Source organism: Staurois parvus, unplaced genomic scaffold (genome assembly GCF_062004578.1).
Source record: "Staurois parvus isolate SC_StPar_1 unplaced genomic scaffold, SC_StPar_1.0 ptg000227l, whole genome shotgun sequence".
In the NCBI taxonomy this organism is placed as follows: Eukaryota; Metazoa; Chordata; class Amphibia; order Anura; family Ranidae; genus Staurois; species Staurois parvus.
This window is the reverse complement of record NW_028318023.1, coordinates 225,143-347,038: the sequence shown is the minus strand read 5'-3', so window position 1 is coordinate 347,038 and position 121,896 is coordinate 225,143. Positions and strand designations below refer to the sequence as shown.

Below are 121,896 nucleotides of genomic sequence, written 5' to 3'. Positions count from 1 at the left end.
GTTAGTCAGTTCCCCCCCCCCCCCCGAGTGTCAGAATGCCCGCTGCAGTCCTGCTATAAGTCACTGATCGCCGCCATTACTAGTATAAAAAAAAATTCCAGTGTCTATACCGCCATTTGTAGACGCTATAACTTTCACATAAACCAATTAATTTACACATATTGGGATTTTTTTTAGCAAAGACATGTAGCAGGATACATTTTGGCCTAAATTTTTGACGAAATTTGATTTTTTACTGGACATGTTTAATAGCAAAAAGTAAAAAAATATTGTTTGTTTTTCTCAAAATTGGCAGGTTGTTTTTTGTTTTTTTTATAGTGCAAAAAATAAAAAGTGCAGAGGCGATCAAATGCCACCAAATGAAAGCCCTATTTGTGGGGGAAAAAAGCCAAAGATTTCTTTTTTGTGCAGCATTGCATGACATGCAATTATCAGTTATTATTATTATACCGTTAAAGCAACGCAGCACTGTATCGCGAAAAATGACCTGGTCAGGAAAGGGGGTAAATCCTCTGGAGGGCAAGTGGTTAAAAAAAAAAAAGAGCAGCCTTTAGAATCACTTTAATGTAAGGCAGTTATTGCAATAGACTACATGTCACACATGTTTCTGCAGATGTTCATAACAATTAACTCAAGTATCCTCTTCAGCTGGAACAGCAGACGTTCCATGACAGTTATGAGCAATAGGCATGCCATTATAGGAGTAATGTAAAGAGTGTTGAAGGAAACCACAGCTAAGAGGCAGAGGCACCATGTGAGAACCTTCTGCAAACCTATCCCAACACAAACACTATATTACCAGCTAGTATACCTGTGACCAGGGTGGTACAGATGTCTGCTGAGAAAATAGCTCCTTGTCAGCACAGGTGCCTGCTGGAGAGTGTAGGCAGACTGCCCTTCTTCCTGTCTCCCCTTATCATGTGATTTATCACATGACCAAAGGGGGGCAGAAGAAGGTACCTTCATTACTGGGCAAGTGCCAGTTTGAGGAGTTCTGAACTGTATGTACACAGAGGGTGGGGAGAGCAAGTCAGCAGGAGAGCTCCCCTCTCCCTCTTCTTCTCATCATCACCTGCCACTTGGTGGTTGTCAAAAGAGATAAAGCCTTGAGGGGCAGGGGTGTTAAGACATATCCCCTGGTAGGTAGGTAGCATTTTAACTCCTAGTATGAATGTCAATAATAGGATAGAGTGAGCTCTATGTGTAAAGTGTGTATCCATGGAAGGTATAGTATGCTACAATGTCATCAGCTCTGGTTTGCACACTTGGAGTGCATGTTAAGTCATCCAGTGTACCATAAAGGCAATTCCCAGCATGGCACACTGTGTTTGTAACTAATATTTCTCCTGTAGAACCACAAGTTCCAGAAATCACAGCCTATACGACTAATCATACCACATTGCTTAGACCAGCCTTTCTCAACTAGGGTGCCCTTAGGTTTCTTCAGGGGTGCCTTGGCAAAATGTCTAAAAATTTCCCAAAACGTGTATACAAGCCAGGGGGTGCCTCAAAACTGTCCATAATTTTAAAGGGTTCTCCGGTATTGTCCATAATTTTAAAGGGTGCTTTGACTGAAAAAAGGTTGAGAAACACTGGCTTAGACTACTAGCCGGAAAAGAAATCCCACAAAACACACATCAATAATCACAAAATATATATTTTATTTCTAAAAATATAGCCAGTTAAGGAACACAGAAACACACACACCCACACACATACATATATATATATATATATATATATATCAGGGGCGGACTGACCATTGGGAAAATCGGGCACTGTCCGAGGATCCGGGGTCAGTAGGGGGCCCCATGAGATGCCCCTGGTACCTTTTTCATAGGCTTTTTTGAGTTTGGGCAAGGACACAGTGGCCCCATGATCCCCTATTGCCCAGGGGGCCCCATGAGTTGTCAGTCCACCGCTGATAGATATATATATATATACATATACACACACACACATACAGTTTTGCTTTTGTACACCCATGTTCATATGGAATGGACAAAATACTCACTGTCTACATTCTAAAACAGTTAGTCAATGTTGTGTTTTAACTGCCAGTTTCTTGGTATATATGAAATCCAATAAACTTATTAATAAAAGTTGTGTGATTTGTTGAATTAAGTGTTTTTTTTCCCCAGTCTGTATTTAAACTGCTCAACAAACAAGCACTTTTTTTTGTTATTTGTTATAATCAATAAATACATTAGCTTACAGTCTTTAAAAATACTTTATACAGCGAAGGGTTAACTCTTTTTCTGCCAATGTCATTTACGGTGGGCATAATTAATATTGTTGGATTTATTGCAGCACATGGAAAACTGGTGTCGTCAAAAGGGTTAAGACGATGACAAGGTTGTCCATTTGGAGTGTATAATATTTAAAATTTCTATAACAAATGACATATGTATAAAAAATGGTAGTTTTTAAGCTGCCCTCTGATATACAGTAATAGCAAATGGTTTACTGAATTCTAAAGAACAACATTAAAATCCAAAATGAATCAAATAATAATGTAGGCCATCTTTTCTAAAACTTTTTATACTTGGGGCATATTTTGGAAGCATGCATAATCAGGAGGCACCCCCAGTCTAAGATGTAAGAATCATAAATGTCACTTATCGGTGAGAAACCTGAGCCTGGGACAATGCACACAACTGCCTTGATGAAATTAACTTCACATCAGAGGTTTCCTTATCACATCGGAGCCTCCCTTAACATCAGAGTCCTCGTCTTGTCAGCCCTACATCTTGGATCCTGCAGTGATCGGGACGTTGAGAAGGATGCCAGGGTGGCCTTGCTTGCCGCCTGCCCTAAATCAGCATCATGTGTTGCAATAGTGCGGGCCAGCTGGTCGCTAACGCCATAGAAATGAATGATGCTGTACGGCCTACCCTAGGGCATCACTGGTTGTTATGGTGCTGGCGGCTGACCTTATCCAAGGCAAACTGGGCCCTGTACGCATCTCTTTTCTTTAAATAAGGCATATCTTATCCTATTACATAGACTTTAAAAATGAATACATTACTAAATAAATCACACTGCTTGAATGTTCAGCAGCCTGAGGTACACATGTTGTTTTTAAAATAATATTCAAGGTCTCTTCAACTCTATCTTCTGTGACTCTTCATCTTGTAGTGATTCTTTTTGTAGAATCTTAGCAGTTCTATGCTATTGAGATGTTTACTTTGCCTTCTCTTTATCAAATGTAGACAGCTAAACAGTAGTCTCAGTTTTTTTAACTGTTCTCATATTCAGGTATTGAAGCACTATAGACTTTTCATTGACGTACCTAAAAATTAAGAGAAAGATGGTAAAATTTGTTTTATTTAAATGAATGGTACAGTCAATATGGCCTACACTACTGCAACACGAGATATTATTTTTAAATAAAATGTACATTATACGCTGCTCAGACCTAACAAACTCCATATGCCCCAAGTCTGTAGTAGAACCGTGGCCCGGCTTTAGACATTCAAATATGTACACATTCGTAACAAACAGTAAAGAAATTTTAAGGACTAATGCCTTAAAGACTTAATATATGTTGGGTTTAAAATTCTGGATGTCATGTTAACACCAATGCTTCTGTACCCCAACATTTACACATGCATGCATGTACAAGGTATTTTCCAAACTTCTGCATTCAGGAAATACGATGTACAGTATGTGTATGAACCAGTAAACGCCAAAAACAGAAGCGTACAGGCATTTCCTTGCATTGCAAGGAATTTATGCAGCATCTGTGGCTCCACGGCATGGGAACTGGAATTTTATGCCCAGGTTATTTTCAGCCTCTCGCTGTCTGAGTATATACGGTATAAAATACTTTAAGAACTATAATCCAGGCACAGATGCACTTTAAATATAAAACATGAACTTGTGTCACATAAACTACTGATACTTACTTATCTACAGTTCTCTGAATTTCCCTTTCTTCCTCCTCGTTTAACCTCTGCAATATTTTTTCTAAAAGTGGAAGGCTAAATTTAATGTATTGTGCTACCTGCCAAAAGAGTAAAATAAAAAATGTATTTGAAATCTTTAAATAGCTCAGAAGTAAGTAAGAACGAATGTACCAGTAAGTACTTACATCACTGCTAATCTCTTCTGCCTCTCTGTCCATAAGGAACATCCTTGCTATGCTTCCTGAAGGACCTTGTAAGAGTCGCTCCCACAAAGGGCAGTCTGTGTCCTTTAGCTTTTTCTTCTCTGAAAGATAAATATATTTTAGAATGTTTATTATGTTATAGATCCTACAATTTATCATCACAATAAAAATCCTACACCTTATATTAGATCATGTATGATGACTTAATTAACTACACAGGCTTCAGTGTTGTATATTCCACCATGACAATCTACAATTAATGCTAGGTAGAAGAAAAACAAAGCAATGTGCATTATCAAAATGTCCAATATCCAGCAAAAAATATTATTTTCTAAAAATTTGATGGGTTTACATGATATCATGGTATTCAATTAATTTTTGTAATTAAAATAGAACTTTTTTTTTCTATTTCAGAATTCTTTATATATTTCTCCATATTTACATCCAAACCAAACTGTCCAATAAAGTAACATGTACATGGGTTGTTACAAACTAGAATTCTAAAATTTTAGAATTCTTAAAATGGAATCTGTGACTAAAACAGAATCTGTCACCTTGCCCATGAAGGACCAAGTGATGAGAAGTCCTTTTATTAGCTCACTTCCCACCCACTTATACTCATGTTCCCTGTATTATTCTACTGCTCAGTAGCAGCCATGGCAAATGCCCAGAATTTCTGGATATGGAGTAGTATGTGACCATATCCCAGGATGTAGTCCTAAGATCTCAGAGGCCTATTACCAGGACTGTGAGGTGGCACCCTAGCATTTGGAAAGTTGAACCAGTTCCTCAGCCTACAGGAGGCCCCTTTTTAGCAGCTGTGCAAGGATGATGTGCTGAGATAATGATGTTTGTAGGGCACTCTGGAATGGTATGACCTCCAAGAGAAAAGGATCTTGGGCATCCAGTGGAGGGAAGGGAGACCAGATGACATGGGAGCATGCTGTGCACTAGAGCAGCTCTTCAAGAGTGGAAGCAGACTCTAGTAAAGTAAATCACAAGGAAGGCGCCTCTAAGTGCAGTATGCAGCAGTTTATTGAGTAGTAAAGGTAAAAAGCACTTACAAGATAGTAGTCAGATAAAAGCTCATAAGGTATAATGCCAGGAAGACACACTGAGCCAGCCAGAGGTAGTGAGTGTGGTGGAACACACGGGCAAGATGGCCGCTGTACTTCCAGGAGTGGCGTGGAACACACACATCGGAAGTGACATCAAGGGGGCGGTAACGCGTTTTGGAGCTTGTGCAAACACTGCTTCCTCAGACACTGACTACCGCTGGTCGGCTCAGTGTGTCTCCCTGGCATTATACCTGATGAGCTTTTATCTGACTGCTATCTTGTAAGTGCTTTTAACCTTTCCTACTCAATAAACTGCTGCATACTGCACTTAGAGGCGCCTTCCTTGCTATTTACTTTAAGGATGATGTGCTGAAGCATCACCTTGTCCTGCAGGGTTATATTTAAGTCTACATTCTGCATGACCTTTGCAGCTGATCATCACTTCTCCTATCCAAAAACTGGTTTTTAACAGTTTCCCCCTGGTAAAGTGTCTGCGTGTCAGTGGAGTTCTGTTTTAATTACATAGACAGTAGTTTTCTTTAACTTGTTTACTGTGCGCAGTTTTCTCAGTAAAACAAGATATAAATATATTTCAGTGCAGCCTTCCTTCTGAATAATACAGTTGTGTGACATACAGTTGTGACCAAAATTATTCAACCCCCAATGCTGTAAAGGGGTTTAGGGACTATAGTGTACATTTGGAATTGTATTCAGAATCAAATCCTACAAGGACGTTGTAACTACCCAAATGCAACTAAAATGACATCAATTGTTTATGTAATACAGTAGTAAATGGTTCTTATGTGGTTTCTTCATTGCCACAATTATTCAACCCCTTAAAGACTACCACTCTGAAGAACAGAGGTTCATACAGGTGCTTTCCATCAGGTATTGAAAACACCTGTGGATGTCACCGAGCAGCAATCAAGCATAATAAGCACCAATTAGGCAGCTTTAAAATGACTGTGATACTCAGCTCCTTCTAGACATTTACTGGTGTGGTTACAAACATGGTGAAGGCAAGAGAATGGTCCAGGAAGACAAGAGAAGAGGTGATTTCTCTTCACAGGAAGGGCAATGGCTATAAGAAGATTGCAAAGATGTTAAACATACCAAGAGACACCTTAGGAAGCATCATTCGCAAATTCAAGGCAAAGGGCACTGTTGAAACGCTACCTGGTCGTGGCAGAAAGAAGATGCTGACTTCGACTGCTGTGCGCTACCTGAAGCGTAGAGTGGAGAGAAGTCCCCGTGTGACTGCTGAGGAACTGAGAAAAGATTTGTCAGATGTGGGTACAGAAGTTTCAGCCCAGACAATAAGACGCACACTGCGTAATGAAGGCCTCCGTGCCAGAACTCCCAGGCGTACCCCCTTGCTGTCTCCAAAGAATAAGAAGAGTCGACTGCAGTATGCCAAAAGCCATGTGGACAAACCACAAAAGTTGTGGGATAGTGTTCTGTGGACTGATGAAACAAAATTAGAACTGTTTGGGCCCATGGATCAACGCTATGTTTGGAGGAGGAAGAACAAGGCCTATGATGAAAAGAACACCTTGCCTACTGTGAAGCATGGTGGAGGGTCAATCATGCTTTGGGGCTGTTTTGCTTCTGCAGGTACAGGGAAGCTTCAGCGTGTGCAAGGTACCATGAATTCTCTTCAGTACCAGGAGATATTGGATGGAAACGTGATGCAGTCCGTCACACACCTGAGGCTTGGGAGACGTTGGACCTTTCAACAGGACAATGATCCCAAGCATACCTCCAAGTCCACTAGAGCATGGTTGCAGAGGAAAGGCTGGAACATTTTGGAGTGGCCATCGCAGTCACCAGACTTAAATCCGATTGAGAACCTCTGGTGGGACTTAAAGAAAGCAGTTGCAGTGCGCAAGCCTAAGAATGTGACTGAACTGGAGGCCTTTGCCCATGAAGAATGGGCGAAGATACCCGTAGATCGCTGCAAGACACTTGTGTCAAGCTATGCTTCACGTTTAAAAGCTGTTATAACTGTAAAAGGATGCTGTACTAAGTACTAAGATTGAATGTCACTTGGGGGTTGAATAAAACTGATAATGCTGTGAGCACAGAAAAGACATTTGTGGTTATTTCATTATAACTGTTATGTTATATTTGTCTGACCTACAAGTGCCTCTTTAATGTAAATGTAAGCAAGATGACTGAATGATCAAAAGCAATGTCAAACTGGCCAAAACACTCAATTTCAGTGGGGGTTGAATAATTTTGGTCACAACTGTATCTCTGGTCTAACCTCAAAGTTGTAGAGTCCACAGCTATGGAAGAAAAAAAACACATGGTTCCGAACTGGTCCCATCCAAGGGTAGCAACATGGAGGGGGGCTGCTATGTGCCAATATGTCCCAAAATCATGGTCTTGGTTCCTCTCAGGCCATAGACCGCTCCACGTGCACCCCTCAGTATAGGCCCACACTACGCCTTCTTTTTCATCTCACACACACTACTCTGCTCTGTTCTGCCTCTGGGGGAAACAAAACTCCTTCCTCTTTCCTCTGGAAAGAAGGATGACGTCATCAACCGAGTGTAAGCTTCAAAGCCATCAAACATGACGCTTATGCATGCTTAGGACTGAAAAGCAATTGAGCAGCTGCACAAACCACCACAGCACACTACAAGTCCCAGCTTCAGTCCAAAGTCAAATGACACCAAGACAGATCCAGCCAGGCAATAAGGGAATCAAGATTAATGGAGTATTAGGATCCTCCAGCTTCACAAGAGGACCTGGGGTAATCCAGTGCAGCTCAAACAACAGAAAGGATCCACATTAGAATAAAAGCAACTGATTTATTACCAAACAATTTAGTACACTTACAGTTATCATCTGATAGATTAGCATGGGAAGCAGAGGGCACTAGGGCAGGCATTTAACCAGGCTTAGGTGAAGTAGCGTCAGTTCCTGATCTCATAGCCAGCATAAAGGGATCTTGCTCTGACAGCTGTCAGAATTGAGCACCAATAGACAGTGTCCTCAGCTGCTAGCTGTTTTCTCATGGCAGCCTCTGCAAGGAATGCATAGGGGTTGGTAACGGAGTTGTCCTTCGAAATGTTACCACCCCCTATACATTCTTCCATGCTCCTGTATTTGTGTTGCTTGAGCAATTGAGCAGCTGGAGAGCATGGGGGTGTGAGTATCTGGATGTACATTGCATGCCCAGGACTTCATTCTCTGTCACCCCTGCTTTAATGATGAAATGATGAATAAAGGCTGCAAACAGTGTTTCTGGGGTTCTTTCACAATTGAACACAAGCAAAATAACTAGGTATACGTATGTAGGAATTCAAAGACCTGTACACTGCAAAGACTCAGCAACACAGGCTCCAACATAGAAGGGTGAACTGTGCAGGTCAGGACCTAACAGTCTTCCTACACTTTAAATAGAAGGGACAGTGAGGTGCACATTTTAAGGTGCACATTTTGAACAGGCATGAAAGTGGCCATCAACATCAAACTAGGACAAGTATCCCTAAACAAGCTCGGGACCTTAAACACCATCTGTTACCCATATAACAGTGTTTTAACATAATTAGTGCAGCACTTTGGCAAAAATCATCTTAAATATTTAGCAACAGCTCCAGATGTCATGGCACTATGGTGATTGTATTATGTATATTAGAACATGGCAGTTTTTAGAAACTTTCACATCCCTGTCACATTTTTGGACAATCAACATTTGCCTTGACACATTTCTTGACATCATGGAGATTGGATTATGACTGCTGAGTTACCTGTGGGGCTATACCTGCTGGGGTATTTTACCAGCAATCATTAGAACCGAGGAAGCCATTTGGACGAGTGGTAGAACTGTCTTCAACATTACTGAACAATTCCCAGTGAATGGGACTGACTACTAATAACAAAAATTGGAGTTACATTTCAAGAGTGTTTGCTATAACTATAACAAGTAACACCATTTTTGAGACTAATGCATGCTTACCTCCTGACGCATGAATAATATATAGTGCAAATTCATTTGAGCTATTTTCAATCTGTGAGAAAAAAAAGGGATATTTAATTTTATAGGCAATTTAATAGATTTTTAAAGGTTTCTTCACAGGTACCTACAGGTCCGCCTTGCTTTACAGACCCAGTTTTCCTCCTCATACCCACAGCCTGTTCCCAACCTTCTGATGGGGGTTATTAAGGGGAAGGAACCTCAAAAATTGATATACATAATTTATAGCATGTTATTTCTCTCATCTGACACCAGTCTGGCTTATGGGCTTAAACCATGCTGGGAAGCAGAGGTGGGAGAGATGGATGATGAGGACTGGAGTGAGGTCCTTGACACATGTAAGGCTGTATCACCTAAATTATCTGACCACCTCACATATTCTTCATTGTACCTATCTCACCCCGATCAGATTGACCCTTTATAGACGTGTAGCACTATCGCCTTAGGAGTCGCTGAGTTTTGGGTCCCCCTATAGTCCTGTACAGTCAGGCAACACGCATTTCCACATTAATTTGCATTCAGGAGACAATACCCAGTCCTTAACCATGTTTTTGGATTTTATTAGGGGAATTAGAACTTGGATAGGGTAAGGGGTGAACTGTGAAACAGAAGACAACTTCCTGGAACTATATACAAGTTTCTTGAAACAGCAAAATCCTCTTCTTGGACAGCTATCCAGCATCTCCAGACCCTAGATTTTCTCAATCCAGTTGTTCTGGGGGAAATCCATGTGCAGGGGATCCAGTGTCTGCTACTTTAAAGTAAGACAATCCTGGGTAGTTGCTAATCTGTCTTCCCACTGCTGATGAGAAGGCTCAGTTTCTCTTAAAGGCTGTCTTGGCCCCTTGTCAAGCCTCCTGTTGGGGATTGGCCAGGATCCTCTAAGACAGTGGTTCTCAACCTTTCTAGCGCCGCGACCCCTTAATACAGTTCCTCATGTTGTGGTGACCCCCAACCATAAAATTATTTTCGTTGCTACTTCATAACTGTAATTTTGCAGTAGGAGGAATAGTGCCACGTCATTGGTGTCATTGGGAGGAATAGTGCCCCATCATTGGTATCAGTGGGAGGAATAGTGCCCCGTCATTGGTGTCAGTGGGAGGAATAGTGCCCCCTTCATTGGTGTCAGTGGGAGGAATAGTGCCCCATCATTGGTATCAGTGGGAGGAATAGTGCCTCATCATTGGTATCAGTGGGAGGAATAGTGCCCCATCATTGGTGTCAGTGGGGGGGAATAGTGCCCCATCATTGGTATCAGTGGGAGGAATAGTGTCCCATCATTGGTATCAGTGGGAGGAATAGTGCCCGATCATTGGTGTCAGTGGGAGGAATAGTGCCCCGTCATTGGTATCAGTGGGAGGAATAGTGCCCCGTCATTGGTATCAGTGGGAGGAATAGTGCCCCGTCATTGGTATCAGTGGGAGGAATAGTGCCCCGTCATTGGTGTCAGTGGGAGGAATAGTGCCTCGTCATCGGTGTCAGTGGGAGGAATAGTGCCTCGTCATCGGTATCAGTGTGAGGAATAGTGCCCCGTCATCGGTATCAGTGGGAGGAATAGTGCCCCATCATCGGTGTCAGTGGGAGGAATAGTGCCCCATCATCGGTGTCAGTGGGAGGAATAGTGCCCCATCATCGGTATCAGTGGGAGGAATAGTGCCCCATCATCGGTGTCAGTGGGAGGAATAGTGCCCCATCATCGGTGTCAGTGGGAGGAATAGTGCCTCATCATTGGTATCAGTGGGAGGAATAGTGCCCCATCATTGGTATCAGTGGGAGGAATAGTGCCCCATCATTGGTGTCAGTGGGAGGAATAGTGCCCCATCATTGCTGTCAGTGGGAGGAATAGTGCCCCATCATTGGTGTCAGTGGGAGGAGGAATAGTGCCCCATCATTGGTGTCAGTGGAAGGAGGAATAGTGCCCCATCATAGGTGTCAGTGGGGGGAATAGTGCCCCATCATTGGTATCAGTGGGAGGAATAGTGCCCCATCATTGGTATCAGTGGGAGGAATAGTGCCCCATCATTGGTATCAGTGGGAGGAATAGTGCCCCAACATTGCTGTCAGTGGGAGGAATAGTGCCCCATCATTGGTGTCAGTGGGAGGAGGAATAGTGCCCCATCATTGGTGTCAGTGGGGGGAGGAATAGTGCCCCATCATAGGTGTCAGTGGGGGGAATAGTGCCCCATCATAGGTGTCAGTGGGGGGAATAGTGCCCCATCATAGGTGTCAGTGGGGGGAGGAATAGTGCCCCATCCTTGGTGTCAGTGGGGGGAGGAATAGTGCCCCATCCTTGGTGTCAGTGGGGGGAGGAATAGTGCCCCATCCTTGGTGTCAGTGGGGGGAGGAATAGTGCCCCATCCTTGGTGTCAGTGGGGGGAGGAATTGTGCCCCATTGTTGGTGTCAGTGGGGGGAGGAATCGTGCCCCATCCTTGGTGTCAGTGGGGGAGGAATAGTGCCCCATCGTTGGTGTCATTTGGGGGAGGAATAGTGCCCCATCGTTGGTGTCAGTGGGAGGAATAGTGCCTCATCATTGGTGTCAGTGGGAGAAATAGTGTCCCATCGTTGGTGTCAGTGGGAGGAATAGTGCCCCATCATTGGTATTAGTGACACCAATGATGGGGCACTATTCCCACTGACACCAATGATACTTACCTTGCAGACCCCTGCTCCAGCCTGGGCTCGCTCGCTCCCTCCCTCTCCCATGGTACCGACACTTACCTGTCAGATGTCTTCCTTCTCCGGCCGCTCTCCTCCTCTTCACTCGCTTGATCTTTGCGGTGCCGCTCGGCTCCTCCTCTCCAAGCTCCACCTCCTTGCCGGTGATTGGCCGCCTGTGTGCCTCTCCTGAGCTACAGTGCCGGCGGCCAATCACAGGCGAGGATTGATCTCGAGGTGTGTCCAGATGACAGGGGCGGCATGTCATCCCGCCCACACCTGGAGACGGCGGTGGCGGCGGCGGCAAGGAGCGGTGTCTCGGTTCCTAAGACCATCGGAAATATGTGTTTTCCGATGGTCTTAGGCGACCCCTGTGGAAGCGTCGTTCGACCCCCAAAGGGGTCGCGACCCCCAGGTTGAGAACCGCTGCTCTAAGAGTACAAACCAGCCACTCCTCACCTCCACTCACTGCTTCTAGATCTTTCTCCAAATTTGTAGAGCAGGTGGAAATCCCAGAGAGCTGGTCTGCAGAGCATCTTAGTTCTGACCTTAATGTGACCCACCTGGCATATTACACCCAGACTACTACTTAGTCCTCCTCACTAACAATTAGAGCTAATACTCCCCCTAGTTGGCTAAGAGGGTGCTACAGACGTTGCCACAGTTCCCTCTGTCCTACACATCTTAATCCAGGTACCTTTTATCACTTGTTGTGGGATTGTCTTACTATCCAAAGATTTTGTACTTAAGTGGTGAAATTTCAGCATGATACCATAGGTTCTCCGTTAATGCTACACCCTAAGCCATATTTATTGGGACTCTACTCCCAACCCAGACCTTGACAAATTCACCAAAATCTTCTTACATGAAACCCTTTTCATGCCTAGGAAACTGATTGTAAGACATTGGATGAGGACTTAACCCCCCTATACTTAACTCTTACATAACACTTTACCCTATAAGAAGTTTATATACATTGTCAGGGGTTGCACATCCAAATATAATAAAATCAGGATGCAATCGAGTGTCACATTTGTGACATGATTTTATTTTACATGGGTTTTCCCTAATCTGCATGTGTTGTAGCTAGTTGTGGATCACCTCATCTCACATGGCTCTGCTGTCCCTACCATTGTTAATCCCCTTTTATACAGTAACTGCTATTGTTTAGACTCATAGCTCTCTCTAACCTATCGATGGAAGTATCTCTATATGTGTTGCTTGTTATGCTCAAATACAAACCTCTGTATTGGTCATTACTGTTCTATGTACCTCTCATTGTCCTGTTACGGTTCTCATTGATAAGGGATTTCTGTATCTATGGATGTACTTTTTGTCTTGAACTTTGTGTTTGCTATGTAATCTCCCATTTGTCTATGCTTCAATAAAGATCAGTTTCAAGAAGAAAAAAAAGTTTCTTCATTCTACTTATGACTGATTTAATGAACACTGCAGATAACATATGGTATTGGATTTCATGCTTTCTTATGGTTCTCTTATAGGTGGCACGATATCAGCATGTATTGGGATTTGTATTCCCTACCATTATAAATGCCAATAATGTTAGTGCACCACTGGAAGTGTAAAAGCAGGAGAGATATATCACCATGATCTTACATTCTTTTCCACATCTAAAAAGGTGTCATCTATGCAACATGGTCATAGGTCAAATCTTTTCATAGCTTGCTCCTTTCTCACAGTGTCCTGCATTTCCTCTTCATTTTGGATAACATGTGGTTGTTAAAGTGCCTGGCCTGGATTCTCTTTTCTTAACCAGATGACTACCAGCCTGTATTATAACTGTATTACCAAGCCATTTTTTGGTTCCCAGTATTGTGACAGTTTGACAGACAATCACTCTGTCATGAAACACTGCATACAAATAAATTTTAGATATGTTCAGAACGAAAAAAATTTCATTTTGGATCGATTCATTAAAGCGGTAGTAAACCGTGGCCTTTAAAAAAAAAACCTGCAAGACAATGGCATAATGTGCTAGTATGCATTGCAAATTAGCACATTATGAAGCACTTAGCTTAGAACGAAGCCCTCCAGTGGCACGCTGTCACCAATGACAGGGCTTCCATCTTCACCCAGTTTTCCTTCCGGGTTCACGTGCTCCGGCCATCTGAATGGCCGAGCCGTGATGACGTCAATCACACGCATGCTCTGTGCACAGATATGCCGTCCCTTCAGATCGCATGTGCCGGTGACGTCACTGGCTGCATGCGGAGTTAATATCTCCTAAACTGTGCAAGTTTAGAACATATTCACTGTATCTACAGGTAAGCCTTACCTGGTAAGGCTTACCTGTAGGTACAAGTTACTACAAAAAAAAAAAAAAGACTTTACTTCCATTTTAGGTTACTAATTTTGCTTATTGCATTTCTTAAATTTTGTTTCGTTTAGTTTCCTTTTATTTCATTTGTTACTATTGTAATCCAGAAATTCAGATACATCCGAATCTCCAATTAATGAAATTTTGTCTGGATTTCAATTCAAAATAAAACGAACCGCAGAGGTCTAATAAATTTCATATATTTTTTTGGAGCCAGATAGGGCTTCCTTTGGTGGTGTTTAATAACTGATTTTTATCTTTCAGTGTATATGGGGGAAAAAAAACAAAACATTTTGGAATAAAAGCGTATTTCCTTTACTTTCTGTAAAACAAAACATGCCAGGACAGTGTAAACACCCCCAAAATGACCCATTTTTGAAAGCAGACATCACAAAGTGGTCACATTTTTTTTTGCTACAATTGTTTTGGAAATGAAAGAAACATGCTGGTATTGTGGTGGTTAAAAACATGGAGCTTGGTAATGATGCATTAGATACAGCACATACTGGTCATACAAGGGGGGGGGAGGGTGAATGGGTTAATGTACAGGTCACATACAGTGGGAGGGTGGAGATGAGGGGTTAATGTGCAGGTGCCCAGGGTAAGAGAGGTGAAGGGGTTAATGGAGGTCAGGGACAGGATGGAGATCAGATGTACTGGGAGTTAGGGGGGGTGACAGGGTAATACAAAAAAATTACTTTAAAGCGGAGCTCCACCCAAAAGGGGAAGTTCTGCTTTAAGTCTTTGTCCCCCGCTCCCCATTAAGGATTGGCACCTTTGAGGAGCTAGTGCCTGAATTTGACAGGTACCCGCTCCCACTTCAGCTGCAATCACCTAGGCAAACGGAAGTGGAAGTTGTCCTCCCCCCCTCCCTCCCCGTAGTCTTCTGGGACACATGACAGGTCCCAGAAGACGACGGGGCCATTCACAAAGCGCAGCGCTTCTCACGCATGCGCAGTGGGCACCCGGCTGTGAAGCCGCAAGCTGTCACAGCCGGGTGCCCACACTGAAGATGCCAGCGCCCGGGAGAGAAAACGGCCGGTGAAACCAGCGGTGGTGAGGACATCGCTGGACTGAGCGACAGGTAAGTGTCTGTATTTTAAGAGTCAGCAGCTACAGTTTTTGTAGCTGCTTTCTTTTATTTTTTTTACAGGTGGAACACCACTTTAAGTCGCAGAGGGGTTTTTTAATCAGTTTCAGCTGCTTTGGTGTTAATGAAATTAACAACAGGTGCACTAGATGGGCAACAATGAGAAGACCCCCAAAACAGGAATGGTTTTACAGGTGGAGGCCACTGACATTTTTTCCCTACTCATCTTTTCTGACTGTTTTTCACTAGTTCTGCATTTGGCTAGGGTCAGTGTCACTACTGGTAGCATGAGGTGATACCTGGACCCTACAGAGCTTGCAAAGGCAGTCCAACTTCTCCATGAGGTTTTTGTAGCTGCTGACTTAAATTTTTTTTTTTTCAAGTAGAACTCCGCGTTAATCTACTGCTGCTGTGGTCTGGACATTGATGTGGAACTAACAAATGACTCAATAATTCATTAGTTCCTCTTTCCTCTCCTTCTTCCATTGTGAGAGAAGGGGAGGGCTCACTACACTGTTTACATCAGTTATCACTGTGATTGGTCCCTCTATGATCAGGCACAGCGATCCCAAGGTATAGAGATGCTTGAATTGGCTTTGTACCATGTCTATGGCCACCCAATGCTTTTTTCTGCTGTGGCATTTATAAACATTGCTACAGAAATAAGTGTCCATCACTTTGCTATTTAAAGATGCACATCAGTAGACAAATAGTTAAAGTATATCTAAAACTAAACCTTTTTTTTTTGCCATCTGTGTCTAAATAGGGAGATTTCCCTCCACTTCCTATACTGCAGATTCAACAGGAAGTTAGTGGATAACTTTTTAATTATAAGGAAATCTTACTAACAGGGATACATTGTTTTTGTAAGTAGTGTCCCTTGTTATAATTTAAACTTACATTTACACCTTCTTGGTCTAATTGACTGGCTTTACTTCCATATGTTACTGCTATCTAGTGTTTATTTTAGTTACTGCCAATGTTATTCTAAAGCAGTCCATTCTTACTACCATTTTTGTCAAAATAAAGAAGGGATGCTGGATACATGGTACCTACCATGAACTTGTGTAGTAGTTGCTCAATTACTTCTTTTGTTTTCATAGTGCTGTTAATCATAACCTTTGTCTCAGAGCCAAAAGCTGGAGTGAATATAGATGTCTACGAATGAAAAAATACCAGTTAGTACACAGTTCATTTCTAATAGCATGGACTCATACATGGTTGTAAACCCTCACATATACCCAGTGATGTTACTGGCATCAGGCGATACACAAAATCCTCCTACATAAGTTGTACCTGTTTATCTGTAGCATATCTTCTCTAAATCTTTCAAAATGCAGACATTTTACAACTTGTCTGAGTTTTCTCAAAGGGGGGGGGGGGGTGGGCAGCTGTAGTTGCATGTAGTGAGCAGATCTGAGAGCTGATTGGAGGTAAGGGACACACCCCCTTCACACAGCACACAGGAACAGAGCTGAGGCTGTCAATCACAGGCTGGAGTGCTGGAGGTCCCTCCCTGTCACCTTTTATCTCTTGGTGTCAGGAAAACATGTCAGAAGTGTTTAATCAGATAGCAGAGTAATGGGGCAGCAGACAGAAATGACACTTAGTGCCCTGGATTGAGGCAAGTACAAACTATAGAAGGATATGCTTAGTTCATAATTCATGGTTGAGCTTTACAACCACTTTAAAATTACATTTTAAAATACCATACAACTTTTATAAACACACATAGGATGGCAGCTACTTCCTGAGCATGGGAGGCCATTTTAAAACAGCCTCTCCTTTGCTTTGCACAGAGCACACCCTGTGATTGGTGTGTCCATTAAACACAGGGGATCACGATAGTACAGAGACAATGAAATTAGCTTTGTATGACATGATCACTGTGACCAATCACAAATGTAAACAAAGGCAAACATGCAGCACCGCTCAGTTTCCTCTTATATATTGATTGGCTGTTTCATAGGTTCAGGGAAATTATTAATTCTCTGTCTGTATTCTGTAAGCGGAAATCTATATGTAATGGGAGAGGGTTTTTTTAATGGAATGTGCTGATCTTTATTTGTGTCTGATGGACTTTTGCTTGTGGCACAGCAATAAAAAGCCTATGTAGTCGGTTTAAAGACATGTGACATATGTGTGCTGTGTATACACTAGGTAGGCTCAAGTCTACCCAACAGTTTGTCCACACCCACCATTCAGCACCATTCTATTCCCCCTCCCTTGGTGCCCAAGTCTTTCACAATCCCGTCCATGCAACTGTATGTAAGTCTCTCTAAAATAAGATACCTGTATATCTTCAGGACTGTAGTATTTTGTTCTGCTACTTAAATATCCGACAGCTTTGGGTTACAAGGTGCTTATATTTTTATTTCATGGAGTAGCAAAGCAATCTTAGAACTTTGAGGAAGACAAAGTCAGCATGTGCACTTCCTAGATGTCACAGAAGTACGACTTTGTTGAACTTGACAACTCAAGCCACTGCTGTAATCATCACCATGCTAAAAACATTTGCCATCCGCCCTATAGCAGAAGTACTGCTACAGGGCGGAACGGCTGCGGAAAATCACATATATATACGTGATTTGCTTTTCCGGGTAGGAGGCCGCTATTGGCGGCTGGGGATGTCAATCACCGACTCCCGGCCGGCACTCGGTGATCATCAGCAAAACTGACAGGGGAGAGACCTGTGTGTAAACAACACAGGTCTCTCTGCTGTCAGCATGGACATGCTGCTTTGTATCTCTCTGCACAGCAGAGAACTACAAAACAGCATGCCTCCTTAGTAAAACAGCACACAATGTAAACCGCACACAGCACACAGTTAACCCTTTGATTGCCCCAGATGTTAACTCCTTCCTACCCAGTGTCATTAGTACAATGTCAGTGCTTTTTATTAGCACTGATCACTGTATTAATGTCACTGGGGATGTCAGTGGCAGTTAGTCAGTTCCCACCCAGTGTCAGAATGCTGACCGCTGCCATTACTAGTATAAAGTAAATAAACATTCCAGCAAATATACCACCATTTATAGACACAATGACTTTAAGTTAAAAAAAAAAGTCTTTTATCTGTTCAAAAATCTTTATGAAGTGCACTTAAAAGGCATAAATACTGTACAGGGACATGATTAAAAATGTATTTGTAAATACACTGAAAACCAATTAAAATTCAAAACTCTTTATAAAGTGCACTTTAAAGGCATAAATAATGTACAGAGACATGATTAAAAATTAATTTGTAAGTACATTGAAAACCAATTAATCCGTTCCGGAGGTCAGAAAAAAGTAAAAAAAAAAGTATTTTATCTGTTCAAAACTTTATAAAGTGCACTTTAAAAGCATAAATACTGTACAGGGACATGATTAAAAATTAATTCATAAATACATTGAAAACCAATTAATCCATTCCGGAGGTCAGAAAAAAGTCAAAAACGTTTTATCTGTTCAAAACTCTTTATAAAGTGCACTTTAAAGGCATAGTACTGTACAGGAACATGATTAAAAAAAAAATCGTAAATGCATTGAAAACCAATTAATCCATTTGTATTGCAAAAAAAATTTGTAAACCGAGCCATTATTTTCAATGGATTTTCATTCGTAAACCGAAAATTACGTTAACCGAGGCGTTCGTAAACCGAGGTACGCCTGTATTACAACTGCAGATTTCAGGTATTTATTACCAAATGCATAACTGGTTCTGTGATCTGTCATTTTGTACTGTAATTATAATATCCATAACATACCTGATAAAGAAACGTTCCTACTACAGCTAAACAATTAAACAGTTCTCACCACACACAGTTTTGGTGCGTTTTTGATGCATTGTACTGTGTTCTAGTAAAGCTCTGTGCAGAAAAAATGCAGCATGTACTTCATTTATTTCTGCACTGGAAACTGACTGCCAGGTGTGAACTAGGGCCATTGGAATACATGGGAAATACTGTGCATACATTTTTGGTGCAGAGAAAAAACACTGGACTGCATCTGGTGTGAACAGCATCAGGTCTCCAGCCTCTTACTTTATAGTTGTAGAAGTGTCCATTGATGGAAAACCGGTGCTTCTGTAGATAACTTCTGTCTGGAGTGTCTGGACGAATCCTTTTCTTAACTAGCGCAGCATCACTCATAGTGCGGTATAAAGACGGTGATTCAGGGTCATGGTCATTAAGGTGGGGCTTCAGGGTGCTACTGTTATAGTCACAGTCTGAAGGGGTTACAGGAAGAATTCACAAGAAGTTAAATTAAAATGTGAAAGTAGGAAGAACTAAGATATGTGTAAAGAGATGTGAAATTTTTAAAGAAGAACTCTAGCCAAAAATAAGATAAAAATGAATAGCCCATTAAAAGTTAAAATAACAAAACCAACTTTTTTCTGCTAGTAGATTTCCCAAGTTTTATGGCCAGCATCATTCAACCCACTTCCTCTAAGCCCAGTTTGTCCTGGACAGCCGGTGACTGAACAATGAAGGAAGAAGCAGTACCGTGCACAGCTTGGCACTGTTTACTGAGACATATCACAGACTCAGTTGTGTTCTGAGAAAAAGTTTCTCTGTAAGACTGTGAAGCATTCTACTTGGTTTTACCCTGAGGAAGTCACGTGAGCAAGTAACACAACACGTGGGGCATAGCCAGGTGACGTCACTAGCTACGCCTGGAGCTGAAAGCTGTGCTTTCCCATAGACTTCTATGTGGTCTTCAGAAAGTGCACCAAAATGCTTACATTCTGCATCTTTGGTGTGCTTTCTGAAACTGCACCAAGACCGCAGGACATCATTGAAGTCTATGGAAAAGCATAGCCCATAATAAATTGGAACCACACTTGGGTAGTTTGAAGCCACCCTAAATTCTGCTCACAATCTGGGATCACAGAGAAGAGGAAACTGAGTTGCTGTAGATTCTGGAACAGACAGTCTGTTGGAAGGAACTATGACTTGTGGGGATTGTAGTGCCCAGGTAGACTGAGCTTGTACTACACATTGGACCTGGAAATATAGATCCCAACTTGACCAGGGCTTTGGAGAGAGGAAAAGGAAGGACTGTTCCTGGGCTAGGGGCAGTTGTAAGGGGAACCCTGTGGGAGACCATGGTATCAGGGACTCGGAGAGGCTAAGTAATGGACATCCCCAGTTTGTGGGAATGCCACTCTTGAGCCTGGTGATGCTGCCTGATCGTCAGGGAGGATGCCACTACAGTTGACTCCACTGAACGCCAGACAGAGAATGGTAGAAGACAAGTCGTCATCTTAAAGGTTGGTGAGAAGACACTGGCCAAACCCTACTACACCCTGTTTAAAGGAACAGTATTGATTGTTCAGGACATCATGCCAGCACGAATGCGCAGGTTCAGAGGAACTTAATTTTGAGTGCCCTATGGCCAAATCTGGGACTCATCGCACTGGCCAGTAGGGAGATTTTGCCAAAAACTTCCCAGACCATTGTCCTAATGCTCTTAGACAGGACCTTCTCTAGTATAGGGATTAGAGGTCATTCACATATCTGTTTTGCAATTGTTGCTATTTGTTGTAGAATTTATTGCCATTTTCCATTTTTTTTTGGCTGTAGTATCATTGTGTATTATAGTGTATTGTTGCAATACATATCCACCCTAACCCCTGATGTGTCGGAGAGTGTAGTGCTCTTTGAAGAGTCGCAGGCACTGGGAACAGGGGACCCGAGAAAACAACAGCTCCTTCAGGGGTAAGCACTACTGAGGCTATATTTATTTGTGAATTGGTTTATTGAATGGTTACTACTCTTACCGTTTAGGAAGTGCTGGCTTTTTTTTTTTGTTTTTGATTCATAATATTTACCATTCTGCGAGTCTGATTCACTATCAGAAGTCTTTCCAGCTTCTTCTATTTCAGCAATGTGATAAAGGTCATCAAATTCACCCCAACGCATCATTCCACTGGAATAAAAAAATAAATTGCTCTAATTATATCATAACAAGAAGATGTGTATTTAATATTAGACCATTATGGTTAAAGCTTATTATTTTAATGAAAGACCAGTAGCTGAGCATGGGATACAAATTCAAATTTTTCATTGTAATGATAGCCTTTTATTAATACATTTAAAATTTACATTGCAGAATAGATGAATTACAACCATACCAGCAAGTTGACATTGCAATTTATTTGCATCTGTAGTCTTATGTCTTACAGTTGCAAGAAAAAGTATGTGAACCCCTTGGGATTACGTAGAGTTTTGAATGAATTGGGCATAAAATGTGCTCTGAACGTCATCTAAGTCACAACAATAGAAGAACACAGTCTGCTGAACATAATACTACACAAACATTAGATGTTGCCATGGTTTAATTGCATATAACATGTAAACATTCACAGTGCAGGGAGGAAAAAGTATGTGAGGCCCTAGCTTAATGACTTCTCCCAGAGCTAATTGGAGCCAGGAGTGAGCCAACCTTGACTCCAATCAGTGTGATGATATTGGATGTGTTGCCGACAGCTGTCCTGCCCTTAAAAAACACACACCTGTTTTGGGTTTACTGGTTTCAAGAAGCACTGTCTGATGTGAACCATGCCTCGCAGAAAAGAGCTCTCAGAAGACCTACGATCAAGAAGTGTTGACTTGCATGAAGCTGGAAAGGGTTACAAAAGTATCTCCAAAAGCTTTGATGTTCATGTGTCCACGGTAAGACAGACTGTCTACAAATGGAGAACGTTTAGCACTGTTGCTACTCTCCCTAGGCGTTGTCGTCCTGTAAAAATGACTGCAAGAGCACAGCGCAGAATGCTGCATGAGTTAAAGAAGAATCCCAGAGTGTCAGCTAAAGACCTACAGAAATCTCTGGCACATGCTAACATTTTTGTTGACACATCTGCAATAAGGAAAACATTAAACAAGAATGGAGTACATGGGAGGACACCACGGAGGAAGCCATTGCTGTCCAAAAAGAATATTGCAGCACGTTTGAAGTTTGCAAAAGAGTACCTGGATATTCCACAGCACTACTGGCAAAATATACTGTGGACAGATGAAACCAAGATTGAGTTGTTTGGGAAGAACACACAACACTATGTGTGGAGAAAAAAAGGCACAGCACACCAACATCAAAACCTCATCCCCACTGTAAAACATGGCGGAGGGAGCATCATAGTTTGGGGCTGCTTTGCTGCCTCAGGGCCTGGACGGATTGTTGTCATTGATGGGAAAATGAATTCCAGAGTTTATCAAGACATTTTGCCGGAAAACGTACGACCATCTGTCCGCCAACTGAAGCTCCCCAGAGGATGGCTGATGCAACAGGACAATGACCCAAAGCATGCAAGTAATTCAACAAAACAATGGCTGCAACAGCACAGAATACGCCTTCTGGAGTGGCCCAGTCAGAGTCCTGACCTCAACCCGATTGAAATGCTGTGGCATGACCTTAAGGAGCGATTCACACCAGACATCCCAAGAATATTGCTACACTGAAACAGTTTTGTGAAGAGGAGTGGTCCAAAATTACTCCAGATCGTTGTGCAGGTCTGATCTGCAACTACAGGAAACGTTTGGTTGAGGTTATTGCTGCCAAAGGAGGGTCAACCAGTTATTAAGTCCAAAGGTTCACATACTTTTTCCTCCCTGCACTGTGAATGTTTACATGTTATGTGCAATTAAACCATGGCAACATCTAATGTTTGTGTAGTATTATGTTCAGCAGACTGTGTTCTTCTATTGTGACTTAGATGACGTTCAGAGCACATTTTATGCCCAATTCATGCAAAACTCCACGTAATCCCAAGCGGTTCACATACTTTTTCTTGCAACTGTATAACTTAACATATCATACGATTTTCCTTTATCTATTTTATCCCTGTGCAAATTAACAAAAGTCAGAAACAAAAGGAAAGCACGCGCGCACTGGGTAGTGAATAATATAGCCCTTTTAATATATTGATAAAAGCTTATAATTTCACACAATGGCAGTGAACAAGCACTGGTGTAAGTATAGGGAAGCCAGTCTCCGGTGTACCACGCTACCTGGGCAGTACCAGTATCAAGGATTGTCCATACAACATTGGCTTTATTATATTGACAGAAGTGTTTGCTCACTTTGTTAGGTGCAGTTTTATTCTTTTATTATGAAAAGGCACTATCTAGTCCATATCCTTAATCCTGATACCTGCAAAATAATTTGTTATGAAAATATAAATTCTAAGGATGAAGCAGTACTCCTGACTTTTATTAGATTTGAATAGCACTGAGAAAAATTAAAATCTCTGTTGGGTTTATATTGCTGTCTGTGTTCATGTTAGGAAGATTTTCCTTCTCCTCCTGCTGTGTCACCCAGACAGAAAGTGAAAGGACTCTCTCTCTTGGGAAAATACAGCAATAAAAGGCTTTCTTTTGGAATGGAGAAGAGTTTGAACCCTCTATCAAGTGTTTATGGTTGTCTGTGTTTGTGTTGGGAACATTTCCCTTCTCCACCTTTTTTTGTCACTCAAACAAGAAGTGAAAAAGAATTTCTCCCTTGGGAACTCCAACATCAGCAAAAGGCCTTTTCATTAGAATGGAGAAATGCTAGAACCTCTGTTAAGTGTTTATTTCTGATTTCCCTACTTCCTGTTGTGTTACTGATATAGGACACAGATTGTTTTTCCCCTGCTGCAATCAATGGTTCCTCCGTGCAAACTCTTGTGTCACTACAGGGCATTAAAGGACGCAATACTGATCTGGAAACTGGGGTTTTGGACCTCAGAGCCCATTTACTTGAAGGAACACTTGCGCCTTGGAAAGGTGCTCCTGGTTTGAAGCATAGCTTTATGTTAGCGCCTTTAGGTTCTAAGGTGGGTGGGCTAGGTGGAGAGATATACAATTACCTGTGGATGGGAGCAAGTTCCTCTTTGGACTTCTAACTCCTGTATGACAAGATCCCACCCTCCCTCCCATATAGTAAAAAACACCTGCCAGTCTGCTGTAACTGGCATGATTGTTTTCTGGAACCTTTGGGGGAGATTTAATAAAATTGGTGCAAACAGAATTAGATTGGATTTGTAAGCAGATCACAAAATGCCAAGCACCAGTCAGTCAATAAAAAGATTTTTTGTGCCGGAACGTGCTGGTACCAGCACCTACATAGTATCACATACTATGCACAGCACTCAGCTATCTCTGACATTCTGCTGGAAAAGAACAGACATTGCTACTGCTGATACTGCCTTAAAACCTATTTCTATTGGTCGTGGTGTGCAGGCGGTGAAAAAAATCTACTTTTGATTGGTCTATGCATGCTCTTGTCTAGATAGCTGGAAAGCTTTGGAGCTGCATACCTCCACAGCTCACCTGTAGCCAGAGGCAATTAAGCTTAGTAGGGTCAATAGCAGAGAAGAACCAGGGAGTGAACTAAGCCAGGAGTAGGTATACCCAAGCTGAAAACGTCCACTTCTGCCCTCTGAATCCCCCCTCATCCCACTCACTGCTCTGTTGACTTAATTGACACGGGTGGGACCTTGAATTCCATCAATACAGCTATGTTGGAGTGGCAAATTGCTTTACAGAGGTTAGGACAGTCATCTCTATGAAAAACTCCTGTTGTATTGAAAGTGTTTATGAGCTCAAGTGGAATTCAAAGTTGGGATTTGAAGAAGTCAATGACATGTTGAATATAGGCCCAAGGAGGACAAATCTGTCATCATAAATGGGATGTTTTTTTCCATTGGGGGACTGAAGCCTGTGGCTCTAATCTTCTGTAGATAAAACTGATGTGAATGCAAAACAGTAGGCAAAACTCCATTGATTAATTACACTGTTTAGATGATAAATGTGTTCTTTGCTGGAGGGACTGGGTTCTGCTGTGTTACTGGTATCTGATGTTGCTATTGCTAACTGTGCTGTTGTGTGGGTGTGTATGTTTATATAGGCCATTTTTCAGCAGTATTGGCACTTCCTAGCACTGGTCCTGTACTGCACGATTCCCATGGGCAGTAACTCTTTGCAGTAGACTGGCCTGTGTGTTACATACTCCCAAACCCTGCTCCCTGTGAGATACACATTTCTGCACCCTATGCATTGCACACACACTCCCAAGTCTGCACCCCGTGCAATACACACTTCTAAGCTCTGCGCCCTGTGTGATACATACTCCCAGGCCCTGCACACTGTGCGATACACACTCCCAAACTCTGCACCCTGTGCGATACACCCCCCCGATCTCTGCACCCTGTGCGATACACACCCCCAACCTTTGCACCTTGTGTGATATACTCTCCCAAGCTCTGCACCCTCCAAAGCCCTGCACTCCGTGTGATACACATTCTTGAGCTTCGTGCCCTGTGCGATTCACACTCCTGAGCCCTGCACCCTACACAATCCTAAGCCCAGTGCCCTGTGTGATACACATTCCTGAGCATTGTGCTCTATGCGATACACACTGTTCTACCTTATGACATACACACCTGATCCCCGAACCCTGTAAAATACACACTCCTGAGTCCTTCATCCTGTGTGATACGCACACCCAAGCCTTGCACCCTGTGCAATACAAACGCCTGATTACAGCATATTGTGTGGATACAAGGACTGTGGCATATGTGTCATGTATAAAGAGAGTAGGCTCAGGTTCTTTTAAACCATGCCCCTTGGAGACCCTTTCAGCAGCTGATCTTTTCACCAAGACCAACCTACTATGCCTCTTTCTGCTGTGTGTGGGAGTAACGATCTTGGTAGAGGAGCAGGACATTCTTATGCCTTTTTATGTCAGCTCCCCCCACCCCCTAGCAATGACTGTTTTTCTAAGGGCCTAAGGCTTCATGTACATGAGCCTACTCTGACCGGGAAACGCATATCGCGGCAAAAACGTCTCCAAGGGGCATGGTTTAAAAGAACCTGAGCCTACTCTCTTTATACATGTAAAATCAGTTGCCATGATTTTACCACATTTTGCGTTTTCCCTCAGTTGGCGGTCAAAACGTTCCTATCAGCTGCTCATGAAGCCTAAGGCTTCATGTACACGAGCAGCTCCTAAATTTAAATTTAGGAGCCTTTGGAATTTTTTTGCAAAGCTCCTAAACTCAACTCCATAAAAGCCTATGTGTCCATGTACACATACTGTAGGCTTTTAGCAGAGTTTAGGAGCTGCCGCATTTAGGTGAGGTTAAACCTCCCTCTCCTGAACGCAGAAGAACCATGTTCAGGTTAGGAATGTTTTGACTGTGGGAAAATCAACCACGGCAAAACGCAGTAACTGTGGTACTGCGTTTTTGCCATGATTTTCGATTTCCTGCGGCCAGCAGACAGGGTAGGCTCGTGCACATGAAGCTTAAGGGGGAAATGATAAATAAGCAAGAGAGGTAGAATATCGACGGGTCTTCACACAGCAGTATCAAATTAGTGGAGAAGCATCAGCAGGCATCAGAAGAAATGAAGAATAGAGCCATAGAGTGAATGCACTGCAGGTCCTCAGGTGCAGCTTCCCCTCCAGCAGACCCTAAGAAAAGCAATGAGCAGTAGACACCAACTATCACTACAGTGCTCAGGTAGACACCCCAGATCTCACGAGAATAGCAATAATCGGAGGCAAGAGTGGGCAGGGTATGTCTTATATTATCTTACACAGTAGATTTGCAGCTATGAGCCTACAGAAACAGGATTTACCTTTTTGTTATACTTGATCCTATGACCTCTGGAAGTTGGATTGATTCTGTGGAAATACTTCTCTCATCTTGCATTTTGAATCGTATGGGTCGCTGAACTCCCCAGAATATCTCAATAAGTCCAGATAAAACAATCTGTCCTTTAGCCTCCTGCAATTAGATATACAAGCATATTTACTTTTGGGCAACAAATACATAATGCATACTCTGATGATCCTAATCCTAATATAAATTTCTTAAAAATATGCGATACTTCTGACTTTCAATCACAGTCATTCAGTAGTCAGTGTAATCTGATCTCTGCTGCTATTCACATTATTCAGGACCTACTGTACCTCTACACCAACTTCCAGTAAGTTGTTGCTGTGGCCTACATCTCATCACCTGCTGTAAAATGACACCAAACCTGAGTTTTAAAAAAAATTAAGTTCAGTACCTGAAGCTGTAAGTGTTACTTCTAATAGCAGCAGTGAACAGCACATTCATAAAAATATTTTTCAAAATATTTATGAGAGTGGCTACTTTCAGTTTACATGGTCCCACTTTGGGAATGTAGCCACCCTCCTCTATGAACTCCTGATTAGGACTACAGCTAATACCGTAAGGTAAAAGCACTACAAATACACTGCCTACACAGCACCACCCACGGAACCAGGAAAACCTGAATTTGAACGAATAAAAATATACATGCATGTTCAACCATGCTATAGATATGAACTGCTCATAACCACATCACAAATAAGGGTCTGTATGGGTTGTGCAGAGCGATTGTTTAACAGAAAAGAAAAATGGTATGTTGAATTTTAAGAAGTGCAGCAGTATAATAATAATCTATGCTGGATTTGGAAATGAGTAAAACATGGAGCATTTAGTGACACTTTAAGAGTTATATTATGGTAGGACCCAGATGTTTTACAGATGTTGTAGAGCTCCCCTTTAAACTCTAACACTTCTAGTAGCGTGTGTTTGTAGAAGCAAGGTTTTTCGCTCATCTTCCCCCCTCCCTTATTTCCAATGTACAGGTCTGCAGCTGGTATTTCTTATCTCTAGTTGCTCGCCAAGGTTATTCTGTAGAGTTTAGGAAGCCTTTTGAGTGCATAGAAAGTAGGAAAGGAATGTATGCCTTGTGAAGTAATCGTTGGTATATAGGCTTGTAAGAAGTTTTCTATAACTAACTTAGCAGATGAGGGCATAAGCCGTCTGTTGAGTCAAAACAGCGCTGTTTTTAATAAACTAGTTGCTTCCTTCAGAAGTCCGAGTCTGGAGTTTTATCTGATTTTGCAGAAATTGCTACTACATTTTATATGTAGCCCCCTTCTAAATAGGTTGCTTAGATGATTAGGTGATTAGGCCCGCTTTTGGCTGAACACAAGTCGCAGGGGTGCAGAACGAACTGCACTCCTGTGATCCATAGGAGAAGTACAGCCTAAAGAGCTTTGACTATACTTCTCCCTTAAGGTTACTGCTTAGACACAATTAACTTTTCTAGATGTTCCCTAAAAGATATTAATTTTTCAGACTTCAGGTTTACTTTAACCACTTTCCCTCCAGAGGATTTACCCCCCTTCCTGACCAGGTAATTTTTTGTGTTACGGTGCTGCATTACATTAATGAACAATTGCACGGTCATGCAACACTGCACCCAAATTAAATTTCTCTCCTTTTTTCCCAAGCTTTCTTTCGGTGGTATTTGATCGCCTGTGCGTTTTTTATTTTTTGCGCTATAAAAAAAAAGACCAAACAATTTTGAGACAAAAACAATATTTTTTACTTTTTGCTATTAAACATGTCCAGTAAAATAAATGTAAAAAATCTAATTTCGTCATAAATTTAGGCCAAAATGTATTCTGCTACATGACTTTGCTAAAAAAAATCCCAATACGTGTAAATTAATTGGTTTACATGAAAGTTATAGTAGGCTTTTTTTTAATTTTTTTTTTTTTTTTACTAGTAATGGCAGCGATCACCGACTTATAGTGGGACTGCAGGACTGTGGCGGACATTCTGACGCTGGGGGGGAAGTGACTTGGTGTCACTGACATCCCCAGTAACACCAATACAGTGATCAGTGCTAATAAAAAGCACTGAGACTGTACTAATGGCACTGGGCAGAAAGGGGTTAATATGTGGGGTGATCAAAGGGTTAACTGTGTGCCGTTTATAACTGTGTGCTGTGTTTGTGCTTCACTATAAGCACACTGCTTTGCATGGTTCTGCTACACACAGCCATGCAAAGCAGTGTGCAGGAGCTGACAGGGGAGAGATCTGTTTTGTTTACAAACAGTTCCCCCCCCCCCTCCCCGGTTGAGATGCTTAGCAATCACTGGGCACCGGCGAGTAATCACCGGCCGGGACCTGGTGATTGACAGCTGAGGCCATGAATGGTGACTGGTGACACGGGTAGGGCGTGCGCATGGCTTGTGCGCATCCCCCTACCTGGAAATGAAAAATCATGTATATTTACATGATTTTGCGCACCGTTGCCATCCTGCAGCAGTATTTCTGCTATGGGGCGCTGCTAAAGAGGTTAACTACGAACTGAAATGTACGAAGTGAAAAGACAATAGACACACACAAATCTAACTATAAACATACTAGGTAAGCTATGAAACAATGTGGACCTACAAATGCAATTTACAACTATACGACTTACATGGTGGTATGTTATGTGTAGGTTCTTTTGGTCCTTGAAATAGCAATTATATGATTTCAGTAATGAATCTAGTTGATTTCTGGAAGAGAAAAAAAAAAATGTTTAGGTTAATATGTAGAGCTGATATATAAAGTAGATGTAGGCATTTTGCAACAAGGCAAAGAGCCATGTACAAAGTAAGCTACACAACCAATCAGCAGTCATCTTTTATTGTGTTGACAGTTTTGCTTTGAAATAAGCTATAAATGAATCCAAAATACTGTGTTTCACCTTGCATTATTATAACTAAATCCAAAAAACATAAATGCAATATATTGCAGCTTACCATTCCTTAGATATGGTAGCTGCATTATGTCTGTGAAGGTCCCCCAGATCAGGGCACATCTAGCAGTAGTTAGTCACATTCAACTGGATGTGTTCTGTAATGTTGAAACTAGTAGTGGTTAAGCTGGCCTTACACTGGTTGATTTTTGTATAAACATTGGTATGAAAAATCTCATCAGCACATCCCACACTGCCTACAGAGACTTAAAGTGTTACTAAACCCAGGACCCTGCATCCACTCTATCTGGTCTCCCACAGTACACACAACATGGAAGTGCAATTATTTTACTAAATATAGACTGCTAAATACCTTTTCTCATCAGCAGCAAGAGCAGTCTTGTGACTTCTATCAAAGTTCAGCAGAGCACTGGTTAAAGCTTGTAGGAGGAGCTTTCTTTCTGCTCTAGGAGGATGCAGAACCCAAGACCCCTGTCTAGACAGTGCTGATTGGCCCTTTGCTGATCACATACACTCTCCCAAGGAAGAAAAAACCCTCTATAGCAATACACACCAAACTAACCATGTGCATGTGGCTACGGGTTCAGTCTGTCTTATCAATAGAAAAGACGTGGGGACATTTGAACAAGAGGAGAGTCAGAGAAGTCAGCATCAAATGGCCTTTTTACACAATGCAGATGATTAACCCCTTAGGTTCTACAGTGAGTATAACAATCATGCTTTACTGCATATACAGACTGACTTTACTGGTGGAGGTTTAGAAACACTTTAAATGAATGTCATTTGATTGTACTTTACCATGCAATTTTAGAATTAATTTAATTTCCTGAATAAAAAGCACAATAATTGCTGGAAATTTGCGAAAGACTTTCCAACTACTCTTTAATTTTCTCAATACTACTACTAATGTTGATTTGACTCACTAATGATTAGAAAATGAAAATAAGATTCCAAAAATTAAAATGTTCAAATTAAATTCCACTAGTGTGAGGCCAGCTTTATTCACATTCAGATGGATTTGTTCTGTAATGTTGAACATTACAGAACAAGTCCAGTTCAATGTGGCTAACTACTAAGAGATGTTTTCTTTATTTAGGCAAATAATATTTTCAGCAATTACAGAAAATACCTATTGATCTTACTAGAAATGCAGTGTCCCTGTCACTTCCTATGAGCTAAAGAGATAACATAAACAATATAATTTCTCTTTTATAAACCACTAATCCCACCAATGCACGACGTACTGGAGATGAATATAGAAAGACATGTTTGAAGGCCAGTCTGTGTGACAACAATGACCTTCTACATAGATGCAGTGGAAAAGTTAGTCTCCGGTCACTACGATCAGACTTTGAAATCACGTGGCTTCCAGTGAAGTCGCAGGATTTCAAAGTCAGATGTCATTGTGACTTGCGATTTGACTTGCAAAACATCTGCGGCTTGCAAGACACAGATATCTATGCAAGTCGCACCTGAAGTAGTGCATGCATTACTTTAGAAATCGGAACCGCACTGATATGACCACTTTAACTGCGGACAACAGAGTGTGACTTGCCATGCGAGTTGAAACTCCCATGGCATGGCAAATCGCATTGGCAAGTCGCACCCAGTGTGACTGGGCTTTTAGTATAGACATGATGGGACAGAAAGTGTGTTATTCCAAGCTTTACCGGGTGAGAAAAAAGGGAAAAAGGCCTGAAAAAATAAAACAAATGAAGTCACCAAATCTAGGGCATGTGATATATTCCATTTTTGTTTTGCAATTTTGGGTGCGCTTTCGTTAGTTCTGATAATTGCACGTGACAATGTTTGTAAGGTCACAGTTGATGCAAAAACAGTATCCTCTCTATAACATTAGATTGTATTATTAAAATTAGATTGCAAGCTCCCAGGATCAGGGCACTCCTAACCCTCTTGTATTGAAGTGTATTGTTGCTGTATTGTCTCCCGTTATATTGTAAAGTGCTGAGCAAACTGTTGGTGCTATATAAATCCTGTATAATAATAATAATAATAATATAAGGCAGAACCTGGAGTGGGGGAAGGTTTTAGAAGAAATGTAAAAGTCCATGCAAATCAAACAAACAGAGCCTTCATTGCTACAAACAAACAGCAGTTGTACTCCTCGTTGGATATATCCTGGTAGTTTATTTGCATTACTCCACTCCTAGATAAATCTGAACAAGTCCTGCAACAGGTTTGTGCTGATAAACAGTAACCAGGAACATATGCAAACTACAAGGCATAGCAACAACTTTGCATTGAAAAAATGGTCATTTGTGACAGAATCTCTCTCTTCCACTCTGAAAACAAAGTTTTTTTTTTAGCGATTGGTTGATACATAATAAATAATGCTTTTTTTTTTAAATAGGCAGCTATAAAGCTGGCCATACACTAGAAGAATTTCATTCAAAAACTTTTTCTAGCTTTTCTTCATTTTTGAATCGTTAGTGAGGTCAAATCAACAATCGTTTCCTACCACAGTGATGAGAAAATTCCAATAAGCAGAATGGAAATTTTTTCTCAAATGAATTAAATTCTCACAGTAAAATTTGGTTTTCGTTGGGTATATTGTATCCATCCCACGATCAAATATTTAAAGCAAATGACATTTTGAAGTACACTACTCAAACACTTTATAATCAGAGTATAGCATCAAGTCAGTTAAGCTCCTGGGATATCGATCTGGTCAGTTAAACCTTTGTCCCCCGCTCCCCATTAAGGATTGGTACCCGTTCCCACTTCTGCTGCGATAGCCTAGGCGATCAGAAACGGAAGTTGTCCTCCCCCCTCCCTCCCTGTAGTCTTCTGGGACACATGACAAGGCTATGGGGCCATTCACAAAGCGCAGCGCTTCTCGCGCATGCGCAGTGGGCACCCGGCTGTGAAGCCGCAAGCTGTCACAGCCGGGTGCCCACACTGAAGATGCCAGCGCCAGGGAGAGAAGACGGCAAGTGAAACCAGCGGTGGTGAGGACACCACTGGACTGAGGGACAGGTAAGTGGATGTATTTTAAGAGTCAGGAGCTACAGTTTTTGTAGCTGCTTTCTTTTATTTATTTTTTTCAGGTGGAACACCACTTTAAGTAGCAGAGGGGGTTTTTAATCAGTTTCAGCTGCTTTGGTGTTAATGAAATTAACAACAGGTGCACTAGATGGGCAACAATGAGATGACCCCCAAAACAGGAATGGTTTTACAGGTAGAGGCCACTGACATTTTTTCCCTACTCATCTTTTCTGAATGTTTTTCACTCGTTTTCCATTTGGTTAGGGTCAGTGTCACTATTGGTAGCATGAGGAGATACCTGGACCCTACAGAGCTTGCACAGGCAGTCCAACTCCTCCATGATGGCACATCAACACATGCCATTGCCTGAAGGTTTGCTGTGTCTCCCAGCATAGTCTCAAGAGCATGGAGGAGTTTCCAGGAGACAGGCAGTTACTCTAGGAGAGCTGGATAGGGCCATAGAAGGTCCTTAACCCATCAGCAGGACCAGTATCTGCTCCTTTGTGCAAGGAGGAACAGGATGAGCACTGTCGTAGCCCTACAACACGACCTCCAGCAGGCCACTAGTGTGAATGTCTCTAATCAAACAATCAGAAACAGACTTCATGAGGGAGGCCCGACATCCTCTAGTGGGCCCTGTTCTCACTGCCCGGCACCATAGAGCTCAATTGGCATTTGCCACCAAACACCAGAATTCGCAGGTCCACCACTGGCACCCTGTGCTTTTCACAGATGAGAGTAAGTTCACCCTGAACACATGTGACATATATGAAAGGGTCTGGAGAAGCCGTGGAGAATGTTATGTCGCCTGTAACACCATTCAGCATGACTGTTTTGGTGGTGTATTAGTGATGGTCTGGGGAAGCATATCCATGGAGGGACGCACAGACCTCTACAGGCTATACAATGACACCCTGACTGCCATTACTGCCATTAGGTATCGGGATAAAATACTTGGAGCCATTGTCAGACCCTGCACTGGTGAAGTGGGTCCTGGGTTCCTCCTGGTGCATGCAATGCCTCATATGGCGAGGGTATGCAGGCAGTTACTGGAGGATGAAGGAATTGATACCATTGAATGGTCACCATTTTGAGTTGCTGCAATGAAATTTAAGCAAAATGGACCAGCCTGCTGCATAATTTTTTTCACATTGATTTTTGGGGTATCTTTGAATTCAGTCCTCTGTAGGTTGATAATTTTAATTCCTTACGTTCCTAACACATTACCCAGTGCATATCAATATAGATATCCAGCATGATATTTTTCCCCATTGATATCTGATGTGTTTTCAAAGTGTTCCTTTAATTTTTTTGAGCAGAGTACTTTTGAATGACACTTGTCCAGTCATCAAATGTACTGATCAGAATTCTCGTACGGATGTTCATACAAACGTTCATTCATAAATTTACTAGTGTTTGGCCAGCACCAAAAATGCTATTTACTTTATTTATAATACTCAAAAAAACTCCCCCATCCATCCATGTCTCCATGCCTTATTTTGCTGAGAAATCAATTTGAAAAACACCACCTGGCATTTCTGGTCGTGGCCATCTTGAGTAAGGGCAGATGATTCATGTAGTATTTACTTCCTGGAATCCTTTCTAAACTCATGCATGCAGGCAGGAGGGTGTGCCTAGCTGAGAAAACCCCTCCCCCCATACCCTCCTGGGATGGATGACATAATTTGCCTAGGCATGGAAACAAGGAAGTAACTGAAGAACAGTAAAAAAAAAAGTTAACAAGTATATATGCTATATGCTTTGGAAGCACAAAAGCATTGTACAGAGCCAATTGAAATAAATATACATACACTTTTTTGTACCAGTGTCTGGCTTTACAGGTAATTAAGTACAGCTTCATCATCTGGTCATTGAAGTCCACCCCTCCCATTTTAAGGTTATAGTCATGGACACAGAGGGGCTTCTCGACAACACCAGCTGCCTTGGAAATTTGAATGGTTGTGTCTGCATGAATGGAAGATAGGACGAAAACATCCTATTTGTCCTTCCACTTCACTGCGAGCAACTCATCATTTTTCAAGCAGGCTTTTTCCCCCTTTCTAAGAAGGGTATTTACAAGGAGTTGGGGGAAGCTCCGGCGATTAGGTTGCGCATGCGCCAATTCCAAGATTGTACAAATGTCTAAATAGTGGTACGCTTGTGCAAAAATTGTCCATGTATAAGTGGTACCCTGTTTGGTAACAGGGTGACACCAAGTCTCAGATTATCTTGCCACTGCTCCCCATGTAGTCTGGGCATCCGGGGGGATTCACGTCACTATCTTTTCCCTCGTAAATCTGAAACTTATATGTATAGCCTGTTGCCCTCTCACAGGTCTTCTACATCTTGACCCCATATCTTGCACACTTGCTGGGGAGAAATTGTTTGAATGCAAGGCGGCCAGAAAAATTAATGAGGGACTCATCAACACAGATGTTTTGCTGGGTATACACATCTTCATATTTCTGGTTAAGGTGATTTACGAGGGGTCAAATTTTGTGGAGCCTATCAAATTCAGGGTCACCCCGAGGACAACAGAGTGTATTGTCATTGAAATGCATAAATCGCATTATATATTATTACATGCCTGGCCATGGCAGCAGAGAACATAGGCATATAATGTATCGAGTCTGTGGACCAATACCACCACAAATCATTCTTATTAGTAATGCCCATGTTGAAGGTTAGGCTCAAAAACCGTAATAGGTTGCCATGCAAATGGCCTGCCGAGGTTTGAATTTGGGTTGGCGATATATTTTGTGCATATAAGGGGAGTGGTTAAATTTGCTATTTCCACCTGAATTCTGGGTTGGGCAGTGAATGCAGGAAGTACAGGTGCTGCAGAATTTGTGGGCTGCCAATCAGGATTCGCAAGCACATCCAGAAGGACACAATGGGCACTACGGGCCTGTGTTTGAATTCTTGGTGGCTGCCAGCTTGTACTGCACTTATGGGACCTCGTGCTGGTATGTAAAAGACCAGGATGTACTAGGCCGCTGGTGCTCGCCATTTCACCAAAAGGTAGAGTGTCACTAGTACTGGCACTCTGCTGCATATGAGAATCATCATGCAGCTGTAACACCTCAGCAACCTGGGAATGGGTTGGGTACACCTGACCTTAGCAGGGACCTCTTCTCCATCATCTGAGCTATATATCAGGGTGCTGCTGCTCTCTACAGCTTCGTATTCTGAGCCTGATTCTGTCAGTGAGGTTTCCCCTTTGCTCTCATCTGACATACTCAGAATCCTGTAGGCCTCGTCACTAATGTATCTTTCGATGGACATTTTGGCCACTAAATGTATAGGTACATAATGCGACTCAAGGGAAAAAAGGCACCTAACTGTCAGGGACTGCTTGAACAGCTACAAGAAATTTACCTGCTAGTGCTAGCAGAGATCAGGCCTGATCTTGCTAATCCTGCAGTTTTGTGTGCAATGTATCAAGTGACAGTGATCTACTGACACTGCACTTGCTGGGGGAGAAGGAGGGGGGGTTGGCGTAGGGGCTAAATGCAGGTGCTGGCAGATGTCGGGGCTGATCCTGCTAATGCTGCATTTTTGGGTACACTATACAATTGTGAACACTGGTATAGTTCTGATCCGATCAAAGATATTGATCCGTTCAGACACTCTACTAGCAGTGGAAGTTTATTGTGTATCTGAGCGTGTTCCTGGCAATCAAAGAGTTAAATGTGATGACTGATGTAGTGGCGGGCAATCTGACACTATCTGGAAGGGATGCTAACTGATGCTAACGCTATCTGAAGTCGCCTGTTACACTAATACAGTGATCAGTAAAAAAATCTGTACACTGTAATAATGACATTAGTGACAGGGCAGTGAAAGTGTTAACTGGGGGGCGATCAGGGGGTTAAACTCATGTGGACCTGCTTTATTCTCTCTCTGGAATGGAATGTGCTCCAGGGACAGAAGATTGCATAATTTCCTGTGCCAGTGCAATGTAAACACAGGCACAGGCTGAGCTCTGATTCGGTACAGCCAATCAGCAGGTCCAGACCCAACATCATTGACTTGAATCTGGTGAGTGATCGGTGCTATACTGAATCACAGCTCCACCGGGCTGGTGGGCGCGTATGCATGCACACGCTCCCTGCCCTTGAACACCGTGGGAACACGGATCACGTAAATATACGTAATTGTGTGCTGGAAGTCCACCCTGTAGCAGTAAAACTGGTTAATAATATAGTACAGGATACAATGATAATGTAAAATTTGCTTTAACTGAAAGTAATCAATGAGATGTCAGTTTATTGCAGTCTGCTGGTGGAAAATAATGACATCTGAGAGGTGCCCTACGTTACTGTACTTTTCACATAGCTGTTGGGACTACCCAGTATTACATCATTTCTTACTTGGAATCTCCCTGTACTATTTGTGTGCATGGTTTCTGAAATCTCATTAAGAAGACAAAGAGATGCTGAGAACCTCTTTGTGAAATGGTAAGGGCCATAGAAAAGCCTCCATCTAGTTTTGGAAAAAGAGAAATTGTGAACAATTCTCCCTGCCTGGAAGCATTCCTTTACTTGACTGTTGATAGCAAACAGATATGAAGAGACCTTAACCTAAAATCTCTATCCTTCTCTGTTCAGAAAAAGTAAAATTAGCTACAAACCAGCAGCAATAAACTAGCCAAATTTGTGCCATCAGACACAACCCCTCTATAAAAAGCACCAGATCAGGCACCTTTTTTGCGAAAATCTAACACATTTATGAAAGGTCTGTGACCCCTGCACACAGTGCCGGCTTTATAAGGGGGCAAAAGGGACAACTGCCCTGGGCCCCCTCTGACAGAAGGAGCCCTCCCATACAAAAATTATATAAAACAATATAAAACATATCAAATAATTAAAATAACATCAAATATATAATAAAACCACTTTTTATTAAATATATCTTGGGAAGTAATATTTTGATGACCATCAAGTTTTTACTCTGGAATGGTATATTGTATAATTTTTAAAAATGAATTTTGGTGGCTTAAGAGAACCACATATAAAGCGCTATGAATGCGTGTGTGTCTGCACACGCGGGACCTCAGAATAGCATCATGCATTTTAAAAATGTGTGACTGTCATTAAGAATGTAAAACAAATCTGTATATAAATCACCCAACAAACCTGAAGTGCCCCAAGGTCTACATCTGGCCGTACCTGCACTTCTAACTCTGGGCAACCAACTGTGATAGTTATATAGAGATCTCTGACAAGTTTTTACCAAACACACACATCTTATTATGCAGTTATATTGGCACAGTGCTGTCTTTGAGAGGGTTCGCACAATCACAAAAAGGTTTTGGTCATTTGTGGTCACACACAGAGAAGGAGCAGAGACACACGGGGGGGGGGGGGATTTATTAAAACATGTGCACTCAAAATCTGGTGCAGCCCTGCATGGTAGCCAATCAGCTTCTAACTTCAGCTTGTTCAATTAAGCTTTGGCAATAAACCTGGAAGCTGACTGGTTTCTCTGCAGAGCTTCACCGGATTTTGCTCTGTCCAGAGTGACTTTAAGGAACTGTGGAAGTAGGTCAGTTTGCGCAAAGTGACATTACCTATTGAGACTCAATCAGCAAAAAATAAACTGGCTATACATGTATTTTAAGGGCAAGAATGTACTGTGCATAATGCAGCCCTTTGCAGTAAGGTGAGTCTACAGCCTAAACATTCAAAGAATGGCTGATCTTTAGATGTAGTTCATTTTTCATATCTCACAATGTTCATACTTGCTTATATCTTTCTTCTTTGTGTAAAATTATTTCCTTATGCATGATAGCTTGAAACATCATGATAAACTTTTTCCAATGAAAGTACTTTGAAGAACAAGCACCAAATGAATATTATAAACAAGATTGACAGTGCAGACAAAGATAGCCAAAAAATCATGACTCTATGAATTACTGGGGGCAAACTGGAGCTCCAGACTATTGGTAGGCTCCATGTCTTCAGTATTTACCTTGTAAGCTTTAAGTGATCCATGTGAGCCTTTCAAGAGGTTAGTCTAGTCAAATCCACAGAACAACAAGACATACCTTGTGATGTACTTTGATTCTTTGATAAATGCTATTGGCTTCTCTAAGACAGCGTTTTTGGCCATTTTTGAATGTGTTTGGTTATGCTGCAAATGCTACATACCTAAAAAAGACAAAAAAACAAGCCCTGAATAATTTATGGATTCATACATTTTACAATGCAATGTCATATAGGCTAATGCTATGTTCAAAACACAAGGACTATATAGTACCAGAAACACACACTATAAAAAGCATCCTAATGTGCTGTCATTCTATAGGTCAAGTAAAACAAACTAGCTCCAAATCACCAGTATGTCTAGATAAATTCCAATGTCAGCTGGGACTGGTCATGTATATAGTCATATACTACATGTATACATAATTATTTGTGCCCAGTACGCATGCAAGATCCAGTAAATGATCCAGTGTTTGAGATTCATTTACATTACATCACCAATTACAGAAGAATGTATTTGTTTGTTCCCATCCAAGATCTGGTGACATTTTTTTCATATAAATATTGTTTTATATGTAAGGTTGTGGATTTCACAGTTCTGCTGACATTCTGAAATCTACAAGCCCTGAATGACTTAGTTGATATGCATGGAATGATGAATGAAAATGAAAATTGAAAAGAAGGTATAAGGAATAATTTTCTTTCTAAATGTCATGACAAGACAATATCAATAATACAGCCCTTTGGAATGCTGTCTAGAAATAGATGTTTAGCAAAGGCCTATTGCACCCACAGCAATGGATAATGCAGTAATTTTGGCAATGAATAATCACTTGGATAACACACTTGCAGGTTTACTATGCTTAGCTTCTAAGAATGATAGGAAAGAGAGTTAAGAGAGAAGGGTAATTGAAAGGATGTTGATCACCTGTGGGGTTTCAGGCCTCACACTTCAAAGCCACTAATCTATAGATGTGGAACTGATGCAGAGACGACGCATTCTCTTTCATTCGTCTGGAGTAGAAAGATTATGAAAGGCAATCAGTGAGATTGCTTGGAACTGCTTGTATAGTTAGTTTCATTTTCTCTAGCTCCAGAAGCCTGTGCAGATAAATAGGTGACATGGTCACAAGGTACTTCTCAAAATGCTCCTTGCAGTGGGAAAACACCAGGACTTTCCAGAGTACATTGGGAAGCTTCAATCATGCATACAGTTTTACCAAAATAATGTTTTTAACCAAAAGGGGGATTCACAAGTGGATGTTAAGCAAACTACACTATATTGCCAAAAGTATTGGGACGCCTGCCTTTACACACACATGAACTTTAATGCCATCCCAGTCTTATACCGTAGGGTTCAATGTTGAGTTGGCAAACACTTTGTAACTATAACAGCTTCAGTTCTTCTGGGAAAGCTGTCTACAAGGTTTAGGAGTGTGTCTATGGGAATGTTTGACCTTTCTTCCAGAAGCACATTTGTGAGGTCAGGCACTGATGTCAGATGAGAAGGCCTGGCTCACAGTCTCCGCTCTAATTCATCCCAAAGGTTTTCTGTGGGGTTGAGGTCAGGACTCTCTGCAGGCCAGTCAAGTTCCTCCACCCCAAACTCGCTCATCTGTGTCTTTATGGACCTTGCTTTGTGCACTGGTGCTAGTGCTACCTTTTTTACAGGGAATTCTATGTTACTTTCCTTAATTGCTTCAAGATAGTGTCCTCATTCACGTTATTTAGTACTGGGCATCCCAAAGCTTTCCTTAACCCATATTCCAGTTCTACAAAATAAAACAAAAAAAAAACAACAACAAAAAAAACAATACTGTCTGCCCGATTACTGTCTGAGCACTGATTTAGAGTTTGTGCACCTGGCTGAAAATACCCTGTGCCCTGGATCAGTCAGTCTCCAATCAGGTACGTGACAGCAACGGGAGGCAATTACTGGAATCAATCCCCTGTATGGCTCTCTCTGCATTAGCTGAAAGCCAGTGGAGGGAGACAAGAAGAAGCCAACTTTCAGCTGCTGCAGAGATAGCCATAGAGGGGATCAGTTCCAGTATTTGCCACCCCCTTCTCCGCCATGCCAATCACACTCCCTTCATTTTTTTAGGATTTCACTACTCAAATTTAACTAACTGGCTTCAACATTCCACAATATTTTCTTTCCTTTTCAATGAATTCTGGCTCAATTGACACCCACAGTATCACACAATGAGTATTTACTGTGTACTAACAAAATTTGCAAATTCATTGAATGGGTTGAATACAGAAGGGCTCATCACTAAAGTGGCAGAGTGTACAGGAATGCTTTTAGCACAGGGACCTCCTCTAAGGCACAACTCTGGCAGCAGGTCTGGAATGATCCTGATAGTAAGAAAGGGGGTACGGGCAAAAGTCTTTCTCCTGAGAATTTTCTATGGCCTAGTTACTATAATCCAGGCAATCTGAAGGCCTCCTCTCAGCTTCAGTTTAACTCTGACTTGAAGTTTCTCAAGAAGATCCCCTCCGGGTTTTGCCATTGGTGTTCCTGCGACTGTGGGGGTGATCCTGTGGCTCCTCTGTGAGAGAGAATCACTCAGTGCCCTGATGATCAGTGCCCTGCAGTGCCACCTACCAGTGCCACCCAGCAGTGCCTCCCACCAATGCCTATCAGTGTCCAGCAGTGCCTCCCACCAGTGCTCATAAGTGCCCATCAGTGCCACCCATCAGTGCTGCCCGGCAGTTGCGCCCATCACTGTCGCCAGTCAGTGCCATCAGTCAGAGCTGCCAGTCAGTGTCTCCCATCAGTGCCACCTATCAGTGACCATCATTGCTGCATATCAGTGCAGCAGCATCAAAGCAGCATCATCAATGCCCACCAGTGCTGCCTCAGTGCCACCTCATCAGTGCAGGCTATCAGTGCCCATCAGTGCTGCCTATCCCTGCCTCCTCATCAGTGCTGCCTATCAGTGCAGCCTCATCAATGCACATCAGTTAAGGAGAAAAATTACCTGTTTGCAAAATTTTATAATAGAAACAAAGAAAAACTTTTAAAAAAATATTTTTTTGTTTATAGCGCAAAAAGTGAAAAACCCAGTGGCGATTAAATACCACAAAAATAAAGCTCTGTTTGTGTGAAAAAAATTAAAAACATTTCATATGGGTACAATGTTGCATGACCACACAATTGTCATTCAAAGTGCGACAGCGCTGAAAGCTGAAAATTGGCCTGGGCACAAAGGGAATATAAGTGCCCTGGAGGCTAGTGGTTAACAGTAATTCCAGGCTAGGTCATTTTCCAGCTGGAGAAATACCCTGCAACTCTCTGATCTCACCCTTACAGTATATACCACTCTCAGCCCCCTGCTGGCCATTTTCTTCACTACCAGGAATTGGTTGAGACTGTATCCAGGGCCAGCCCAGACTCTGCCCCTCTCCTGCTCACTATTTTTTCGGAAAGTTCTGGAAAGACACAGGGAGACTGGAAAGACTGCAGCTGCGGACCTCAGAGTTGGCAAACAAAATTATGTCTCCTAACAGCAGAGTCAAGAAAGTAAATTTGCCTCACTTCTAGTGCCTAAACTAGGAGGGCACTACAGAGGCTTACAGTTACCTCCATGCCGCGCCATGGCATCTAGTCCACCTGTTGAATGTGTAGTAACTGGAATAAGGGCTGTGCATGGACTGTGCGTCACACAATAGAATGGCTATTTATTGCTTAGCAGCAACTCTTTACACTTGAGTTTGAGGTCTCCAATATGATTTCATATTTTTAGGATTTGATTTGAGGTGCAATTCACTACTCAAATTGAACTAACTGACTTCGACATTCCACAATATTTGTCTTTCCTTGTTATTAATTCTGGCTCAATTGACACCCACAGTATCACACAATGAGTATTGACTGTGCACTAGCAAAATGTGCAAATTCATTGAATGGGCTGAATACAGAAGGGCTCATCACTAAAGTGGCAGAGTGTACAGGAGTGCGCAGTAGTACAGTGGCAGCCAGGGCCGTGGATAAGGGGGTACCACCAGTCCTCCTGTATGGGGCCCAAGCCAACAAGGGGACCCAGGCAGCTGGGTGAATCAGATGTGGGCAGGAAAGGGTGATTGGCATGGCGGAGGGGGAGGAGGGGTGGCAAATACTGGAACTGATCCCCTCTATGGCTCTCTCTGCAACAGCTGAAAGTTGGCTTCTTCTCGTCTCCCTCCACTGGCTTTCAGCTGATGCAGAGAGAGCCATACAGGGGATCGATTCCAGTAATTGCCTCCCATTGCTGTCACATACCTGATTGGAGACTGAAATGACGAGGTCGGCCTCAGTTGTGTCACTAGCCCTGACCCCACTGGAAGTGGAACAGAGGGTGTCTAGGGACCAGGGGGACAAGAGCGCCAGCAGAAGTTGTTTGCAGCTCTGGCAGTTGGAGACTTTGGAAGACTGATGAACCTCCAATTCAGGATCAGTAGTGATATGCAGAGCTGGTATGGTAGGTCGCCAGGTGTGCACCAGAGCAAGGCAGGAAGATGGGATGGGAGACAGGACCAATGTCATAGGAATAGCCAGGGTCATCAACAGGTGGACAGCGAGGTACCAAATCAGAAGCAAGCCAAAGTCCGGAGCAGAGCCGAAGTCAGTAACCAGTATCAAGCAGGAGAGAAATCAGAGTCAGGTCAGGAACAACCCAGGTCAGCAACAAGGAAATCACACAGGAACGAACAGGAAACGGGGAACAGCTGAAGACCAGTCAGCACTTAGCACAGGCAAAGGCACCTTTTAAATAATCCATCCGGCGCCAATCTTCACCGTGCGTGTGCACGTGCGTGATCGTGCATTTCTGTGCACATGCGTACGTCTATTCACGAGCCGTCTCACGAGAATTCCCTTACAGTTGCACCCGATCAGCCTCCCTGTGCACCATATGTTTCCCCTTGCTGCCCAGGCCCCTCTGTGTACCCCCACTCCTGCAGTGCTGCCAGCTTCCCTCCTTTCCTTTCCACCGGCAGCTGCAAGCACACAATAGGATCCTTCAAGATAGACAGTTAGGGGAAGGGTCCAGTAAACGTCACATTTGCCAGGCCCTAACTTTCCAGAATGAACACAATGATCTGTATCCATCACTCACTGTGTTTATTCATAACGTGCTGGGGGTTTTTTTATGAGAGAGGGGGCAGCTGTTAGGTTGGCTTTTTGGGGCCCTGTGGTTTCTAACAGCAGCCCTGGTGGCAGCAATGCTGAGGCATGTGTTGCTGGCATGGCACCTTTTCGGGGATGTGCAAAACGGAGAAGAGGATGAGCCTGAAGTTTCTGGACCCTTTGCCCACTTCCTCCTCCAGTGTGATCTCTGGGGGCTCTGTGCACAATGGGGGGAATTAACAAAGAGTGGTGCATGCACAATGCTTGCACCACTCTTCTAAACATACAGTTGCAAGAAAAAGTATGTGAACCCCTTGGGATTACGTGGAGTTTTGCATGAATTAGGCATAAAATGTGCTCTGAACGTCATCTAAATCACAACAATAGAAGAACACAGTCTGCTGAACATAATACTACACAAACATTACATGTTGCCATGGTTTAATTTCACATAACATGTAAACATTCACAGTGCAGGGAGGAAAAAGTATGTGAGGCCCTAGCTTAATGACTTCTCCCAGAGCTAATTGGAGCCAGGAGTGAGCCAACCTTGACTCCAATCAGCGTGATGATATTGGATGTGTTGCTGACAGCTGTCCTGCCCTTAAAAAACACACACCTGTTTTGGGTTTACTGGTTTCAAGAAGCACTGTCTGATGTGAACCATGCCTCGCAGAAAAGAGCTCTCAGAAGACCTACGATCAAGAATTGTTGACTTGCATGAAGCTGGAAAGGGTTACAAAAGTATCTCCAAAAGCCTTGATGTTCATGTGTCCACAGCAAAACAGACTGTGTACAAATGGAGAAAGTTTATCACTGTTGCTACTCTCCCTAGGCGTGGTCGTCCTGTAAAAATGACTGCAAGAGCACAGCGCAGAATGCTGCATGAGGTAAAGAAGAATCCCAGAGTGTCAGCTAAAGACCTACAGAAATCTCTGGCACATGCTAACATTTTTGTTGACACATCTACAATAAGGAAAACATTAAACAAGAATGGAGTACATGGGAGGACACCACGGAGGAAGCCATTGCTGTCCAAAAAGAATATTGCAGCACGTTTGAAGTTTGCAAAAGAGCACCTGGATGTTCCACAGCACTACTGGCAAAATATACTGTGGACAGATGAAACCAAGATTGAGTTGTTTGGGAAGAACACACAACACTATGTGTGGAGAAAAAAAGGCACAGCACACCAACATCAAAACCTCATCTCCACTGTGAAACATGGCGGAGGGAGCATCATGGTTTGGGGCTGCTTTGCTGCCTCAGGGCCTGGACGGATTGTTGTCATTGATGGGAAAATGAATTCCAGAGTTTATCAAGACATTTTGCAGGAAAACGTACGACCATCTGTCCGCCAACTGAAGCTCCGCAGAGGATGGGCGATGCAACAGGACAATGACCCAAAGCATACAAGTAATTCAACAAAACAATGGCTGCAACAGCACAGAATACGCCTTCTGGAGTGGCCCAGTCAGAGTCCTGACCTCAACCAGATTAAAATGCTGTGGCATGACCTTAAGAGAGCGATTCACACCAGACATCCCAAGAATATTGCTACACTGAAACAGTTTTGTGAAGAGGAGTGGTTCAAAATGACTCCAGATCGTTGTGCAGGTCTGATCTGCAACTACAGGAAACGTTTGGTTGAGGTTATTGCTGCCAAAGGAGGGTCAACCAGGTACTAAGTCCAAAGGTTCACATACTTTTTCCTCCCTGCACTGTGAATGTTTACATGTTATGTGCAATTAAACCATGGCAACATCTAATGTTTGTGTAGTATTATGTTCAGCAGACTGTGTTCTTCTATTGTTGTGACTTAGATGACGTTCAGAGCACATTTTATGCCCAATTCATGCAAAACTCCACGTAATCCCAAGGGGTTCACATACTTTTTCTTGCAACTGTAAAACATGGAGCAGATGCTGCTTCTAATTAACAAAAGTGGTGCAAGCCCCTTTTTTAGTTAGGAGTGATCATTTCTCTGCTCTGGCATTTCTGTGAGCACAGAGAACAGGGGTTCTGCTTATATAGTGTAATCACTGCAGGAGCAAAGAGAGGGATGTGAGCTGTCTATTCACAGCTCACCTCCCATATGACATGTCAGACCTGGCAGGTTCTGTACACACACAGAACTCCAAAGGTAGACTAGGCAGGGGTGCCTTTTGTGGCTCCTCCTATTTGCCTTTGCTATTGAGCCACTGGCAGCCCTTATCAGAGATAATCCAACTACTGTTTTTCAATAAGGCAACATCCACGCACATCAACTTCCAAGAGATAATGCTCTATGAAGATGACAGGCTGCTTTTTTTGAATGATACTTTTTAATCCCTTCTGGCGGTCATGGATACCATTAAATAATTTGGTAGCTATTCAGGGCTAACTATAAACTGCACCAAGTTACCACCTTTCAAAACTCCCCTACGCAAGTCTCTCATCCAGACTGTGATATTCCTGTAGTGGAGTCCTTCAAATATCTGGGTATATATATTAGAAAGGATGTGTCTATGTTTGCTAAGCTTAATATAGCTACACTGATTCAAAGGCTCAGAGCTAAAACTAAGGCTTGGAGTCATCTGATATTATCAGTCATAGAGAGGGCCAACTTGATCAAAATGTTTATGATGTCTCAACTTTTCTAACCCATTCATAATGCGCATTTCTACATGCCATTGTGCATCATCGCACGCGTCTTCCCGCATTGGCGCCAAGCTGCCTATTTAAAGGAGACTGCTGTGTCCTAATCGCTGGATATTATTCAGCTTCCCGTGACCCATGTTCCTGTTTGTACTGGCTGATCTTCCATTGCTGACCCGGCGTGCTCCTTACCTTGCTCTGTGAACTATGGATTCTGCCTGATCTCCTGGTGCTGACCTCAGCTTGCCTCTGACTGTTCTCTGCCTGATCTCCTGGTGCTGACCTTGGCTTGCTACTGGACATTCGGTCTGCTTGCTAACTTGGTACCGACCCAAGCCTGCCTCCTTACCACGCTGCTGTCTCACTGTGTATGAGTCTGGCTCACCTTGACTACATTCCTGACTGTGGCAGTCACCTGCTATCCAGCTATCGGCACCCGTGCTTATTTGAGCCTTGTACCTCTGTCACATTAAGGGGTGCTTGGACCAGAGCCGCAAGGGAAGCCCTCTTGTTAACTCTGCCTTCAACCAAGGTATGTGATAATTATTTAGGCCCTGTATTAAACTTGATTGCACAGTCCAGCTCCACAAAAGGCTTTATTTCAAACTGTTACCAGAAGTTGCTTTGAGAGTACTTGTTCCTACCCCTGCAAGTCTAGGGCTAAATGGGAAGGTGAAGTAAGCCCTATTGCAGAAGATGATTTTGGTATAAAGTGTTACTATATTCAAAGAATCTCACTGAATGTATCACAAAGACTGTCACACTTGTATATCATTATGAGCACACACTATATGTCTAAATGCCTATATGATTGTGGGAAAAGACAACATCCTGCTTGTACTAGATGCATGAGAGACTATGGTGACCTCCTGAACATACTATGGAACTGTCTGAAGCTGGAACATTACTGGGAAACCATTGCCAATACGTTCAACAGATTGCTTCAAATTACCATTTCTAGGAACCCCCTTTTTTTGTAATTTAGGATGCAGTGAATATCTTACATAAGAACCTTATACATGTGAAACAAATGTTAGAGCGTTCTTATATGCTCACAAACTAATCCTTATGTGCTGGACATCTCTAAACTCACCCTTGGTGGCTAAATGGAAGCTCAAAGCTCAACAGCATGCTACGTATGCAGCATATAATATTCACTTACAGGGGAATCCCTGGCAATTTTGAGAGGTATAGGGCTTGCAACTCCTGGGATGCCCACCCTACACTTAAAGACTCTTCCTCTGAGATAGTAACCTTCTTAAATCATAGTTTTACTTCTATCTTGAGTGCCCTTAATCGGTTAATAGAGGAGTTTGCTGGCGACTGGGTCTTGTGACAATTTTCACTTATATTTTATTTTTTTCTCTTCCTTTTACTTTTTGTTGTATGGTGTTCTGGAATAATGGTCAGGAGTTTACTTTTCAGATGTGATAATATTTCAATTCAATTTTGTATTATGCTGACCTAGTTACATATTGGCAAACAATTTTAAGACATTCTGCATGTGGAACACTGTATTCTTTGTATGTTATAAAACTAGTAAAATAAGTTGATATAAAAAACGTATGAAGTTAAGATTTAGCTGGGACTGTTATGTGCACAAAGCTGAGATGACTAGCTAAAATAACATCAAGTATTTTTAGGAAGTGAATTTTTATATGTATACATTTCTTCCTGCAGTAGTACTGTACTTTCCCTGGGGAAGGCCACCTCACTTTGCATAAGTCTGTGTCTTGTGACGCAGTACAAGAAAACAGTAAAATGAAAACCACAAGCAAAGACTTTGAGGCTAAAAACAAGGATTTACAAATTAACTATTTAAAACATCAATTTAAAGCACCAAACCAAGTGAAATACATAACTGTTTAATTGCTGTGCCAAGTGTTGTAGAAAGCTCATGACAAAAGAAACTACATTGACTTATGTACACATGCTGGTATTTGCATTCCTTCTTAACATTTTCACACCCTGTCTCACATTTTCTGAACCTATGAAAGCTACAAAATTGTCCTGATGAACACGTTGGAGTCAACAAGTTTTGTTTGCAGTTTGTTTTATGCAATGCATACTTTATGTACGTTAATGAAATATGTTCACCGTTTTATCTGCAAAAAGATTTGCAATTTTGCCAAGTCAACCATTTGTGCATGGTGCAAAGTTAGACAGGTGACACACTTATTTCCAGGTTCAGCAATTCAGCTTCCATGGTCACCTCTCCAACTCCAGCCTGTTCTCTGGACAGCAAAGATGAATCACCATCTCTGTCCAGTGAGCAGGGGCCTACTTGCCCCTGCAGAGGTGTGCCTATTACTAGAATGGCTTGCCAAATTTACTAATTCGTAGGCAGGTAAACCAGCGAAGGTTATTGAAACCATACAGTATATTTAGCGGTTAGCTTGGAGCTCCAATTATTAGGGACATAGACATAGAAGCTTCATATAGTACTGTTTGTCTAAAAGTATTTTCTTTAATATTGGGCAGAGTACAGAATGGTTAAAAACCTTGTAAACTTTGTTTTTGCCATCTGTGTTTAATTAGGGATATTTCCATTCGCTTCCTGTCCTGGAGACACAACAGAAAATGAGAGGAAATCGCACCAAAGCATAGAAAATCCCCTCTTAGACAGTTTTAACGGAAAAAGAGTTCCTGTCAGAAGATTTCTCCTCTGTTCTTATTCCAGCAACAATTTAAAATGTTGGATTTTCCCTCACATTCAGTTAAGCAGAGACGCAGACAATAATGCCCTGGCAGGGGTCCTAACCCTCTCATCACTGTATTCAAAAACTACAAAAAAGTTTTGGATCAAAATGCTTTTTAAATAATCAATGGACATTTCATGTGGCTAATATGAATATTATATACTGTTGTTTAGAATCTGTTAAAAACAGGTCAGTATGATATATTAGATTTGATTGTTGGTTTAACAGGATTCTTTTCATTAGACGCTGCGTGTTGTTGATTAAAACTGTTTTTTTTAATGGAGTCTAGAAATGGGAAGCCCTGGAAAAAAACTGAAAAATTGGGGGGAAAAAAAGTTTTTATCCTGTTTATTTCTGGGACAGCAGAGTGGCTAAATGGTTAGCACTTCCGCCTGGCAGTACTAGGGTTGTTGGTTTGAATCCCAACCACGGCACCACCTGCCTGGAGTTTGCATGTTCTTCCTGTGCCTGCGTGGGTTTCCTCCCACACTCCAAACACATGCTAGTAGGTTAATTGGATCCTGTCTAAATTGGCCCTAGTATGTATATGTATGAATGACTTTAGATTGTACGCCCCTTGAGGGTTAGGGACTGATGTGAATGTACAATATATATATATGTAAAGTGCTGAGTAAAATTGATGGCGCTATATAAGTACCTGAAATAAATAAAGTTGCTTTTTTTTCTAGAAAAAGAAAAAAGAGTGTGGATTATGTTATTTTACAATGAGAATATATCTATGACATGGTATTCAAACCATATAACACAAAGACCTTATTGAAAGAATTTTGAGACAATGTAAAGTCTTAAATTATTGCAAGTTCTCTTAGCTGAAGACAAGCAAATCCTGGAATACAGTTCAAGTAACACTGTACTTCTCAATGCTGTTCTCAAACGAGAACTATGCATTTCTGCCACCAGGGGGCACTGCAGGAGAAAGGCTCCAGTTTAGTTTGCTTGTGGGCTCCATCTTGAACCTCCTATAGTTGGGTGATTGTTGGGATACAGTAGATAATTTCTATCCTACTTTCAGGCCTTAATTGACACGGAAGAGGGAAAATTTGTCTGACAAATTAGTTTATCTTTTTTAACCTTTAAATAATTCCTATTAATGTTCTCCACCATTGCATCATAATTTTTCCCTATAGTCTCGTCAGTAAATTGGTTTTCCTTTTCCTCCTTTCAGTGAAATGGTGAGACCAATATTTAGAGTTTGGAAATGTTTCACAGTGCAATTTCTGCGGAGAGCAGAAAGCAAATTTAGTTTAGTTACTGAATAAGCTGTACTTTTATTTCAAGTATAATAATTTTTATATACACTGTATTTTACATTCCTAGTGTAACAAAATGACTTTCAATTGTAAAACTACTCCACATTGAATTTTTTTCTGAACATTTCAATATTTTCCAGAAAAAAAGTTAGGAAAAAAAGTTTTTTTTCTCATGGCTTTAAAATTTCCAGAAATGCACATTCCCAATGGGGATCCACTATTAAATTCATCTGTGTGCCCCTTTTTCTTTTTTTTAAGAAGCCATATGGGAAATAAAATTTGCTGGTAATAAAAAAATGCCCTTTTCCTTTGTAAATATCAGTGCTGCTGCAGCACTTCCTGTAAATAACAGACAGGATTAGGGCACCCTACAGGCATGTTATTTAACTAGTTCTAGTCTGGACCAATTCTGACATTTCTCTCATACATGTAAAAATATAATTTTTTTTGCTAGAAAATTATTCAGAACTCCAAAGCATTAACTATTTTTTAAGCAGCGACCCTGGAGAATAAAATGGTGGTTGTTGCAATGTTTGATGTCACACTTTTTTTTGCTCAGACGCACATTTTCAGAAAAAAAAAACTTTTCAGAAAAAAAAAAAAAGAAGTTTTAGTGAACACAAGAACAATATAACACCCAATACTGTGGTAAGATATAAAAGATAATTTGACACTGAGCAAATAAATACCTGACATGTCACTCTTTAAAATTGCATACGCCTGTGGAATGGCACCAAGCTACGGTACCCAAAAATCTCCAAAGGCAGATTGATAGCCAAGTGGGACACTCCTCATTCTGACAGGGCATCATATGACATCCTGTCAAAAAGGAGCTGCTCACACGGCTGATCTGTCAGCGGCTGAGTCCACGGGACACAGCCAATGACATATCACTACACCGATCCGTTGCCAGTGTCATGTGACTGCTGTGACCAATCACAGCAGATCACGTCAATTGTATACAATGGATGGCTTCATGTCATGCCATCCATTGTATACAATTATGTTGTTAGCTGTGACTGGTCAAAGCAGTCACATGATACAGACAGGGCTAATCACAGCCCATCTGTGTCATGTGATGATCTTTGCCCAATCACAGCTAATCATAACAAAAGACTGAATGACTCAGTTTCATTCAGTAACAATGATTGCAAATATCAATGAAATACATTGGTATTAGCAATGTCGTGTGAAAAGAAAATCCTGATCACTTGCCCAGAGTAGTTCAATGTTACTATGGTAACATTGTATTGCTTTGGTCACAGTGTGCTGAAAAAAAAAGTAAACAAAAGAAAAAATAATGTAATAAAAATTTGAAAAAAATTTAAATTAAAATATTATTTTTTTTTTACATACTGTCACCAGTCAGTGTCTCTGATCACCGCCGCACCAGTTATATAATAATGCTGCACTGGTATGTAGAAAAAAAAAATTGTGACTTTTTTTTTTTAATTTCTACATGTTCCAAAAAAAAAAAACTCACCATGCCTCTTACTAAATACCTTGAACTGTCTGTTTTCCAAAAATGGGTGATTTGGGAGGTATTTGTACTATCCTGGCGTTTTCGGGCCTCAAGAAATGAGATGGGCTGCCAGTACATCAGGATTGATCGATTACCAGATTGGTTTGTGGACTCTATAACTTTCCTACACACTAAATAATATACACTACTTTGGGGTATTTTCACCAAAGAAATGTAGCAGAATACATTTTGACCTAAATTTACAAACAAATGTTATTTGCAAAATTTTATAACAGAATCAAAGAAAAATGCATTTTTTCAAAAGTTTCAGGTTTTTTTGTTTTATTTAGCAAAAAATAAAAAAACCTCAGTGGTGATTAAATACAACCAAAAGAAAGCTCTATTTGTGTGAAAAAAAATTCATATGGGTACAGTGTTGCATGACCGCACAATTGTCATTCAAAGTGCAACAGCGCTGAAAGCTGAAAATTGGCCTGTGCAGGAAGGGGGTAAAAGTGCCTGATATTGAGATCGTTAAAAGCCTTTACAGTTTACTATTTAAGAGTTACACAGGAAGTCTAGCACTAGAATTTTTGCTCTTGCACTGCCGTTTGCAGTGATACCTCACATGTGTGGTACGATCACCTTTTACAAATGCGTGTGGGACCTACATGAGCATTCACATTTGTTTGCAAGCACAGGGGGATGGGGGCACTTTACATTTTTTTTATTTTATTATTTATTATATTCATTTTTTTTTACCTGGTACCTTTGTTTTAAATTTTTTTATCAACTTGATTGCTTATACAAGGGATGAACAACATCCCTTGTGATAGCATGGGCCAGGACAGGTCCTCCAAAGCATCTGAACAAACAGAGATCGGTTTGATCAGATGCTTTCACAAGCCAGTAACGACTTCTTTACCAAAACTGGAAGTGACAAAATCCTTGTTGCTTCTGGTTTCTGACATCACACAGTGGGAGGAACATCAATTCCTCTCACTGTGTGCCCAGAAGCTCTTTACCAGGAGCCTGGTAAAGGTGGCAGCAAGAGAGGGGGGGAACCCCCTTCCACCAGCTGTAAAAGTGATCCAGTGGCTGTGTAGCCGCTAGGGTCACTTTTACATAAAAGAGAATCACCAGCTGAAAAGAACAATATCAGGAACATGACTTTAGCTGCAGTCATGATCCTGGTATAACCATTTCAACCGGATGCTGTTTGTTATCAGTGAACGGACGGGAAATGGTTAAAGGAATTGGGCATTTTTAAAGTGGACATAAACTCCCACTGGACACTTGTACCCAGGGCTGTGGATAAGGGGGTACCACCAGTCCTGATGTACGGGGCCCAGGCCAGCAGGGGGGCCCAGGCAACTGGGTGAATCAGATGTGGGCAGGCAGGATGATCGGTACGGGTGGGCAATTACTGGAACCACTCTCCTGTATGGTTTCCTTTGGACCAGCTGAAAGTTGGCTTCTTCTCCTCTCCCTCCAACTGGCTTTCAGCTATTGCAGAGAGAGCAATACTAGGGATCAGTTCCAGTAATTGCCCCTCCCACCCACACATTTCTTCCTGCTGCTCAGGCCCCCCTGTGTGTTCCCACCACCGCAGTGCTGCTGGCTCCCTCCTCTCCTTCCCAACGGCAGCTGCAAGCAAACAATAGGATCCCTCAGAATGAAAAGTGGGGGAATGGGCCGGTAAAAATGTCACATTTACCAGCCCCTTCCTTGCCTGAATGAACACAATGAGTGATTGGCACATCTCACTCACTGTGTTCATTCATAACTGAAGCCTAGTAAACTGGGGGGGGGTTTGGGCAGGAGGGGGGCCTGTCAAGTTGGCTGCATGGGGCCCCATGGTTTCTAATAGCTGCCCTGCTTGTACTTACAGGTAAGCTTATAATAAATCTTACCTGTTGGTACAGGGAATAACTCCTAAACATGCACCGCTTAGGGCAGGGGACGCCAAACTTTCTAAACAAAGGGCCAGTTTACTGTCTTTCAGACTTTACAAGGGCTGGACTGCGGTCAGTGGGAGTAGAAAAGGTCCCGACGTCAGTGGAATAAAATAATGCCCCATTGTTTGGTGTCAGTGGGAGGAATTCTGGCCCATTATTGATGTTATTGAACCCTATCATTTGTGTCACTGGGAGGAATTCTGCCCTATCATTGGACCCTATCATTTGTGGCACTGGGAGGAATTGTGCCCTATCATTGGACCCTATCAATTGTGTCACTGGAAGGAATTGTGCCCCATCATTGATATCATTGGACCCTATCATTTGTGTCACTGGGAGGAATTGTGCCCCATCATTGATGTCATTGGACCCTATCAATTGTGTCATTCGGAGGAATTGTGCCCCATCATTGATGTCATTGGACCCTATCAATTGTGTCATTCAGAGGAATTGTGCTCCATCATTGATGTCATTGGACCCTGTCATTTGTGTCACTGGGAGGAATTGTGTCCCATCATTGATGTCATTGGACCCTATCATTTGTGTCAGTGGGGACAGTTGTGCCCCATCATTGGTGTCATGGAGGGGGGGGGAATTATACCCAATTGTTGGTATCAGTACATGAAATAGTGCCCCAAGGGTCAGATAAAAGCAAGCAAAGGGCCACATCTGGCCCCGGGGCTGCAGTTTAGAGACCACTGGTTTAGGGGATATTCACTGTAGGAGCTGATGTCCCCAGCGATTAGACTCTGAAGGAACGGCATATAATTAAAGCTTACCTGTAGGTACAAGGAATCTCTCCTTAACATGCACTGTTTAGGGGATATTCAATGTCCTTGATAGTAAATATGTAATAAAGCTTACCTGTAGGCACAAGGAATCTCTCCTAAACATGCACCGATATTCAGTGTCCTTGCAGCAGCTGACGTCACCGGCGCATGTGCTCTGAAGGAACGACATACTCGTGTCATTCCTTCAGAGTCCTGTGCCTCGGCTGAGACTTCCGTGCGCATGCGTGGGAGTGACGTCATCGCGGCTCATCGAATCAAATTGCACAACCCCAGAAGGAACACCGGGTGAAGATGGAAGCCCTATCAGCGGTGACAGCGCACTGCTGGGAGTTTTTTTTTCTAAGGTACGTTTTTCATAATGTGCTAGTATGCGATGCAATGCAATTTACAAAATCACTGCTTCAAATCGAATGGAGTTTTTAAAAACGTGTATTTCCAAATGTTACTAAAAAAATAACAAAAAATGTTCTGGTGCACCTTGTCTAGCGATCAAGTCATTTTCACTTATACCAACTGACAATAATCAACCAGATCTGCAAACCTTGAAACCTGTGGACTGATTTGCTGATATTCATTAAATAATACATATTTAGTAGGTTAATTGGATCCTGTCTACAATTGGCCCTAGTATGTGTATGTATGAATGTGAGTTAGGGACCTTAGATTGTACGCCCCTTGAGGGTTAGGGACTGATGTAAATGTGCAATGCATATGTAAAATGTTGTGTAAATTGACAGCTCTATATAAGTACCTGAAATAAATTAATGTTCAACGTTGCATGACTGCGCAATTGTCAGTTAAAGTAACGCTGCACTGTATCGCAAAAAATGTCCTGGTCAGGAAGAGGTGTAAATCCTCTGGAGGGCAAGTGGTTAATTGTATCCTGTCTAAATTGGCCTTAGTATGTGTATGTATGAATGTAAAGTTAGGGACCTTAGATTGTACGCCCCTTGAGGGTTAGGGACTGATGTAAATATACAATATATATGCAAAGCGCTGCGTAAATTGACAGCGCTATATATATATATATGAAATATAAAAATAACTAAAAATGGAGTTTTATATAAGTAAGCTATATAAGTACCTGAAATAAATAGATAAAATACAGAGAGCCTAAAAACACGTACACCTTTCTTAAAACACATACACCTTCTTTCAAAAATGATTCAATAAGCGCAAAAACTGACAAACACACAACTTCAGTGAAAACGCCGCAGGGTACATTAGTACGTCATGCACGGTTTCATATAAAAGCCCAAGCATAGACTTTTCTCTCTATTCTGTACTCATGACCCAAGTTAAACATTTAAAAGGACTGAATTCTTTAATAAGTACTTGAAGTGAAGCTCAGTGATCCCTGAATCCTAGTACCTTGACTTCTTTAGCGAACATTCTCCCATGTGTTCATAAACATGAGCACGCAACAGCATGACCTACACACAGATTAAATGACACTTCTGCTGGTTCTTGAAGAAGTGTCGTCTGTGGATTTCTGACACTTCTTCAAAAGTTTTTAACTAGGGAAGTTTATGAGGATTACACTTACCCTGTCCTGCCAGAAAATGACACTTCATTTCACTTGCAGCTTCATGGTGCATCCAAGACAACATGGCACTGTACAAATGACCTGAAGGCTCACCTGATCAGCTCCTAGAAGACAAGGAAGAGTTAATACTTACTTCTGCGGACACACAGGTATTGAGGATTGAAGCCACTCCCTTGTGCCTCAGTGCATTTCGGGAGTGTTTACCAGACCTGATGGAGCAGCTGATAGACAGGGACTTGTATGTACATTCATACCTGTGGGAGGGGTGTGGCTTATGCCTGGCTCAGACATCTGTCACTGCAGGGCATGGACTCTCGTCTTCAACAAACTGTACTTTATGATCAGTGTTTTAAAACACAACTTTTATGATAACAGTCATCATTTAGATATGTTGATTGCTGTTGATAGAGCAGTCATTCTGACATATACTTCTAAAAACACTCATTCTGAATAAGGCTGGCCATACATTATACAATTTTCTTGAGATTTTTGGTTTAGATTTACCAAAAACCATGTAATAGGAGGTCATACCTAACAACACTTTCAATTGTATCCAATTAAGGTGGGAATACACGATTAGAAAACCGACCGATTGGTCATCCGACGAATGAGAGGCGTTCGTATGTTGGTCGAAATCGTGGCCCTCATTAACCTCCCTGGAGGTATTCCCGAGTGTAGCTCGGGGTAAAGTTTCAGTACCACAAGCGGTAACCCCGAGCTACACTTGGGAATACCTTGCAGCGCTGCTCCGGGATCCCTTCTGCACTTACCTTGTCCAGCGCTCCCGCGATGTCCCTCCTGCAGTGTCCCCTGTAATGTCCTCCAGCCGATGCTGGCATCTGTCATCTGGGTTCTGTCCCCTGCGACGTCAGGACGTACGGGGGACGGAACTGGCGCGAAATTTAAAAATGTCCAAAAGTGACATTCACTAAAATCACATAGTAAAACATTACTGTATCAAAGCATTTCACATACATTTTGTCCCTAGTGCTTTGTCCTGTGCCCTGCCTGCATTTTTACTGTTCTTTCTGCCTGGAATCTGAGAAACGTCCATGGCATCCAAAAAGTGTCCCTTTAGGTCAAAAGCGGTTTTAGACCAGCTAGAGAACAGTGATAGTAAATCAGAACCACTTGCAGAATTGAGTGATAATGATTCGTGGGGAAATTCGTCATCGGACACACGATTTTGCGACTTTGCTCAGTGATGTGCGAACTTGGCGCTATATTTCAAATTTCAGTGTTTTTGGTTTGATTATATTATTGAATTAAATGTATTATTATTATATTATTATTTTTAGGATTATTTATTAAATTATAATTTATGATTTCGTGTTTCAGATTTTAACATACCCGGGATGTTTACTAGACTCTTGTTCGGACACATTTCAGTGAGTTATGCCTAAAAATTACAGGCCTACAATAAAAAAACGACATATGTCCATGCAAAAAAATGTACCACTTTGAGCACAGAAATATGGACATAATCAGACCGCTAGGGAGGTTAACCAATCTAAAAAAATAGTTAGTCGGGCAATACGTAGTGTTGACGTCTTCCGTACAAGTGGAAGTGATGCAGTGTGTATGTGACCTTGTAGCCACGCCCTTCCAGCCAGAACGAGCGATATACACAACAATTAACAGCAATGAGTATAATATAGTTTATTACATTATCTACATACATAAATAGTGATACATAAAATATAATATGCAGAATTCTGCTTTCATTATCTCATTAGGCCAATCTACTTTTAACATTTGGATTTTTCGTTCGTGTTTACGAAGATTCCTTGGACATAAACATCCGAGTCATCTTCTGTTTCCGCTCATGCGTGATAGCACTTGATAGATTTTTCCGTACGACCGTCTTACCACCGCATAGAAAATCACTCGTTCATATGTGAAACGACAACATTTTTTACTGTTGTTCAACTGGATTTTTTCATTCATAATATCGTTATCGGTTAAAACATCCTGCTCATCAACGAAGAGAAAATCGTTCCATCAGTGGTTTTTGTACAATTTTATTATCGTGTGTACGGGGCATTAGGCAGGCTCTTGCATTACATAGTTGAAGGTAAATCTAAAGGAAATTGGGCAGAAAATTGTATAGTGTATAGCCAGCCTTTGTTTATTATAACTTTATTACTAGGCTAAGTACCAAACTAGATGTGTTACATATTCCTCAGTTACTGCACAGTTTTTAGTAAACCAAACATGACCAGTCACTATAAAATGTAATTGCACAATCTCTTTAACCACTTTTAGACCGGACACTTTTACCCCCTTCCTGACCAGGGCAATTTTCAGCTTTTAGCGCTATCACACTTTGAATGACAATTGCGCGGTCATGCAACACTGTACCCAAATGAATTTTTTACCATTTCTTTGAGACAGATAAAGCTTTATTTTGGTGGTATTTATTCACTGCTGGGATTTTTATTTTTTTTGCTATTTAAATGAAAATGTCCAAAAATTTTTAAAAAAGTGTTTTTTTTTATACAATTTTGAAAATAAATAACATTTCATCATAAATCTTTGCCAAAATTTATTCCGTTATCTTTTTAGTAAAAAAAAAAATACAAATTAGTTTATAACCAAAAATTATAATTTTTTAAAAAATTTTTTTACATTTTTATTTTATTTTTTTATATTATTATTTTCTATTTTTATTTTTTTTTTTTTACATACTGTCACCCTAGCAGTACAGTGTCACCATGGTGACACTGTACTACTTGTGGGGGGTGATGAAGATTTTTTTTTTTTTTTTTACACTGATTGCTTTTACACCCATATAGGATGTAAAAGCAATCATTTCTCTTTCTCTCTGTGTGCATTCTTGCACTCATTGAGAAGTACTGAGTGAGCTGTGATTGATCACAGCTTGTCACATGGTACAAGGCTGTTGTGAATAGCCTTGTACCATGTGACCTCTGTGATCATTCACAGATTTCACACGTAGTAAGCAATGATGTCACAAGTGACATCTTGCTTACTACTGTGCATGTGATCACTGATTGGCAATCAGTGATCACATGATCGGGACCTCGTACAGAGGTCCCGTCCGACGATCGGTGTTTCACTGTGTCCGGAGGACACAGCGGGCACCGGATCGCGGTGCTGCTCGCTCCTAGGGAGCGCGCACAAGCAGGGTGCGGGGAGGCCATTTATAAACGCCCACCCGACCCTGCACTGCTCCCTTCCGGCCGTTTATATGCAACGGCCGGTCGGGAAGTGGTTAAGATCTACCATTAATTTTGCACAAATGGTTATTATTATTATTATTATTCAGGATTTATATAGTGCCAACAGTTTGTGCAGCGCTTTACAATATAAAGGGAGACAGTACAATTACAATACATTTCAGTACAGAAGGAATGTGAGGGCCCTGCTCATGGAGCTTACAATCTAAAGGAAAATAAAATGTATTACTTAGATGTGTCCTAAATCTTAAAGTAGGACTAAAGGTAAAACTCTTTTTTTCATTTTGGACAGAGCAAGGCGTTGTTTATAACCCCAGTCAGGTTTTTTTTCTTTTACCATCTGTGTGCCGTTGGGGAGATTTCCCTTCAATTCCTGTTCTATATCCAGTATAGGAAGTGAGATAAATAAGGAGATCCCTGGTTGTCACCGGGGTCACCAAAACTAGTGTTCCCATTGGAAGATTCCCCCTCTATTCCTGTTCTGGTGACAACCCAAAATATGAGATTTTCATTTACTTTCACTGTTGGTGACAAAGGTCACCAAGACAAATGGAGATGGTGAATCACCCTAACGGGGAAACAAACAGCAATAAAAACCTTACAGGTGTTCTGATCCCTCTCCACTCTAAAACAAAACAGTTTTGCCTTTAGTTATGGAAGAGGATTAAAGAGGAAGGTGCTTTGAAGTGCAGTATATCCAGATGAACTTTAGTGACAACAGTTACAAAGTGTCAGTTAAAACAGGCTCCGTATAATCCGTCAGGATGCAGGGGCTCTATCCACCATGCGAGAACCCGCTGTGCTGAACCAGCAGCTGCAGGGGGAGCTGAAGATGGGATGTCCAAGATGGCCACCACAAGTTCTGGGGTCACTGGAGCGCACGCTGTCCAGGAGACCGCAACCAGAAGTGACGTGGAACAGTGACGCATTTCGGAGCATGGGCAGAGCTCCTTCTTCAAGACGTCACCATTCCACGCCCATGTCACTTCTGGTTGCGGTCTCCTGGCCAGCATGCACTCCAGCCACCCCGGAACTTGTGGTGGCCATCCCATCTTCAGCTCCCCCTGCAGCTGCTGGTTCGGCACAGCGGGTTCTCGCACGGTGGATAGAGTCCCCGCATCCTGACGGATTATACAGAGCCTGTTTTAACTGCCACTTTGTAAGTGTTTCTAACTGTTGTCATTACCACTTGCCTACTGGGCACTTTTGCCCCCTTCCTGCCCAGGCCAATTTTCAGCTTTCAGCGCTGTCACACTTTGAATGACAATTGCGCGGTAATGCAACATTGTACCCATATGAAATTTTTATAATTTTTTGGAGACAGATAGAGCTTTCTTTTTGTGGTATTTAATCACCTCTGGGTATTTAATTTTTTGCTAAGTAAACCAAAAACTGAAAATTTTGAAAAAAAACCCGTTTTTCTTAGTTTTTGTTATAAAATTTTGTAAATAAGTGATTTTTCTCCTTCACTGATGTGCGCTAATGAGGCTGCAGTGATTGGCACTGATAGGCTGCACTGATGGGCTCTGATGAGGAGGCACTGGTAGGTGGCACTGATGGGCATTGACAGGCATCACTGATGAGCACTGAAAGGCAGCAATCATATATGGCACTGATAGACAGCACTGATAAGTGGCACTGATATGCGGCACTGACTGACACTGTTAGGTGGCACTGATAGGTGGCACTGATTGGCAGCACTAATAGGTGGCACTGACTGGCATTGGTAGGTGGCACTGACTGGCATTGATAGGTGGCACTGACTGGCACTGATAGATGACACTGAAAGGCAGCTCAAATGGGCACTGATATGTGGCATTGATGTGCACTCATAGGCACTGATATGTGGCATTGTTGTGGCACTAATGGGTACTGGCAGGTGGCATTGATGAGCACTGACAGCTTGTACTGATGGGCACTGACAGGTGGCACTGCTGAGGCTACACTGGTCATCAGGGCACACTGATCATCAGTGCCCTGATGATCAGTGTACATGTCCCCTCTGAGGAATGCCGATTACCGGCTCTCCTCTCCTCACGAGCTGTCAGCGTGACAGCTCATGAGGGGAGAAATGCCGATTACCTGCATTTCTATATTTATATGCGATTAGCTGTGATTGGACACAGCTGATCACATGACCGAGCTGATGTCTTCGGCTCTTTCCGTTGATCGGTGATCCACTGTGTCCGAGGGACACAGCGCACCACGGATCGCGGGGCTGCACGCTCCCGGAGCCACACACACGCGGTTAGAGTGGGAGGACGTCATATGATGTCTTCCCAGAACAAGAGAACCGCCTTGCATTTCCTTATATGGTTGGCGGGAGGCGGTTAAAGTTCATCTGGATATACTGCACTTAGAAGCACCTTCCTGCTTCATCCTCTTCCACATACAGAGTCTGCTTCAACTCCCAGAAGTGCTGCCCAGTGCATGTGTTCCAGTTCCTCTTCCATCTTTGGCTGACATCTTCCTGTCCACAGCCTCCTCCATGGATGCGCCCTATACACATCCTCTACTTGCCTTTAGTTATGGCCTCTGGACTGTTATCAGTTAGCATTTTACCCAGCTATCTTCCTGGACTGCAAAATACCTCCCACTGTTATGTAGACACACTCCCTGTCCTAGGATAACAATGTTGTTCAGTAAAGTTGTCACTCTAGGACAGGAAGTGAGCTAATAGCAGGACTGCCAGGGTAAAATGAAGTAAAAAAAAGGTGTTAAAAAAAATAAAGAAAACAAATGCAGCCATTTGAGGTAAGTAAGCTTCAATACTATTGATTTTTGATCTTTGATATGTTTTAAGGAGTACAGAGATGGTACAAGCTAATTGTATAGTGTATGGCTTGTAGGGCAGGCTGGTGACACTCCCTCCATGTTCCCCTCCTTGTTGGGCACCAAGTGTGGGTCACATGGGAGGCCTACCCTGGATGGGTCCTTCTGGCCTTTGCTGAATAGGGTCACTCTCCTGAACATGGGGTACCTTTGTCTGTGTTGTATCCATCAATGCCCCGGGACAATGCTAAGGCCAATTTCAGGGAATACTTGACCTTAAGGCGAACCTCTAACTTTAGAGATGGTCATACACTTGAACAATGAACTGTACTCCAGTTAACTCTTGGGTCTCCATGTCAATGTACACCTTCACTGTAACTTGTTGCATTTAGGAGGGACACGTAGAGCCTATGCCCACATAGAGCCTATGCCCACTGCTCATCATATCTACGCTACCTCACTACTAGTAACGGAACGGGGCCATGCTGAGCACTTAGCAAGGACTCCATACGAGCTCTGCCTTAACTCTTCCTTTACGGATGCTGATATGCTCCCATTGCTATTGGTGATGGACCGCTCATTGACAGAGTGTTGATAAAAACTCCCTTGCTGCAAGAGGCTGTCCCACCTGTCACAGGCAATAACTATATTCCCTTATATTCCCTTCTCACACATTCCTGGAAGTAGCGACTACCAGCTGGGACCGGAAACATCATAGGCAAACGTAAATATTCGCCAGCACATCACAGATCTCGATATGGTCCAAAAAAGGTTTTTATTCCAAATGTCACATCACAAAGAAAAGTGCAGCATTTCGGAGCCACGCAGGACCTCTTCATCGGGTATGGGCTTCATCAGCTTGGGCTTCTCTGTGCAAAAGCACTGCATACAACGTATAAGTATAGACCAGGGGCGGACTAACAACTCATGGGGCCCCCGGGCAATAGGGGATCATGGGGCCCGTGTCCTTGCCCAAACTCAAAAAAGCCTATGAAAAAGGTACCAGGGGAATCTCATGGGGCCCCCTACTGACCCCGGGCCCTCGGGCAGTGCCCGAGTTTCCAAATGGTTAGTCCGCCCCTGGTATAGACATGTTTGTTATTAAAAAAACAATAAGCCTTTAGAATCACTTTAAAACAGAAATCTAATGCAGCCACCACATTTAACAAAAGCTGGAATATATTCAGTTTTGGTTTTGGGTTTTAAATATGCTTTATGATAGGGAAAGAAAAGCAATCTAATGAGGTAAATATTGTTTTTGCAGAGGGAGGATGTATTGAAAGTTAGAACAAAATATGTGACATGAGTAATTGTTTGCACATTGTCAGACTCTAATAAATGACACAAGCATGAGAGAGGTTGGGAAGTAATATGCATCAGGAATCCCCTGCAGATGTGCCATATGGTCTGGTTGAATTCCTGTAAAGTTAAAAACCAGGATCTATCAAAAAACGAGGTTTAAAGTGATACCAATTCTGGTAGAAAAAATTCTATTCATGTATGAATTCTTAAAGTGTTACTAAACCCATAACAGTAAAATCAGTCTGTATATGCAGTAAAGCATGCTTGTTATACTCACTGTGGAACCTAAGGGGTTAATCCTCTGCATTGTGTAAAAATGCTGTTTGATCCTGATTTCTCTGATCCTCCCTTTCTTCCAGTATCATCCTCTTATCTCCTGATAAGACCTATAGTGTGGAGTCACTCTGCACATGCTCAGTTTGGTGTGTATTGCTAGAGAGGGTTTTTTTTTCTCTTGGGAGAATGCGTGTGACCACAGGGCCAATCAGCACTGTCCAGACAGAGGTCAGGGGTCCTGCAAAGAGCAGAATGAAAACTCCTCCTACAAGCTTTAACATGTGCTCGGCTGGACACTGGGAGGGTGGCTACGTTCGTTCTCCATGGTCCCACTGTATTTAGAGAGGTAGCCACCCTCTCTTGATCACTATGAGATGGACTAGGGACTAAGTGTACGGTCATACTGGTGCGATTTCAGGTGCAACTTGGGAATTGAAATTGTACATGAAATTGCATCTAATGAATGTGAATGTCAGTGTTTTAACCTTTGCGATTTGCTGCAGAGCAATTTCTAAGGGCTGGTTCACACTGCCGTGACTTCAGGTGCAATTTGTGGATTTAAATTATACCTGAAATCGGATCTAATAAATGTGAATGTGAGTGTCTTAGCATACGCGATTTGCTGCAGTGCGATTTCAAAAGTAGTCCTTGTATTACTTTTTCTGCAGTTTGTTGCAATTTCACATAGACTACAATAGAAATTGCACTGCAAAACGCAATGGAAAACATAAGAAATCGTTGGGAAATCATCAGAAAACACGGCAAACATAACGCACGATTTTAAATCACATCCAGTGTGAACCAAGCCCAAAGTATTACTTTTTTTTTGCAGTTTTGTTACGATTTCACATACATAGAATATAATGGAAATCACACGGCAAATTGCAAGAAATTGTTGAAAATCTTCACAAGTAGCAATAAAATCTTCAGGACTCGCACCTGAAATTGTGCTGAAATTGCACACAAATCGCACAATTTTAAATCACAGCGGTGTGACCGGTGACTAAGGAATGTGTAGTGTGCATTGATCAGTGCTCATGACTACAAGTAGTCAAGCCAAGGGAGGTGTGGAGGGAAAAGAGATGTTCAGGACCTTATGGAGGACTGAAAACCCAGAAAGAAACAATCTCATACAAAATAGATTACAGTGGATGTATATTCATTATTTTTGGAGAAGAAGGATATAGTTTAAATGTCACTTTAATTTTAGTTATATTCCTGTCTAAAAAAACGACAACAGTATTTAAAGAGTATTTAATAAAAACAATCTGCCCAGGAAGATCTATGTACATTGCAAGAATTTTTGCAAACCTGTTTCTGTTCTTAAGAAAAAGCGGTATGTTCTGCTATGTCCTTGGAATACTGATTCCTGAATGGGAGAGTTTGTGTTCAATATAATAAGCTGATGCATTTGCAGTGTTCTAATAAGGAAAGTTGCAGTGTCTGCATCCCTTCAGAGGTAATTAACCCTTAGGGAGTATCCCACCAAAAATATAATTTCTATTGCAGAGGATGCCTAATATTTGATATGTAACTTAGTGTGGACTTCTGGGAAAATCAGTGAGCCAATCACACACGACGGAATTGACATTTCTGGGGTCATTCTGTACACCATCTGTGTACAGAACGCCTACAGATTGCATTATTGCATTACATTTTACAGGAAATTACATTCTGAATGAAATGGAAAGGTAATAACAGCTGACTGGCTGCAGCTGCTGATTGAGAACTTTTTATTTGACACGTCCCTCTGGCAGAAGTCGATCAAAGGATCATCCTCTGTCAAGTGGGGACTGCTACACACTGATCTAAATTCTGCCTGTGCCTGCTGAACCAGCCAGTGGTATTCATAGGCAGGTGCGGGGGGGGGGGGGTTGCCACACCAGGTGACACCTATTGCACGGGGTGACACCGGATCCATGCCACAAAAAGTTAAGTTTTAAAGCAAGCTGACGATCCCCGCAGGATGGATCAGATCTGTGGATTGAGCATAATGGATCAGAGTCCGATCCATTATGCTCCCCAATCCGCAGATCCGATCCATCCTGCGGGGATCGTCGGTTTGCAACCTATACGGGGTTAACTGATCTCTCCACGAGCTCCACGAAAAGGAAAGTTTTAAAGCAGATCCGATCCATCTTGCGGGGATTGTCGGCTTGCTTTAAAACTTACCTTTTCGTGGAGCTCTTGGAGAGATCAGTTAACCCCGTATAGGTTGCAAGCCGTCAATCCCCGCAGGATGGATCGGATCTGCGGATTGGGGAGCATAATGGATTGGACTCTGATCCATTATGCTCAATCCGCAGATCCGATGCATCCTGCAGGGATCGTCGGAGGGGTGACACCAAGTGTTACTGCACCAGGTGACACCAACCCTTTGGACGCCCCTGGAACCAGAAGCCCTGAAGCCAGGACAGATCAGCAGACAAATAACAGACTCAGAAGAGCATAGACACTAGCAGGCTCCTTTTTCTTCTCACAAACAGCTCTTCAATGAAAAGCACTAAGAAAAAATGCCTTGTGCTTCCTCATTTTATTTTTCTGAAAAGTCTTCAAGAAAACAAATGTTTGCTGTCAGTGAGAGCTTCACTGTTTACTGTCATACTGTCATACTCATTATTATGCTGTAAATGAACCTCTATTTGATAAGAACAAATCAGGGTGGCAGGTCTATAACAGCTTGGGCTCAGAGGAAGTGGACTATTATTCAATATGGAAGAAGACATCTAGAGACAGATTAGAAGTACTGCAGGGGACATCACAAAATTGATGCTCAGTATTGCAACGAAAGCAGGTTTTAACATTTTTTTTTCTAGGTTAATTACTTTTATTTTTTAGCTGGAATTCTGATTTCAAAGGGGAAGTGGCTAGCTTTTGATAAATATATGTAAACATTTGCAACAGAGACACATGAAAAGAATTGAACTTGACAACACTAGCCTGCACTGTGTGAATTGGGATTTGTTACATCTTGTTCAGAAGAAAGAAATATCCAAGTCCATTCATGATACCATTGACTCACACTACGCTGCACACCTTGTTTAAGCTGGTATTTTATCAGTCTACAGGTACATTTATGAAATGCCCTGATGTTGATGGCCTCAGAGAGGAAATGAACGTGATGATAAAACGGAGTATAAAAGTACCCTTATGGACAATTTAAGAGTGGTGTTTGATACATAGTTTGATGATATATTATGAATATAGTAGTGCTCAAAAGTTTGCATACCCTGGCAGAAATTGTGGAATTTTGGCACTGATATTGATCATATGACTGATCATGCCAAAAAATGTCTTTCATTTAAGGATAGCGATCATATGAAGTCATTTATTGTCACATTGTTGTTTGGCTCCTTTTTAAATCATAATGATAACTGAAATCACCCAAATGGCCCGGATCAAAAGATTACATACCCTGGAATGTTTGGCCTTGGTACAGATACACAAGGTGACACACACAGGCTATAATGGCAATTAAAGTTTAATTTCCCACATCTGTGACTTTTTAAATTGCAAGTAGTGTCTGTGTATAAATAGTCAAAGAGTTACAACCATAAGCGCTATGTTTGGAGAGGGTCAACAAGGCCTGTAGCAACAAGAATACAATCCCCACTGTGAAGCATAGTGGTGGCTCACTGATGTTTTGGGGATGAGTGAGCTCTAAAGGCACAGGGAATCTTGTGAAAATTGATGGTAAGATGAATGCATTCATACTGGCATTCTTCTGCATGAAAGCTGTGCATGGGACGCTCTTGGCCTTTCCAGCATGACAATGAACCTAAGCACAAGGTTCTTTGTCATGGTTAGACATCACTATGTTTTAGCGTTCCTAGGTCTGGGTTTCTCATCCCTCCTTCTCCTATTACTCCCCTTATCATTCTCTTCCCCCTCTTCTTCTTCCCTTTTTCTTCGCTTTCCCCCCACCGCCTTTTCATTTCTACCTTTTCTACCCTCCTCTCCCCACCCCCTCCTTCTCCTTTCCCCACCTCACCCTTCACCCTACAACCCTGTTATATTTTAGTTATCAATTTGTATACTTTCGAACTTTCTACTAGTTTATATAGTGCTCTGATCTTCACTGATTGGTTTATGTTATCCAGATTTAATAACTGTCTGTATATGCCGCTGACATTTCTATGCAGATATATTTTGTATTGATAAAACTTAAACATAAACATTTCTTTAACTACTAGCCTACAGGACACTTATACCCCCTTCCTGCCCAGGCCAATTTCCAGCTTTCAGTGCTGTCACACTTTGAATGACAATTGCGCGGTCATGCAACACTGTACCCATATGAAATTTTTATCATTTTTTTGTGACAGATAGAGCTTTCTTTTGGTGGTATTTAATCTGGGTTTTTATTTTTTCTTAAACAAACCAAAAACCACTGAAAATTTTGAAAAAAAAATGTTTTTGTTATAAAATTTTGTAAATAAGTGATTTTTCTCCTTCACTGATGTTCGCTAATGAGGCTGCACTGATGGGCACTGATAGGCTTCACTGATGGGCACTGATAGGTGGCACTGATGGGCACTGATGAGGAGGCACTGGTAGGTGGCACTAATGGGCATTGACAGGCATCACTGATGGGCACTGAAAGGCAGCACTGATATATGGCACTGATATATGGCACTGATAGGTGGCACTAACTGGCACTAATATGCGTCACTGATAGGCGGCACTGACTGGCACTGTTATGTGGCACTGACAGGCACTGATAGGCGACACTGATGCACACTGATAGGCAGCACTGACTGGCACTGATAGGTAGCACTGACTGGCACTGATAGGTGGCACTGATTGGCATTGATAGGTGGCACTGACTGGCACTGATGGGTGACACAGAAAGGCAGCTCAGATGGGCACTATGTGGCATTGATGTGCACTGGTAGGCACTGATATGTGGCACTGATGTGGCGCTGATGGGCACTGGAACGAGGCACTGATGGACACTGACAGGTGGCACTGCTGGGGCTACACTGATCATCAGGGCACACTAATCATCAGTGCCCTGATGATCTGTGTACATGTCCCCTCGCGGAAAGCCGATTACCGGCTCTCCTTTCCTCACAAGCTGTCAGCGTGACAGCTCGAGAGGAGAGAAATGCCGATAACCAGCATTTCCCTGTTTACATGTGATCAGCTGTGATTGGACACGGCTGATCACATGACCGAGCCGACATCTTCGGCTCTTTCCGTGAATGGTGATCCGCTGTGTCCGAGGGACACAGCCCATCGCCAATCGCCACGCGCTCCCTGAGCCGCGCATGCGCAGTGAGACTGGGAGGACGTCATATGACGTCCTTCCAGAATGAGAGGACCATCTGGCACCCGTCATATTACTATATGGTGGGCGGGAGGTGGTTAAAAAAAAAAAAACAACAAAAATGGCACATACTACCAATCCTCCATGGGTATGCAAACTTTTGAGCATAACTATATATAAAAGCTGCAAATATATATAGTGCCATCTGAAGGTAACAGCTGAAGGAGTGTAATTATGTCAATATCGTCTTTATAATGCATCTTATATCTTTTTTTGGTGATAGGGAAACTATCTAAACTTTATTTATCTAAGCTTTAAAGGGTAACTCAACTTTCGTGGGAAAACAATTAGCAGATTAAAAAAAAAAAAAAAAAAAAAAAAAATATATATATATATATATATATATATATATATATATATATATATAGCATATACAATTGCGAATCAAGTCATATTGTAATTGAATGTTATTAAAAGTTTCCTTTCCTTTTCAATCTGCAGTGTTGTGATTTTTTGTCACATGCAATTCATGATGGCAACCTGGAGGTGTTCTGTACACAGATGGTGTACAGAACACCCTCCAGAAATGTCATTTCTTGCTTATGTGATTGGCTTACTGATTTTCACAGAAGTCTGCACTAAAATACAAGTCAGATTTTGAGCATCCCCTGCAACTAAAATATAATTTTTGTTAAGAGACCCCCAAAGGGAAATCACATCTAAAGGGATACAGAGATTGCAAATTTCCTCATTAGAGACCCACAGGTGCTAGCTCACTGACAATCATAAAACCACCCCCCTACAGATTCATCCTGTACATGGACAGACAAAAACCGGATACTTCTTCTGAAGAACAAAAGGTAGGAAACTGCAACAAAGTTTGTTAAAAACCCTGCAATGTACATCGATCACCCATTGGGGATGATTTCAATGGGACGGTTGGATGGAAACGGACCGCCTGTCCATTTCCAGCTGATTGTCATCTGACCCAATCCACTGGATGGATGGAGAACAGATCCCGATCCGTCTGTTTTTGGTGTACAGAATTGGATCAGATACTGGCGGGTGTCAGCGGACCAGGGGCGGACTGACCATTTGGAAACTCTGGCACTGCCCGAGGGCCCGGGGTCAGTAGGGGGCCCCATGAGATGCCCTTGGTACCTTTTGGAGTTTGGGCAAGGACACAGGGGCCCCATGATCCCCTATTGCCCGGAGGCCCCATGAGTTGTCAGTCCGCCCCTGCAGCGGACTATTGTCCAGTGACATCCGCCAGTCCATAGAAGTCTATGGATGAACCAATTGGGTCCGCCTGAAAAATGAACAGGCGGACCCCATCGATCTGCTTGTGTGAAAGGGGCCTTTAAATGTAATATTTAGCACTACAATAAAGATAAATAAAAAATGCACATTTTAGTAACTCATTGTACAGGTCCATTTATCCATCATGCAATAACTTCAGGGAATCAGTCCCAAATTCACTATGCAGCAGGACAAAGATCCCAAACATACAGCCAAAGTCATAATGAATTATCATCAGCAAAAAGAAGAATAAGGAGTCCTGAAAGAGATGGTATGGCCCCCACAAAGCCCTGATCTCAACACAAATAAAGCCCAACTAGTTAAATTTCAATAGTGCATTATGTATCACTTCAAACATTCAAAATCCCCAATTAAACATCTTAATGCAAACAAAAATAAAAAGATTGGTTATGGAATCAACCAGGACTCGCTGGTTTTTAGTATACTTATTCATGTTGTGCTAACATAGATAAATAGGCTGATGATCGAAAAAATTCCATGGACGACTTCTTTAATGAAAAACATCTTAAAAACATACAAAACAAAACAATAAAGCCCCACACTCCACAGATTTCATACTGGATCCCTAGAATTGGGGAATATGATGGACCAAGTATTGAGGTGTGTATAGTTTCCAAAAGGTAACAACAAGGTTCTGAACCTGCTTCCACTGGCACTTGTAAAGATCTTTTAAAATTAACTCACCAGGTGGTGCTAATAATGCACAAGCTTTCTGAGTCAAGAGCATGGTTGATGTAAGAATTTCAGGTTACTTTGGGGTCTGTTGAAATGAAAACTAATGGCCTAGCATTCATTATGGCTGCATCATGGGGAAATTGTAAAAGCTCTTGATTACAGTTAACTCTCTCTTCTGGACTACAGTTCCCACAGTGCCCTACTTAGTCTATTGAGTTTTTCCTGCTCAGCAGCTCCCTCCTCTGGCTGATATAGCTGTTAACCAGTTCAGCACTGTAGGGCAGCAGCCACAGAGAGCATCTGCAGCCAGTGTCTCTCTCACTCTCCATGCTTAGACAAGTGCTTGACTACAGAGTGTTGAGACAGTTGACACTTGAAATGCAAGTCAATTAATTGTGTGAAATTAAATAGGTTAGTCTCCGTCTTAGTTACAACCTATTGTCACTTGTTTTGTTCAGATCTTTTATAATCTGCACAAGCTGAGTAAAGTTATTGTTTGCATGTCCCTTGTCTGGTCTGTGTATCTTGGCAAAGGTACTCTCCCTATATTATTACATATTCTGTATGTCTCTATTGTCATTTCTCCAATTTCATATGCTCATTCTACCTTACAAAAGGCAGAATGCATGTTACAGAAAAGGGCGTCTTAAACATTCATGGAATGTGGTTGTCTGTCAGAAATTCCTTCTAGGCATTAGCATGCTGCCTACTACTTTTCCTTCTCTATGACATTTGTTTGCCCTTTTTCTGTATTCAAAAAGCAATAATTAATTTTACGGGAAAAGCCAATGCAAAGGTAATTTCCTCTTCTACTACAATGTATAATGCACAGCCAGAGTGACTAGAAGGATACAGAAACTAGAAAAAATGTTGCTAAGGTAAACCACACATCAAAAAATGTTGGTATTAACATGCAAGTAAAAAGCAAGATGCAAGGATGATAACCATACAAAGACAGCTTTCATTTACAAAAGCAACTTAAAGAGGTTTTAAACCCAGAAACAGACATTTAGTATATTGCAGCTTATCAATTATTAAATGTGATGGCTGCATTATTTTTCTTTTTTAGGCTTTCTTTCATTTATTTTCACCCTGTGATCTGGCCAGTAAGTCTAATGTTTTTAACAGAACAAGCTCTCCTGCAAATGTAGCAATTACTGGGTTGAGACAAACCATTTAACACTGACAGGGGTGCTTACAATGGTCAGCTTTTATTTCTTTATGTGTAGCCAGGTGTTGGACTACAGAAACATGGAGAAGGAGACATTTCCCTCTTTACAGTCAGTTTACTTTCACTTTCTGCTGTTATGCTGAATGTTGTGTTGCTTTATCCGTTTCAATCAGCAGAGAGAGAACTACAGCCAGCAAAATTCCTATGCAGAACACTGAGTTTCATGGGATTTGAAGTCCAGGAAGTAAGTAATATTGTGAAGCTTATAGACCCTTTTCAGTATAATTCCCAAGAGGCACTGGGGCAAGGAAGAGCAGTGGAGCTGCTTTTCTCAGACTGTTCAGCTAGGCTTTCTCTTGGCGCCGAGGCAACTGATGAGAGCACATTAGCTGAATACTGACCAGATTGGTGAGAGGACAGACCAGCAGAGACACCTGAGGCAGTGCAGCACAGACCGCAGCACACCGCATCTGCACCATTGCTGCAGGGAGACCAGAGCATCCTCTCACCCTCTACTTCCGACTGCTGAATCTCTAGAGGCATTCTGTGGAGATTCTTAAGGGCCCCCCTTCCTACAGAGAAAGTTCACAGCAGCACCACAGGGACCAGTTAGAGGACTCACTGCCCATTGTTCACACTGCTAGCAGGGACCGAGTTACTGAAAGCAGGACATTAAGTATACCGTACCTTTACTGTATCTTCACCACACTTATACTGCCCCTGTACTACACCTGTGCCACACCTATATTGCATTCTTACTGCATCTTTACTTCACCAATACTGCATGCTGGTTTGATAAAATTGTTGTTAAGTGCACCAATGCATCCTAAAGGGCCCCAACGATAGCCAGCAAAAGAACATCATAAGGACTGCTTCTCCTGTAAACCCATCCTACAAGCCCAATTTGTTCCCTTCTCCCATTTCCGTCATTTCTATAAACAGTGCACATCCAGTCTGCCTAGTTGGCATTAATGCACTTGGGCAGGATAGCGCCTGTGTTTGGTAAATCAAGCCTTATTACTTCTCTCTGCTGAGCTTTTGGTGACCTTGCTACTATTTAAGCTGATCTGGATGCCAAGTGTCAACGTATGCCTAATTATTACTAATCACCCTGTATACTAAATTGCGTTATTACCAATGTTAATCCATTTCTCTGCTTACTTCGTTACCAACCATATCAGGTGACCATATATTAAGTTTGCCTTTACTAACTGCAGTGCTTGTTTTCTTTGATAAAGGATTACTACTGGGTACTAAGTAAAACCTTCAGTGTTTTTCTGTGATGCTGCATGCTTTGTACACTCAACCTAGTGTCCCAGAGGGGCTGAATTTCTTACAGTGATTCTAAAGGCTTACTTTTTGTTTCTTTAAAAATAACAAACATGTCTATTCTTACCTGCTGTGTGCAATGGTTTTGCACAGAGCAGCCTGGATACTCCTCTTCTCGGGTCCTCAGCCAGCACTCTTGGCCTCTCCCTCCTGTCAGGTGTCCCCACAGCAAGCAGCTTGCTATGAGGGCACCCAACCATGCGCACTCCCCAGCCGCTGCTCAGTGTGTGTCAATTCACACATGAAGCATCGACTCAGCCCCACCCCCTCTCTCTTCTCATTGGCTCACTTGCTGTGATTGACAGCCAATGGCTTCTGCTGCTGTCTTTGGGATAGACTTCAGTGCCCATCGCTGGATCAAGAGGGGGCTTAGGTGAGTATTGTGGGGGATGCTGCACAGAGAGTGTTTTACCTCCATTCATACAGTGCATGAAGGTAAAAAAACTTGAGCCTTTACAACCACCTTAAGGAGGCTGAGGCAAAGAACAGAGGACCCATTCTAACCAGCAGCTCCTATGGGGTAGTGCTACATATGTAATACCTTTATCACAAAAAGAAATAAAATGCTGTACTTACTATTAAAGTGTTAGCTGGAGTTCAACTTCAATTTGTTAGTGTATTTAAAACTGCTAGTACATCTAACACTCCCTTCCCCTCAGAATAACAATGCTGCTGTTTAAAGGTACCTATGTGCTCCATCCAGAGTGCAGGCACGCTAATACTGGAAGCGAGTTACTGGCCAGATCACTGGGTGAAAACAGAGGGGAAAAACCTAAAAGAAGAAAACTAATGCAGCCAATACATCGAAGGATTGTAAGCTACAATATAATGCATTTTGGTTTTGGGTTTAATACCACTTTAAAGCAAATCATAAGCAGCTGGAAAAAACTCAGCAGCAAATCAGATTAAAATCAGAAACAAATCAAAGCAACCTGAAGCACCTGAAAGCATAATGAATTTGGCATGGTTCTGAGTCTCATGTCCAAATATAAAGGTCCTTAAGGGTATAATTTGATACACCCCAGTATGAGTAATTAAATTGAACATTTATGCACTCTACTTTAGCATCCCCCACAGGAAGGCTACAGATGTCTTTTAAGATATTCTTACATCAGAGAAGTCAGAATCAGTGGGAATACAGCTCACTTATATTAGAGATGCTGAAATTTATCCCGTATCATAATGTCTTTGGATTCAATAGCTCCCATTACCTTTAGGGCTTGACGACTGGTATATGTTGTTCCCCACCAGGGGCAGACTGACAACTCATGGGGCCCCCGGGCAATAGGGGATCCTGGGGCCCCTGTGTCCTTGCCCAACAAACAAGAGATCCCTGTGCTCAAATCCCAACAGCTAGTGCATGCATTTATCCATCAGGTGCTAAAGGGGTGTAACCACATATTAACACTAGAAATTCTGAAGGACCCTCTGCACACTGGTATATACCCTTTCAAGCAGGCTATGCAATAAATAGGGATGTTTAGTTCACACATATTGCAATACATGCTTAAGCTGGCCAACTGCGTCAAAGTAATCCCTCTATGGCCAGTTGTATTGTTGGGTCAGTAGCCAGACCTGAACCTTGTAGCTCTCCCCATTGTGTCTTTTCCCCTATGCTAGCATTGTGTCCACAGAAGCGTTTGCGTAAGCAGAGCAGAGTAGGACTGGCCATAGAGGGATTACTTTGACACAGTTGGCCGGCTTAAGCATGTATTGCAATATGTGTGAATTAAATATCCCTATTTATTGCATAGTCTGCTTGAAAGAGTATATACCAGTGTGCAGAGGGTCCTTCAGAATTTATTGTGTCCTTGCCCAAACTCAAAAAAGCCTATGAAAAAGGTACCAGGGGCATCTCATGGGGCCCCCTACTGACCCCAGGCCCTCGGGCAGTGCCTGAGTTTCCAAATGGTCAGTCCTCCCATATTCCCCACTGTATACTAATCTGTAACTGGGGGGTTAGGAGCAGGTGATTTTTTTCAGACGAGGGATTGTCTATATACGTGTGCCATGTTTTGTCCTGGAATTATATTTTGATAATTTTAGATGGAACCAAACATGAGTTAGAAGCATTCAGGATTTGACTGAATCAGAACATCTATAATTTAAGAATAATGCAGCCAGGAGTGAGTATCATTCTCAGATGTTCAAATACTGTATGTAAATGAGGATAGAACCCTGTCCAGTAGCCACTAGAGACTGCGATCCGCTGAACTCCTGAGCCAGCCGCTCACTCCCTCTCCATACGCCAGCGCTCCGGGGGGGGGGGGGGGGCAGAGCAGACAGGGGTGAGTGACAGTCACCACTCTCTGCTCAGAGCGGCTGTGAGAATGGTCATGTGATCGCTGAGTTTCCATACTCCGTTTTCCATAGCCGGTGGGGGACAGATGCAGCATCAGATCGATGCTACATCCACCTAGGTAAGTATGATTAAAAAAAAAAAAATTCCCATACTTCTCCTTTAAGGATTAAATATAATTGCTCAAGGGAAGAAGATTTCAGGGAAGGCGGATGCTCTTAGAGCCAGGTTACTAGCTCGGGGGTATAGCAGAACCTGCCTGAAAAAGGTACATCAAAGAGTAGCTTCAGCTTAATGTGAGGCTACACTATTTGATGGAAATGAAAACCAGAATCATTGTAGTACAAAATATACAAGACAGCATGAAATGATCAGGGAAACTATCAGCAAATTCTTTTATATTTTGACTGCCAATTCATAAGTAAAGAAGTTTGTGAACAAAAAGGCCAGAAAAAGAGCAGCCTCTATAAAAGACTATGTAGATCAGAGCCCATATAGAGGGGAACATGGAAAGGATCCCTGCAAAATAATGAGCTCATTCAAGTGTGGTACAGGCTCATATTGTAGATTTATGAACACATCATGTGGTTTTACCCAATGGTCAAGATCTTTGTGTGAGACACTTTGATAACTAAAATGCCAGAGGTAATTTACCTATAGACTTATAAATGCAGAACCTTTTAAACTGGAAAGACAAAAAGGAAATCTTGGCATAAATATGATCATATGATTATGTGCATGCTGTCCAGATCAGGGATCTTAGTTCCTCGACTGGAACACATGCAGTTTTGAATCATGGATACAGCGAGACAGGTTACACATGGACCCTTGAGGGGCCGATTGGGATAGATTGCTCCTACAGAAGGGAATCATGCTTATTCATAGGCTTCAAGCTACAACTCATTTAGGGTTGAATGAAGCCATTAGCTATAAACACTTTCCATTCTTTGTTTAGAAAAGTTTTTTTCCTTTTTTTTGTTATTATTCCAGGTACTTATATAGCGCCGTCAATTTACGCAGCGCTTTACATATATATATTGTACATTCACATCAGTCCCTAACCCTCAAGGGGCGTACAATCTAAGGTCCCTTACTCACATTCATACATACACATACTAGGGACAATTTAGACAGGATACAATTAACCTACCAGCATGTCTTTGGAGTGTGGGAGGAAACCGGAGTACCCAGAGGAAACCCACACAGGCACAGGGAGAACATGCAAACTCCAGGCAGGAGGTGCCATGGCTGGGATTTGAACCAATGACTCTAGTACTGCCAGGCGGAAGTGCTAACCATTTAGCCACTGTGCTGCCCTATTGTTAAGAAAGTATAATTTAATAATTACATACAATTTAATATAATGGATGTTATGGATATTTCTGGTTGAGGCAATAACTCTGCATATGCAGGAACAGATTCACAGGACGCAAGCTTTATGTTCAAAGTATCCATTCTCCCAAGTATCCATTCTATTTTATACAGAAGATAAGAAAGGGGGTGGTGTGAGTAATGTCACATTTCATATGTCATCAACTATGCCTAAGACTATGTGTACATGGACACATAGTAAAACATTAGGGAGAGTTCAGGGGCTGCTGAAAAAAATGCAGAAAAGCTCCTCAACATGAGTTTATCAGGTGCAGTGTACATGAACCTTGGGGCCTAATTCTGTGTGTAGTGAGGGGGGCCAATGTGTCCAGGGTGGATGACAGTGAACTATTGTAGACAGAAATGGCCAGGTTTGGGCAGGACAGGGTTGAGATTTTGCTATAGAGACAATCTGTTGTCGAAAAAAGAAGAGAAGGGTGAAGATAACGAAGGTTTCTACGGGTAACTGTTTGGTAGTTGGAAGACAAGGAGGAGGAAGCCAAGGAGAAAGTGAAGCTAATAAGGGAGTGATCAGAGAAAGGAAGAGGAGTGCATAGGTAGGACATTACAAGGTCAAAGCAGTTACCATTCGAGTGAGTAGAAGCGTGTGTCCATTGTCTTAGGTCAAAAGAAGTGGTTAGGCTCAGAAGTTTAGAGATAGCAGGAGTGTTAAGATTAACAGGGATGTTGAAGTCACCAAGAATGATAGTGGGAATTTCAGAAGAGAGAAAGTAAGGCAGCCAGGCAGAGAAGTCATCAAGGAAGCTTGATACCGGTCCAGGAGGACGATAGATCACAGGAATTCTTAAAGAAACTGGAGAGAATAGACAAATACAGTGAACTTCAAATGAGGAGAGGGACAGAGAGGGAAGTGAATGGAGGACCTGAAAAGTGCTTTGAGGGAATAGGAGGATTCCTACTCCACCTCCTTTCCGTCCACTAGGCCTGGGAGAGTGAGTCCAGAGACCACCATGGGAGAGGACAGCAAGAGAGGGAGAATCAGATTCATGAAGCCAGGTTTCTGTAATTGAAAGCAAGTTAAAGGAGTTTGTGATAAAAAGGTCATGGACAGAGGTGAGTTTGTTACAGACAGAGCAGGCATTCCAGAGGGCACAGGAAAAGGGGAGGCTGGTTGTAGGAAGAAGAAGAATAGTAACTAGATTGTGTGGATTGTGGCTTCTTGAGGGAAATGGATCGTAATAGCTAGATCCCAACGAATAGCTGCCACCATCTGGCATGGCTCTCGAAAAATTCCAAAAGGCCAATTTTTAAGGATCTGTCGTAATTGCACTGAATTAGACACATATTTTGCTCAAGCGGCTATACTAAAAGATAGATTTATTGAAAAAGGTTACGACGAATCCTCACTTTTGTGCACTTTAACATCAGTGGCTGACATGGATAGGGACAAGATGCTTAATGGCTATATAGAACAGAAACCACCCAAGGTCTGTCCCTTTGTCACAACTTTTTCGTCTCAGTACAAAACTATCACGAAAATGATCAGAAATAATTGGAAAATTCTTATGGCGGATCCGATACACACCAAAATTTTGCCTGACAGGCCAGAAATTACGTTTAGAAGAGCTACTTCTCTGAGGAACAAAATAGCCCCAAATGTGATCAATCCCCCCATCTAAGATACCCTTTTTTAATAACATTATTGTTTTTTTTCCATGCAACAAATGTGTTATATGCACATGCAGTAATCATAGAAAAGGAAAATGGATAACTTTATTTCTACTTCTACTAATAAGAAATATGACATCAAGAATTTTATATCATGTAACACTAGATACGTGGTTTACTTGCTCCAATGCCCCTGCTCAAAACAATATGTTGGTCGCACAACAAGGAGACTAAGAGATCGTCTACGTGAACACGTATATAATATAAAACGTGGTTTTAAGGAGCACTCTCTTTCGAAACACTACAGGCTCTGTCATAACAGAGACCCGTCATCCCTCAAATTCATGGGGATAGATGTAGTACACCAACACTGGAGGGGCACTAACAAAAAGAGAGCTGTTTCTCAGCTGGAGACAAAGTGGATTTTCGAGATGGGATCCATGCATCCCAGAGGACTAAATGTGGACATAGATATTAACTGTTTCATTGATAACAGTAGAATTCCATCTCACTGGTTTATCTCCACATTTTATCTCCACTTTTATCTCCATTTCTGGATTGTTTTTGATTGTTATTTAAATTTCTAGACTTTATTTCTGGATTTAGTGCTTTATATCATTCATCCCCATTTTTTAGACACATTTTAGGTCAATGCGAATTTATATTTTTAATATACTTTTATCTATATATTTTTCATATAATTTTTACATTTATTTTTTCCTTATGTGAATTTCATTTTAGTCATTATGTAATAATAAAGTTTTTTATTTTATATTCACATGAAGAATATGTAGAATATTGTACATGTTATGAATGGATTTTCATATTTCATAATTATATATATATTTATTTGGACGTGATTTTACATAATTGCTTGATGTGTAGCAATGTTTGTGCCACTCTTATCACCAATTTTGGCAATGTATAGGATTGGTTCATACTACTATATTTCCACGCTAACATACATTGATACCAGCCGTATGTCGTTTGTATTTCTCATGTATAGTAGAAAAAATTTCTGCACATGCACAGTGATTGTATTGGAACAGACTTTTTTAATAAGAATTTTGCTAATGTACTGCTCGTTCCTTGACCTAATTGGCGCTAACATCGTCCGTTTATGTTCACCATACCCTTTTGGATTTTTTATATGTTACGATTTAACTTCTACATTCCCTGGTGATTTAGTGGCACTGACTTGTATTCCGGGTCCGGAAAATGGCGCCTGCAAATGCACGATTCTACTGATCTTCAACAAAATGGCGCCCGATATGGAGACATATCCCTTAGACAAAATGGCGCATGTGTAGTGCGCATGCGCCATTTTACGGTATTTAAGGACGCTATTATCTGTCAGACGCTGAAGCATATACCCTATGATGATGTGCGGTTAGCACGAAACACGTCAGGGAGGAGCTACAGCGTCATGACGTCACGCCGCCGGCACCACGTGGGTCCCGGCGGCCATCTTTATACTGACCTCATGGTCATTGTTTTGTTTTTCCTCAAGTCACACTGCTTACTCGAATAAATCCATTCCTTAAACGGTATCACGCTATTGGCCTCCTTTTTTCTTTCTTTGTGAGCTACCAACTACCCACAGAGCCACTCTTAAAGGGGAGACTGAATCTGATTGCCAGAAGGATTAAGCGGGGTGAGGAACACCTGGCCAGACCAGATCCATGTCCACAAGAGAATATTGTCACTAAATGCGCAGTCATACTGTGCATCTGGTGAGTGCACAGCCTTCACTTTTTCACCGGTCATGTCATCACAGCTTGGAAGGAGCACTCTTCAATGGAGAGAATTTAATCTCCCACATTTTCACTAGGTCTATTCCTATTTGATTACACTACTTGTCACCCTGGTAGTGACAGAATATATGTGATCACCGAAGTCACTGGATTTTATGCTATTTTGGCACTTTGTCACTGGACACCTTATCTACTTGAACCATATCTTTATATTGGATGCCTATGATTATTTTGGCACCTTTGTCACTAGACACTTTATTTAGGATATGTTTTATGATTTTAAATATTTTAAACATTTTAGATTTTAGCGCTGCACCACTTTATGGATTTTGAGGATTGTGGCTGCTGTTGGAGGATAGGGGGTGCCATGTGTGTTGATCAAAGGAAAAAGATGGCAGCCCAGGATTTGGGGAAATGTCTCCAGATGTTAGGAGAAGCAGAAGGGTGAGGGAGGTAAAATGGGAGTATGACTTATATGGAGGGACAGGTTCCAGTGTCCTGGATGTTTTATTAGTGTGTGGGTTCAGAATTATCAGAAGTTTATGAGTACAGTAATAAAGTGAAGAAAGGAGTGAGGGTGATATATATAAGCTGTGGGGTGGAGAAGAGGGGTGAAGAGAGAGGACACAACTGTGAGAAGGAGGAGTAGGGAGTGCATGTTACAGAGTGGTGAGCTGAAGAAGCAGACTGGATAAGAGCTGAAAGAGCTGGATGGGAAAACAGGTCACCTGTAATCTGATTAGTATTTGAAGTTGTCTGCTGTTGTTTCTCGCTTTGTGCATTCGCTGAAGTGTAATACTTAATCCATGATTAATCCTTTATCCATGATGACAGTTGCCAATGCTACCCCTGACTGTGCCTCCCCTAAGGAACGCCTAAATTTATACTGATTTGGGTGGGGGAATTGCCAATTAATCAATTAGGAATGCTTAGCAGAGACATGTGACTAGCAGGGCAAACTTCTCACACCAAAGGAGGACTACAAGAGACAAGAGAGCAGAAGGGCAGAGTTGTAAAGATTAGGATCAGCTCATAAATTTGGGTTAGAGAATAGGAGTAAAATAAACACCACAGTAATATGGACCAGAGTTACAGATTTTTGAAGCAGTTAGAATGACAAATAAGAACATTGATAGTTATAAATCAACTTTAGTTAGAGGTGGATTTTAAAAACAGTATAGGTTACACATATAGCAGTGCAGGTTGAATTAGCATTCATACATGGCATGGGCGATATTACAGATGGATGCAGATCAACCACCTGTTTTTACTGCCCCCTTGCCACCTGTGTAAAAGGAGCCTAAGGGGGATCTCTGATGGGGACTCCTGATATAAAGGGCACTCTGTTGGGAAATGTTTTTAAAAAAATGTACACGTGTAGGTGACTGGAGTGTGGTGTGCCTCTTCCTTGTGAGCTCACAACAGGCCCACTGCATTCAGAAAATGCCCCTAAGTCTGCTGGATTTATTGCTTCAAAAAGGTGTATATATAGGCAAGACTGACTTAAACCTTCTGCACACTGGACGTTTTGTCATCTCTCCCAGTAGCCTTTCCTTCTGCCAGCAGTGTTTTGACATTTGACGCTTCTATATGTGTGTAACATGTTTAGGCTCATTTAGGCTCATCAAGTGCTTGGTCATTAATTCATTTAATTGGCAAGAATAATAATTTATTTTGGCCATTGAAATTATTTAATTCTCATGCACTAAACATATTTAGTGTTAATATGTGTTTAATTGCTTTTATACAAGTTTACATGTTTTTCTGCCATAATGCTGCTGCTGCTTCTGGACACACTGGCAGAAGGTTTTTTTTTTCTGCCTCTAAACACATAGGCTAGCATGCAGGGGCATTTAGAGGCAGGGGGAAAAAAAGGTAAATGCCCCTGACAGCCACATGTGCATGCGACCTTAAAATTTAAAAAGGCACTTTGCTTATATTCTTGGAGTAATGTGTAAATGCTTATTCTTAATTTGTTAACAAAATTTGCCCTTTAAAGCGGAACATCACCTAAAAGGGGAAGTTCCACTTTTCAAACCCCCACCACCCCTCCACACACACTTTTGGAAACATTTTTTTGGGGGGAGGAGTGGGTACCTAGTTTTGTTAGGTACCCAATCACACTTCCATTTAGATCACCTAGGTGTTCCGAGCAGAAGCTAAATAACCCCACCCTCATTGCCCACAGCCTTCTGGGACACAGGTCCCAGAAGGTTGTGGGACAATTCACAAAGCAAAGCGCGGCTAGCACATGCAAAGTGGGAAGCTGGCTGTGAAGCTACAAGGAGTTGCAGCCGGATTCCCATAGTAAACATGCAGGGGACCCGCAAAAAAGCAGCCTGGGTGAAGATGGCGCTGGATCCCCTTAACAGGCATAACACCCTGCTGTTATTCAGGCTGCAAAATGTTAAGAGACACAAGGTGGCGGTGTCCTGCAACTCAGTGGCACACACTCTAGTAAAAAGCTCTATGGATTTTATAGGCTGAACCTTAGAAGTTTGCTGGAAGGCAGCGAATTGACAGACTACATTTCTCAGAGGAACAGGAAGTGAGCTGGGAGAGAGTTGGAAGAAAGGTGTGAGGAGAAAGCTGTATGGAAAACCCGAGGACCGGAACAGGCCGCAGAGTGAGAGATTGGAATAAAAGAGATGAATAGCTGAAGAGACTGGAGATCTACCCTGTCGGCTGGTGAACCATGGTGCTGCTTTCATGAACGAACTTTGCAGGAGGAACTGCAGGATACTGGGGTCTCTACAGAGAGACCACCAGTGACCTAGATGATGCCACAGATTGGGTGAGAGAGTCCCATTCTCTAGCCAATTACATTATCACTGACATTCTCTTGAATCAGCCATTCTCTATCTAGTTACTGACATTGTTCATAAGTTACACATGTTGAGGCCTAGTTCACCAGGCCTATTGGCAAACACATCTCCAGCATAATAAAGTCATCAGAGCCTACTGCAGTGTCCTCCCTTTGCAGGCTAAGCCACACCGCTATTTTTCTTGCATTTGGCCCATATTCATCAAGGGACACTTTCCATTGTTGCCATTTGCTACGGTGGCCTAGAGAGCCTTTACCAACAAGTGCCCACTCCTCAAATCTCCTGTTTAAAATCTTCAATTCAGCTTGGCTATTAAAGATGTACTGCCCAAGTTGAATATTGATTAAAGTTGTAGTGCCAGTTCTTGCATTAATCCTTAAAGGAACTTCCACCTATTGCATCCAAGGAGATCTGAATTCTTGTATTGCAAAAACGTGGGCCCCAACAAGTGCACAGAAGCTGCTACACTGCAGTCAAAAGGGAAATTAATTTCTTGTTTTTAAAAAGCTCTTTCTTTCTCTTGGAATTGAACCTGGTCGCTAACTTCTGAAGGCCCAAAGTGAGCTAGCCTTACTCTTTAGTAGTTTTTTCTTCTGCTCAATGGGGAACAAGACATCTTAGAGCTGAGGTCTTTGGGTCAAATTCTGAATTTCAGGACATTTGAAACTGATATTTGGTGTAGTATTGGCTTAAAAACTAGTGATAGCTGTTATTATTTGCACACCTTTTACTCTATTGCTTTATTGTGCTCACATTCAACTCTAATATAAACAAAACAGCAGTTGACTCTAAAATGTGTGTGTCTGTTTGCATAGTTACAGTTGTGGCCAAAATTATTCAACCCCCAATGCTGTAAAGGGGTTTAGGGACTATAGTGTACATTTGGAATTGTATTCAGAATCAAATCCTACAAGGACGTTGTAACTACCCAAATGCAACTAAAATGACATCAATTGTTTATGTAATACAGTAGTAAATGGTTCTTATGTGGTTTCTTCATTGCCACAATTATTCAACCCCTTAAAGACTACCACTCTGAAGAACAGAGGTTCATACAGGTGCTTTCCATCAGGTATTGAAAACACCTGTGGATGTCACCGAGCAGCAATCAAGCATAATAAGCACCAATTAGGCAGCTTTAAAATGACTGTGATACTCAGCTCCTTCTAGACATTTACTGGTGTGGTTACAAACATGGTGAAGGCAAGAGAATGGTCCAGGAAGACAAGAGAAGAGGTGATTTCTCTTCACAGGAAGGGCAATGGCTATAAGAAGATTGCAAAGATGTTAAACATACCAAGAGACACCTTAGGAAGCATCATTCGCAAATTCAAGGCAAAGGGCACTGTTGAAACGCTACCTGGTCGTGGCAGAAAGAAGATGCTGACTTCGACTGCTGTGCGCTACCTGAAGCGTAGAGTGGAGAGAAGTCCCCGTGTGACTGCTGAGGAACTGAGAAAAGATTTGTCAGATGTGGGTACAGAAGTTTCAGCCCAGACAATAAGACGCACACTGCGTAATGAAGGCCTCCGTGCCAGAACTCCCAGGCGTACCCCCTTGCTGTCTCCAAAGAATAAGAAGAGTCGACTGCAGTATGCCAAAAGCCATGTGGACAAACCACAAAAGTTGTGGGATAGTGTTCTGTGGACTGATGAAACAAAATTAGAACTGTTTGGGCCCATGGATCAACGCTATGTTTGGAGGAGGAAGAACAAGGCCTATGATGAAAAGAACACCTTGCCTACTGTGAAGCATGGTGGAGGGTCAATCATGCTTTGGGGCTGTTTTGCTTCTGCAGGTACAGGGAAGCTTCAGCGTGTGCAAGGTACCATGAATTCTCTTCAGTACCAGGAGATATTGGATGGAAACGTGATGCAGTCCGTCACACACCTGAGGCTTGGGAGACGTTGGACCTTTCAACAGGACAATGATCCCAAGCATACCTCCAAGTCCACTAGAGCATGGTTGCAGAGGAAAGGCTGGAACATTTTGGAGTGGCCATCGCAGTCACCAGACTTAAATCCGATTGAGAACCTCTGGTGGGACTTAAAGAAAGCAGTTGCAGTGCGCAAGCCTAAGAATGTGACTGAACTGGAGGCCTTTGCCCATGAAGAATGGGCGAAGATACCCGTAGATCGCTGCAAGACACTTGTGTCAAGCTATGCTTCACGTTTAAAAGCTGTTATAACTGTAAAAGGATGCTGTACTAAGTACTAAGATTGAATGTCACTTGGGGGTTGAATAAAACTGATAATGCTGTGAGCACAGAAAAGACATTTGTGGTTATTTCATTATAACTGTTATGTTATATTTGTCTGACCTACAAGTGCCTCTTTAATGTAAATGTAAGCAAGATGACTGAATGATCAAAAGCAATGTCAAACTGGCCAAAACACTCAATTTCAGTGGGGGTTGAATAATTTTGGCCACAACTGTACATAGTTACATGGCTGAAAAAAGACAAAGGTCCATCCAGTTCAACCATAGAAAAAAAAGTTATAATCCTACACCCACAGTTGATCCAGAGGAAGGCAAAAAAACAAACAAAAACAAAGCAAAGCATGATCCAATTTGCTCCTGCAGGGAAAAAAATTCTGGCAATCGGATATTCCCTGGATCAACTTTACCTATAAATGTTAGTATCCAGTTATATTCTGTGTATCTAAGAAATAATCCAGGCCTTTTTTGAAGCAATCCACTGAGCTGGCCAGAACCAACTCTTGAGGGAGTCTATTCCATATTTTCACAGCTCTCACTGTGAAGAAACCTTTCCATGTTTGGAGATTACATTTATTTTCCTCCAGACATAAAGAGTGCCCTCCTTGTCCTCTGTGATGACCTCAGGGTGAATAACTCTACACCGAGTTCACTATATGAACCACTGATGTATTTATACATGTTGATCATATCCCCCCTTAATCTCCTCTTCTCAAGAGAGAATAAATTCAGTTTCTGGTAATAATCAGAGGGTTTACTCTGGCCAGAAGTGTACGGCGGTGTCAGCAGGGGTTGGGCTTTCAGAGTGGGGTCAATAGCGCTAGGGAGCCCAAAAAATAATTCAGCGACTCCTAAGGGGGTAGTGCTACACAGGTAAGTGTCCTTTTGTTAAAAGTCAGCAGCTACAGTTTTATGTTTTGGGGGAGAAGCAGAAGATCCCCTTTAAGCCGTTATCTGTTGAGTGAAACAAGTGCCTTGTTAATCTCAGACAATGCAACATTGAGAAAGGGAATGTGTAAATGCCTGAGGCTTTGTCTATGTGTGTACTGGGGAATAAAAATTACATTCTAAATTGTTTTGTCCTTGGGGATGTCTGTCATACACAATTCTTACTTGTCAGGCACGTGTGATGAAATGTTTCATGCTTCAACCTGCTAAGAATGTGACATTCCCTAGGATAGGTGAACATTAGAACTGGTTAACAGACAGCACACTTGGGTTATAACTTTTCCACACAGAAAAATAGAACCTGTTTAAACATTTATTCTGCACTGAAAGACTACCATCAGATGGACTATAAAGTGAATGGGCTGCCCTATGTGCAACATGTGGAAAATGCAAAAAAAAATGAAAGTAGGAACAAACTTTCCCCTATATGCAATGCAAACTGAGCCTAAAGCTGAACTCTAGGTAAACGACTGAAAACACAGTTGAACTACATATATCAGAGCTGGCTAAAGGATTTGAAATTCTATCCATCGAATTCCTAGATTCACATGATCTGAGCTTTTTTGTATGCCTATTTCACATTGGGGAGTTGTCACCCTAACAAGTGTTCCAGCAGGTTGATGGCATATATCATAGTTGTAGACAGTATATCATAGTTGTAATGCCATTATTAGATGCATGTTCATTTGTGTATGTGGCCAAGCTGCTTTGCCTTCTCATACAAGTCAATGTAAATGCAAAAAAAACTTAAAGCAAACCATAAGCAGCTGGAAGCAACTCAGCAGCAAATCAGAATCAGCTGAGAAGAAAGGCAAAGCAACCTGAATTCAACTGAAAGCCTACAGAATTTGGCATGCTTCTAAGGTTGGCCATACACTATACAATTTACTTACAGTTTTCTGACCAATTTCCTTTAGATTTACCTTCCACTATGTAGTGCAAGGACCTGCCTAATTAGATACAATTGAAAGTTTTGTTTAGGTTTGACCTCATATTATATGTTTTTTGGTAAATCTAAAGCAAAAATCTCAGGAAAATTGTATAATGTATGGCCAGCCTAAGTCTGGCCATACATTATACAATTATCTGGAGATTTTTGGTTTAGATTTACCAAAAACCATATAATTGGAGGACAAATATAAACAACACTTTCAGTTGTATGCAATTAAGCAGGCCCTTGCACTACACAGTTGAAGGTAAATCTAAAGGAAATTGGGCAGAAAATTGGAAGATAATTGTATAATGTATGGCCAGCCTTAGTCTGCTGTCCTTACCCCTTAGGGTATAATATGATATACCCTAGTAAAAGTATTCACATTTTTTATTTAAGGGCATTTCCAGTGTAATCTAGTTACACATACATTAATTAGTGAAGCGCTAAAAATAACTAAATAAATTCATATTACAGTGCCATTTATACCTACATAATAGTGCTCCGTGATAGATGACTCATAAACATAGTGTGTATCTATGAAATAATCCAGGCCTTTTTTGAAGCAATCCACTGAGATGGCCAGAACCAACTCTTGAGGGAGTCTATTCCACATTCTCACAGCTCTTACTTTGAAGAAACCTTTCCGTGTTTGGAGATTACATTTCTTTTCCTCCAGACGTAAAGAGTGTCCCCTTGTCCTCTGTGATGACCTCAGGGTGAATAACTCTACACCAAGCTCACTATATGAACCACTGATGTATTTATACGTGTTGATCATATCCCCCCTTAATCTCCTCTTCTCAAGAGAGAATAAATTCAGTTCCTCTAATCTTTCCTCATAGCTGATCTCCTCCATGTAGTTGCCCTTCTCTGTACTTTCTCCAGTTCCCCAATGTTCTTTTTGTGAATTGGTGCCCAAAACTGAACTGCATATTCCAGATGAGGTATTACTAATGATTTGTAGAGGGGTAATATGATATCCCTCTCTCTGGAGTCTATACCTCTTTTAATACAAGAGAGGATTTTGCTCGCTTTAGAAACCGCAGCTTGGCATTGCATGCCTTTATTAAGCTTGTGATCTACCAGAACCCCCAGATCCTTCTCCACCATTGATTCCCCCAATTGTACTCCCCCTAGCATGTATGATGCATGCATATTCTTAGCCCCCAAGTGCATAACTTTACATTTATCAACATTAAACCTCATTTGCCACATAGTTGCCCAATTAAACAATGCATTGAGGTCGGCTTGTAAATTGAAGACATCCTTTAAGGACATTATTCCACTGCACAGTTTGGTGTCATCTGCAAAGACTGAAATGGGATTTATAATCTCAGACCCTATATCGTTTATAAATATATTAAAAAGTAAGGGTCCCAACACTGAACCTTGGGGTACACCACTGATGACCCCAGGCCATTCAGAGTATGAATCATTAACCACTACTCTCTGAATACGATCTTTTAGCCAGTTTTCTATCCATTTACATACTGATTTTTCCAAGCCCGTAGACTTTACCTTACACATTAGCCGTGTATGGGGAACTGTGTCAAACGCTTTTGCAAAATCCAAGTATACCATGTCCACCGCCACCCCTCTGTCCAAGGTTTTGCTCTTCTCCTCATAAAAAGAAATCAGATTTGTTTGACAACTTGTTCTGTCTTTCATGAATCCATGCTGTCTGTTGCTTAAAATATTTTTTCCCAGCAAGAACTCATCTATGTGATCTTTTTTATTAACAGGTCTATAATTACTTGGTAAAGATTTTGACCCCTTTTTAAATATTGGCACCGCATTGGCCTTACTCCAATGAAATACAGCAAGGAGATAGCATACCCTATTTTCTAATTACCCTAAAATACCCTATTTTCTAATTGGGAATATTACACAGCTCCTCCTAGTGACTTAAAGTCATCATAGCTGGATATAAAGAATTAAAATTAACAGCATAGCAGTAACGGTAACCTATTCACTCTGCTGACAAAGTAATATTGATACTAACATGGAAATCAGTCTGGGTTAATCTAACAAGACGTTGAAATTAAGTTCAATATTTAAACCTTATGGAGCAAGTGTTTCCAAGGTGTATATCCAAAATTTTTCTTTCTATTATAATGGTTTATTAAAGTCTCCCCTTCTTGGGGAGATATTGAGAGCAAAAATTCCTTTTACTTTCAGGTCTTCAATTCGTCCATTATGGACTTCCTTAAACTGCTGGGCTAGGGGATTTTCTCTACCATTGTCTTTAATCTTTTGTTTAGATCTAATATCTCTGAGTTGCTTAGCTATACAAATTCTTAGCTGTCTTTTAGTTTTCCCTATGTAAAACTTTTTACATGGACAATGATGTATTAGTAAACACTGTGTATTGATGGGGAATATATGCTGATGTGCACTGCTTTGTTTGTAAGCGCTTTTTATTGGAATAAATTGTCGTTTTAAAAAACATAATACATTATGTCTGCTTATCCATTTTGATCCACATACCATCGGAAAACTGGGAATACTGTTGATTGGGAAGAACTGTTTCTACTCTATGCTTTTTGGCTGACTTAGACTGGTAATGTGTATGGCTTAGTGAGGTGTTGAAGAGATATATCACTTGTCACGGGTGGTCACAATTGATTTAAGAGTGGAGCACGAGAGGACACTTGTTATTGATGGTATTACACTATATATAACTTTCCACGGACGGTCTATCCCCTACGAAAGGAGGACGACGGAAAGAGGAAGCTGTGAATTGAAAGAGTTTGGTTGGTGGAACCTGTTATAAGGCATATTTTAAATTTATAAGAGAGTAAGAATTACAGACGTATACAAGTGATCACATGGTGGAGTGGTTAAGCACGGACTACACATTTTAAGAGGAAATAAGAATCACGCATAGAAGAACAATGAAAAAGAAGGAGAATTTTTTCACAAGACTGTGGGGGTATTTCAGTGTATGGACGCTGTGAGAGACTTTTGTTTTTTTAAAATTGCATGTGGGTGCGCATGCGCGGCCGCCGGGATCGGATGTCCCGGCGATAGTTCCGCACACCTCCGGCGCCGATAACAGCCCATATAAGGGCACTGTGCTTTCCCAGCTCCTGGGAACCCACCCCCCGTATCTTGCTCAAACCTCAAAACTTGAATCATGCCAGGGAAGGCAGCGGGGAAGAGCCGCGGAGGCTCCCGTATGATGCTCCCTGCGGGGACAGGGAGATCCAAGATGGCGCCCGGCTCGGCGCCCGCGGCTCCTGTCATCTCTTCTGCTCCACGCTCAGCAGCACCTCTCCCCCAGAGGGAAAAATCGGGCACCTCCTCCTTCACTGGACTAAAGGGGACTGCGGCAGCTTTGCCTCCTAGGGTGAGTGACCCCCTGCGGCCTCCCCGGTCGCCTTCCAACCCTATACTGCCAGAATCTCAGGCTTCGGCCTGTTCCTTGGGCCATGACTCCCCTGCCTCCTTGCCACTGAGCAGCGAAATCACTGCTATTTTTTCTAGCCAGAATAGTGGCCCAGAGCCCGTAGATGACAGCCCAGCTCCCTCGCCAACAGTTCCTCCAGACCCACCACAATACTCAGGTGATGCAACCTTGATAGCTCGGTTCGCAGATTTGCTGCAACGCGAACTGGATAGAGCTACCTCAAAATTGGCGGCTGACCTTAAACAGGATTTTCAGGATTTGGGCCAACGCCTAGACAGTATCAAGTCTAAAGTTGATGTGACAGTCTATAGCGTATCCCAAAATTCCAAGATGATTATCAACCTGCAAGATCGCTTGGAGGAAGCTTATTCAAAAATTGATGGTTTGGAGAATTGGGCTAGGCGATACAATTCCGTATTCGAGGACTCCCAGAGTCAATAAAAGAGCTCACTAGCTGCGGACAAACCCTCATGTGGTCTGCTTTAACCAATATTGATGATCTTCACACTGCCTTATGGGTTCTCTACATGCCAGGATGGCGAGGACTTATTGCTTCAACTGGGCGTTATCTCCCGTAGTCCTACATCCCATTCCCCTGTGGGATCGGCTTCTTGACCTCCGCCGCTCTCTCCACTGTGGTCTACTCCAAATTCTAGGAAGAAGGAGTTACGGAACTCACCTGGGAAGATTTCTTGAACTTCCGTATCCTTTTGTGGACTTTCTTCTGTGATATCCGATAGGTGGTGGCCTCTCTGTGGCTCCTTGAACGTTGGCCGCTGCTGCTCTGTTGTTGTGGGAGGATTGGCGGGGGGGAGGGGATCTAGGGGTTACACTATATCTGTTTATTGTTATTGTTATTTTTATCTGCACTAAATTTTCGCTATATTGCTGATGGGTTACTGTTCTTGTCGGTGCCGGAGAGTGTCTATGCGCTCTCTTTGACTGGAAGACTCTTCCCTGAGTTCATTTCTCTGGGTCGATCCATTCCACTACAGGGCTATTGCTCTGTGCTTTCTGGTACACAGTTTGTTTCGTCTATGCTATATTATTTTGAGTACTACTACTGGGTTACTCGACATGAGGATTTTTGTGTTCCACATGTCTTCTCTTTTCTCTTTTTTTTTTCTCTCCATCTTTTCTCTCCTTTTTTTTTTTTTTTCCCTTTTTTTGTCTTTCCCCAGGGTCAGCTGGCAACATCTATGGACTCCTCGGAATATTTCCATTCTTCGGGAATGGATAGTTCCTACCCTACATAGCTCCTTAACTATTGGTTATGTCTTCCCTATGGTCTGATAGAGGAGCTATTCGTCTACTATCTCACAACGTTCAGGGGCTCAATTCCCCCTTCAAATGCATAAAGGCCTTTAATTCATACCACTCATTTGGGGCTGACATAGCTGCCCTGCAGGAGACGCATTTTCCCCCCTCCTTCTCTCCACGATATGTTCATAAAAATTACCCCATCTGTTTTTTTGCTAATGCTATAGAGAAAAAACGGGGGGGGGGGGGGGGGGTGGCCCTTTGCTTTTCTCGCCGTTTGTCCTTTACCGAATCTAAAATTATCCGGGACAGGGAGGGGCGATATCTTCTGGTGAAAGGCCACTTGGGAGGAAACCTCCTCACCTTTCTAATCTACTACACTCCAAATACCAATCAGGTGAAATTTTTTCAATCCTTATTAAGCTCTATGGCCAAGGAATTCGAGGGTGATGTTATTCTGGCTGGTGACTCCAATTTGGCGTTGGACCAGATTCTGGATCGTTCCCAAACCGCCACGCTTCAGCCCCCTTCTAGACAGAGGCGTACGTTGGCCCAACTATTGTATCGTTATGACTTTATTGATGGGTGGAGGGAAGCTAACCCTACTTCTCGAGACTACTCCCATTACTCCAGGGCTCATAATTGTTATTCTCGCATTGACCATATATTTCTTCATACACATTCACTCCCCAGACTCCTCACTGCTAAAATTCTCTCCACGCTTTGGTCTGACCATGACCCAATTTCCATAACTTTGTCATCCTGGACACTTGGTAATACGGCTTTTCACTGGTGTCTTAATGATTCTATTTTGGGTAACCCCTCTCATTGTCGGGAAATCTCCTCACATTTACAAGCATACTTTGAACTTAATAAAGCAGAGGACACGAACCCGGCGATTAATTGGGCAGCCCATAAGGCCTCGGTCAGGGGATGTATTATTCAACTCTCCTCTCGAATTAAAAAAGCCTGAAATGACCTACTTACCACCAAAACCCAATCATACAGTGACTTGGTTGCTCAACATAAGCAAAATCGCAGTCCAGACTTGCTACTTAAACTTGACCATGCCCGACTGGAACTTAATTTATGTCTTACTACCACTGCTGACAAACAGCTACGTTGGTCTAACCATAAATGTTTTTCTTGGAGGGACAGACCTGGCACTTTATTAGCAAGCAAGCTGACTCCCAGACGGCTCTCCGCAAACTCAGATTGGATAATGGAACACTATCTCAAGACCCTAGTAAGATCCTCCACAAATTTCATTCTTTTACACTAAACTTTATAGCTCAACTCAGGGGGCTGCCTCTTCATCTCTCGACACCTTTTTGAGTTCTGTTTTGCTTCCCCCCCTCCAAGAGGCTCATAGGGAACTGATGGAACGGCCTATCTCGTGCGAAGAAATCGGGAGTGCTATGAAATCTCTTGCCCCTCATAAGGCCCCAGGACCGGATGGTCTTCCCCATAACTATTATAAAATTTTCCTTGATATCCTGATTCCCCATATGGCCCTTTATTTTAATTATTTGCGGGACGGGAGCTGGTACTCCCAGATGAAAATAAGGCATTCATTAGTGTCATCCCCAAACCTCTTAAGGACGCCTCTATGGTTTCTAATTATCGACCTATCTCCTTAATTAATTGCGATTTAAAGATTCTTACTAAAATCCTGGCCCTACGCCTCCATAAATTTTTGGCCCTATATATTCATGATGACCAGTCAGGATTCATAAGCGGTCGACAAACGTTGGACCAAATTCGTCAAACTCTAGCCCTATTGTCAGCTGTGCAGTCCAATTGGGACAAATCCTCACAGAGGGAAATCCTATTATTATCACTGGATATTCAGAAAGCATTTGACAGTCTTTCTTGGGACTACTTGTTTCGGATGTTAGATAACTTTGGGTTTAGCCCTTATTTTACAACGCTATTATGGGCACTATATTCCAATCCGTCCGCTCAAGTTTCCATTCATGGATATAAATCAGCCTCGTTTTCGATAGAACGAGGAACTAGACAGGGATGTCCTCTTTCTCCATTACTCTTTGCTTTGTCAATGGAACCACTTGCGATTGCTATCCGCTCTGATCCCACCATCTCCGGCGTCCGCTGTGGTCAACGGGATCATAAATGCGCCTTGTTCCCTGATGATGTTCTTATGTATATATCTAATCCTCAAACGTCTTTACCTGGTTTCCTCCACCTGTTTCATCGTTTCTCTGAGGCCTCTGGTCTTACACTTAACTCTTCTAAAACAGTTGCCTTAAATATCTCGTTACCCGACTCGGAGGTTCATCACCTCCAGGACAATTTTGACTTCCAGTGGGCCCCTAGTTCTCTCCCCTATTTGGGGATTCACCTCACGAAATCTATCTCAATATTACATAAGACCAATTATCTCCCACTTTTCAAATGACTCAAATCGGACTTACTAGACTGGCAGGATCTTCCACTTTCTTGGTTTGGTATAATTAATTCTATTAAAATGACCTTTTTACCGCGACTGTTGTACTATTTCCGGACGTTACCAATCATGGTCCCCAAAAGGGAACTGCTACTACTACAAGCAGTCGTCTCTAGATTTGTTTGGAGGGGAAAACGCCCTAGGATTAACAAGTCTATCTTATTCTCCCTAAAGAAGCATGGCGGTTTGGGACTTCCCAATCTTTTGGCCTACTTTCAGGCGGCTCAAAAAGCACAGTTATCTTGCACTACAGCCAGGGGGTACGTCCCCCAGTGGATTGGGATTGAGGCTTTATCATGCCATCCGTATTCTATTGGTACTCTCATGTAGCTTCCCAGTCAATTGCGTTCTCCTATTTTGTGTCCTACTCTATCCTATTCATTAACAGTGTGGGATAGATGGCGAACTCGCAAACCTTTCTTCTCCCCGCATACCCCATTGGCTCCAGTATTTTGTTATCCTGAGTTTGTCCCGGGTTTATCTCCATCGGTGTTCCAATGGTGGATGAATAAGGGTTTGCTGCGTATCGGAGACTATCTAGATGGGTTTTGCCCTCGGTCTCTTCAACATTTTTTGACAAAGTATCAGATGCCTCCCGGAGAAATATTTCGCTATTACCAACTTAGCTCTTTTATCACTGGCAAACTTAGATTACTCTCAGAACCTTGCGCACTTGCTCCCCTCGAGGTCTCCTGCGGGGCAACTGGGATAATGAGAGGTCGTTTATCCATTATTTATGCTTCCATTGTTGACCCCCTCAGTAAATTATCCTACATGCCCCAATGGGAGGGGCATTTGAATAGCTCATTAGATCTGGATACTTGGCGGAATGCGGCCCATACTTTATCAAAGATCTCGATTAATACTGATCTTATCGAATCTAATTATAAAACGCAACTTCGCTGGTATCTGGTTCCTACGCGCCTTGCTAAAATGTACCCCTCAGTATCATCTAGTTGTTTCCAACGTTGTGGTCAAGAGGGTACTATGTTCCACGTTTGGTGGAAATGTCCGATAGTGAGTAGGTTCTGGATCCGCATGTTTAATTTTATCTATTCAGTAACAGAAATTAATATTCGTAGATCACCGGAAGTAGCCTTATTTCATTTACTACTCGCTGACGTTCCCAAAAAATCGACTAAATTAATTTTATACCTCTTACTGGTGGCTCGCATTACCATAGCTAGAAGTTGGAAAAAATCACTGATCCCGCTAGACGGGGTTAAACAAAAACTTAATTGGATAATGGTAAATGATAAACTTACAAGTATTGTCAATAATGATGTGTCGAGATTTGAGGTGACGTGGGAGCCTTGGATCAGTTATATTTCTGTATCCTGAGAGTTCTACAGCTGACCCCCGCTTTTCTCCTTTCCCCCTTCGGAGTTTCCCTTCCCCCCCTTTTTTTTTCTTTTCTCTTCTTCTCTCTCCTTTTTTTTTCTTCCGTTGAATTGCCTTGGATAAGTTTGGTTTATTTCTACGGTTAAGCCTATGTTTATTGTTTGCTGAAACATATGTTACTGGGTGGAGATGGCGCTCTCGTGTACATTGCCATTGACTGCTAATATTTTTTTGTCATGTGCTTATTTGTTCTATGTTTGTGGTCACACGTTTCATTTCACCATGTAGGTGGAATTTGTTACCATCTCTCTTTATGCCACTGTATGCCTATCTTTCAATAAAAAAATTTAAATATAAAATTGCATGTACCTGCGAAGAAGCAAAAACTGATGGTACCTGCAATTGTCCATAGGCAACACTTTAAAAGCTTTAACATTAACCATGATGTAAGACCTGGAATACTTGCTCTCACTCTGACTCACACTACATATGCACATGAATTTGGGTGTGTGCATGGGGCAACAAAGGCGCTTTTAAATTATTTTTTGTTAAATTATACAATATGTGTTTTAATTTTTTCACACTTTTTTTTTTTTGTTATCACAAGACAACTAACAAGACCTCTATGTGATAGTATTGAGCTAGTGATAGGTCCTCTTTATTGAGATATCAGGGGACTTTGGTGTTTTATCTGCCATTGATTACAGTACAGACCGTATAGTATGGAAGGAGACTCTTGATGATGACTATGTAGTGGAAAATGGGTAAAGTCTAGGCCTGTAACGTCACCGCGTACATCGTAAGCCCTTGCGGCTGTACCACTTTTGTTTCTGTACATCACAATTTTACCTGTCTCTCATGTGAGTGGAATAGCAAAATAAATTTCATATGTTTTTAACATACTGCACTATGAGTCTTTGCCCTTCTTCTTTTTGCCTCATGTGCCTCATATGACATCTGTTTAGAGCCATAGTGGACAGAGTTGTTGTTGGTGGTGTGTGGCTATATTACAGCCAAGCGTGGTTCATCTCTTTTTACTGGGATCTTACTATCCGCTAAGGAGTGGGTGAGCACTAGAGCTAGTCATGTGAAAGATCACATACTACTTTGGGTTGTTTAACAACTTATGGTTGCCAACACTGGGACTATTTTACACAGAATTTTTCATTCTAATATTTTTCACTTTGCGGACTTACAGGCTCCATGCACGCTGGACGTTTTGATAACGCTGGTAACGTTAGCTGTGTAAACTCACGTTAAAAACATGTTTTTCATTTTTTTAGCATTTTTACATTAGCGTTTAGTGATGTTTTTCCGCATTTGCATCTTTTAGCCTTTTTTTACAAAAATTTTTTTTGGGGCAAAAAAAGTCCAAAAATGCCAGTTTTTACCACATTTTGGTGCGTTTTTCAGTGTTTTTCAGAACATTTTACAGTCAAAAAATGCTGATTACAGTCTATGTGTGCATGGACACATAGGATAACATGCTGGGGGGTTTACTAGCTGTAGAAAAAACGTCAAAAGCCAAAAACAGCAGCTGTAAAAACATCCAGTGTGCATGAGGGATTAATAAAGCTCTAGTTGATGCTATCATTATGTGTTAAAATTCAACATACGTACCAGCATTTGCAACACATTTCTCCATGTGGGGCTGAATGCTCTGCAAGACCATTTGTAACATTTCTCTTGGCACTTTCCCAACACTCCTCTCGAATTACCTCTTATAAACTGGTTAATTTCTGTGGCTTCCTGGCATACAGTTTTTTTCTTTAAGGTAGCCCCCCCAAAATAAAAAGTCATGTGTTGTTAAAGTAGAACTATAGGCAAGACTTTTTTTTTTCATTTTGGATAGAACAAGGGAGGGTTATTACCGCTATCAAATTTTTTGGTCCCATTGTGAAAATTGAAATTCACTTCCTGTCCCATTGCTTTCACTTTCAATGATAGTGGTAAACAGGACAAATAGAGAGGGTGAATCTCAGACAGGCACAGACAACAGTATAAAATTGACAGGCATTCTAATCCCTCTGCAGTAAATCCAAAACAAAAAAAATGTTTTGCCTTTAGTTATACTTTAAGTTTAGACTTCTTGGCGGCCACTCAACATTCCCACGATGCCCAATGACTCGTCCAGGGGAAGCATCAGCTAGCCATGCCCGTGTCATGGACTGGTGCACCATCCTACATGAAGTCAGCATGCTTCCAGATACGATGGGATGGACAAATTCCATGAGCATGTTTTTGTATCCCTCGGCATTCATTGTCGCCTGCAGAGTGCATGGGCCGACAAGCATACTGTCACAAATGCCACACCACACCACACAGTCACTGATGGCCTTGACTGCAGATTTTCAATGGTCTAGTCTAAATGCTGTGTAATGGGAGCCCAGTAATGGTAGTTGTGACAGTTCACAAAAGTACCAAAGTGGAACATAGCCTCATATGACCAAAGAAGTTTGTTGCAAAATATTTGGTCCTTCCAGCATGGACTCTGCAAACTCCATTCGGACATCAATCTTTGGCTGCCTGGCACCCTTCTGCTGATTCACTGGACCGTTAATCATCAAGTTGTTGTGCAGCTTCTTTTTGATTTTGTAATCCAAAGTTTCATGTTTAACTTTCACTGTCCTCTACCATCTGCATGAGAATTGGGGATTGCCACACATCCATTCACGCAGCAGTTTGAGCATGATCATACACTGACAGCCTTATGGATGCCATTAATGATTTGCATGGGAAAGTACTGTCACACATGGCAGAAGGTGGAACAAAATAATGAAAGTACCAAAGGACCCGGACGACCATGCCATATAGCAATTAAATTCCATACCTCACCTAATTGCGACAAAATAAAAAAAAAAGTGTACATAAATCTGGATCACCCTGTATTTAGAAATCATTCTTTGGACGTCAAACACTTAGAGCTTAGGGATTGCATTCATCAATCTATTGGTCAAATGCTACCAATTTTCTCATTAAAGTGGTTGTAAAGGCTGAAGTTTTCTTACCTTCGAGCATTCTATGCATGAAGGTGGAAAACCTTCTGTGTGCAGCAGTGCCCCCAGCCCCCTCATTACTTACCTGAGCCTCATCGTGATCCATCGATGTGCGCAACAGCCTCAGCTGTCCCGGGTCTCTGCCTCCTCATTGGCTGAGACAGTAAGCGGGAGCCATTGGCTCCCACTGCTGTCAATCACAGCCAGTCATCCAATGAGGAGAGAGAGCGGGGGTGAGGCCAAGTCTTGGCTCCATGTGTGAATGGACAGAGGGTGCACCCATAGCAAGCTGCTTGCTGTGGGGGCACCCAACAGGAGGGAGGGACCAGTTGAACCTGTGGGGGACCCAAGAAGGGGAGGATCCTGGCTGCTCTGTGCAAAACCACTACACACAGCAGGTAAGTATAGACATTTTTTTTATTCCCCCCCCCCCCCCAAAAAATGAACCTTTAGAATCACTTTAAAGTTTTTCAGAATGCTATATCTCATTTTGACCACTAGATGGAACTGGCGAACCAAGGGATTAAAGCATGACTGTTTTAGAGAAACTATGGCCAAGATATACAGTATCTCACAGAAGTGAGTACCCCCTCACATTTTTGTAAATATTTTATTACATCTTTTCATGTGACAACACTGAAGAAATGACACTTTGCTAATGTAAAGTAGTGAGTGTACAGCTTGTATAACAGTGTAAATTTGCTGTCCCTTCAAAATAACTCAACACACAGCCATTAATGTCTAAACCACTGGCAACAAAAGTGAGTACATGCCTAAGTGAAAATGTCCAAATTGGGCCCAAAGTGTCAATATTTTGTGTGGCCACCATTATTTTCCAGCACTGCCTTAACACTCTTGGGCATGGAGTTCACCAGAGCTTCACAGGTTGCCACTGGAGTCCTCTTCCACTCCTCCATGATGACATCACGGAGCTGGTGGATGTTAGAGACCTTGCGCTCCTCCACCTTCCGTTTTAGGATGCCCCACAGATACTCAATAGGGTTTAGGTCTGGAGACATGCTTGGCCAGTCCATCACATTTACCCTCAGCTTCTTTAGGGAGGGGATCATGCTCTGCTTCAGTATATCCCAGTACATGTTTGCATTCATGGTTCCCTCAATGAACTGTAGCTCCCCAGTGATGGCAGCACTCATGCAGTCCCAGACCATGACACTCCCACCACCATGCTTGACTATAGGCAAGACACACTTGTCTTTGTACTCCTCACCTGGTTGCCGCCACACACGCTTGACACCATCTGAACCTAATAAGTTTATCTTGGTCTCATCAGACCACAGGACATGGTTCCAGTAATCCATGTCCTTAGTCTGCTTGTCTTCAACAAACTGTTTTCAGGCTTTCTCTTGCATCATCTTTAGAAGAGGCTTTCCTCTGGGACGACAGCCATGCAGGCCAATTTGATGCAGTGTGCGGCGTATGGTCTGAGCACTGACAGGCTGACCCCCCTACCTCTTCATCCTCTACAGCAATGCTGGCAGCACTCATACGTCTATTTCCCAAAGACAACCTCTGGATATGACGCTGAGAACGTGCACTCAACTTCTTTGGTCGACCATGGCGAGGCCTGTTCTGTGTGGAACCTGTCCTGTTAAACCACTGTATGGTCTTGGCCACCGTGCTGCAGCTCAGTTTCAGGGTCTTGGCAATCTTTTTATAGCCTAGGCATCTTTATGTAGAAGAACAATTTTTTTTTTCAGATCCTCAGAGAGTTCTTTGCCATGAGGTGCCATGTTGAACTTCCAATGACCAGTATGAGAGAGTGAGAGCAATAACACCAAATTTAACACACCTGCTCCCCATTCACACCTGAGACCTTGTAATACTAACAAGTCACATGACACCGGGGAGGGAAAATGGCTAATGGGGCCCAATTTGGACATTTTCACTTAGGGGTGTACTCACTTTTGTTACCAGCGGTTTAGACATTAATGGCTGTGTGTTGAGTTATTTTGAGGGGACAGCAAATTTACACTGTTATACAAGCTGTACACTCACTACTTTACATTGTAGCAAAGTGTCATTTCTTCAGTGTTGTCACATGAAAAGATATAATAAAATATTTACAAAAATGTGAGGGTTGGACTCACTGCTGTGAGATACTGTATGGAGTGTATACAGTACCAAAAGTATCCAGTTCCAAGAAAGTTGGGACACTGTGTAAAATCTACATAAAAACAAAATGCAATAATTTGCAAATCTCATCAACTCATATTTTATTCATAATAGAAAATATATCAAATGTTTAAACTGAGAAAATGTACCATTTTAAAACAAATATAAGATAATTTTGAAATTGATGGCAGCAACATAAATCACAGAAGTTGGAACATAACAAGAAAAAGATGTAAAGTAAGAGCTGCTAACAAAGTAGAACTGGAAGATAAATCCAGGTTTTAGAGCAGCATATGCTCAGGCAAGAATGGAACAACATTTCTGTCCCAAAGCTTCAATAACTGGTTTCTTCAGTTTCCAGATGTTTAAAAACTTCAACATATCTGTTTTTGATGGTTTAGATTTGGTTCTATGTTGAATTTTCTTCTTTTGACATGTAGTAAATATAAGATTTCTAAATCCTGGTAAAATATGTGACAGGCCTCTTGAGATTTATGTTTTTTGAGCATATGTGTCCCTGATTGGATCCAGTGCAATTAGACTTATTATACTAAGTCATGAGTAAATAAATCTCTTCACTGCTGTTGTTCTGAATGCAATGGTACCGTTGTAAAATGGGGAAGAAGGTTTACCGTTTTATGGAAGACAGACAGAAGGATATTCTAGCATAAAGACTCCAACTTGTCATCTTTGGATGGCGTAGATTTGGCTGTAGAGTAATTGGCTTTTTTGATTAGGATTAACCTGCTGGCACCGACGGTGCGCAAATATACAGCCTCTCAGCGGCTGGGCCTTGATGCCGAGAGGCTGCATATTTGCATACCCAAAGTAAACACACGTGTCGAGAGTGTGTTCCTAGCACATTTACAGACGCCCCTCGGAAGAGTCCCGTTCGGGACCTTTCTGATCATGCAGGGGCGGTCTGACAACTCATGGGGCCCCCGGGCAATAGGGGATCATGGGGCCCCTGTGTTCTTGCCCAAACTCAAAAAAGCCTATGAAAAAGGTACCAGGGGCATCTCATGGGGCCCCCTACTGACCCCGGTCCCTCGGGCAGTGCCCGAGTTTCCAAATGGTCAGTCTGCCTCTGTGATCATGTGACTGCTGTGACATCCAATCATGGCGTTCACATGTCCTGAACCCCTGCCCTGCCTCCTGGCGTCACAAATCCAATAAGGGCTGGGAGGTGCCAGCACCAAGGGGTTAAATATGTGATGCACCTCTTGAGATTCATCTTTTTTGCAGAGCAATGTCCATCTGAATGCAATGGCACAGCTATAAAAGGTGGTTTACCCTTTTACGGAAAACAGGCGGCAGAACCTTTTAGTCTAAATACTCCAATGTGTCATATTTGATGGCGTAGATTTGGCTGTGGGTTGAAATGTCTTCTTTGATGTCTGGTAAATGTGAGATTATTCAATCAGGATAAAGTACTATATGTGATGGCCGTCTTGAGGTTTAATCTAAGATTTCAGTCTTTGAACCTCCGGATTCTGACTTTGAAACCTCAGGATTCTGACTTTGAAACCTCAGGATTCTGACTTGGAAACCTCAGGATTCTGACTTAGAATTTTGTTTAATAAATTTTAAGATGGACCCAATTTTTATTCTCAGAACTCTGACTTGGAAACTCAGATTACTGATTTTTAATCTAAGAATTCTGACTTTGGAACTCAAAATTGTGTTTAATAAATTTTAGGATGGTCCGTATATATTTATTAATTGCTTTACTTAAAAATAAAACAAAAAAACTAAATAAAAAAGTAAACCAAACAATATCATTTTGGATCTTAAAACCAGATTTTTTTTTACTTTTCAGACTTTTATATTGAAGTAGACTTTTCCTCATTTGTATTTAATTGCAAGAGTTGTTGAAATGTAAAAAGTGTCCTGGAAAAACTTTTTGTTTTCAGTTTTACATAGAATGGGAAAAACCCATTGGAGCCCTTGCCATATTTTTACTACTTCTTCCTTATTGTCCAAGTGACAACAATTTTAACAGACAGGACATAACGCAAAAATCTCAGCAACAGGAGCACAGACAATAATATCGATTTAATAAGTGTTCCTTAACCTACCCTACTACAAAATGCATTTTCTTGTGTATTTTTTTGTAGTGAAGATTGCCAAACATGTCTGATGATAGCCCCTTGACATGGGTTCCAAACCTTTTTTTCTACTGTTCAAAACAAAAAAAATGTAAAATGTAAATGGTTTAATGTGATTGCCTTCCTCTAGATATAAATATTTGCTGAAATCTTCACGGACACCATTTTCCAGCTTTTGTAGCAGGCCAATTTATTAATGGCATATCATCTGGTACTCAAATATAAATACCATATCTATACTATCCATAATACACCACTAGAGGTCTCATGAGACAAGAAATCGCCTACAGATGTTAACAATAGTGAATTCTATAAACTACTTGAAGTTTCATAATTAGTTGATTTCACACTAGAGAATCAGCCTTGCACTATACAACCTAAAAAAACAAGTGATGCAATCATTTTAAATACAATATGTTTAGTATAATCTAGGCCATGAACAGCTATGGTAATTAGTGCTTCTGGTCACTGGAATTGATTAGGGCTATATATATATAAAGCAACGGATATGACATTATTTAACCACTTGCCCTCCTGAGGATTAACCCCCTTCCTGACTATTCCATTTTTTTGCGTTACGGCGCTGCATTACTTTAACTGACAATTGTGCGGTCATGTAACGCTGCACCCAAATTAAAGTTATGTCCTTTTTTTCCAACAAAGAGTGCTTTCTTTCGGTGGTATTTGATTGCCTGTGCGGTTTTTATTTTTTGCGCTATAAAAAAAAGACCAACAATTTTGAGAAAAAAACAATATTTTTGACTTTTTGCTATTAAACATGTCCAGTAAAAAAATTTAAAAAAATCTAATTTTGTCATAAATGTAGGCCAAAATATATTCTGATATATTTCTTTGCTAAAAAAAAATCCCAATACATGTAAATTAATTGGTTTACATGAAAGTTATATATATACTGGAATTTATTTTTTATTTTTTACTAGTGATGGCGGTGATCAGCGACTTACAGCAAGACTGCGGGACTGCGGCGGGCATTCTGACACTGGGGGGAACTGACTTGGTGTCACTGACATCCCCAGTGACACCAATACAGTGATCAGTGCTAAAAGAAAGCACTGACACTGTACTAATGGCACTGGGGAGGAAGGGGTTAAAGCGGAGCTTGGCCCAAAAGGGGAAGCTCCCCATTAAGGATTGGCACCTTTGGGGGGCGGGTACCCAAATTTGACAGGGGTTTAAGCGGAGCTTGGCCAAAAGGGGAAGCTCCCCATTAAGGATTGGCACCTTTTGGGGAGGGGGTACCCAAATTTGAAAGGTACCCGCTCCCACTTCTGGTCCGATCGCCTTGACGACTGGAAGCGGAAGGTGTCCTTCCTCCTTCCATCGCTGTAGTCTTTTGGGACACGTGACAGGTCCCAGAAGACTACAGGACTATTCAGGAAGCGCAGTGCTACTTGCGCATGCGCAGTGGGTACCCAGCTGTGAAGCCGCAAGCTATCACAGCTGGGTGCCCACACTGAAGATGCTGGCCTCCTGGAATACAGGACAGCCGGTGAAACGGGCTGCGGGGGACACACCACGGAACCGAGGGACAGGTAAGTGACTGTTTTTTAAAAGTCAGCAGCTACAGTTTTTGTAGCTGCTGACTTTTATTTTTTGACAGGGTGAGTGGAACTCCGCTTTAACATGAGGTTAACTGTGTGCTGTTTTACTAAGTTCTGTGTGTTGGTGCTTCAGAGTAATCACACTGCTTTGGATAGCTGTGCTCGAGCTGACAGGGAAGAGAATTGTATTGTTTACATACAGTTCTCCTCCCCATCGGAGATCCTCGTCAATCACTGGGCGCCACGAATGGCGCCGCAGGTAGAGTACGCACATGCTTCATGCGCGCCCCTTACCTGGAAGTGCAAAATCAAGTATATATACGAGTAGCAGTATATCTTCTATAGGGCGGTTGGGAAGCGGTTAAAGAAACATTTACTGCAGGTGAACCATTCTGATGCATGTGTTTTAAATTACACTGATTGATTTACCTGCAGTAAATGTTTAATAACTTCCACATTAATTGCTTTGTAAATATGCCCCTAAGACGTTTTCTAGTATGCTGGAAAATATCTTGGCTACTGATTCTCTGATTTTACTTTTATCCATGAAGAAAAGTGAAAAAAAAGCTTTTACTGTTCAAGTATAAGATCCAAGGCCATGCCACCAATGAAGCTAACCAAGGCAGCTGCTTCAGGAAGCATTCATGGAGGCTCAGTGGGGAGTGGCACTGAGGCAAGAAAATCCATACTGGACACTGTCCAGATCATGTTCAGCTCTTAAGCTGCACATTGTCATTGGTTGCTATGGTGCAGGCAGCTGCCTGCATCATAACAACCAATGATGCCATGCAGCATGTCTTGCAAACAGTGACACTGTGCGACCCTGCTTGAACTTCTTAACAATCAGTTAGACTGTGTGGTCCTGTTGCCAGTCCCTGTTACAGCTGTGTCCAGCTCTGTTCAGGCATTTCTCATTCCAGCCTTATTGCAGCTCCCTCTCTGTCCCGCTTTAGCCTAGGTTTTCCTTGTCACTTTTTTATAGTTCAGTCCTGGTTTTCCAATGTGCATTAGAACATGCTTGAAGATATTTAAGCATCAACCTTTGAGCAGACTTTTGCTGTGTCTTCAAATCTATGAGTAAGAGCTATAATACTGAAGTATGTTGTATGTTTGCCAGATTGTTTGACTGTTCCCTTGTCATCTAATTTCTTTATTGCCAACCTGGATTGTTTCATCACCTTGTGCTTGCTACCTTCCAGGACCCCTGCCTGACCGCTTGACTATTCTCTTAGACCAGTGTTTCTCAACCTTTCAGTCAAGTCACTCTTTAAGGTTATAGACAATCTTGAGGCACCCTTTACAATTATGGACAGTCTCAAGGCACCCCATTCTAAAATGTAAAAAACTATTCTAATAGTTTTACCTAATGCAGCAACATCCACACATGTAGAACACCCAATCTTAGAGGGGGTTTATTCTTCCAAAGCAAATACACTTGCACACTGACACTGAATAGTATTCCAATGCTTCTCTTTTCCTTTGGTTTCTCTCCATCACTCAGCTAATGTGAACCCATTACTGATAGAGAGGGGCAGGAGAGGTTTAAACAAGGGAGAATGTCACCAGCACACCGAGGATCACCAATATGGGTCCAAACGTTTTAATGAATGATCACATAGTTACAGCAAGGCAACGTTTTGGAATCTTGCAGGACCCCTTTATCAGGCAGGTTTAAACAAGGACGCTGTGCAGGCGGCCAACATCCTCCTTATCAACTGATGGCATACTGTTATGGTGCATAATGAAAACTTATGGCTTTGTAAACCTAAAAGGTAGGCTTGGGCCACGTGCTGGCTTGTATACAATTTGTGGCAATTTTTAGGCATTTTGCCAAGGCACCCCTGAAGAAACTTCAAGGCACCCCAGGGTGCCTGGGCACCCTGGTTGAAAAAGGCTGTCTTGGACTAGTTTACATGCTAGTTTACTGCCCACTTGTTACTGACCAGACTACACTCTGCCTACCACCCACCAAAACAATGCTTGATCCCTAGTGCACTCTGGTCTTTTGTCTCTGCACAGTTGCCCTCCTGTACCTGGTACCTCTTAGTATGGATATTCCAGGGCCTGCAACCTGGTGCTAGTTGCATCAAAGAGTTTTGGGAACCACTAGGGTTTCCAGCCCAAATCCACAATTAGTTCTGATGAAGACCAACCTCTTATTATTCTATGCCCTTGGAGAGCCCAAATAACCCTAGAAACCGACAATGGGGAGAGTTAATAAAAATGGTTTCCTCAGGTAGCATCTGCTCCTGACATGACCCTGATAGCATCCATCAGATATCTATAGAGGATACTGGCAGGTCCTGTCAACAACACGATTGCTGCTACTGTCCTCCAACCATGTGCCTATCTGTAGCCCATGAAAAATGTAACAAGGTAAAACGTTCAACCGCTATACACATTGGCAAAGACTAGGAAACCCTTTTATAAATTTGACTGTTTTACAGTATTAGGTGATTGTTTAAATATAAAGATAAAATAAACTGTCTGCAGATGATTTTTGATCCTGCTCTCTAGCTAAACATTACTCAGGCATTGGTTTTGGCAAAGTAGGTCAGTCTTGGCTTAGTAATTCTGAATTTGAAAAGGCTTTGCTCTGATTCCAAAGCTTTATAGCTCAGTAGAGTTACTTAACCAGAAGACTTGCGTGACTTGGGTGACACATGTGCCAAGTTTACATTGGCAAAATATGATTATTTCTGGCCTGTGTTCTGTACTCAGAAATGTTCCCCAAAATAATGAATTATAGGGAAATGATGTGCTAATTGTTACTTCAGTGAGAGAGTGGGCTCCATTGAGGAACAGAAGTCTACATCATTATTAGTTAGTAGTGGTTAGTCACATTCTTGTGAACTGTAGTACTGTTGAAGATATTTCATCAATCATCCAAGTGCCTTCTCAAGTGTCAGCATTCATAACTATAGTTGTGTTCAAAATAATAGCAGTCAGACATCACTAACCTGATCATTCACTGTTTTTGGTAGAAATGATATTTCTACATGGCAAATAATTTACTAGCAGGTGTAGTAGAGTAATAGAAATCCAACAGACCCAACAGTCAAGACATGCATGCTGCTGATTCTGTGTAATTGAATCACTAATTGAAAAGCGCATGTTCAAAATAATAGCAGTGTGGAGTTCTATTAGTGAGGTCATTCATTCTTTGAAAAACAGGTGGCAATTATTGCCTTTATTTAAGGAAGGAAGGCAGCAAATGTTGTACATGCTGGTTACAGTGCATTTCTCTCTGAAATTCTGAGGGAAATGGGTCGTTCCAGACATTGCTCAGAAGAACAGCGTACCTTGATTAAAAAGTTGATTGGAGAGGTGAAAACATATAAAGAAGAGCAGAAAATGATAGGCTGCTCAGCTAAAATGATCGCAAATGCTTTAATATGGCAACCAAAAAAAACGTCTGAAAGACGTGGAAGAAAGCGAAAAACTACCATTCAAATGGATAGAAGAATAGCCAAAATGGCAAGGACTCAGCCAACAATCAGCTCCAGGAAGATCAAAGAAGGTCTAAAGTTACCTATGAGTACTGTTACAATTAGAAGATGCCTATGTGAAGCCAAGCTATCTGCAAGAAGCCTCCGCAAAGTCCCACTGTTGAAAAAAAGACGTGCTGAGGAGGTTACAATTTGCCAAAGAGCACATTGACTGGCCTAAAGAGAAATGGCGCAACATTTTGTGGACTGATGAAAGTAAGATTGTTCTTTTTGGGTCTAGTGGACGGAGACAGTTTGTCAGACGACCCCCAAACACTGAATTCAAGCCACAGTACACTGTGAAGACAGTGAAGCATGGTTGTGCAAGCATCATGATATGGGGATGTTTCTCATACTACGGTGTTGGGCCTATTTATTGCATACCAGGCATCATGGATCAGTTTGAATACATCAGAATACTTGAAGAGGTCATGCTGCCTTATGCTGAAGAGGAAATGCCCTTGAAATGGGTGTTCCAACAAGACAACAACCCCAAACACACCAGTAAACGTGCAACATCTTGGTTCCAGAATCAACAAGATTGACGATATGGAGTGGCCAACCCAATCCCTGGATCTTAATCCAATAGAAAATTTGTGGGGTTACATCAAAAATACAGTTTCTGAGGCAAAACCAAGAAATAGAGAAGAACTGTGGAATGTAGTCCAATCATCCTGGGCTGGAATACATGTTCACAGGCGCCAGAAGTTGGTTGACTCCATGCAACACAGATGTACAGCAGTTCTCAGAAACAGTGCTTATACAACTAAATATTAATTAAGTGATTCAAAGGAAAGCAAAATATTCAAACATTTTTCAGTTTATATAGTGAATGTTTGAGTTTGTAAAGAAGAATACAAACACTGCTATTTTTTTGAACAGTCTAATATTCACTTTTCTGCAATTTTTTTAGAGGAACAACACAAATTTGTTATATTTTTCTTCATGTTTTGCTTTGGAATAGAATGTGTAGTGTTCCCAATGCATTTGTGTGTATGGAAATAAAAGCTATTAGAAGGATTTTGAGCTTTATTCGCTTTTTTCAACACACTGCTATTATTTTGAACACAACTGTACATCATTCAACACACTTTTGAGAATAATGTCAAGGTAGGTGTTGACTGTCCATGAAGCAAACTGGAGGTTGTAAAAACACCCTGTTCTAATTACTATCATCTAGTCACCATGGTGTATTGTGGGACAGGTGTTAATTGTTTAACTTACACAATCAAAGAGTGTAAAGTGTTGCCAAACTGCAAGGGTAAATATGTTAAAACAACATTATACAGTGGGGCAAAAAAGTATTTAGTCAGCCACCAATTATGCAAGTTCTCCCACTTAAAAAGATGAGAGAGGCCTGTAATTGGCATCATAGGTAGACCTCAACTATGAGAGACAAAATGAGAAAAAAACATCCAGACAATCACATTAGCTGATTTGGAAAGAATTTGTTTGCAAATTATGGTGGAAAATAAGTATTTGGTCACCTACAAACAAGCAAGATTTCTGGCTCTCACAGACCTGTACCTTCTTCTTTAAGAGGCTCCTCTGTCCTGCACTCATTACCTGTATCAATGGCACCTGTTTGAGGTTGTGGACAGGTGTCTTTTATACTGATAAGTTCAAACAGTCACACTCCAAACTCCACTATGGTGAAGCAAAAAGAGCTGTCAAAGGACACCAGAAACAAAACCCTCCCTTACATCACAGTGCACCCCCCCCCCCCATACCCTGCTGCTGTTGGGAAGAAGCTGGTGGCTGAGTTGGGAAGCAGAAAGTGCAGGGTCTGGAGGAGGTCTGGAGCTGGGCTAGAGTCAGCTGCCAGAGTCTGCTGAATGCTGAAATCAGGGGAGATAAAAACAAGGGGGTGCTGCGACTGCACAGAGAGGTGCAAGATTTTGTTCTGTCCTCCCTTCTGCTGTCAACTGCTGAGAAGGGGGGAGTAGGGGGGACAGAGCAGAGATGAGCCTCTCCATCACTGCACAGAGAAGCACAGGATCTGGCAAAGAAGTTCTGTCCTTTTCTCTGCTGCCAACTGCTGAGACAAGGTGGGGGCAGAGATGAGTGTGGTGCCAAAGGTGCAAGGGCTACATGAAATGGTCTGCCAGGTTTGATTCAGCCCACGGGGCTTGTGTTTGACACATGTGGTGTAGGGTGAGCTTTGTATGTAACACCCTCCTAGTTAGTTAGAGGAAGCTAAAGCTTCAGTCGTCAGCCAGGGGCTGAACAGCAGCCCAGGTGCAACAGTCAGAGGGAAGTTAACCTCCTTAGCGGTATGATTATGTCAGTATTTCTGTGCTAAAAGCGGTACATTGTTTTCAATGGAAATATGTTGTTTTGTTATTGTAGGCCTGTAATTCTTAGGAATAACTCACTGAAATCTGTTTAAACAAGAGTCTAGTAGACATCATTGGTGCAATAAAGTTTAATAAATTAAATAATTATAATATAGTAGAAAATAATAATATAATAATACATTTAATAATGTAATCAAATCAAACACATGGAACTCTGTCCAAACAATATTATATAGACAATGCATATTTTAGAAAACATCACGGGTGTGGTAAATTTTGAAACACAGGACTGCAAAAAGTCTGACATCGCAATCAGGACAGTGGAACCTCGTTTCCTTGTGGATTTTTTTTCCCACTGTAATCTCTCCGAGAGCAACATACCACGCACATCTGTGTAGGTGTCAGGGCTCCGGGTATGACCAGAGGTGTGTGGACTGACACAGGGAAACGCAGGCTTCAGGTATAGAGTAAACAAGACAATTTATTAAAAGACTAAACAACACAAACGCAGTGCAAGGTAAACATAACACAGTGCAAACAACCCAACCTCCAACAGATAACCATATATACAAACCAAACGTAGTCGGGCAGGCCGGGTCGGTAGCAAACGGGCAAACAGGGTACCAGGAGCGAGCGGAAGAGTGGTCAGGAATAGCCGAGGTCAGGACAGGCAGAGTTCGTTCAGAGTCAGGATCAAAGCAGAATCAGGATCAGGCAGGAAGCAGACAGGATGCAGGTACAGGGGCTCATGGGAAACATACACCAAGTCACTGATCACAGGCCTGGTCCTGCTTAAATACACCTCCTGCAATCAGCCTCAGGTGATGGCCTGATTGCAGGAGTGAGATTCTGGCTGCTGAGAGCACCCGCTGGCCAGCCTTGGTACTGCAGCCCACAAGGCAGGTGAGTTCCACCACCATTGGCGAGTTCATTCCTGACAGTACCCCCCCCCCCTCAAGGAGTGGCCTCAGGATGCTCCAAACAGTCCTTAGTGGGCAAAATGTTCCACCGCCCGGGTCAGGTAACTGGCTGGATATCAGGGGCTGGCACATCAGGCTGGGCAGCGGACAGAGGCACATCAGGCTGGGCAGTGGACAGAGGCACATCAGGCTGGGCAGCGGACACAGGCACATCAGGCTGGGCAGCGGACAGAGGCACATCAGGCAGAGCAGCGGGCACCGGCCATCAGGCAGAGCAGCGGGCACCGGGCCATCAGGCGGAGCAGCGGGCACCGAGTCATCTGGCAGAACAGCGGGCACCGGGCCACCAAGCTCGACAGTGGGAACCGAGTCAACTGGCACGACAGCGGGCACCAAGTCACCAAGCTCGACAGCGGGCGCGGAGTCATCTGGCAGGACAGCGGGCGCTGAGTCATCTGGCACAACAGCGGGCACCGAGTCATCTGGCACAACAGCGGGCACCGAGTCATCTGGCACAACAGCGGGCACCGTGTCACCAAGCTCGACAGCGGGCGCTGAGTCATCTGGCAGGACAGCGGGCGCCAAGTCATCTGGCAGGACAGTGGGCACCGAGTCATCTGGCAGGACAGCGGGCGCCGGGTCACCAAGCTCGACAGTGGGCACCGAGTCATCTGGCAGAACAGCAGGCACCGAGTCACCAAGCTCGACAGCGGGCACCGAGTTATCTGGCACGACAGCGGGCACCGAGTCATCTGGCACGACAGCGGGTACCGAGTTATCTGGCACGACAGCGGGCACGAGTCATCTGGCACGACAGCGGGCGCCGAGTCATCTGGCACGACAGCGGGCGCCAAGTCATCTGGCACGACAGCGGGCTCCGAGTCATCTGGCACGACAGCGGGCACCGAGTCATCCGGCAGCACAGCGAGCACCGGGTCACCAAGCTCGACAGTGGGCACCAAGTCATCTGGCAGAACAGCAGGCACCGAGTCACCAAGCTCGACAGCGGACACCGAGTCATCTGGCACGACAAGGCAGGTGAGTCCCACCACCATTGGCGAGTCCATTCCTGACAAAAGGTGCTGCCTTTTTTTGGGTTGGTGGGATGTGGTCCATAAAATGACGTCCAGTCAGACGTTTTGGGTTGACAACTCCCACAGCACGTCGTCCGGATCTACTGGACGCAGCAAAATATGAAGCAGCTAGTTGTGGAGCAGCTAGTTGTTGTGCTGTGTACCTGTTTGTCTCCGCCACGATAATTTCAATAACCTCATCGGTCAGAAACAATTCCAAGTACGCCAAGGGGTTGTCACCTTCAATGTGTATTTTCATACCAGGTAACGGAAATCTTGGCGGCGTTGGCGTAACGCAATCAATAGTGCACCATGTGCGCAGATCACTCAAGTCAATCTCAGATTTGCCGCTGTCTTCACTTTTGGTGTTTGAAGACAAATTGCCACATGAGTCGCTATCGCTCAATTCAAGTAGCTACTCACTGTCACTGTTCGCTAGCTAATCATAAACCACTTTAGCGCTAGCAAGGTGCTTTTTGGAAGCCATGAGTGCAAAGCCGTTTTTAGTCCCAGAAACTGAAAAACTGCACTATGGAAATATCTCAGGTAGAGTTACAATATATGCACAGAGTAACACTTTATTTTGACAGTGAGCTATTTTTATAATTCCCGCCTCCCACAAGCCCGCCCGACTGACAGCACAGCACGGCAGACTCACGCTGATCACACTGATTAGAGTGAGATAGTCTGGAACCAGAGAAGCAGGGAAGCGGGGAAGGAGATTGGGGACGGACGGAAAGGATGGCTGCTGGCAGCGCAGGACCAGGGACACAGATTGGCACCAGGTAATTAGATTGCCATGAGCCCCAGTCTGGCTCGGGGTTACTGCTTTTGACAGCTAGATTTAACCTCGAGCCAGACTCGGGAAAACCGCTAGGGAGGTTAAATTTGTGTCAGAGCTGAGAGGTTCTGCAGGCCAGCCACTTTGGAATTTATCTCTGCTCTAGAACTTTGGAAAAAGGTCTAGAAGCAGTGGATGGATCTGAGGGTTGCCTGGCTTGTACTCTTAGGGGATCCTGGTCAATTCCCAACAAGAGGCTTGGCAAAGGGCCAGGACAACCTGTAAGAGTAGCTGAACTTGCTCAGTAGCAGGAGAGTTTAGGTGGGAGATGGAGAAGTAGGCTGAAGTGCAGGAGCCTGGTACGGGTGCCAGATGGAAGAGGAGCTCACCTACAGGCAGAGGAGCTGGACAGGAAGATAGCTTGCACCCTCATTGGCCCCCTGAAAGAGGACCACCTGAACAGCAGAAGAGGAACAGCCCAGCTAGAAGGTCTGGTAGCAACCATCGAATCAATAGCAGCACAGGAGAGGGACACGTGAGTAAACCTACACTCCTGGGCCAGATAGGGGAAGGAGCACTCTGGTGGGAAACCAGATTAGCAAACCTGCTGAGACAGTATTTCTTTTAAAGTGGCAGGACTGGACCCCCTGTCCAGAGATTTCCTTCAGGCAGCCAGCTCAAAGAATATTTGCTGCAACACAGTCTCTGCTCTCCAGCAGAGACTGTGTTGCAGCAAACTTGTAAATAGTTCCAGGAAGTTGTCCTCAGTTCATCGGTTCCATTGGGCATCCCATATTCCCCTTTCCCCATCCAAGTTGATATCCGCTAATAAAATATCAAAAACCAGCTCAAGACTGATTTCTGACTCCTGGATGCTAGTCATTGTGGAAATGCGTGTTGCCTGGCTGTGCAGGACTAAAGGTGGGACCCAAAACTTCAGCAACTCCTAAGTGGGTAGTGCTACATATACATAAACTGAGCTGAACATGTGAGGCATCGCTGTTAAACTTGGAGTGAAAGTAATATTTCTTGGGTCATAATTCACTGGTATATCTAAACTGATATAGGCTTTTAAAAGATTGCCTATAAATAAATTGTAAGTATTATTGTTTTTTAGCATTTTCATGGGCAGTTATAAAGCTTGACATGTTTGGTATCTATTTACTTGATATAGCCCTATCTTTTATAGTTTACAAACAAATTGGGTATACTGTTATGTATAATTGCTCTCAAATTCATTTTAGTCATCTGATAAATCATCTGATAAATAGCTGCACAAATATTATGTAACACAAAAAAATTCTAACTACCACCATTTTATTTTTCAGGGTCTCTGCGTTCAGAAAATAAATCAATGTTTAGGGGATTAAAGTAAATTCTAGCAAAAAATGTAGATTTTAACATGTGCAAAAAAATTAAAAAATGCCCTAGTAGACAAATGGTTAAACAAAAGCATCTGTAAGACCTAGCAGCCAACTTCTCTTACTTCCCTTTTAGTCTGCTATGATGGTGATTGTATTCCAAGAAAAACTGAATGAAAACAAAAGTATGCAGGAGCAGTGTCCTTATATAGTAATCATATAATCTCCTTTTGGTTTCCATAAGTGTATAGGATGTCCAATGTTAAAAATATGGCTGGAAGGAAGAGTTGATAAGTGGCAGGGAGGCAAAACCAAAGAAACATCCACCATCAGGTAAAGCATATTTTGACTCTATTGGGTCCATCAAATCTGGTCACCATAGGCACCTTTCAAGGGCACTTTTTAAATAGTAACTGTCACTTTATCAATCATTTTGAGCACGGAACACTTTAAGAAGAATTCACACGTACATTATGAATTGAAAATCTTTATTTGAAGGTTCACTTAGACATCTGGAAGGACACTGTAGATTAAGTCACCGTCGAGCATTGTATATATATAAATATATTTCTGTATAGTAATCATAGCCTTGATGGTATTAGAGAGTTAGGCCAGCTGTTTCCATTATAAGACCTTAGAAATCAGCTATTTTTGTAAAAAAAAAAAGGGGGGGGGGGGGAAAGGCAAATATCCTGTAATAAATATGAATAATGAACAGCATGTTTTAAAAGGGACAGGTCTTTTTTAAAGCAATTGTTATCCCACCCACTCAGCCATGCAACTCTGCCTATTAAGGGTATCTAAACCCCAAAACAAAAATATTATATACTGCAGCTTACCAATACATAAATGTGATGGCTGCTTTTTTTCCCCTTAATTTTCAGCAAGTGATCTAGTCAGTAATGCTCTTACTGTCTTAAAGTTACTCTTCTATCCATGTGTAACACCCTGCCATGATACTGTTTGCGGGATGTAAAATTGACACAAGATGGCAGCGTCTTGCAGCCCAATTATGCAGACCCTGTTGCAAAGCTTTGTGGGATTCGTAGGCTGACTTCAGGATTTTAATGTTTGACAGTGGGCTGGCGGACTACATTTCCCAGAGGAGCGGGCGTGTGGGCAAAGGTAGATAAATATAGAAGCCCGGGAACCAGGGGCAGGGCGTTAGAGGGTGAGAGCAGGTATGGAGGAGAAGGCTATGCGGGAACCCAGAGGATGGGGCTAGGCTAGGCCACAGGGAGAGAGAGAAGGAGAAGCTGCTGACCACTGACACTGCTGACAAGTCTGGTGAGCTGTCCTGTGGGCTAATGGTCCAGAGTGCTGCTGAGTGATCGCTGAAGGAGGAACCGTAGGAACACTGGGGGCCCCCATCTACAGAGAGACCATCAGTTACCTGACTGGTGCCACGGATTGGGTGAGAGAGTAGTATTTTCAAGCCATTGAAGTTGCCAATGACATTATTCAAGTCTGCTGCATTCTGCCTAGTTTAACTGACATTGTTCACAAGTTACACATGTTAAGGCTTAGCTCACTTAACCTACCAGTTACTACACTTTCAGCATAATATAATCGCAAAATTCCACTGCTGTGTCTTGCCCTTCGAAAGTATAGCCACATCATTGCTTCCATTGAAGTCGACCGTCAGTCACCAAGGAGCTCCTGTATTGCTGCAGTTTGCAACTGGGATTGCAAGAGGAATTTCTACAGAAAGGGTTTCTGCTCATTCTTTAATCCCTGCCAAAATTTACATCTTATCCTGTGTGGGTTAGAGGGGTACCATCCAGGCTACCTACCATGTAAAGGGGCAGCTGCTTTCTCTTGTATTCACACCTTATTAAGGAATTTCTACATTTGCTCCCAGAGGGATTTGAATTCTTAAAGTGCACCAACTCGGGCCCCATCGAGCGTGCAGAAGCTCTTATACTGCAGTTTAAAAGAACAGGGACCTACTCAATTCAAGAGGTTTTTTTTAGCCTCAGAACTGAACCCTGCCCCCTGCTTCTGAGGGCCCAGTGTGAGCTAGCCACTCTGCTTGGTAGTTTTTCTTTCTCACTGGGGAAAGACATATCAGGACTGGGGTTACTGCCTAGATTCTGAAATGCAGGACTTTAATAACTGAATGATATTTTGCTGTGTTTGACTTTCTGAAATAATAGCTATCACTTGGAGTAATTTCAAGCAAACCGTTTCTGTTTTCCTGTACTTACATTTAATCTCAATACAACCAAAATATCACTCTAAATTGTCTGAGTCTAATTTGTGGTTGCAGCCAGAGGATCCCTCTGACTAGAGTTTTAAAATGGTGTCAGCAGTGCTTAGGCATTCAGAGCGGGGTCAGGCAAGACAGGAAACACCAAAATTACTCAGCAACCCCTCAGGGGCTACATATAGATGGGCAACAGAGACCCTCTTGGACCACAACATTGTCTGGAGAGGGTTTACCATTTTCCATTCACTTTCTATGATGGTCTATGACCAGCTTTACTGGATCGATCACCAGGTGAAAATAAAGGGGGGGGAATAGAAGAAAACAAATGCAATCACCACATATAGGGACTGGTAAACATCATCGTAATACATTTTTGTGTATACCTTGAAGACACTGATATGCCACATCCATGTATATATGCCAAAAATGGGAAACAGTTTTATTGGACTTTACTGGCATGGAAGGGAACACACATGACAACTGTATATGAATTTTATTACAAAGAATATAATTTGAACAAAAAGAGGCCTATTATAGTATTGTTGTAAAAGAAAGTTATAAACCTGTTCAGAATTTAGAAACCAACTGCGACTTATTTACCACAGTATATTATTTTAGCATATTCATGTACACAGATACTTGCTTTTGTAGTGCCCTCCTAGGTAGCTAGGGTGAGCTAAACTGGTTAGACAGGGGCTGAGTAGGAGCCCGGGTGTAATAGCCAGACTAGGCTAAAATTGTGGTTAGGGCTGAGAGGCCCTGCAGGAAAGCCCCTCCCCTCTGGAATTCCCCAAGCTCTGGAGCTTTGGAGAAAGACTCTAGAGGCAGTGGGTGGATCTGAGGAATGGCTGGCTGCACTCCTGAGGGACTTCCAATCTCCAACAGAAGGCTTGGCAAGCGGCTGGGACTCCCTTAAAAGTGTTGACGCCTGGTCAGCAGCAGGAGTGTGTGAGTGGATGATGGAGAAGTGAGGCTGAGGTGCAGCGGCCTGGGAGGGAGCCCAGGCCAGAAGAGGCTCACCTCCAGACAGAGGGATCTTGAATGGAGGAAAAATGTGGACTTCACTGGCCCTCTGAGAGAGGATCACCTGGCAGCAGGGAAGGAGCGGCCCAGCTGATAGGCCTGGTAGCAGCCACCTACCCAATGGCAGCACAGGAGAAGGACTCTGTGACTACCCCTACACCCCAAGAAAGGGGAAAGAGCATTTGGGTGGGAAACCTGACTAGTTCTACTGTTACATTCAAGTGGCAGCTTGGACTCCCTTGATCAGGTATTCCTCTAGACAAGCTGGATAAAGAAGAGGATTTATCTGTGGTCTGGGGTGGTACACCAGGGGAGGCTGGAGAGCTCTCCTAAAAGAGGAATTCAGTGTAAAGACTTGTAATAATAGTTCAGGAAGTTTTGTCCTCTGTAGCCACTACTCTTGGAAACAAGAACATGAAATACTGTCAGTGCACTAGTAGCTCGTATTCAGTGGATATATAGAACAAATGTACAGAAAGTCCATAAATCCAATAAAATCAGTAGCTGTGTAACCGCTTAGGTGGCAGCCATCCCAGAGTAAGTTAACTCTATGAGCATAATATGTGGAGAGAAAAAGGGAGAGAGGCGCCTTCTAAATGCAGTGTATTACAGTTTAATAAGCCACAAATGGTATAAAAAACTCATAATATTGAAGCGATTTCAGGAAAGGAAGGAAATCACTTCAATATTGTGAGGTTTTTTTTTTATCATTTGTGGCTTATTAAACTGTAATACACTATACTTAGAAGGCGCCTCTCTCCTTTTTTCTCTCCACGTATTATGCCATTATCCTTGGGCATCCCATACACCCCTTACCTTATCCAAGTTCTACATCCCCAATAAAACTTCAAAACAAAGCTCAAGAACTGGTTTTCTGTCTCCTGAAGCAAGCCTAAATGCAAAATGTGTGATGCCTGGCTGTGCAGGACTATAGGGGGACCCAAATCATCAGCAACTCCTAATGGGGTAGTGCTACACTTTGTTAAAAAATATTATGTGGAAATAAATCCTTATGGGTCTTCATGTGTGAGTTTAGTAGAAGCAGTGTTCAGAGGCAGTCAAGACCCCTCTCCTGGACACAGAAAAATCTTGCTCAGGTGAAGGACTTTTGGGCATAAAAAATGCCAAACACAGCTAAACACATCTAAACACACCCAGAGCGCTGCATAAATTGACGGTACTATATAAGTACCTATAACAAGTAAATAAAATAAATGCTGGGTGCATTTAATGCTTGAATGTTTATTTATTTTAATGGCCAGAATAAATTAAGTCTGGCCAATGAAATAAGCGTCAAAATGCAAACACACCTGAGGCATCTAAATGCACCAAAACGCATTCAAATAATGTTGCTTAGGTGCGCTAACTCTGGTTTTCTAGTTTCAGAAGAAGCAGTGTTTACAATAAACCAGTGATAAGGTCCTAAACAATTCAAACAATGAAGATGTACCATATAAATGCAAACTTACAATAGGTAAAACAATCAGTTTCCCTTGAATTAGGACAGAACTATACTCCCCTAGAATCCAGCAATGCTCCCTGGAAACTGCGGCTTCCCAGTTTTGATCACCGCCTGCAGTCACTGGCTGGGTGGAAATGACGTCACGTGGGTGTTCTTCAGATTTGGCATTGTTGAATTTGTGCAGTGAGGTCACTGTACAGGAGCAGAGACCAAGCATGTCTCTTCTGCATTAAAAATCCTGCCTGTCCACCCAATTTTTATGTGGAGCCTGAAATTCCACTTTAGATTTTATTGTCATTGCCTAAAAGTTAGTTTACAATTTGTACGGGCATTAGTTAAATAAAATGTGACACTAGGTAGGGCAATTAGCCAAGGTAGACAATTGAAACATGTGGATGGGTCGAGGTCTAGATGTGAGCATAGAGTGTCTCTAAAACAAGGATGATATATAGGTAGGAAACAGGACAATAACCTGGAGTGTAAAGGAGAAAATCGAGGGAGAAATGGGAAAGAATAAAAATTTGGGAGAAGAAAAAGAGGGAGAGGGAAGGTGCACTGAGAGTGGATTCATGGCAAGACACCAAATTTTGGTCAATGTGTTATTATGGTGTGCAGATAATTTTTCGAACAACATTTTATCTGTCAATATTTAATAACCACTTCAATACCGGGCACTTTCCCCTCCTTCCTGCAAAGGCCAATTTTCATCTTTCAGTGCTGTTTCACTTTGAATGACAATTGCACGGTCATGCAACCCTGTACCCACCTGAAATTTGTATCATTTTTTTGCTAAACAAATGAAAAAAGACTGCAAATTTAGAAAAAAAATGGGCTGCACTGATGGGCACTGATGAGGCTACAATGATGGGTGCTGATGGGGCTGCAATAATGGGTGCTGATTGGCACCAATGATCAGTGCCCTGATTATCAGTGTGAACAATGTACTGACAGCCCTGCCAGTTATCAGCTCCCCTTTCCTCACACAGACACAGCGTGTGAGGAAAGGACTGCCGATAGCGGCAAGTCTGTTTAAATGTGATTAGCTGTGATTGGACCCAGCTGATCACGTTTGACGTGATTGGCCCTTTACCCCGATCTGTAATCAGCTGTATCCAAAGACAAAGCGATTACAGAGCACACTCCATGCGCGCCCCAAGGGGCGGGGTTTTGGGAGGACATCCATGGATGTCCTCCCAGAACTGGACAACCATACAGTAGCCATCTTTCTTGCGGTTGGCAAGTTGTTAAAAAAATGGCGGAGGGAGAGTGTGGGAATTTTCGATGCACTATACCTCCTCTGCAGTTGTAAAGATATGTGTGGGTAATTTTAACTGGGTTGCCGTATATCTTTCGGTTTTTCTATTTAGCAAAGCGATGTGTAGATCTTGTGGGGTGGAGAACCCAAACCTGAATCATTTGTCTGAATACTTTAGACTTATTCACCTAGCAGACATTCCTACCAGATTTGTGCAAAGGGTATGTTGGCAGGGCTTTGGAGATTCTGGCAGGAACTAAATACCCTCTCAAAATTAATTTATAGTTTGTTTCAAGGGCTGATACAGTACTCAATATTTTGGAAGTAGTTTCCCACATTTGTTACCAGTCATTGTCTGTTATTCTATCCCCCAGTTTCATCTCCCATTTGGTAGTATATGGAGAAGGGGATGAATGTGTAGCGTGTGTGTGTGTGTGTGTCTGTGTATGAAAAGAAATTATTCCAGGGTTGTGGGGTTGTGTGGGTCTGAAGCAGAAAAAAAATTGATAAGGTCATTGGTGTGTTTTTTCAAAGAGTCAAAGTAACGTTTACCTTTCTGACAGGTACCCGCTTCCAGTTCCACTTGGCTCACCAGAAAGTCAAAGCCAACTTCTCACAAGCAAGATGGCGTTGAAGGGGACCTGAAGACTATCAAAAAAACCCTCCTGACTGATGACAGTGCTGGATCCCTGGACTGGTAAGTGTCTGTATTATAAAAGTCAGCAGCTACAGTACTTTTTTTTGTGTCTTTTTATTTTCATAATGACTGGATCACCTCTTTAGGGTAGCAAAAGATTTCTCCAGCTGGAAAATGTTGTTCACTTTTTAATGTTGCACTACCCCCTTAGGAGTCACTGAAGTTTGGGTCCCCCTATAGTCCTGCACAGCCAGGCAACACGCATTTCCTTCACACTGACTTGCATCCAGGAGACAGTAACCAGTCCTTGAGCTTGTTTTTGAAGTTTTATTAGAGGATTGAACTTGGATGCGGTAAGGGATGCCCAAAGGAAGTGTCAACTGAGTACAGCCTCCCAGGAACTATATACAAGTCTCTTCAGACAGCAGAAATTCTCCTTTGGAGAGCTGGCCAGCATCTTCTGTAGTACCACCCCAGACTCCAGATGAATCCTCTACTCATCCAACTGTACTAGGTGAATCCCTGGGCAGGGGATCCAGTACCTGCCACTACAGTGTGAAACAGTCCCGGGTAGCAGC

At 42.3% G+C, this 121,896-nt stretch overlaps 1 protein-coding gene across 2 annotated transcripts; it reads right to left on the bottom strand.

Moving 5' to 3' along the window:
• Positions 1 to 1,641: 1,641 nt before the first annotated feature.
• On the bottom strand, positions 1,642 to 56,408 carry RASSF6 (Ras association domain family member 6). 2 transcript variants are annotated; one of them, XM_089679555.1, is made up of 12 exons: positions 56,246 to 56,408; positions 39,700 to 39,785; positions 38,834 to 38,936; positions 29,497 to 29,575; positions 26,845 to 26,993; positions 21,054 to 21,151; positions 19,264 to 19,448; positions 16,295 to 16,396; positions 9,137 to 9,188; positions 4,094 to 4,212; positions 3,909 to 4,006; positions 1,642 to 3,292 (listed from the first exon to the last, which is right to left on the bottom strand). In XM_089679555.1, exons 3-12 carry the CDS (start codon positions 38,896 to 38,898, stop codon positions 3,217 to 3,219), a joined length of 1,023 nt encoding a protein of 340 aa, XP_089535681.1. In that variant the 5' UTR covers positions 38,899 to 38,936; positions 39,700 to 39,785; positions 56,246 to 56,408; the 3' UTR covers positions 1,642 to 3,216. The 2 variants fall into 2 exon arrangements, with proteins under 2 accessions (XP_089535681.1, XP_089535679.1); XM_089679553.1 differs by lacking the exon at positions 39,700 to 39,785.
• Between the last annotated feature and the right edge of the window lie 65,488 nt (positions 56,409 to 121,896).

Bases quoted from the DNA above. Each gene is read 5' to 3' on its own strand.
- RASSF6 (XM_089679555.1), bottom strand. From the start codon at position 38,898: ATGGCCAAAAACGCTGTCTTAGAGAAGCCAATAGCATTTATCAAAGAA. The intron at 21,152-26,844 runs GTAAATCCTGTT...TTTTTATTCCAG, and splicing joins GGATCAAGTATAACAAAAAG to TGGAATGATGCGTTGGGGTG. The intron at 16,397-19,263 runs GTAAGAGGCTGG...TTTCATTCGTAG, and splicing joins GACACTTCTACAACTATAAA to ACATCTATATTCACTCCAGC.